The sequence below is a fragment of the Achroia grisella genome, unplaced genomic scaffold (assembly GCF_030625045.1).
Source record: "Achroia grisella isolate CSIRO2021 unplaced genomic scaffold, CSIRO_AGI_Agris_v1 utg2906, whole genome shotgun sequence".
NCBI classification, from domain to species: domain Eukaryota; kingdom Metazoa; phylum Arthropoda; class Insecta; order Lepidoptera; family Pyralidae; genus Achroia; species Achroia grisella.
Genome location: NW_026712780.1, coordinates 20,006 through 141,901, shown reverse-complemented (window position 1 = coordinate 141,901; position 121,896 = coordinate 20,006). Strand labels below are relative to the sequence as shown.

Sequence of the window (121,896 nt, the reverse complement as noted above, 5' to 3'; positions counted from 1 at the left end):
CGAAGGAAACACCTCAGATCATCTTTCTCCAGATGCAGGAGGAAGTTCACACATACGAGATAATAGACAACCTGAAGTAGCTACAACACCAGTCGAACACAATGTAGTGGCCCATTACGCGGACCAGGAAATGACCAAAAATGTGCTGTTGGCCACAGCATTGGTTAAAATTCATACAACAAATGGGACTACATATTCTTTGCGTGCTCTGATAGACCCGGGATCCGAAGGTTCATTTATAACGGAGTCCGCTGCACAGTTCCTTGGATTAAAACTACAGTCAGATGCACAATTAATGGACTGGGCGACAATGACAAAGCAAGTCTCACATCCACTAGCATGGTTACATTCGTTGCACAATCGAGATATGATTCAAACTTCACTGTACCAGTACAGGCGTTTGTTTTGAAGTCGATTACTCGGGCACTACCTGCTCAACGAATACGCGAACAGAACTGGCTACATCTGCACAACTTGGATTTAGCAGATCCATACTTTGACACACCTGGGAAGGTTGATATCCTGTTGAGTGCAGAAATTTACAGTGAGATCCTGAAAGAAGGATTAAGAAAAGGCCCCCGTGGTACCATTATAGCGCAAAATACATACCTCGGGTGGATTTTGTTAGGCCGGTTGCACAATGAGGAGACTATACAAAGCTACAAAATCACGACTAGTATGCATCTAACAATTGAGGATAATTTACTACAAAAATTTTGGGAGATGGAATCTGATTCTAAACATGAGAAGATTCTTACTGAAGAGGAGAGTCGATGTGAGAAAATGTATGAGGAGACTTATACTAGAGATAAAAGTGGTAGATTTATAGTACGCCTACCATTTAAAGAAGCAAATCCACCTTGTCAATATGGATCATCGAGAGATATAGCTGAAGGACGACTGATACAATTGGAGAAGAGATTTACAAAAGATTCTGATTTAATGAAACAATACAGTCATGTCATGAAGGAGTACCTAAATTTAGATTTCATGGAAGAGATAGTTGAGGAACATGATCGACAGATACCAACAGCTGTTTATATACCTCATCATGCCGTGATTAATCCGAAAAAGACGACAGTGAGAGTTGTAATGGATGCTTCGTGTAAATACAAAAACGGAACTTCACTCAATGATAGTCTCATGGTTGGTCCTCGTCTTCAACCAGATTTACGCCACATCATTCTACGATGGCGATACCACAAGATCTGTTTAGTGGCCGACATTACAAAAATGTATTTGCAAATTAAAGTTGACGAAGAAAGTTCAAATTATCAACGTCTCCTTTGGAGAAACAATTCTACTGAAGACATTAAACATTATAGAATGACCAGAGTCACTTTCGGTACTGCCAGCGCTCCTTATTTAGCGACAAAAACACTGCATCAGCTTGCAAAGGAGGAGACGAATAAGTATCCCTTGGCCTCAAAAATTACAACTACAGATTTTTATATGGACGACTTATTATCAGGTGCAGATACAATAGAAACCGCTAAAAAGATTTATGATGAGATGAATGGATTAATGGCTGCTGGCAAGTTTCAGTTACAGAAGTGGAATACTAATGATACAGAGCTTCTAAGTTATATGAGAAAAGCAGATGATGAAGTTACTGAGTTAGAGTTTCAACTGGAAGGTACAATTAAAACATTAGGAATAGTATGGGACAGAACAAAAGATGAGTTTCAGTATTCAGTAGATATTCCAGATATATCATCTCCAGTGACAAAAAGATCTATTGCACGAGATGTAGCCAAATTATTTGATCCAATGGGATGGCTTGCGCCAGTTATCATCATTGGTAAGATTTTTTTGCAGAAGCTATGGCTTACTGGTGTAACCTGGGACCAAGAAGTGCCTAGTGACTTGGCATATAATTGGCTCAAGTTCAGAGAAGAATTACACTGTTTATCTGATATTACTGTAGAGAGATGGTTAAATACAACTAGTTTAGATACAAAACTAGAACTTTATGGATTCTCAGATGCCTCCACTGTAGCATACGGGGCAGTAGTGTATGCAAGAGTTACAGATTCTACCCATAAAATCCATATTCATTTAATTTCAGCTCGCACTAAGGTGGCTCCTGTAAAAACTATATCGTTGCCACGTTTGGAGTTATGTGGAGCGGTCTTATTAACACGGCTGCTTATTGAGATTGCAGAACATTTGAATATACCAAGACAGCACATTTATGCATACACTGACTCGAACGTCGTATTATCTTGGCTACAGAAACATCCAAGCACATGGAAGACATTTGTGGCAAATAGGACATCTGAGATAATAACCTCATTACCTGGTCATCATTGGTTTCATGTACCATCCAAGGAGAACCCTGCTGATCTAGCATCTCGAGGAGTTACTGCATCTAAGTTAAAGAAAGAGACATTATGGTGGAAAGGGCCAGAATGGCTGAGAAGAGATACTATACAACATATGATAACCCTACCAGATTTGAAAGAAGGAGAAATAGAACAAAGACCGGTAAAAGTATTTACAACACAGATAGAGAATAACTTTTCAGAAATATTTACACGATTTTCTACAGTGACAAGACTACAGAGAGTAATAGCACTTTGTAAACGTTTCGGACAGATAAGGATAAACAAATTCCCAAAATATGTAACAGCTGAAGAATTAGACAATGCATTGAAAGCATGCATCCTTATATGTCAGCAAGAAGAATTTTCTAAGGATATAGCGAGTATTAAGGACAGTAAAGCTGTAAAACAATACAGCAATCTGCGATCTCTTAGTCCATTTTTAGATAAAAACGGCATATTAAGAGTCGGAGGTCGTTTACGACACGCTAATATTCCTGAAGAAGCGAAACATCAGATAATTTTGCCCGATTGTCATTATTTATCCAAACTAATTATCGCAAATGCACATAAAAAAACTTTACATGGGGGTCCAACTCTCATGCTAAGTTTCTTGAGACAGAATTACTGGATTCTCGGTGTCAAGAGAATGATTAAGCAAGAAGTGCATAGATGTGTTATCTGTGCCAGACACCGTGCAACTATTGGTACACAATTAATGGCCGATCTACCTCCCCAAAGAGTAACACCCACAAGACCCTTTTTGCATAGCGGAGTTGATTTTGCTGGACCTGTGGACTTGCGTATATCTAAGGGTCGAGGTTGTAAAACGTCTAAGGGTTATCTATGTATATTTATTTGCATGGCAACAAAGGCCATTCACATTGAAATTGTAAGCAGTTTAGAGAGTGCCGATTTTATTGCTGCGTTCAAACGATTTACCGCTACGAGGACACTGCCGTCACATGTGGAGCGACAATGCCACTAACTTTATCGCTGGTAACAAGGAGTTACGAGCCCTGTTAAAAGAACAATTGCGCACTGTTAATGGAGAAATTTTAGACATGCTTGCTAGAGATGGCACTGAATGGCATAACATCCCACCAAATGCGCCCCATTTCGGAGGCATATGGGAAGCAAGCGTGCGCTCGATTAAATTTCACCTGAAGAGGATTCTTGGCAATACCACATTAACTTATGAGGAGATGGCTACGGTTACGGCTCAAGTTGAAGCCTGCTTAAATTCTCGACCCATTTCGCCAATTAGTGATGATATTAATGATTTACAACCTCTAACACCTGGTCATTTTTTGATAGGAGTACCACCTATTATAGTTCCGGAAAGATCGTACATCACAGATAATATAAACCGTTTAAATCGTTGGCAGTTAGTACAGAGAATGGTACAACATTTTTGGGACAGATGGACTCGCGAATATTTGAGCAGACTTCAACAGAGACCGAAATGGACAAAAACACACAATAACGATATTAAAATAGGAGATCTCGTTATTGTAAAGAACGAAAATTTACCACCCGGGAAGTGGTCCCTTGCCAGAATCATTGATGTACATCCAGGAGACGACGGTTTGATTCGTGTTGTTAGTTTAAGATGTAGAAATTCTGTAATTAAGCGTCCACTCATCAAGATATGTCGCCTTCCAATAGACCCTTATGTTTCATAAAGATATTTATTAAAATTTAGATATACATTGCACGGTGGGCGGTTGTTGGAAGAACAGCATGTTCTTGGTGGGCGGAATGTTGAGGGCGCCACTATATCTAGTATGTATTAATTATAAATGTAGTATCTGTATAATTAAATAGTATTGTTAGTATAAAAATAATGTAGCAAATAGGTTATATATCTCACAATGATTGCATCTGTAGAATGCAAATGTTTACGTAATTTAGTTCCGAAATGAATACTAGATGGCGCTGTTAGATTTCTGAAACTCGATATTATTTCGTTTTCATCGATTGATATACACGATTGTAAAATTTTATTATTCAGTATTTTGTAACACCATTTTTTTATATCATTATACTCTTTCCCTCGTATGTGGTGTTTCATTTCGAGGTTTTTGGGCTGTCTGAATATCGCGGCGCGGACGTCTTCACACTTATGGTATTAATTATTAGTTTTTTATAAAAACTAATAACAATATATTTTATCGAATTAAGTTATTCTAGTGATCAAATTCTAAATTACGACTATGACTTGACTTGACGTGTTGGATTGGTCATGTCGGTATAGCTGTAAAGGTCAGCAATGGTTAAGAGCATTAAAATAATTCGAAAATTAACATATCTATATATATTAATGTAACGACGAAATTAAATTTGTACTTTGATCTAATAATTACAAAATAAAAATGGATAATAACAATAATTTTAATATACTGTTGTTATGTAGCCATATATGTAGGTATATATGAGTATTTGTTTGAATCACGCGGACTAAATTGCGAGCTCAGCATACAATAAAAACCTACATTACCTATTATCATAAAAACAATCTATTGTTTTATTCGTTTTATATATTTTAATAAAATGTACATTGCTTAGGAAACTACTGAGCTGTTTAATTCTATTAGTATATAAAATAGTAGTGTCTTAGATATACATGAGTACACAAAACATTAAAAAACGAAATTGATCTATTGACAAATTACGTTTTATCGAGTCCAATGGTAGCGCATCACTAGTCGTCATTCCGACAATCTTGAATCAACCCGTTCATAAGCATTACTACTACAAACATATTTTTATATCCCATCTCTCTCGTGCTGGCACTTTCTTCACTTCCATCTCGCTCGCACATCAATAAGTGATCCCTTTGTGGTGTCGCGGCGGCTTCTTTGAAGTGAGACCGCGAGACCACGCCCCCGCCCCGCCCCGCTACCCGCTGCCCTGTAGTTAATTCGTTACAACTCACACTTAACGACAATGCTTTTAATTATTCATTAACAGAAATGTCCGGTTGCGGAATGTAGAAGTTAGTCTCAAGAATTATGGATTGATCCTACTTAAATCAGATTAGCGATCTCTGTCACACTCTACATCCTGTCCTTTTCCATTTTATTAAATAGTTATGTACAGCTTCAAGACAGTTATCCCAGAAGGGTTGTTGGGCAGCGACATTAAAAAAGTAGACGAGTCACGTGGTGAATGCAATATTTGATATACCTCCGTTTCACGGGGTATATTTGTATTCAACGTATTATACGTCGATTTATACTTCTTACTGATTCTCCAGTGATTGAAACACCGATAACAAAGCAAATTAATCCAAGAATATTATATTTACCTAGCAAATCATGTCAACTTAATTGTCCAAAGTTACGTTGTCAGCAACATCATAGATTAAGTTGTCTTTACCACATCTGGGATAAGAGTCGTACCTATGTCATTATAATTAATGCCTAAGTTAAGATTATCGTATACTTATTTTAATATAATTATATATATTATTATGTAAGTAAATTAAAATTAATTTATGATGCAGTAAAAGGACATTAAAAACCAGTAAAGATTATAAAGAACATCGTATAGTATCTACCTATCTATTGTACAAACTTCGAGCACCCGAAAACAAGGTGCGGAACATAAACTAGCATAACTGTCGAAATTCCATTTTAGTGCGTTGTACTTCATTTAAATATATGTGAACACTAAGATTCTAGTAATCCGTAGAGGAGGCACACTTCGAACTGCGATATCCGAGCACCGGAGAATTCTGAACACACTCTTACGTAATTACAGCCCACCGCTTCAAAGGTGCCGCCGTGGCCAGCGGCGCCTTTGTACTCTAATAAACGAGAATTAACTCACAAATAAATATACACCTTATAACATTCTCATTCAAGTATCATTTTTCTGTGAATCAAACTAGTTTTCTTAACACCTTAACAGAGTAAAGGGTCATATCAGTTAGGGATTTTGCCACGGATACGTCAAAAGAGGTTTTATTGCGGCACTAAATGAGGGACCGCACGGGGAGAACGAACGAATTAGGTCATTCGGATATTATATTTATAAGAGGCTGTTTTGTGATTGATTTCTTTGTAGATTCCATTTAAAATCGTACGTGATGACAGCAATTGTCGTTGATCATTGCTAATGATATAAGTAATTTTTATGACTGATTATACGCAAGAGTAACGAATAGATATTTACAACAAACATACAACTTACAACGACATTCCCATTTATTTGCGATATTTTTATCACATGTGTGATATATAAAAAAAATATTTTTAAATCAAACCGATTATATGTACAAGCACACCACTTATAACGATATTCCCTAATCCATTTAGGTATTTGCGATTTGCCACCATTGTAATATACAAACTCATAATTGTATTTTTGAACAACCTTTTTTGCCTAAGCAAGCTTGAGGTAAAATAGGCAAGTGTAACTATAATTTTAAGTGTCATTCATAAATTAGGTACTATATCACTAGTCTAGGGGTGAGGAGGGGATCGACTGTGTGTGACATTATGTAACAAGTGTAACTGTAAGGAGTAGTCATAAATTTCATGATGTCTCATTTTTCAATGAGAGTTAAAGTTAGGTATTAAGTAAATTTGAAATGGCGGTTTGTTTCTAGATAGTTAATTGTAAAAATGTGACGTCAAAATAGGGAGGGGGAGTCTTGTAAATGTGTCCAGCTGTTGATGGGGGTTGATTGCGAAGTGAATGCGAGTGACTTTTATGAATTGAATTTTTTTAATATCGATGTTCTATCAACCATTTCAGGGCAACTTCTCATGGAAGAACTGAATATATTTCTGATATTTTTCTGTAAATGTGTTGTGTTGTTATTGCAGTTTTAAACATTTGTTTTCATATTAAATTTTTATTAATTTATTCTAAGAATAGTAAAGTCGATTCAATTCTTCAATACTTAATAGGTACATAGATAGAGATACCTATTTGAATCGCAATGCGTTAAATATGTACAACAAATTCGTGCTGCGACATCAAATAAATTTATAAAACATGTTTCATAATAAACGAAGTTATAAAAGGCCCTATATCAGTTTACGCCTGCAGTATTTATTTGTTTTAATAACAATGTCGTAGCGTGTTCGTAAGCCGTAAATATCAACAATAACATGTTTTATTGTCGTTACACGTCGCTTGAACAAATCGATCGTAGTCTATGGTAGTCTATTAATGTACTGATGTGTACGTATATATCTAAGTATTTACCATACACGAGGACCGAAACTGATTCTTAAATAGGTAAAAAGAAATTTGGGGCTTACAATAGTTGTGACTGGTAGACGCGATAGATAGAATGAGGTTAGAGATTACGAACCGTTTATATTTGTTATCTGTGCTAATACTGAGTAAATTACACTAAAAAAATATTTATTAATGACTGGAAACTTTAGTCATAAATATATTGATTAATTAGTATGTACTGAAAAATTGACTGACAAACATAGTTGTGCAAGTTAGTAACTAAATAAACTAGGATTTTTATTTATCTCAATTTATTATGAATAGTGAGTATTTCAATACGAGTTAATTTATAAATAAACAAACGTTAGTAATAACAAAAAAAAATTGTTGTTCTTTTATATTCAGTACCAACTGTACCGAAGATTGATGCTACAGAAGTACCTAAAATGTCATAACAATACCTAATAATTTAGGTAATTAAGTACTACTGCAGTTACTTTAATACCACCCATTTTGATTCACTCCTGTTTTTGTGAGTTTTCACAAAAACAGGAACCTACTTGCGGCGTGAAGACAAAAACTTACAGGTTAAGTCTGAGTGATGAGTCTGACGGTTCGAGGTTCAAATGCTGCAATGTCAATTGTTCAAAAGTGGATACTTAGGTAATGTTACTGTAGTAAAGAGTAGTACCAATAGTTTTAGTAACTAAGTGTTGGTTCACGCGTCGTTTATTTTACGTCTCTACTGAGTAACGTTCTTTGACATCATAAAATACGGTACAATTAGGTATATAGACCTACTTATACGCTACTATACCCCTACTTCTTACATTTATGAAGAGGTAGTATCTAGAAATATCTAGGTACTATTCATAAGTCAAGCATGGAATTTAACTGGAAAAATTTTGCATTTAGGTAGGTATACGTATATTTTATTTTGCAGATTGACGGTATCAGTAATTTAGGACACACACTTCCGATGGTCGCGGGTTCGGTTGCTCGCACAGTACAAATATTTGTATTCATGAACATGATTTTTTTATCGTTCTGGGTTTTTATTTTATGTATGTATATAAATACAAAAAAAAACAAGAGTTACCTAAGTATTTCTATCAGTTGTTAGTGCTTCATAGAGTATTTAGCTTAAATGGCTTAGTTTTTTAGCTTTAGATGCTTAAATTGTCCTAGGTATTATTATTTTGTATATTGATTCCAATTAATTATGTCATAATTAACCTTTTTTACTGAACAAAAACACAGATTGTCTCTGTGAAACTGTATCAGTATTTTGTATTTTTATACAATCGCCTTTCATAAGCTATCACTTAGGTTGTTGTATTGAGAAGTTCAATACCAATAGAGTTGTACAGCAAAATTACTATCCAATCTTGCGCATGTGCGGTAAAATAATAGATCATTGTTTACCCGTCATTACAGGCACATAGCGGCGCAGACGCAGGCCACCCAACGCGGGCGCTTCATCCAACTGATTCGTATAGTACTACGTTCCGTCATATTTTGTCCTGCTTGCACACACACGCCGGTCCATAAGAACTAAATTGCAACATATGGATCATTTTTTACTCGATTACCATGAGAATGTTTATAATAAATCGATCTACAGTCATATATAATCGATGAGACAATATTAAAATTGCAGCAATTCATGGGTCTCTCCATCTTTTACGAGTCCTGCACAGAAATTAATCATTCATTGACGAGATTAAAATACATTGAGCACATTAATTATTTTACTGATATTTATGTTGTTTTTAGTAGGACAAATGGACGGTAGGACTGGCATATAGAAAAGGGTATAAATAAATTCGATGGACTTAGAAATCAGTCTTACACTACATTTTTTTGTTATTATGCTATTATAAGCTTCATTTTTCAACACTATTTAATTACCTACTCCTACATTCGCGTTGATTCAATTACCAATTAGATATGCAGATGTATATAGTGCATTTACAGAACAGCTGAATTCTTATAGATAGTAATCCCGTCCTTAAGTAGTTATTAAAAAATAATGAAATGATGATATCGATGCTGATGTAAGTAATCTGAAGTCGATTGCTCGTTATATTAGAAACGTACATATATATCGATATTGATTATATCTAATTTAAAAAATACACTTTATAAATATAAAGACACACCTGAAATTTCTGAAATGGTTGTATTTTTTTATTCACATGAAATCTTGAACTTTAAGATCTAGGTACACTATATAAATAAAGGATTAGTTGTGAAATTCGAACTAGTTTTTTTTATAACTTTTATACTCATCATACTTAACTTTATATCCATTTTTAGGAAGGCTATGCTTCTAGAGATTTAAATATGTAAAAATGTTTGTTAGTCTCACTAAAACTAAAACGGCAGTATTGATTTGGTTTTGTAATAAGTATTTGTAGAATTCCAAGGAATGTGTCAAGATGAAAAGAATGAAGAAATTTATTGAAATTAGGAGAGTCGACTCTACATGAAGTGGGGTGGTACAAAGAAGAAGGAGCTCTCTCTCTCTCCCTTCCTAGCTATATATATCACATGGTGGTGGGGTCAGTTTTCCTGGTTTTTCTCCCACACTTTATCCTGTCTCAGAAATAATCCTCAGAGACCACGCTCTCTGTTATGTCCCTAGCAAATACATCATCACCCGTCCTTGGTCTGCCTCTCAGACCGGGGACGGATAGCTGCCTTTCTAAGTTCCTCGTACGTTCTTGATTAATTTAGATATACCTACCACCTACATTATGACCTACATATGACCTTTTTGTCCTTTTCTGCCTTGAAACCTAAGTATATAGTTGTCGCAGCTACAGATCACATTACCATCTTCAATTCACCCTCTATTATTTCCAAACCATTTTAGGCATCGAAAGTTCATCGAATTGCGTCACCCGTAATCATTGGCAATCATCGTTGACGGCACGACACTTTCGCACGCTTTCGGTCATCATTGGAGCCAATTCTTTTGTTTGATGGCCGTGTGTAATGGGCTTTATAGTCACGGTGCGGTAAAGCGCGCAATCAATCATTCGGACGTGTTGACGGACCGATCATATCGAGTGATTCGAATGATGACAAACAATAGGCAAATAGGTGACGTGATCTTTAAGATTTGCTTTTAAAATAATTGCAGTAGAGAACGTACCTAATGTTATCTCTACATCATTGTAATGTCTTTTTGATAGAGTCTTATCATTCGCAGAGAGATTAAATCTAAAAATTTATTTATGTTACCATAAATTTCTTATCTATAAACCTATAACTGTCAAACATGTAACGTCTGCAGTGTAGCATGTAAGGTCGACCTCAACGTGGTTATGCCTGGAAATCATAGTGGTTAATTCCTGGTGGATTTGACGGCTAACTGGCCTTACTCAGCTCATCATTTTTTTTCAACTGGTTCCATTTTTCCCGAAAGTCTAAAGTTGTCGCAGTAACATTTTTAGGTACATAATTCCATTGTCCTCCATCCAAACAATTGTTCTAATACATCATCGCAGAAATTTCAAAATTTTATATTAGTTTTTCACTTAATATGTTTATATCGGAGGAACTACTCCTATGTGTAAATGTCAACATTTTCAAGTGATTGAAAGTCTGTAAAGGTATATATCTACCTACCTATACCTACCTATCTGTTATAATTTTTAACTATACTTTCAATAGTTGTTGGTATTTTCACTTGTTATTTTATTGTAAATTCAAAAACATAAATATAATTGCCAAAACGGAGTTATTATTGATTTATTGTCTATTGCAATGAAATAAATCTTCAAGCCTATTATTTTTATGGCACCTAATTTATGTCCAATTTTGTTAAGTAAAGTTTTGATAAATACAATGTACCTACCTATAGTTTAAGGTATGCAACGTTGTTACCTGGGATTGTTAGTAATGGGGAATAGGGACCCCACTGCTAGCAATATATAGGTACTTCTCAGGTCCATGTCAGGTCAACTTCCAAGCGATTTTCCTTGGAAATTATTAGGTACAGTTAATTTCTGATGAATCTGTCACGATGGACTAGCTGACCTCAAAGTCATCTTATCGTCCTTCATCGGTGCTTCGTATAAGCGTACCTATACAATTAGAATACTAGTAGATAACCTAATTGAAGATGTATGAGAAAAACAATTATTGTTAGAATATTTGACTGTTTGAATGTGTACCTATTTGGGAATACTGATGTTAGTAATGTCTTAATATTTTGGTGCACCTAATCGTATTACTTATGTGTTGTTGTAATCTTCACTAAAAATATAGATTTTTTATTTTTTATTCCAAATGATTTTTTGTAATATGAAATGTAAAAAAAGTTTAATAAGAAAAAGTATAATAAGTGCCAAAGTTGGGGGCTCAGTTTGTCTACATTATCTATATTTTATAATTGTAACTATAGGTAAGTACCTACCATAGGTAATTCTGATGCTTGAATTACTAACTAACGACTTCGTGATATCTATATTTCAACGCAATGGTGCGTTGAAATATAGATATCACGAAGTCGTCGAGTTTATATTTTGGTACAAAATTATAAAAACATCCGACACTTTAAGCATTACCATTAAACTTTCAAAAATTTCTTATGTCCATACAAATAGTTTAAAATAGCTCAGTCATCACGATTGCGCTATAAAAATAAATGACGTAAAATAATTCCAAAAAAATATACTAATTCTACGAAAGTGTTCAATCGTAAATCGTGCACAAAACTATTAGAAAACATACATCAACATGAGTAATAAGTATCTAGTAGATATCTTAATTAGTAAAAAATTTACACCGTTATACCGAAAGAGATTGGACAAAAAAGTCATTGGAACGACTTAATAATTCACGTAGCTATTTGTTGAATGGTGTATTTCGAAAGTTTGTATTTGTGGGGCCGCTTAATAAATTACGATCAAGACCTCACATAGAGAGAATCTAAATACGTGGGCCATACCATGAGCTGGCCCCGCCCGTGAACGAGACACCTCAACTTCCATCTCGCCCCCACGTAAGGCCCTATGCCGGGCCATTTCAACAATTTTAACAACGTTGCAATATAAAAGGGGAAGTTGGGAATGTCTGTTTATTTAAGATCGTTTTGCAGTAATTTAATTAAGTTTTCTAATTAGGAGCCCCGCCATTGTTAGAGGTTTCTATGACCGTGCCTACTCTACCTAATTGTTTTTTCAGTGCTTAATGTATGTTATTTTAATAAAAAAGTGTTTTATTGGTATTAATGGGTTCTCAGATGTTGGTCATTATGATGGACTGACTTACCTAGATTCTTTTTTATTGCTTGCCTACCTACTTAGGTATATAAAAAAAATACATTTACCTTAATTTAATTAGTTTATTTATTTATACGTATACAATCAAATATTAAATATTTAATCACCATGCTAATTACAAGGTAGCAATATCATTAAGAATAGGTATTAGAAGAAATGTGACATATTTAAGTAAACCTATGCAATGCAAAAAAAAATTTTTTTTAATATTCGTTCAAAACATAAATAAAATATTGATTATAATTTAAGTAAGTATTACTTAGATACCTATATATAGTTTATTTTTTATTAACAACGGGTTTTTATACTTACGGTACCTACCTATGTAGATACCGACTACAATACTTATAGACAAGTATTGTATGGAGTTACGCCTTAGATAATTACGAAAAGCAACTAGTAAAGAGTACATACTACCTGCATCAGAAATTAATCTTGCGTTGTCCATGATTAATTGTTGCCAATTTCCAGGCAGTGCAGGGTAGAAGAATCTATTTGTCAGCCTTTAATATGTTCACCATATCTATACAAATTTTACTAACTGTCTACGCGAATTTTTTTTTCTATTTAAAAGAATCATCAATTTCAAATATTATCTAGGTACTTAAGTAGCTACCTACTTTACAAAAGCCTGCAATATCTATGCATATAGGCGAATACCAAAAATAAATAATTCTGTTTCTCCACAACAAAGTCATTCTGTATCTGCTATAGACTGTTAAAGTTAAAATCTTTCCAGTTGTATAATATTTTGCTTACTAAAAAAATTGTGTCATAAATATATGTAAAGAAATTATAGTTAGCAGTGGTGTCACTATTGCCATCTATTATCTGGTACGTATCGTACGTATAATATTACCTACAAAACTGTACTTCACTACTCCACGATAGATGGCAGAAGGAATAATGCTCATAGAAAAACACACATAATTTTTTTATGATGTTTTATGTCAGTGCTATTTCTGTTTCATAAGACTCTGATTGTAATAAAAATAAAATCGAAGATGTTTTAAAAGTAAAAAAAACCGCAATATTTTATTTTCTAGTTTGTTTGACGTTGACAATCAAAATTTTTATCCTACACAGATTAGGTATTCTCAGATGAATGTTGAGCACAGATCACATGTTTTGAAGACGATAGAAGAATCGATTTGACGCTCATTGTTTGTTGTTGTTAAACACTATTGAATATTTTTAATAATATTTAAAAAAAGTGCATTATACTTTCGTGTATTATTTATAGGTTTTATTAAACTTATAAATCATATAAGATATTTTATATAATATGAATAATCAGCTAATAGAGAAAGTAATTAAATCAAATAATGAAGTGTGTCCTTTGTTTACATATAAAAATCCACTACTTGATCGTAACGTATCTCGAGCTCTATCAAGAAGTTTCGTAAAAATTCTCAAGATTTCTGAACAAAATTCAAACATTAATAATAATTTACGTCTGTCTATACTTGAAAACATAAGAAAAATGTGCAAAATAGAACCGGAAAATCATGTAAACATTGACGAGAGCGATGTGGAATCTCTGACTGAACTTTATGAGAAACATTTGCTTGAATCCAGTACTGCTCAGACCACAGATAGACAACTTGACGCCTTTTTAATACGAAGATTCAAAGACTTAAATATAGATCCCATTTACGAGTCCACATTTAACCCAGATATAATCCAAGCATTAATAAATTTAAATGACAATGGTGTTTACCTTGATATGCTCTCAAAAGACATAATTCATTGGCATATCAGAAATGGAAATTATATGTGTATTATACGAGACTTATGGAATGGTAAATTGCCTGGAGATTTTAACATAAAATTATTTGATGATATAGCTATAAAAATGAAACCTGAAATTGAGAAAACTTTACTTAATATTTGTCACACAATACTAACAGACAGAGATATTGCTGTGGGGGACATATTCTCTAATAATACTTGTATCATAGAGTTAATCAAGAAGTGTTCATCGCCCATTTGTTTTCAAATATGTTCAGGCGTTCTAAATTTTGTATTTATTATGACAAATTTTGATTCTCAAATACAAATATTTGTACCAAAGTTTATCAAACATATCAAAAAACAAAATGGTGGAACAACAAGTTCATTATACCCTTTGACTTTGAATCATTTAGTTCTATTAATGGATTTTGATGTCATTAGTTTACCTGAACCTTTAAAACAACAATATATAAATGCAACTGTGAATTATCTTCGAAAATTGCATGAAAAGTCTGAAAATGACTTAATCTTATTATTATCACACTATCCGCAATGGTTTGACATTTATTTCAGTAACATACCATCAGAATCTTAGAAATAAGTCCTAAATGTGTTATGTTATAAGTATCTTTACTATTAGTATAGAGAAAATTAATAATATTATTGTTCTAATAGCGACTCGGCTATTAGAAGTCACTGTATTTATGTACAAGTCTTTTTGTGTATTTTTATCTCACCATTTAACTTGTTTGGTTTACAAAGATTTGGGTACTAAAATTGGTGAGTTATACATATCCAAACAAACTAATTTGTGGAGTTGACTGAAATGATTAGAAGTATTATTTGTACAATCTTGAACATTGCTAAAATGAGAATTGCTATTAAACAATGAATTTCTCTGGTACCCACCAGATAGGTAAAAAGAAATAGTGGCAATCTGTTCTAAGAATCTATGATGACTCATCTCTTAATTGTAAATATAAATAAGTAAACAATATGCAGGCATGCAATATTTTAAGAGTACCTCCCTGTTCTGTGGTAAAGATGGCCTGGATCAAATGTATGTACATAGACATAACTTAAAAAACCATAAATAAAAACAATTTTCTGTTTATGTTTTTTAATTAATAACAATTTTGTACTAGCATTAAACATGTACTCTGATGTAGTGTAACATATAAACAAATGATATAGAAATAGTAAATAACTATGAATCAATATTTTCGTAATGTTCTTATCGGATATTGATTATTTTTGTTGGTAAGACATTGTTTGATATTGGTTTTGTGGAAAAACAAAATGCCTCAGCATAAAAAAAAAAAATAAAAATAAATCTACTTTAAAAAAAAGACAACATACTGTATTATCTATTAAAATAAAATATAACTTCGCTGACAAATTAGAAGGCATCAATAAAAAATCGGTAAGTCTAAAAACTGCATGTACATTATGTCAGGATTAGTGCTAATAACAGTTAGCACATTTTCTTTATACCATTTTCGAGCCAAATCGGATGCCGCAATCTTGTCTTTCTTCATTTCCTTATGCCGCCAACTACGCAGATGTCGCTTCAGGTTGTCCCAGTATGGGAATAATCGATTGCAAAACCCACAGTGATACATATCGTTGCGAATCTGAAATTTAAAAAACCACATTAGATAACATTTATAAGATATTAAGACTCTTCCCCCAAGAAACACATATCACATTCACAACGAATGACAATAAATTAAAAATAATATATTATAATAGATAATCTACAATGCCTTTGACTACCCCATCTAGGATTACAGTCATGACAGTATTGAATTCTATACATAATAAGTCATTTAAGTATCTACTTACTTCTCTTATAAATTCACCTCTCAAATATGTAAGTACTTCAGCATCCAATAAATTAGTCTTGTGTCTTATACTTTTGTAATGCTCCACATCTTCCCCTCGCGTGTATTCTACGTCACACGCATAGCATTTAGTTTTCAAATAGTGAGGATTACTTAGTACGGGGGCCACAAGAATAAAACTATGAGCATTCACACTAAATTCCTTATTTATCCAGAATGTTCTTATAGAATGAGCATAAAAAAGACATTTCAAATAGCTCTTCAGTGATTTAGTGTTACAATCTGGTTTCTCGTGCTTTGTACTTTTCTTAAGGCCTTTATACTCCAAATGACCCTTATGAATATACCCTCGCGTATGTTGCCTAAATACCGTTATATGACTCGACATGTAAATATTGCACAAGTGACAATAACCCTTAGCGCCACCTGGAGTTAGTTTAATGTAATGTTGTTTTCCGTACAGCGATAATTTATGCCTACGTTGGCCATGGTCGATTTCGCCAATTTTCACTTCTTCTTTTGAGTCCTCGGAAGCGCTAGAATTAATATTGTCTACAATGATCTCTAACATTTCGCTCGAATCGTCTTTATCACGTAGCTCATCTATATGTTCTTTCTGGTGATTCAACATTTCTCTACCGTTGAAAACAATGACTTTATTACAAAACTTGCAGGTGGCCGTTTTATTCTGTAAATTGATGTCATATAACATTTTTTGCAGGTCCAACATCCTTTTAGTTGCTTCCGTGGTGCGATATATTTCCTTGGTTGTTTTCGTTTCTGTCGCTTTTGAGGTCCTTGTAATACTGGATGTTTTATTTGAACAATGTATTTCTGAGTCCCAGTGGTCATTTAGATCAGATGTTTTGACAATTATCTTACAAATGAAACAATAGTTGATATCTGCATTTATCTGAAAATACAAGGTAGGTACTATATTCGTAAATATTTACCTGTTAATTTACATAGGCATTTCACACCTAACTACATAATTTCTCAAGACCTCAATCCTTAATTTGACCTGTCAGGTATTGCTAACCCTAAGTAAAGCCTGAGATACCTAAAGGTAGAGGTATATTAGGCTTTACTTAATGCCTATAGGATTCGCCTAATATGGTCTCCATCTATTTATAACAAAGGAGCCATGGTGCCCCGCTAGCGTAAACCGTTAGCGCAGGAGGGTGCACCATTCCATTATCATCCTTAAAAAAAAACCTTATGGCTAAATACCATTATTTATATATATAAATAAAATAGGAGTGTCTGTTTGTAATATTGAAATAACCGTTTTTTTACTACATGCATATGAATATATGTACTTATATATGGTAAATATATCAAAATATTTTTTTTTATAATTTTTGTCTGTCTATATGTGGGTCTGTTTGTTCCGGCTAATCTCTGAAGTGGCTGGACCGATTTTAACCGGTCTTTTTTGGCAGGTAGCTGACGTAATAAGGAGTTACGTAGGCTACTTTTATTTTAGAAAAATAAAGTTAAATTCCACGCGTACGTAGTCGCGGGAACAGCTAGTACTAAATACGTTTCAAATGAATCATACTATAAAAAAGAAATAATTTTATATTGCATTCTTCACTTCCCGATTTCAATTCTGTTGTAAATTGATAACAGTAGGCGGTAGGTGCAGGCCGTCCTTTATAAGTACAGTACAGAACTTAATGTGTTAGTGAAATTACTGAACAGATACCTAGGTACTATAGATAAGTATCTATAGTTAATATTTTCTAACTGTCAAAATATGAGTCCAAAAGGCTACATAGATAGATTCTATATCCATTCACAGTAAAATTATTTTAAATCAAAAGTACATTTGGTATTCGACTCTTGTTGAAATTTATATTTGTGTATACTTACCTTTCTATAACATCTATCGTCATTTTCCATAATTACGCGAGATTGTATCAACTTTATGACATGTTCAGGATTAAGCAGGTGCTCATCTGCTCGTTTCAATTCTACTACAGTATCGCACATCATGCAATTTTTCAGACCAATTAAAGCATTCCATTGTTCAATAGTTACTATTATATCGTGAACTATTATAAATCCTGTATCAATATCCCGTTTGCACTCTACGAAAGTGGTGGGAGTAGGGGTTTTAGACGATTTATTTCTTTTGTGTTTATCATCATTAACGTGAGTTGTAATATTTGTAATATCTGGCGACAAATGGTTACATAGTTCGCAATAGAAATTGTCCCCAATCTGAAATATATTTTTATATAAGTTACATTAATTATGGCAAGCACCTATAAAGATAATAAAATTTATTAGTGCTAATAAATTAATTTATTAAATTACTATAGCAATATCCAATTGTGGTGTAAAATATTCTGTATACCTACTACCTACTAACCTGGGACATGATATATCTGTATACCAAATTTCATTCGAATCCTTCCAGTAACTTTTGCATAAAGGAGTCAAATATCCAGCCATCCTCACAGACTTTGTCGTATTTTTTACGTTTATAGGTACGTAGGACATATAAAATAACAAAACAATAAATGCCGAGACTCGATTTGTACAATCAGCCTCAATTTTTAGTGATAATAATGTTAAAGCTTCCTCCTACGCTATACAAGTAACATTATATAGGTACTGTCTTCATAGATATATATAGTTGAATAAAAAACTATCCTGATTAATTCCTGGTGAATTTGTCGCGAGCTAACTACAGATCAGAGTAGGTACCTATATCTATCGCGCGCCCTGCGAGCACATACGGTGCTAGCGTAATGAGATCCACCATTCTATATTCAGTCCACGAAAAAACCTACTTCAATCGCAATATAACTAACTATGTAACTTAAAATTACTGGTATTATATGGATATAATTGACATAGCGCCTCATAAGAAGCATCAGCTTTTGAGTAAAAAAAATAATCAAAAACTGAAAAAGTTGTAAGGTAAGACACAAAAATATTTGTAAGTAAAAAATAGTGTGGAATTGTATAGTGAGTTTGAAATTTATTAAAAAATAGTCTTAACTGTGTTACAAACCTTATAAATTGAGTCTTTTTTCAATTTCGGAAAAAGAATTTGATTCTTTAATAGTTTCCTGTGATTTTCCCACCGTAAGTGTTTTTCGACTTCTTCTACAATCAAAAAAGTTTCACTACACAAAAGGCAGAAGTATTCGAGTTCACCGTACAAAATGAAATTTTTATGATATTTAAGCATTTTGTTTCCTGTTCCCGTTTCGCAATATAACAGTATGAATGTCGTTAACGTTTATGTAGACGTTTTAAACTATACAAGTTTTTGTTGCAAGCACAGATAAGATAATATTACACAGTTGCAAGGCACAATTCTTAAAGTATGTAGGTAGACGAAAAAAAACCTAAAGTTTAGAAAACCATTTCAAATATGTATTATAAAAAAAACCTAAAGTTTAGAAAACCATTACAAATATTATAAAATGTTTGGTAATTTTTATCGCTTTAAGATAATAGATCGAAAAAAACAACAAATTAGTTTAATAACTAGAAAATATGTTTTAATTGCCTTCTTATTATGTTCAATCCATTTGCAAAAAAAAACAAATATGGATATGTCAAACTAGATGGCGGTAGGGAGGAGTACGAAATCACTTTATTCGATTTAAACTGGAAATAATGTATCTACTATTTCTATGATATATGTAGAGGTAAGAGAAACACGTTGTTTTTGTTAATAATTCAATACAATATTTTTCTTTCAGTGCCAGAGTACGCATTAGATGTACAGCACACAGAGAAAATTTTTGTCTATGCGAAGCAATTAGACACGCAATTAGATAACAACAAAAAAACTATTTACCTAGTCTATCAATATATTTGATTATATATTGACATAGTATAGTATAGTGAGTGATTATTATTTTCTATTATTCTTTATCTATGGATCTTTGAATGAATTGGGTGTCATTGTGACAGTAAGGTTTGATTTGAAGTTGACATTTACTAAAAGAATGGCTTCTATTTCATTGGCTTCACCGCTTTATGTTTATTAATCCACAAAATTCTTAAAATAAATGGTAAATTTAAATTAATTACGAGTTTTTGCTATTTTTCTGGATTCTCCAAATTATTATAGGTTTATTTTATGTGGAATATGTGTTTGAATTAGAAATATTGATATAAATTTTTAATAATATAAACATACCGGAACCCGTATCGTGTGTTGTTAATTTATTGTGTGTGAATAATTTTGTGAAATTCTACGTCCGTTTTCATACAGGTGCGGACACTTAAGAATAAATAATGAGTAAAAGACGCCGCGCTTCCTCCGTGGCAAGCCGTGGAGCTGATGACGATAGTGATGACGGAGCGGAACTTAGCAACCCCGTGCCGCCGCCATCGTCTCGTAAGAAAAAGAAACTAGATCCTGTAAGTTCTAATTTATATATATATTTAATATAGGTTTTACACACGTACATCTTGTAATGTTAATTATAATCCAATAAGTAAACAAAACGGTATCATTATTTAATGATTGAGTCCATTCCTATAAGGGCATCTGCATTCTGCAGTGAACTATTAAAACATTAGCTACTGGACGAATTTACATAAAAGCCAGATGTGCTAAATCAGACCGTATGTATGGACCAAATCATACAACTATGTGAACACTGCCATGTAGTCACCTGGCTGGTTCACGTACATGCAATGTGTAATTACTAGCAGCTCATAGGCAAGAAATTACACGATAAGAGGCACAACATATTAGTCCTCTTGAATGGCTTCATATTAGTGTTATCAAGGGTGTTGCATGATACTGTGATGTACATAGTGCTGTTTATATATATGGGTAACAGTTACAGCTTAGCCGTCAGCATTTATTGTGGGTGGTCAGCTTATTTACCATTCCAATTATATTAAAAAAGTTATTCAAAATGTACCACTGCCTCATTGCACCATATAAGTTAGGGCTAATGGGTTATTATGGACATATATTTAACATTGTAAATTATTTTTCATAAGATTATTTTGTTTATGGCAAACCCATCATTTTAGTATAATAATCTCCTCATATTCACAGAGAGGTGGGTTCGTCTTAGGTTCAAATCCTGCACTGGAAAGAAAGGTATCTAATATGCGCTTTGGGTTTGGGTGTGTGTATTTTTTTGGAGTGTTTATTTTCTGTCACCGTTTTTGTGTAAAATATTTAATATTTAGGATTTTCTTTATATTTCAGGGTGAAATATGTCAGCAGTTATATGACATTATAAGATCATATAAAAAAGAAGATGGAACATTATTATGTGACTCTTTTATCAGGGCTCCTAAAAGGCGACAGGAACCACAGTACTATGAAGTGGTGTCGCAACCTATTGACTTGTTGAGGGTAATTATTACTTCTTTTTCAGGTCTAAGTAAATTGAATTTTTGCTTTTGTATATTAGGAGCACTCATGACAATTTGATTCTTGGTTACTATAAGGTTTATGACTATAGGAATATTATAATAAGAACATACAACAACTCACACAGAATTTAGTCCCAGACTAAGCCAGTGCTTCTATTTTTATATATTTTTTTAATGTATAAATAATTTATATAGTTAAAAGGTATGTACCTTTTAACCAATACAAATAATAATACTGATAAATGCAAAGGTTTGTATCATGTGAAGAATTATATCTACAACCTCTGGATATAAGGCAGTGTGCTAAACTTATAAACCACTAAGGCCATCATATTATGTAAAATGTTTTTACCAAATATTATTTAACAGATACTTTGTTTTAAAGTAGGCAATTAAATGGGTTTTAAGTATTACTAACATTAATATAGGTACTTCATTAATGTCAAATCTTTCTACAGGTTCAACAAAAATTGAAAACTGACACTTATGAAGATATCGAAGAGTTATCAGCTGATATAGAACTACTTGTAAATAATGCAAAAGCTTTCTATAAGTCAGATTCTGTAGAGTACAAAGATGCTATTGAATTGTGGAAGCTGTATGTGCAGAATAAACAAGCATTGGAAAATGGTAATAAAAATAGCATTTTCTTAATGTATGTGATATAGTGTACAGTACAGTACAGTAGATATGATATTTTGTATTGGGCTTTAGTTGTAGTAGTGTAGTTGAATTGTGCACCCTGATACTCTGCATGTCATTTCTCATAACACAATATGGCTCAGAGAGTAAGTGTGTGAGTGGTGTTCTGCACTGAATCTACAGGTCATCCAGAGAGACTGTAAAGGCCAGCTCGACCTAGTCATAGTCTGTTTGCCAAATAGTTAAGGCTTGCAAACACGATAAAACGAGCTTTATTTATTGCGTGATGAAGCCTTGTTAAGAGGCGAAACACTTGTCGCAATATCTGTGTCTGATAACAGCGGAGTTTCATTACTAGTGAAAAAGGTTGTAATGCTTCTGGTAACAGTGGCCAGGATTCTGCAGGGAAAGGTTTTTGTTTCGCACCTGTTAATATTAGCGGAATTAAATAATTAAAGTGATGAAATGGACTTCTGCAAAATAACACCTAAATTTATGAGATTCTTCATCTTGACCATGTAATGAAATAAGGACTTCGTGAGTGAGTTATTTCAGTACAGTCTCTTTACCAGGTACATTTTATGTTTTAGGTGAAGAAATCAAGACTCCAAAGTTATCCCGCAATGGTTCATCCAGTCGAAGGTCAGATGTGGCTGAGGATCTATCAGAAACCTCGACAAACAATGAAGAGGACAATGTGTTTGAAGAGTTATTTAATGCAGTAAGTTTTTAGAAATTTTGTTTTCATATTTCCATATCTTTCCTTTAGTAACACAGTGTTAACTTTATAAAATATATAATGTCTTGCTCATTAGTAATATTTCATAAAATTTATATATATGACAGTTTGTGTTAATTAAAATAAAGCAATATAATTTGTTGGTATAATACATATCACTCTTAAAATCGCAGGTAATGACAGCCAATTCAGATGGTAGGCCACTTTACCCTGCCTTCCAATTCTTGCCGTCCAAGCGCCGCTACCCAGAATACTTCAATGTGATAGACAACCCTATAGACTTGAAGACTATTGCACAAAAGATACAGGGTGGTGAATATACTAACTTAAATGAGTTAGAGAAAGACTTGCAACTGATGGTTCGTAATGCCTGCCACTTTAATGAACCTGGCAGTCAGATTTATAAGGATGCGAAAACACTGAAGAAGGTAGTATTTCCAATCTACTGACTGTCAATCAATTGACTGGTAATGTAGGTAGAACATTTTAAAGAGATTATAACTATTCTTTGAGCTTGTCTATTGGAAACTAAAAATCTTGCCTCTTTATAATATTACTTAAATGATGTAAATCAGGATTTTGATGTGGAAACATTGTGCGTAGGTTATCCAAGTTCGCAAACAAGAGATTGACCAACATGGTCGCAGCGGACCGGCGAAGACATCGGAGCGCATTCGCAGCAAACGGACCTCACGCGTTGGCCCGGTTCCGAACAGTAAGGCGCTAGCTATTATGGAGCCACCCGGCTCTGATGCCGAGCCTGAACTTAAGGTCAGCATATATTCACCAATGGTAATCTGTGGTATTGCTTTTTTATGTAATTGGAATGCCAATTAGGCTTTGGACCAAGACCCAACTGATGCTAAATTGTAACCCTCGCCTATATTCATGAACTGCACTACGAAAATCGCGTTATCACATGACATCCGAGGATAAATTTAGGATACTGACAAAATAATTTAGCACTCTTAATGTTATTTATTTTAAGTTTGTAATAATTTTTTACTGACGCGCATCATTTATAAACATGAGATTCAGTTAAGGTCAATATAAATAAATTTAAGTATAGGCTAATAAAATAAAATTATATATGTATTATGTATTTATTCATATGCTTACTTAATTTTATATTTTTAGCATTCTGAAGATAGCGGTGGTGAAAGTGGTGAAGAACACATTGAAAATGAAGACTCACCGCAATGGAAACTTCTGGAAACTATAAAAAATCATTTGGGTGCTAGTGGTAATTACCTATTCCTATAATATTATTGCTATTGTATGATAATGTGACCTTAACAGAAATTGATTTTAGAGGGTTGATTTTTTTTCCCATCTCACAAAAATTTCATAAATTACTGATAGTTTAAATTCTCAAAAAGAAACATATTACCAAAAATAAGTAGGGAAGCAAATTGTTAATTACAAAAATAAGATTGTACACTAAATATAATTAATTGTAATATATTAATATTCGCATGTAAGGAACTACATGAAAGTACTGAAGTCGTAAGAAATTTATTTGGTGAATATATGAATAATATATAGCTTTTGTATTTAAAGTACTTGTAATCTATTTTAAGTCAGTCAGTAATTTTGTTCAAAGTAATATGATAATAATAAAAACGTATAAATCTTAGTTCTGTATGAAGCATCTTCACTGCTGTTATTGTGTCGTAATTTTTTTTCTAAATTGGATACACTTGACTTTTGACACAACTTTGGTATAATAATTATTCTGGATTATATTTTATGATTCCCTTAATAGAGAATATTATCTTTTTTACATAGCCATAACTTTCACAGGTACTCCAATGGCGGAACCTTTCTGGAAACTTCCCTCACGTCGAGCTTACCCAGACTATTATAAAGAAATAAAAAACCCAGTATCCCTGAACCAGATTAAAAATAAAATTCGCCGCGGGGCTTACGGAACCCTATCAGAGGTGGCCGGTGATATGAATATTATGTTTGAGAACGCCAAACAGTACAATGTACCAATGTCAAGGCTGTATAGAGATGCTGTTAAGTTGCAAAGGTATGTCTAAGTTCCTTAGAATCAATAATACCGGAGCCTCTAAAAAGTTGAATTAAAAACGTGATCACGGATGTCACATTATATGTGACGTAGTACTGTTCATGTATAAAGGCGACCATTTTTTTTACATTCCAATTGCATAAAAAACCTGTAAAAAATATCTAAATACAAATAATTGTTTAGATTAATGCAACAACGAGTACAAGAGCTACTGGATATTGTGCAAAGTTCGTCCAGCGATGACGAAAGCCTTTCTACAGTGAAGAGCCAGAATCAAAGCACACCTAGACCTAGAGGTAAGAAGCATTATAAATGCTAAAATAACTTTCTATCTGTCTACGACCTCTTCCCGCCTGAATCATTAAACATATTAAGATTAGTTTGGTACTGAGATATATAACTTATATAAGATATATATAGTGAAGGATATAGTTCTTTGAGGAAAGAATATAAAGGTGATAATTATACTTTTATTAATAAAAAGTTTGGAGAGAAAATTAACTACTCCAGGTACTAATTATTCAGTATCATCATTTCATACATATATGTATATTTCATTTTACATATTATAAGATCCTAATTTGAACTGTTTTATGTTGATTATAATTATTATTATCATCTGTGTCATTTGTTGGAAATTGTAATACTAAATTTTTACTTTACGAGCAATTTTCAGTCTAAATCAATGATTATAATAGTAGAATATTTTCATAGTGTGCAAGTAAATAAGTATTAGAATAATTATATAATAAAGTATGAAATATTACTAGATTATTAATAATACATATTTTTAACAATCTTTGTTTCTACGATCTACATGGTCCTATAAATAGTGTAGACCGTGGTTTTTTTTTGTTATAATCTAGAAATGTGCTATCAGGTATACCACCATTTCTTGTAATCTCGTAAATTAAGCAACCAATTTCCAGACACCGTTATAAACTTTCATATGTAACAATGTTGAGGTATACGATATAAGGTATTTGTTTATCAAAATAAGCTTATTCCCATACTTAGTGCCTGTAATTTAATTTGTCTTATCACTTTCGCAGAACCCAATAACAGTTATATAGTTCAGCTAGTTATTGTAATATTATTTCTTAGAAATATACCTCTTAATGAGACGTTATTCAATTGTTATATTACATTTATGTATTGGACTGTAAAGTTGTTTTCATTTGACTGTGGTGAAGTTACATTATTTTGCGCCGTTTTGTCGATTAAGTTATGGAGGAGTTCAGTAGTGATAAAATGGACGAGTATACAGGTACTAATAGTTGTTAGATCAATCTTTCTATTATAATATTATAAATGGGATAGTTTATGAGTATGAATGGATATTTGTTACCCTTTCACGCAGAAACTACTGAAGGGATTTTAATGATACTTTACAGTAATATAGCTTGTATATGAGAATAACACATAGGCTATAATTTAATAAGATATCGTGTAAGTTGGCCGAAATATGATGATAAACGTTAAGTGTGATGCAGACGATGTTGCGCGAGACAGCAAGTTAATTATATAACTTAAATCTGTAATTGTTGTTATTTTATTTTCAATACTAATATTCCGTTTAATTACAATTTAATGTGTTATATCACTTTCTTACGCAGGACGTCCGCGCACCAATCCTGCTCCACCATCAGCTCCATCGCCAGCACCTTCTCCCTCAATCCCGAAGTCCAACCTGCCCCTTAAGAAGAAGCTTCACTACATAGCCAAACAGATGCTGGAGTATACATGCCCTGATGGAAGGCAGCCTATGTTATTGTTCATGGAGAAGCCGAGCAAGAAACTGTACCCAGATTATTATAACGTCATTGATAGACCCATTGATATGCTAACTATTGAAAGTAATATTAAGGTCAGTATTGTAATAATATTTTTTTAATTATCAAGCATTGTCAACCAGTTGCTACTAAATATATATTTAGGAACACATTACCTATACAAGTGTTACAGTCTTCTTTATTGCTACAAGGCAGTACCTTTAATTGGAAGTAAAACGGTGTGCTAAACCGTTAGATCACTGAGGTCGTCACATATGGTAGGATCACCTAATCTAGTAGATGTTCTGCTGCGGTATAGTACTTAATAAATAACCTTAACAACTTTTATGTGTTATATGCTAGCAAAAATCTTTATGCGTTTTAGTATACTTATCAACTATATGCAAAATAATGCCTAAAAAAATCTAAATATTGCGCAGCGAAAATTTGCTCATCAAACGCTCAACATAAACTGATGTTGAGCGTTTGATGAGCAAATTTTCGAAATCACATCAAACTTTCACTCACAACTAACTAAAACATTTTCATTATCGTCATTATACTTTTTTTACAGAACGACAGATATAACTCGGTTGATGAGATGATCGCTGACTTCCGCGTCATGTTTTCCAACTGCCGCCAGTTCAACGAAGAGGGCTCCATGGTATATGATGACGCGAATCTTCTAGAAAGACAGCTTAATGAGAGGTTGAAAGATTTAAACAGTGCTATGCAGGAGAAGAAGGTGACCTTGAAAACATTTAAAATGGCTAAGTCCAAACAATTGTCTCCATTGGAACAGAAATTGAGGACATTGTATGATGCCATCAGAGATTACAGGGATCCAAAAGGTGAGTTTTAGGAATATTCTATATATCTGTTATATCTCCATTTATTTAGAAAAATAGTTTACAAATTATTTTTCAACTTATTTTCACGCATTTTGCTTGTGTTGACTTTGTTAGTAGACATTTATGAGGTCATATAACATTAGGGCAGAGAAAGTGAGTAACATACCAGTACTAAGGGAAATTCGCGAATACCTGCTAGTAATATTTTATGTGTGTGTAGTATGTTGGGTTTGATATAACAGATACATTATTATATGATTGCATGTACTAATTACAGAGTCTATTTTAAAATTTATTCTGTGTTATTTGGATGTAAAAAATAATATACAGAAATAAAGAGACTGGGAAGATTTTCTAACTCATTTATGCTATCAGTTAATGAAATTTCCATTTCTATTTGGTTTTGTATATTTCAGCAAACCGCCAACTAGCACTTATATTTATGAAACTACCGAACAAAATCGAATACCCAGATTATTACGAGCTGATCAAAAATCCTATAGACATGGAGAAGATAGCACACAAACTCAAGATGAGCACTTATAATTCTGTCAATGAACTAGCTTCCGATTTTATACTGATGTTTGATAATGCCTGCAAGTATAATGAACCGGATTCACAGATATATAAAGATGCATTGATACTACAGCGAATGTGTTTACAGACTAAGCAATTACTTAGGTGAGTATTATAATATTGTTACTAGCTTTTATTTAACTTGCAATGTATGTTCGTGTGGAATATTGAAACTCAATTTTGAAGCAGAAATCTTCAACCGTTTGAGCTGCAATTTTAGACACATGTTTATTATGTATGATAATGCATGCTTAGTTGTGTTACGTGCATGCACTCCTACCATATATGTGTATAAAAAAGGGTCTGCTGACAATAATGCGAAAGGTAATGTGACGTCACTCGAAATCCAATATGGCGGACTTCTAAGGATATTATGCGTTCCTCAATCTGGGCACTGTGCGAATTAGTTTGGTGAGAAACCTATTTTAAATACTTAAACAAATTGAAATAGTAGTAATTTGAATTACTTAAATCTGGCAAAGAGTTTGTTTTGTCATATAAATTTTGTAATGACGTTATAAGTTAATAGTAAAATTATTAATGGAAAAGTTTCTTTTATGTATTATTTTTCATAAGAATAGTACTAAACTGGATTGGATTGAGATTAGATTAAAATTAATTTGGAAAATGAGTATACTCTGATACTCTTTTTCCAAATTTTACTGTTATGTTTGGTTTATAAATGGAATACAGTTTCTTTACAAATTTTTGAATAAAATATAAAATAGTAACTAAAATAGTATAAGTGATAGTAATAAAATAGTACTAATTGATATCATTGATAGAATTGATGCTTTAACTTCACAAAATTTATAAATTAATCATGATTGCCTTATAACAGGGAGGATGAAGATGCTGTGCCCGATGTGCCGGCAGCCGTACAAGAGTTGTTACTCAACTTATTCACTACTGTATACAATCACCAAGATGAAGAGGGCAGGTAAGGAAATCGATTATTACATTAGAGACGTAAAAACTATAACGGACTTGAAAGGGCAAAATGTTTATACTATTTTCACATTTATTCGACTGCCTCTATGGGTTACCGGTTTAGAACACAGCGTTCGTTCCGATGACCACATTAAGTATTTATAAAAAAAATGTGTTTAAGTATTTCTAACAGTTGTTTAGTTTCCATATTAGAAGATCTGCTTAGCTTCGGATTATAGTGCTCTATTGTCGTATTATTATACAAAAAAGCTTAAAAATTACATAGATATTAAATTATATTTTATCTACTTTGTAATAAAATTCATATTAAATACTTTTCAGTACTTATGAATGACAAAATAAATTGAACCAAAATGTCGTAAATAGAAATATATTCATGTTGAAATGAAAGTTATTATACAGTTATTCTACATAAATAATAGAATTATTTAAGCCATTTATTCATGAAAATATTTTATTAACCTGTCATTGAGTATGTTTACTTGTGTTTATTACAGATGCTACTCAGACAGTATGGCGGAGTTGCCTGAACACGACGAGGCTGGCGGCGAACGCGTGCGTGCAATTAGCCTCGATCTAGTGAAGCGTCGTCTGGATCGTGGGCTCTACCGTCGTTTGGACCACTTCCAGCAGGATATGTTTGCTGTTTTTGAAAGGTGAACTTAGAACTCAGTTAACACATAATTCTTTAGTATATTTTATCAGTGACTACAATCAAAACGCATGATAACTTTGTACAAATAATTTAAATTATATTTCTCGAGCAAAGCCTATTACTCTAAAGCCTCACTAAATGATTACTTAAATGACAAACATGCATGGCAATGATTGCTCATTCATGGGATTTTCCTTTAATGTTCCCTACCATCCAGTTCAGTATACAGATTCAATTGAGAAGAACTGGCAAGATGCTTAAATAAACTATCTTCAAAAAAATCCGTTTTTAAACACTGTTTATTTACATTGTGTAGTTATGTAGGTATCTACGTCTAACATTAAATGAACTTACTTATAAGATTTAGTATTTTATTCTTACTATTATATTATTAATAATTATATTATTTTTATTTTGTTTGTATATAGAGCACGACGCCTCTCTCGCACTGACAGTCAGATATTCGAAGATTCTGTAGAACTACAATCGTACTTCGTCGAACAACGAGACCTACTGTGCAAGAATACTCTTCAATCCCCTGCAATGAACTTCACAAGGGACACCCTTACCACCAGTGTGGAGCTTGTCAAACAATGCAAGCTGTTGCAGGAGAACGAGGATGAAGATGAGACCAGGTGAGATTCTCTAGAACGTAACCTTTTTTCAGCATACCAGTAGCAGATGTAGAAAGTTATCTGTGTGGGGATATCTCTCACCTATTACAGTCGCTATTATAAAGCACTAGCGTATTCAAATGACTGGATAATTGACATTCCATTCTGAAGGACTAAGATATCCCTAAGGATACTCATGCGTTTCCATTCTGAAGGACTAATCCTTCAGAATGGAAACGCATGAGTGATATTGTGGGTGTCACATGTTAATGTGATATCCGTAGTACTGTTCATCTAGTCTAGGTATATAAGCGTCGGCTACCGTTTTACCATCAGGTGGGCCATTAGTTTCTTTGCCATTCATTACTTAAAATAAAACTATCAATGCCAAATCTATACATATAAATAATAATAATAATATTATTTCAGGACAATTCACACAGCGCCATCTAGTCCCAAGCTAAGCAGAGCTTGTGTTATGGGTAGACAACTGATATAAATAATAGATACATTTTTTTTGTAAATAAATACATATTATACATAGAAAACACCCAGACCGATACAAACAATCATACTGATGAATACAAAATGTTTGTACCGTGCGAGGAATCGAACCCACGACCATCGGATAGTAAAGCGGTGTGCTAAACCACTAGACCACCGAGGCTGTCATAAATAAAATTAGATTGTCTGTTTGTAATATTAAAATAACCGTTTTTTACTATTCGTATATGAATATAATGGACTGATTATATTTCCACGCGGACGAAGTCGCGGGTACAGCTAGTATAATATAAAATAAGTAGTTGTTCCTACTTGTGAACAGAAAGATTACAATGACAACATTACAATGTTTGTATTGTCAATAACTCATTCACTTAGTTTGATGTAAGTAATATCCCATCAAAAACATAAATGTGAAATGATAGCCGAGTTTAATATTATGATATATGCCTTGATTGATGACTTCTACGACAAAAGAGATGAGATCTAAATGGGTGCCAAGTTCAATGGTCTGTCCTGAAATGTATTTATAACAATATAAAATATCATTTCTTCATATAACTTAGGATAATATACAGTAGCCTAAGGTCTAACTTGGCCAGTTCTCATATACCAATCATTACTTTCGATTGCTAGTTACTATTAATATTAAAATAGGAACCGAGAAGTAACATGTTTAGAACTTGCGAAGGCTACAGTATATTTCGTATATGAAAACTAGCCAAGTTAGACCTTAGGCTACAGTATATTATCCTAAGTTATAAGAAGAAATGATATTTTATATTGTTATAAATACATTTCAGGACAGACCATTGAACTTGGCACCCATTTATGTACGTAGAAGTCAACAATCAAGGCATATATCATAATATTAAACTCGGCACATTTCACATTTATGTTTTTGATGGGATATCATTACATTTTGTACATAAATTATACAAATTTATAACTAAATTAATACCAAATTATTTTTGATAAATTACTGTATTTTCGTATATTTACGGGGTATAATTGATTTTCTATTTTTCTTGTAACTTTTAAATGTTCAAGTGCAATGCCAATTCAGTATCAGGAATTTTTGGGCAATTCGGGGCGGTATAACGTCCACTGTGGGTTGTACTCTACAATAGAGCTCTCGTGACTAGGATCTAAATTGTTAAGACGTACTCCATCTAAGGTTTTAACTCTGGAGAGTCCAACGTAAACCTGCCCTTTATTAAATATAGAGGAGCCTATGTTGAGAAGAGGACTGCCAAAACTAAGGCCTTGTGATTTGTGGATAGTAATAGCATATGTTAAGCAAATACGGAATTGTTTTCTTTCAACATATACATTATTTAATATTGACATTGAAACTTCGTATTGACACGTTATAGTTCGTAAAGACGATTATGTTAAATTGACTGTTATCTATTGAATTCTCAAGAAACAATTTGTTACCAATGAGTTCTCATTCTCGAGTTAACTATACATTCCTACTTATAACTATACTAAAATTGTTATTAATATATTGTCTATACGATACGTATTTACTAAAATAATGTAATAATAATATAACCACAAATATATAAGTATAATTTAAGAAAGCTATAAATTTCGTAGTATAAATCGCAACCTTATAGGTTAGATATCGAGAAACAAAACATTGAGACATATGAGGGCGGCTGCCATTCGCTCGGACAGTTCGCGTCAACGTTATATCGCCATTACGTTATTACTTAATAATTATTTATAAAACTAATGATTTTACACTATCGATGTGCGCTAAATATTGAACCAATAATTAATACAAATCTCATTAATAACATAAAAATACGAAATTCGACTATTCCTAGTTATAAGTACGAGTATATTTTAGACAGAATCTAAATTATAGCAACTAGTGTTTACCGCTCAATGCAATATTTGAAGTTTGCTAGTTATCGACACTGATGTGATATCGTAAATTGGTAATGATCGACGTTTTCATACAATATTACTTTCCGTCCTGTACAAGATGAGATTTTTCGCCAGGGATCAATGTCAATTGGTGGCTATCGACGTTTTCATAGAATTTTAGTATTCGTCCAGTATAAGTTTAAATAGAATCAATTAAAGTGAAAAATTGTAGTAAAATGATAACAATTTACCAGTTTCCTATCTGCATGCCAAATTTGAAGTTCCTAGGTCATCTGGAAGTGGGTTATAATTTTGATCTATAGTTGATCAGTGATAAAAATGACGATTTTTGGACATTAATATCTAAATAACCGTTTGAGATATGTTTATGAAATTTGGAACACATATTTATCTCGCAAGTCTCAATATATGAACCAAATTTGACAGGTTTGTGTGAAAGAGTTTTTGAGTTATGAGGGGGTCAAAAGAAATGGTTCGTGTAAATATACACACGGTGCTGCAATATCGGCTTACACGACATTTTATTAAAAATACTAAATTATCTGACTCGCAGGATCAAAACAATGGTGACGTGACCTCTCCGACACTTTCTATTACATTATAATTTAAACTTCTAAATACTAAGTATTATTTATAGATCCAGCACTGAAGAGTCTGTACTAGCCGGTAGCGCCGCGCCATTCCAAACACAATACAACAAAGGTGATTTTGTCTACGTACAAGCAGAAAAGGGCAATAAGGACGCCAATATTGTTCAAGTGGAAAGAGTATGGACCAATAAAGATGGAGTGCCTATGATCTATGCTAATGTATATTACAGGTAATTGCTGTTTGAATAAACCATTGGACATTATATATATATTAAGTTCAGTAGACTAGACTTTTGTAACATGATATCACTTACCATCAGGTGGGCCGTCAAATGTTTGCCATTCAAATTACATAAAAACTTTTCTTATATCTCTGTATTTACAGAGATTTTTCTTACTGTTAAGCAGTGAGTACTGAAATAGAAATAAAGTGTCTTGAGTGAGTCATGTTCGCTAAAATCGGTCTCCAGATAGTCGGTGGCGTGATGCCCTGCGTCATACGGCTCCCCAAATGACAGTTATAATCCTGAATAGGGTGCTTGTAGGGACTTGGTCTGCTCTAATCATCATGACTGAGTTATTTTATTTATTTAAGTATATATTCAATATTTTATATTTGTGAATTGGTTTGTTTATTTTAGTAGTTTGTATTCATGCAAAATCTTATTAATGTGAAGTTGAAAGATATCTTTTTAAAGGGCCAAGTTTCTTGCTCATTCTGAATTTGCATTCCACATGAGTGGTAGAATACTAAGACTATTCAAAAGTACTTATATTATTATGTTTATTTTTATAAGTATTATTAGCGATTTCTTATTGGGGCCCCTAACTGGCGAAATATATAAAATTTACTTGTGTTTCACAGACCGCATGAGACTTTCCACGTTCGCACGCGCAAGTTCCTACAGCAAGAGGTATTCAAAACGGAAACGCATCGCACTGTGCCCCTTGAACATATACTCAGCCATTGCTACGTAATGAACGTCAAGGAATACTTCAAGTTCCGGCCTGAAGGTATTGCATAAGGAAAATGTGCATATCTATAAGTGGAATATTAGACTGACATGATAATGATTATTATTATATTAAGATATTACTGATAACTTTGATAAATACAATAGTTGTTTTAATGTCACAGTAAATACAATATTTATTTTAATTATTATAACCATTGCAGTGGATACGCATGAGGTATTCATGAGATTGAACAACCTGCCTCAGAATAGGGCTTAACACATGGTTTAATTATATTAATTTTAATGACGATGACGACCTCAGTGGTCTAGCGGTCTAACACACCGCTTTACGTCCGATGATCGCGGGTTCGATTCCTCGCACGGCACAAACATTCGTATTCATGAGTATGATTGTTTGTATCGGTCTAGGTGTTTTTTATGTATAATATGTATATATTTACGAAAAAAAATCTATGTACTTGTACCAGTTATCTAGTACCCGTAACACAAGCTTTAGCTAGCTTAACTAGGGACTAGATGGCGCTGTGTGAATTGTCCTGAGATTATTATTATAATTTTGTGTTATTGTATAATTCATTCTCAATATGCAGGTTACTTGGACAAGGATGTTTATGTATGCGAGAGCCGATACAACACCAAGAATCGCTGGTTCAAGAAAATTAAGGTCTGGGAAGGAGCTGAGAAAGAGGCCACTCTCATACCCAGAGAAGTAATTATTTTTTCTATTTCGTGCCTCCGTCATAGTAGTGAAGCACTAGGATACTATGTATGTCGTACATTACAAATACTTTTAAACTTATTCAGGTACCTTTGGAGCCTAACAGGACAGTGTCGGTATTCCGTGAACGCGTCGAGAAACACAAAGATGAGCTTGCTGAACTGGAAGTGCTCGAAAATGTTCAAGAGAAAGAGAGACCGGTACGCATTTCTTTGTAATTTGATTTGATTATTTTAGGTAAGTCAGGAAAACCTGATTTAATTAATTAAATAATTTGTATGATTGGATCAATTGGTTCATTTCAATTATATCACTACTGGAGAATAATTGGGCTATGGATATTTATCTGAGCTACCGTTTCCCATGTTAATGAATAATGTACTCTATGTGGTTATACTTAAAAAAAACATCCAATTTTTTTAAATGATCGCATTATTTGATATATTCTAAAATTCACGGTATGAATGGATTTATATACAAATAACTGAACCATACATTCGAATAGGATGTAGTGATGTACAATCCGCTGGGTACGGACGACGAGAACACATATTACGAGCAGTACAATACGGTGTGTTCGGGCGTCATCAAGACCGGGGACTACGTGTACGTGGTGGCAGAAGGCGGCAAGCAGATGATCGCACAGGTCGACACCATCTGGGAAACTGGCGAGTGAGTATATTTTTACACTTCTTTACATAGTATAAAACAAAGTCACCGCCGCTGTCTGTTCGCTAATATCTTTTGAATTATGTAACGAATTTTAATGCAGTTTTCAGCAATAGAGTGATTCCAGAGGAAAGTTTATATGTATAATAAATGTGTGTAAAGAACAAATCGAGAAATTGAAATATTTATAATGCTTTCGTAAGAAGCCGGGACGGGTTGCTAGTTATGTATATAAAATGTTCGTAAATTTATCTAAAAAATAACCTCTCCATGTGTAATAATATCCTAAAATAGATTTTAAGTACGTAATAGAAAATTTGAGATTGAAAAATTTTGAGATTAGAGTTTTTTTAATAGTTGTTGTTACATTGCAAACGAACTTCAAACGTTCAAAATGAAAATGGGGTTTCAATTCCGCTGCATTTTTAATTTCAATGCATTACTTCAAAAATTCTTTTTTTTTTAACTATTGGTCTTATTAATATTTTTCCAAAGTCTGATCAGTAGTATTGATGTATGAAGGCGGTTTTTTGTGCCTGTACATGGTATTATTTACTACGCCAATTGCGATAATTTTCATTTCTGACTTATCTGAGTTATAACGTGGATACATGTGGGTTCCAACAAATGTCTGTCACTTATAGTTATGCTCGGAATCAAATGAAGGACACATTTTTATTAGTAGCTTTATCTATACTAGTTTACAATGCTATAGACAATCTTTTATATTTATCTACTTTGTTAGAAATTTAAAATTATAAATATATTATTTTCAGTAATAAATGCTACTTCCGTGGTCCATTCCTCATCTTCCCGTCTGAGGTCTCCAACATTATTAACAAGGTATTTAAATTTTGATTTTATTATTATTATTAGCAATACATATAATATTCTTAATTACACTATATTTTATAATGTCTTTTTTAGCCGTTCTACAAGCAGGAGGTATTGTTGACAACTATGCATGATACGAGTCCGCTTGTGGGCATCGTGGGCAAATGTGCAGTTTTGGATTATGATGACTATTTGAAGTGTAAGTCTTTAAGTTTTTAAGTATCCTAATAGTTCCTATGTATAAGCATAATCAATTCAGATGCAGTATTTACAACCATTAACTCTCTAAGAATTGCCTGTGTGTAAAAAAAACTTTCAAAGCAAGTTGCTTGGTGACTGAAATAGGATTTCAAAGGATAAGATTTCGCTACGCAGACAACTTTTTACAAACTTTCATTAATGTATTGTGGAAATAGAAAAATTACTAGTAGATAAGTTGGTGTGCTTCTGCGCAGGTCGTCCAACGGAGATAGCGGAGGGTGACGTATACGTGTGTGAATGCGCATACGACGAGTCATCTCGCGTCGCTCGCAAACTCAAAGCTGGGCTTCGCCGCTTCGAGCACACGAAAGACGTCACAGTCGATGAGGTTCTTTTCTTTCCTATTCTGAATAAAAATGAGCAATAGAAAAATGGATTTATCTATGGATTAAAGATATTTTTTGTTCGTATTATTATTTTTTGTATTTTATATATATTTCAGATCTACTTCTTTCCGAAGACCTTGGGTCCACCGGCGTTGGCCTCCGCCCAAGATGTTCAGTCATCGTCCAGTGTCTTCACACAGAAGCCTTTCAATCCTAACGTAAATGCAGACTCTATGGTAAACTTTTACATTATTATTTTCATATCCAATAAGTATGGCTTTATTCTATGAAAGTTGCTTATACAACATGATTGTTAATTCATATTTTACATTTATAATTATTATATATGAAATATCATTTGTATTTGTAGAATGTTGCTAAAATTTTTACAATTAAAAGTCGCAAATACGTCTGAAATGTATTTTATGTATAGTATCACTATGTTGTTAAATGTATGAAGATATGCGAAAACAAAACGGCGATGAGTTAAAATAAAATATTTATACGAAATTATCAAATGTTTTCAGTTTATCTGATATTGTTTTTGTGTCGGTTTTATAATTGCTTTTCTACTAAGATTTTTTTTGTGCAGGATGGCAAGCCTCAGTTCACGAATCTCATAAACACAACGATCGGCAGTCATGATGTAGAGATGCTACTTGAGAATTCACTTGACGACTCGTCGCTGGCATCTCCTGCTACTCCACTCTCTATAGGTTTGTACTCTAGTCTATCTTTTATTTTTACTTAATGGAATGTTCCAGAAGGTGATGGCTGGCCCATCTTGTAAGTTACAACCGTCGTCTATATACATAAAGAGAGCCACAGACATCACGTCATAATTTCTTTTAAATCGAAATGTTAAATTAATATAAGGAAGTAAGTTAATTGTGTATATTTGTAATATAAACATCAAGATAGTTGTGTTGTTAATACGTAGTTGCTAATTCTTACCGGTCTTTCATGATTATTTTTCTTGTACTCTGTTTTACATTAGAATACATCATACTTTTGTTTCAAGTCTAATATATTTTATCATGTAACAGTCATGTTTATCATCGTTGTGGTCATATTCTAATTGTGTTGCAATTAAACTTAATTCCATTATTGGTATATAATCTTATATTTATTTGTATTAGTATCTTGTAATAAATTGAAATAATCTGAAAGCTACATGAGAGAAAGGAACCTAATTAAAATAATACAGTGTAATATCTGTGTTAACTTAACCTGTGCAAAAATTCCTTAGGAGTACTCATGTTTCGCTTGGATATTAAAATTTACATTTACTATTAAAAAACTGATTTTATGTTTTTAATAGGCGGCAATAGCAACCCATACAATCCTACGATGACGGCAACACCAACCCAAGAGAAGACCACCAGCCAGACATCTGCAACGCCGGCTACTGGTAAAAAGAAGAAAGAACAGAAACAGAAGATTGTGACCGGCTATATATTATATTCAAGCGAAGTCCGGAAGGCGATCATTGCTAACAACCCAGATTGCACATTTGGTGAGATGATTTTATAAATGCCCCCTTCATTTCATTTCGGAATAAAAACTTCCTAAATATTACAAGAAAGTATCTAGATTATCACAATGAACAACTTCAACAATTTTGCCCTCATTTTCACAGTTTTCACAGTTTACCCAATGTTGTAGATTGTTTATTGTATTGAATTATGGCGGGTATAAAAATATAAGAATATTTTCGACAGTGATCACTGGATCATATCAAAAATCAGTGTTATTATTATCATTTTAGTCGAAATTAATAGTTGAATCAAAACAGGTTTATTAGAAATTTGATAAATAGTCTCTATCAATATTACAATTCAATCAATATTACAAATGCCTTATAGACTAACATAAAAAATAAAAATATAAATTGTCTGTGTGGCACTGACGACGGCAATCTACCACGGTAGCGCCGATATACCTCCCTCGTTCGGCCAGTAGTCCTCCTTCGTGAAAGTCGGCAGTATGTTCGTGGGGACCAGGGCCACAAACGTCTTTATACTAGCATTGTGCCTCGACTCTAGCTGCGTTACTCACAATGTCAGGTTACTCCTGGTCCGTATGTAGTCGACAATGTCCTGCTCCTTAATGGCGTAGTGTAGTCGGAACAGTTACATTGCTGTGGTCGGTGTAGCAGCTATTTGTTCCTACAGGCGAGATATCACGCATCGTGGGCAACGAGTGGCGTTCCTTACCAGCTTCGACTAAGCAAAGTTGGGAGGAACGCGCCGCTCGCTGCAACGAGGAGACCTCCGCGCGACTCGCCGAAGAGATGCGGGAACTGTCGCAGCACGTAAGTACTATAATACTAGATTTTAATCAACAAATTATACGCTCTCTTATATATTTTATTTTTTGCTTGCGTCATAAAGATATGACTTCTTTTTATGTATAAAATACTTTAAAGCTAATTCAATTAAAATGAAATATGCTAAAAGCTACAGTAAATACTTTTATTCATAACAATATTCCACTAGTGCCCTGAGATTAATTACCATTATCATTATTTGTATTAAATGTTTTATGGGCTTTCCTTTATATCATAGTGGGAATATTATTGTTCATTCACTTTTTGCAGTTTGAAAAAGATTGAGTATAGAGGTCACAAATAATTGGCAAGTTTTGGATCATAAGATATAGCATACTACATTGGGGTGGCAGATTTTTAGCTGGAGTTTTTCGGATGGGATAAATTATTGAAAAGGTAGAATTGGGATAGAGAATATTTTTAAAGTTTATATTTTATTTTGTTATTATGATGTTACTATGTTTTCAGGTGTGTGTACTCTCAGTGATGAATCAAAATATTAATATGCTTGTTATATATGTCTAAACTAATTTTATAAAGAGGAAATATGAGCGAATTTTATTTTTTTGTAGTTGATAATCTCAAAAAATTATAGCATCTTAATTGACTCCTACAATTATATACATGTTTTATTACTTATGGTAGATGCATCAAAATTACATTGATTATATTAAATGGAAACAAATGATTGTTTTTTTACAGACGCCCATGGAAATGACGTACGAATGTGCATGGGACACCTGCGATTATCAGTTCGAAGATCTACAAGACTGTATGGAGCATTGTATTGGTGATGGAGGCAATAGTAAATATCTATTTTAGTTACTATATATCTATTTTAGTTACTATATATCTATTTTAAAATATATCTTGTTTCTATTTAAATTGCTGATGTGAACTGTAAAATAACTTTATCAATATTGATCAAAATTTTTTTAGAACGCTTTTTTTTACTTCTAAAATATTACTAGCGTCAATATTCTATTAAGTATAACTTTTGCTCATAATCTTCGACTGATTGCAAGATGGACACAGAAAAAATAATTTAAAACTTAAACTATATGGTTAAAAAAGGACGAAAGAATTGATAAAGATTATTATTACATAAAGTTTCCACGTAGGTGATGTCTGTAATGCACTAATTTCTCAGTTTATGGGCCCTGGCAGAGAACGGCCTTAGGTGTTAAGATCGCCATATGTACATTAATATATTGTACTTGTGCATTAAATTTTAAATAAATAAACAAATATATAAAATATGAATTAAAGAAAAAACCAACTCAATTTCTGAGTATGTAGATACAAAAAAATACGTTAGTTTTATTCTTATTTTGTATTTGTATACAATAACTATATTTTCATTGTCTTTTAACGCTGCAAGTGATTGGAACATATATTGAAACGAAGAAGCCTAAACTAGAGCGTAAGTATGATAATATAGGAATCAAACATAGTTCTTTAAAGTACAACTAATGTAAACATGATCATAGGTATGATTCAATATATTTCACACAGCCTTCTACCCAAAGGAAATGACGTAGCCAATATATCTCTTTTTTTGTAGTATATAACGTTTTAATTTTTTTATAATTTGTGCAATAAAGGATATGTAAAGAAAATACGCAATTTATACCTACTGGTCGACCGATAGTCTGATTCGACCAATTTTCGTTAGTTTTATATTTGATCGTTACTGAGGTTCTCTTGTCAAAGAATGAATGTATGTGCGTATGTACATGTGACACAATGTGACCGGTGTGTTGTGCGTGTTAACATGCGTGGCGGCAGCGGGCCACCTGCAGCAGCACTACCGCGGCTCGCACGCCGAGTACCCGTGCCTGTGGCGGAACTGCGCGCGCGTGCGCAAGGGACAGGCGCCCTTCCCCAACCTGCCGCGCCTGCTGCGACACGTGCGCGACCTCCACGTCAACAAGGGCAACGGCCGCATCATGGTCGTGCACGAGCGCTCCAGGTTATTTATTTTTAAGTTCATTAATAATAATAATCTTTGTTTACTCCTCACAAGATACGTATTTTGTTTTACATATAGGTATACAGTCTTGAAGTTTTATGATGTACTATAATGTTGTTTGTATTTACTGATATACATCTTGTTTTAGGAACTTCCTCCCGTCTACAAAGAAAGCTGCGAAGGCTGCAGCCGGCATCCGGAGTGGCGTTATGTCGCCTGGAGGTAACTGATAACATACTATCAATTTAACTAGGTTTTTCGAAACTATTATGTGCTAAGGCACGTCAGAAGCCTGAGAATACATAGTGATTTCTATTACATAAATGTTCTGATGAATCCGCTACGATAGGCCGTCTGACGTGATTTCAAGCTCATCCTACCACCTTCCACTGGTGGCTCACCAGCGTATACCATTACCGCAGGCGGAAGCACTGTACCGTTCTCTTATCTTCGTGGTCGTGTCCGCGACTCTACACGATCTTGTCGACTAGCTGTCGCCATCGATTGCGCCCAGACGCGTAGTGTAGTGCGGAGCTGACAGTTATAATTAGCTAACTGGATATCTGGTCTGATCAAGTGGGACTTTGGCTCGAGGTCTTTTTCTTTTAACTTCTATCTTCCCTACCATCATCAGTGTCTCTATATTGTCGCACAAATGCATTGCAGACAAATAGAAGACAGACCAGGACCGTACCTTTAATATGTCTATAAGCGGTTGAAGGGCAGTGTTAGTTAGGTGGATTAATAAGTAGTTTGCTAGCAATGAACTATGTCAAGTTGACCTCCGCGCAGTTCCCCCTGAATACCATCGTGATAAGTCGCGCAGGCGGATGCACCATACTATTATTTATTACAAAAATATATCCTAATAATATTATAAATGACGAAAGCTTGTAAGTATGAATGTTTGTTACTCTTTCACGCAAAAACTATTGAACTGATTTTGATGAAACTACAGTAATATAGCTTATGTATCAGAATAATATATAGGCTATATTTTTTATTCAAATTTAACGCGGGTGAAAACGCAGGCACAGTTAGTATACGTATAAAAAAGTGTGTCCAAACGTGTTTCAGCGTCGCTGTCGGGCATGTCGCCGATGGCGCGCAACACTCCGTCGCCGGGCGCCGGCGCGGCGCCGGGCGCCGCCCCCGACGGCGGCCGCGCCGGGCTCGACCCGCTGTTCGTGTCGGCGCCGCCGCGCGCGCAGCGAGTCACGCACTCGGAGGCCTACATCCGGTCAGTACACGCACTTATTTGTTTATTATTACGCACGGACGTCACTCGAAACTTATGATTAAAGGAACTACTAGTCATAACCATGGAAAATCTAAAATAGCCCGCAACGAGTCACACACTACGAGGCTTATAGCGCAGTCCGGTCAGAGCACGCACTTAATTCACATCAGTCCAAACTAATTTGTTTTTACTCATGGTTAGTTGCAGAGAATGCTATGACATTAGGCTCGCCAATTGTACACATTTTATAAGGTATAAATAGAAATAATTAGATATTTTCAGTCATTTAATGATGATATATAAAAAATCCAATCATTATAAACTTTAATTTTCTACCAAGGTTGATTTCGAAAAAGTTGTTAATAACAGATTGTATAAGCTGTGTTTCGGTTTAAAGGGTCATAATACGGTTAAATTACAGGGTACAGGGTCATAGTATCTTGGTCCTTAGAAATAAAAGACCATGAGTGTAACAACATGACAACGTGATGTCTGAGAGTGCTGTTCAGATAAATAAGCGCCGGTTCCCATTAGATTTCCGTTGGTTCATTTACCATTTCAATTACATAAAGAGATCTATACTAAAAAAGATGCATGTTGCATAATGACCCAAATAGGAACATTTTCTAAAATTAATCGAGATGTTATTTTTAAAACAGATACATTGAAGGTCTTCATTCTGAACAGAAATATATCACTCCCTGGGAAAAATCCCTCACTCCAATGCCTGCCAATCCCGACCCAGCGCAGTTTAACATGCACAAACTTCCCAACTGGATGACAGAGGAAGCTGTCAATGGATATCTGGCTCAGGACAAAAACCTATCAGAAACTGACATACAGAAGATGGATCAAAGCACGAAAATTTTAAAAGGACTGTGCGCATTGAGAGATTTCATGATGAAGGATGCACTCTGCCTCTATAAGAATACTAATTCTTAATATAACTAGAGCACAATCGATAACATGACTCACAATTTATTAATTGTGAAAATCATAAAGGAATCAGAATATTAGTCCAGGAATAATGATATGCTATTTGAAAGCAATATTTTTTAATTTAACAGTTTCAGTGACTGTATTTTGTATGTAACGCATCAGTTTTGATGATTATATTCATATTGTAATGATTATTTTTAAATGTTTATTATATAATTTCGTTATTCTCTATCTGATTATTACACTTAAAAGTTTATACTAATTTCTTAAAACTGAAGCCTTTTTTGAAGGATGCAAAATCATAAAAATATTAGATCAAACTACATAACGTGAGAGTGTAAACCAGTTATAAATAGTTAATAATTAAATTGTATGTTTGTGTAATTGATGTGACAATTTTTTTTTACCTCTGTGGTAAGTAAGCGAAATAAATATGTTTAGTATGAGTTGGAGTTTTAATTTGGTGAATTAAAAAAACACTTAAAAGTAATAAAGCTTATAATATACTTAACTAGTAATAATAACATATAAATATTATAAATGGCGTACATGTTAAATAGGTAATGTCGATGTAACGAGATGGTTTTAAGCATTCTCAACTTCCTCTTTAATAAGTCTTATTAAAGTATTCAATTTGTTGCCTTCGAAAATCAGGACCTGAAAATACAATTACACAAGTTGTATATTATTATATTATTACAGAATATTTATTTATGGATTACATTTACTATTTTATTATATATATAAAAATCTTTTGTATAATAGAATTTGTATCAACTTCAGGACAGAATTTTATGTCCCCCATCCTGACTTTTGAAACGTATGCCGTGACGCCTACGATAGGAGAGTAATTGTGAGTTGACTAAATGTTTGTAGATTTGTGAGCATTACCTGAGGCATAAAATTTTAAAAGTTTTACTATGGAGTCATGTGAAAATAAAATGAACGAATATATCAGAAGTATGAATTAATGTATGAATATTATATAATGGGATTACCTTTCTACATGGTGTGAGAGCGCCTCCCTCATAGTCCCACTGCGAGAGATCAGCCTGTTCCGTGACATCGACATCGAAACTAGCCAGCGCTTCATCAGCTAGGGGCCTCTCTTCCTGATTTGCGTATAATATTTCCGAAGCTTCATCTGAAGATTTATGTTATCGACTTTAATAATATAGTGTGTAAGTGTGTCAGTCTGACTGACGACAGAAATGGCGGAACGGTTCTTAATGAAATTCTACATTAGAATATTCTATCACGAGAACAGACATAGGTCATCCCACTGAAAGCTGAAGTCGCTGTTAATAGCTGTACTCAATTCTAACTTATAAATAGGTAATCATAAAGTACTAACCCAGCCATACAACTTAACATTCTATCAAATATTAAGAAATCTAAACTTTTATTTGTCACTTAATAGTACACATAGTTTATCTGATTATAATATTATAAGAGAAAGGTTTTACTTGAAAAACAAACATTTCATATACTAGCTAAATAATTATGTAAACACAGCATGCATTTTCATTGTATTATATTTAAAGAAATAATAATGCCTTCTGATGTTCACAGTTAAAATGTTACAAACCTCCATTATTGTATGTTTTGCAAATCCACACTAAATATTGGAATGTGTATGGCATGTTCTTTCTAATAGCTTTATCAACTTCAGTCTGTAGCGACGAAAATAGTGGCACACTGATGGCTGCAGGAATGTTTAAAATTCTGAAAAAATATCACATTGAAGTTCATTTAACATAAATGCAATTAATAGTAGTCAAATAAAAAAATTGTGTATGAAAAATCCTTAATCCATTGAAGCTAGATTCAACTAGTCTTTTCAAGTAATCTCTTAGAACACTAATGAATTTCCTTTTTATAAAACAACTCTTACCATAAAACAAAAACAAAGTATTTGGGTTTCATAATTTTTCACATCTCAACAGGTTCTTATTTATTAGAAAAAATCACTATTTCTGTTTATAATTTTTTTTTATGTTCTATCCTTTAACTTTTTAAAAATATATGAAACAGAGATGCAAGCAACATTGTGGAAATACTAGTATTAAGGCTAGGTTGGCTGGGAGAAATGCCTTATTTGGCATAAGTCTGCAATTGTACAATTTATTTCTTATTGTATGTTTTCATAGTTAGTGTTTTTTATAAACACATGAAGTATTACAAACAAACAAAACAATCATGGAATGATTGTTTACATACCTCTCATTAATGACAAATCCTACATGTTGAGAATCATCACCCAATAACTTTTGTACGAGAGCCTTTGTTTTGTTATCAGCATTGTCTTCAGCTAGTGTTGTTAAAAGTGTTCTTATTTGTTGTATGCAGGGTGTATCCTGAAATAAAGTTATTATTTCAAATACTAACTGTATGTTGCAGAACAAACTGTGATATTTCAAATTAAAACTTCTGTGTTAATCTAGATTTGCCATACTTTATATATTATTTTTAGGCACTGAAATATGTAAGACTAATTGAACTTGAAGTACCTGAGTACTTATTACGATTTATTACAGTATCCTGGTTATATGAATTTATTCAGCACTTCAAGCACATAACATACTGAATATTGAAGTTACATTTTGTAACATACAAGAATATATTGTGGGCTAAGTATAAGAATTCATTGCCATTTGGTTTGAGTGGTAATTGTATTTGTTTATTCATTTGCTGTAACATTATTACATTATGAACATTTTAGAATGGAGATGAGAACATTGTGGAATTATTGTTAGATGTGAAATTTTATATTGTTTGGTGTAGGGTACAAATGTTGCAAAAGATACAAACCTTTTTAAACTTGAAAACTGTCACTTTTATATGTAATGCTATAAATGATAATTTTTGTATGTTTAGGTGGTTACAATATTTATCACTTACCTTTCTTTTTGTAATATTTATAACAGTAGTGATTCCAAAGACACCATCACTTCCATCATCATCATCATCATCATCATCATTTTCGGGTTCATTGTCCAAACATTGTTTAACTACACTCCCCACATAGTTTTGTGCTAAAATGATATGATTCCATCAGTATGTATAGTTATAATAATACATGCATATAATTAATATTTAAGCATATCTTTTTCAACTGAAAAGGAAGGAAAGTAAAGATATGATCCTTAGTATCTCATGCTAGACTAGTAATATTATTACTTTTCTACCATCTTTAACATAATCATACTAGAATAGAAGTTGAATTAATTAAATTTGATACATAACAACCATAAGAAAATACATGTATTTAAACAGATGCTGAATATGGAAAGTAATAACTAATTAAGGTGCCCAAGAGATAAAAGGCTAAGTTCAAACCTTGTAGAGATATGCAGCTAATAGTTTTATTTTTGTTTTAATTTATGCCCATATCACTATATGCTTAGACGGTCTAAGATGACAATATTAAAAAGTGTATTGTTGAAGACAGATTTTATAGACATTTGTTTGTGCAACTGAATCCTGAATTATTACATGTTTGACAAAGTTAATTTAAAATATAAATAATTACTTACAAATTATAATTTCAGAAAGACCTCCTATGTCAACATTGGACTTTAGAAACAATTGACGTAATAGTTGTTTAATACCATGGAAATCACAGTCCTCAGGGTTTCTACCCTCAAAGTCAGCTTGGAGCTCCTATAACATGAGATAACATTCTATGAATAGGAATCTAGTTATTAGTGATGTAAAAATACAAATGTTAAAAATGCAGAAGCATTAAATGTTATAAATGTGAATATTTGTTGTCTTTAATAATTATAGACATCATCATTACATAGATGTATTTGTTTTTGTTTTCCCCTGGACAATTTACATAACCTAGTTAAAGAGCTGGTGTTATGGGAATATTACAACAGATATAAATTTGGAAATATTTTTTTGTAAATACATAGAAAACACTCAAACAAACTACTACAACTGATGAATACAAATGTTTGCACCATGCCAGAACCTCAATCACCTAGGCTACAGAGGAAATCAATGATCTTTTTAAAGATAGTTACTAAGCATTTAGGATTATTATGGCACATGAAAATAAGAAATATATGTTTATTGTGTATTAATAAATTTGTTGTAAAGAAACTAAACCAGTGCACCCATTTCAGATGTTTTTCACAATTTAACAGGTATATTGGTTTCCATCCAATGATAGACTAAATCTTATATTAATTTATACGATACTCACAAAATTATGAGCAGAGAGACGATGACTGGAGGGCCAGTAGTATTTAATAAAGAGAAAAGTATAACACAGTATATCACATTATAAGAACAGTGTACTATTTTGTAAATTGTAGTATTTATAGGTATATTGATAGGTTACAAGTTGTATAAACTTTACATATTAGCGGTGTACATAATTACATATTATTACGAAATTACGCCGGATTTATATCTGAACATTTTCAGTTAATATTAATAACTATAATGAAATCAGAGAATTAATTTTATTACAAAATGTCTTGTTTTTAAGATTATTAAACCAATATAATTTGATAATAATATAATATTGTTGTTTAAAGCCATGTGGTTTTAGGTTATGATATACTTACTTTGTCTCCAACGAAGTTACCATCTGAGTCAAAGTCGGAATCTTTTTCGCTGCCGGAATCCTGATCTTCTTCACTATCACTGTCTTGATTAATAATTTCTTTATTCTTTTTATTAGACATTTTAACAAACTAGTCAATAAATATTAAAGACGTATTAAAACTTTACAAAAAATATGATAATTTGATAGACAATAAAGTTAATGACAACTTGACAGTTTGACATTGACAGCATTTAACAACGAAAACTGAGTAGTCACACATCACAGACACAACTAGAACTTACATCTTATATAGAAGTAGCAACAATAAACCTTCGAAATTTAAGTTGACTCTTCTAACAGATTTATAACTTTCATTAACGATCTACCCTGCCTACCTAACGACTTCGAACGAGTAATTAATAAAAATTATAAATTTTAACATACATTTACACACCCACACACACACACACACACAGACAAAACACAACGCGCACGCACCCTCGCACATACGATCGCGCAAAATGATATTTGCATGTTGTTGTTGTAGTGGTTTTTTATTATTTGATAAAGTAGGATTCTGGTAGTAAATTAAAAAAATGATTTTTTCAAATCGGTCCAGTACTTTTGGAGCCTATTCAACATTGCAAATAAACAAATAATTAACTCTCTCCTTTGTATATTTTAATAGATTTTATTATTAAAGTGTTCAGTTGTTGTGTTTGTCAAAATTAGCAGCACTAAGGGCCATATAGTGAGCAATCAATCCACACAAACTCATTACAATCTTAGTTTTTTTTTATTTTACATAAAATTTACTTATTTCATGGATGATAATGGAATGGCGTATGCCTGCGCTAACAATTTATACCGGCGGGACACTAGTGGAGGATGATAGGATGAGCTTGAGGACAGGTCAGTTTGCTCAGCGTGATTAAATAACCAGGAATTAACTACGGTGGTTTCCAGGGGAAACCGCGTGGAGGTCGACCTTACAGGGTACATTGCTAGAAATCTGAAAACGGCGTATCCAAAAAAAAAATACTCAGAGCTACTTAGCTTTCTTTAATAAGTTCAACTATATTTAATAATATACATAAAGGTAGGTACATATACGTCTTGTACGTATACTCTACGTAAATCGTTAACACATATACAGATAATTTCACTTTGTGATACCTATACTTTTATCTAAATATATATAACTCAAACGTGACTGACATAGTGATCTATCAACGCACGGCCCAAACCACTGGACGGATCGGGCTGAAATTTGGCATGCAAGTAGATGTTATGACGTAGGCATCCACTAAGAAAGGATTTTGATATATTCCACCCGTAATGTGATAAATTAACGCGAACTAAGCCGCGGGCAAAAGCTAGTTTAATTATATAAAGATTAGAATTTTGTGTACCTACTTATAGTCATAATATTCTACTTCTTATAAATATTAAGTAGTAAAGTAAAGTAAGACCATGCAGTTTTTATAATCTGTAACAAAATAATTATACTTGAATTAGTCTTAACATCAAAGAAAATGAATGAAGCATAATTTGTGAGTGAATTTCATACCTAAATTACTATGACTTATCAGTCTTCATTTTATTACCATAATGAAATACTTACTGTGGTATAACTTGCTAAAGAAATGACGGAGAATCCATATGTAGTCACACAAACAGCCTTTTGTGCTCTGAAAAATATATGGAATATAAAAAAATTTACTTAAACGATAAGTAGCTACTGAACTTTTGGTTAGTACCTACTTTATTACTGCTATTTGCGTATCTCCTATATACGCAAATAGCAGTAATAAACTGCTATTTGCGTATATAGGTATATAGACCACTAAAAGTCTATATTTATCTACTGGTATTTACAAATGTTATATTATATAAGTATCAATACAAGAATAATATAGACTGCCTATAGATATATTTCATAGAATATTAAAAGAATATATTTTATTGAGGGTAGGTATTATTTATTTTAAAATGGCATTGATCGATTAACAAATACTTAGTTCAGTTATAGAAAGCTACATTCATTTTATTTTTTATATTAGAACGTCCGTGAATACATATGAAATAAATTGTATTCTGCGAGACAGTCAACATAAATATTTTTATTAAACATAGTGGTTATTTGTTTAGTGGTTTCCATCAACTTGCAATCATTTTTGTGAAAAGGCGATTAAATATATTATTTATTTATAAATTTTCTTAGGTATGAAAATTAAAATAAAGCAGTGCAATGGCAAAAATAGCTTGATCAGAGGTTTCGCGTTGTTATGAATAAGATAAGACGATGTGTTTACCCACCTGCATATCATAATTATAACGAGTTTTCGGATTCTGTTGGAAGTAGTGTACCAGCCGCTGTTGTATAAAGCATGCGATACGCCCATACTCTGACAACAAAGTTATGCATAAATAAATTGAACTAAAGTAACTGTTATTCGAAACTTTGTCTGCGGAAACTTTTATACCCTGTTTTCTAGATAACAAGATACCAGAGATATCTAGATTTCTAGATTTAATTAAAATCATTTAGTAGTTCAGCCGTGAAAAGGTGACATACAAACAGACAGATATAGAGACAGACATAGTTTTAGATTTATATTGTTAGATTTGTAGTTGGATTAGTACTTATTGCACATAATAGTGAATAAATAAAACTGAATATTAACTATGTTGAAGTACTATACTACTAGTACTATAGGTATAGGTACCTACTTTTGAATTGTTAATATAGTTCTCATTTAATCTTATTGTTATATAAAAGTAAAGACCAAAATAATACATTTGTGTTCACTACAGAAGAATAAATTACGACTCATTTCAGAGTCTCGCAAATTGTCAGTAAGGGAATAAAATTGTATAGTTATTTTAGTTTCACACGAAGCTTAAACTGCTGCAGAGTTTATATCAGTCCCAGTACTGAGAGTATTCCGTCCCGAGTAGACTTCAATAAACATATAAAATGATTACTAATAAGTACTACAGGGGGGTGGGAATTGTTAGTAATGTGGACTAATAATCCCATTGCCAACAATGTACCATGTCAGGTTGATCTCAATGCGGTTCCTCCTGTATAAATTCCTGGTAAATTTGTCACGGTGAGCCAACTGAGCTAACCTCATGGTCTTTTAGAGTTGGCGCGGGAGCGGGAAATTCCATTAGAATACATTAAAACTCACTGAACATCACATCATTGTAGTACTGGTATTTCTACTAGTACTACAATCATTGTAGTACTGGTATTTCTACTAGTACTACAATGATGTGATGTTAAGTGAGGTAGGAAATGACGGATCAACTTCATCAGATGTCGACTTTGTACAAAGTTGTCTGCGTGGACTTCTGTGTCACCTATATCAGCTAACAACAGGGTACGGAGACATAACATATGAGTCCTCTGGAATGACATCGCGTTAGTCATATCGCAGGTGTCACATGATTACGTGATGTGATACTTAGATAGATAAAATCTTTAATCATGTCAACTGTGACACTATTTATACTATAAACAAATAAGTATAATAATATTACAAATAACACAATACACCTAAAATGCAAACATTAAATACAAACAAATTATTTGCCACAGGGATATAAATGGGTTGCTACTCAATGATTAATTTGTTCAACGAGTAAAACATTAATTTTCATTGGCTGTCCCAACACTGATTTCCAGTTGATGACCGTCGCTGTACATGTACTATAGCATGTTTTTTAATCCCGGATACAAAGACATTACCGATGTTATTGCAATTTTTAAATAGGGATGTGACACTGTCGGGAATTAATCTTAATTACCCATTTTTATAGGTTACTCAGAAATAATGAGTGGGTGTTTGTTTAAAACGTATTGTCACAAAATGAATAAGTAGGTATAGGTAATAGGTATTAATAAATATAGCGTGTCTGTATCAAAATAGATTTATTATTTTTCACTAAAATAAATACTAACTGCTTTTTATAAAAGAATGACCTTCGTATGGTGTTATATATTATAATTCTTATATGAAACATACACCTATTTTAAATATTAAGCTGTTTGAAAGAAAAAAATTATGGCTTGTAGCTTAATACTGTAAAAAATTGTATAGGTATGTACGGAAAACCTCAAGAATGTATTTTTGTGTTGTTTAATACTACAACAATAATGGAAACACTAGTATATGTACGTAAATTTAGAAAATTGGTTGTGAAAATGTGATGTAAAACTCTAAAAGGGTCATGTAAAACAAATCGGTGTCGCAGGTACAGCTACCCCGCTGTAGGTGGTAACATTATTTGCTGCTGGCAATTTAGTCTCCGGGATTAAAAAACTACTACGACTACACATTTATGTATAAGTGACTATAACTAACTTACAGATAGTCGACAGTTTCTTTTCCATTCCAATTAAATAAAGAAAAACTTACAGATTCCAAGAGTCGATGTCCGTACCAACACAGCAGCCAAGTTTGCAACAAGATAGCTGTTAGGAATATTTTATATATTAAATCCGTTAACTTTTCAAGTATCTGCAATTAAAAAAATCAATATTCATTACTTTACAACATTTTTTTTATTCTTCGGCAATAGTTGAAAATAATCTTACCTATATTATGTTATCTGTGATCTTACTATTCGGATTCTAGATATTAAAAATTATCGATCTTAGATTGAGAGCAGGTAGTCACGATTTTAGTATCTACGCTTATAAATATATCTTAGTAAGTAAATAACATTTTACGGACCACTTCAAAATGTCTGCGGAGGTACCTTAGGTGCATAGGTCTTACCTATTTCAGTCAAGCAACTTGCTTTGTAAGCTATGTTTTGATTTAAAGAGATCTATCTATCCTTAGCGAGTGTACTTATAGAATAAGAGGCATAACATCTTATTTCTCATGCATATTGAATTAGTGGATGCTACGATCTTTTAGAAATTGGGCTGTATTTACTCGTTTTTATGTAATTAGATACTAACCACACAACAAAAACCACAGAAACATAGAAGAATAGAGCTGTTGAAGAAATTCACCAGTAGTTGAAATCCATTCAACCTTTCTATGTCACCTGCTAATCTGTAAAGAATATGGTTACAAAATACGTTGGGTTCATGAATGATGGCTGGCTCAGCCGTCATACTCATGAAAGGGTGCTGCTTGTGGGGACTGGTCTGTTCAGGTTACGAACATTGATTAGATTTTTTGCTATATGCTGGTTGTCACTCTATGCTCCCAAATTTGAATTTAAATGAATCTGTATTACTGTAAAACATTTATTTGAAAAGAATACGCTGATGCTGAGTTTCTTGTCAGTTCTTCTCATCTCGAAATCATTCCGAACTGATTTGACATAGGTGTCATAATAGTCTGTAATAGTCCTACATGAATAAAAATATTTTGAATTTGAATTTGAATTTAATATTTATAATATTTTTCAATAACTGGGAACTGTGATGTGTGATTCTTATGTTTAGATATTATTATATTTATCTGTGTATCTATTTAATTTGAATTTAAATTTATATTATATTATTATTATAACTATTCAATCACTTTAATTTTTAATTATTTCAAAACTGTTCATTAATTATATAAATTTTACATTAAATATATACAAAACCAAAGAAAACCTTTTAAAAAAAAATCTGGTTATCAAGATTTTAAAATTATTCTATAATTTTTTATTTATGTGAATTATTGTACAGTAATACGATTGTATATTTCCAATTTATAAATTTCTTCATAATTTTAGTTTTCCGTATGATGAGATAAGTTCTTGTATTCAAGCATTGAGTCTCCATCTGTTAGCAGGGACTCTAGGGATGCACAAAATGTCTTAGGTTACTTTACTGTCCGTTTTTGTCCTCCATCAACAGTTTGGCCGAGCTAATTAATAAAATGTTGTTTCCTGTTTCACCACGATTAATGGCAAACAAATGAGGTCGGAAACGCAAAGAGAAAATTGAAAGTAAAGTCTGGCCCAGATTTATACTGAAATCTGAGTATCAAAACAGTAATTAATTAACTATATTAGAAAAGTGTTTCTTTTTGTTAATAGAAAGGTTTATATTGTTATTATGTACTTAATTGTCATGTCAAACAAGTTGATGGTCAACTTGTAGAAAGAGCCGACCCTTCATTTATTGTCATTGTTGAGGATTAAGGTGCGTCATTGTACCTTGTAATTTTAGTTCGATATTTCATTCTTCAAATAGTAACCTCTGGCGACAGTAACAAATCACAGAGGAAAAAATTTACCTCGGTAGTGCGGTGACTGTACCTATTTAATTAATACATCTTTTTAAACAGTGTTTTACGACGGGTTTACTTATATTATGTAATATTAAATTATCTGTGCTTATATTAAGGTAAATATACCAAGCATAATACATTATATTGTAATGAATTTATCAGCCTATGTGAAAGCACCTACTTTTTGTTTACGAAACAATTTTCATATATATATGTTTACACCTTTGTGTATTATTTCATACCTGATCAAAGCAAGATGTCTTTGTATGATTTTTATTATTTCTTTATGATACATGATCTCCCATTCCTTGCCATCACAGTTCTTCATTACTTGCTTTTCATTTCGATTGAAATATTCCAGACTGTATTCACCTGAAAGTATACGTATATACCTATATCTGTAATATAAATTCACTGTTAGATATTATATATAAAAATTACTATGGAAAGCATCAAAATTACCTTCACATAAGTATATACATACAAACTCACCATGTGCGGTTGGGTAACAGTAATTTTTTATTAAAATTTTGTAAAAATGTACCGTGTGCTTACAAAATTTAAACAAGTAGGTAAGTAAACTATATACATAATAAAATTTTCATTACAATTATTAATGTAATGTAATGAACTAAGCTGTTATGTTGTCTGCATTTTTTAATAAAATATAGCCTAGAAAAAAAGAGCAGGTAACAGACAATTTCGCATTATAAGATTATAATGTGGTTGTGCTATTAGTGCAAGTTTCTATATCTATATATTTAAGTACACACAACTACGATACAAGTATTTTTACCCAATGGAAAGGTTCTTTTCAGCTGATCATCAAGCGGCACGTAAAAAAGTTTTCTTATTCTGAGTGAAAGCAGATCGAACTGTGTGGTGATATGGCTCAGAAATATGCAGAACAACGTATCTCCACTTACAATTGACAGTACAACTGTACTACCTGAAAGTTTTTAATCAGTTTATTATGTTTGGGAGTTGATGTTATGTTTGCTTGGCTGGTTATAGTTGGCTCTATACGCACAACGGTCTAAATGTAAGGAATGTAGAAAAAGGAATTATATTGTATTTTACCTATGTCATTAAAATGTTTTCCTAAGATTGTCTTCAAAAGATTGCTTTCAGCAATAAGGGCACCTTATACAATAAGGCGACATTATACATGTAGGTATGTTAATATGTTATTTGTCTTTTCTTTACTATATGTTAAAAAAATACATTCATGCACCTCTGGTGTTTCTGTCTATAGGCTGCAGTAACCGTTTAGCATCAATTGGTTAGAGGCTTGTTTGCCATCATTGTATTATAAATAACCGTGGACAATTAACACGGCGCCATCTAGTCCCACAATAAGCGTGTTATGGGCACTAGACAACTAATATAAATTCTTTGATATATATTTTTTTGTGAATACATATATAATATACATAGAAAACACCTAGCCCGACACAAATAATACTCATGAAAACAAATTATTGAACCGTGCGAGAAATTGACCTCTCGACCATCAGAAATAAAGCTGTGTGCTAAATCGCTAGATCACCGAGGCCGTTAGTACCTATAATAGTAACATATCTAGAATTAGTCATAGTACTTACTTATTTATTTTAATATAATATTCTACTTACCAAGCCAAGTTTGGAAAAATAAAGCGATTTCATATATGACTGGTTGAAAGGGATTGAATGGGTACCAGAAAAAGAACGGCATTAACCAAGGTACGTCGTATCCTGCGAGTCGCTTGCCCGCCATAAACACAGGTGGCACCATAAATATACCCATGAGGAAAACGTTGCACCAATAGTAAGCTGTGAAATGTAAGAAATTCTAGATAATTAAAATCAATTGCCTGCTCCAAATTAAATTGAGATACCTCTACATGGAATGGAGCTAATGTTATTTTTAAGTTAACAGAACAAAAACATATTAAACATCTGCTATAAATGCAGGTAATGTATGAATTAATCCTTTTTTATAAAATCATCTTCCGAAAGGCTAAAATTGGAGTGAAATAGTATTTCCGTTTAATAAATTATCAAATCTCTATTAAAACATAAGTACCTATGTTTTTATAGAAAATGGAAGTCACTAAAGGATTACTTAAATGATAAATATATGGTAATAATTGTTTATGTACAGAATTTTCAATTTAATGTTAAAAGCAACATTTATGGATACATATAAAAATAATGACAGTTGATTTTTTTGCCAGTTCTTAAGAATTGAAACTGTAGCTTGATATATTGATATACAAAAATTATGTGTGTAAAAGACATTTTAATCACTTATGAATGTAAAGGTTATTATAATAGATATTTTTAATACGTAAATCTTTAATGAATGTGTACTTTTTTTACGTGAGTAAAATCAATAATGGACATAACGATTTTGAACTTTAGGGATTGATTGAAGTTTTTTAGAGTTTCATGAATTTTAAATTCAGTAAATGAACATTCATAACAAATAATAATAAAATGTAAATTCAAATTGTCTCTAGTCATGGCACTGACGACGACAATCTGCCACGGTAGCGCCGATATGCCACCCCCTTCGGTCAGTAGTCCTCCTTAATAATGGTGGGCAGCATGTTGGTGGGGACCCGGGCCACAAATGCTTTGAAGCTCGCGTTGTAACTCGATTCCAGCTGGGTCAACCTCAATGTCAGGTTACTTTTGGTCTGGATATAGTCTACAATGTTCTGTACCTTAGTGGCGTAGTGTAGGCGGGATAGGTACATTGCCGTGGTCGATGTTGTGGTGTATCTTTAACTTATATATAACACGTAAAAGACCACATGTACCTTTTGTTATGAACATAAGTTGCTTTTTAGCACCATTCACAATGTCGTGCTCTTCTTTACTTAAAAAACCTGTGGGCCACATCTCTCTCAGTTCACTGACTAGATTCGCATATAAATCTTGTTTTACCACGTAGTAGAAAGATTTTGCCAATGCTATAAGTACAAACATTATATTACTTAAACACAAATAAAGCACAAAATAAATAAATATAATTTATCATAATGTTGGTATAATTTATGAAGTAAAATATAGAATATCGGTTTAACAAGTCTCGCTTTCTGAGAGTCGCGGGATTGGTCCTCGCTTTGGTAGAAATTATAGTATTGATTTGGATTACAGATAAGATTATGTAAATTACTTATCTGTAATATGAATAAAGTCAAAAATGTAGGTGTTTCAGTTCTCAGCTGGTCAGGTACAAATTTAGTTTTGTATGGACCGGACTATTTTATAGGGATGAAGCAAAAATATCTCAATATAGGTGCTAGTACTAAAATTGTTTGAATATTTATACATATTTCCATGATTATGATTGGAACTACACAGTTCAAAAGATAAGTAATTGGGCAATATTCTGAGTAAGTTTCTAAACTAACCTAAGTACGCGTATGCCGCGCAAGGTAACGATCTCATTATATCCAATGCATCTTGGAGGGCAGTACTTTCCCTTGCCATTATCACTATATTGATGACCTGCTGAGCCGCTGCTATGGCTAGGTTCACGAATGTAAACCAGTAGAATATAGTCCAGCATAATCTAAAAGTACGAGTTATTTGTTATTTGTTTTTCTTATTAAACTAGGATAATACGTAAAGTAAAGTAAAGATAATAAGTAGTTAAGCCCGAGGCGGCAATCGGGTATCTTATTTAAATAAAGCAACTTGCCATTTCTGTGCGCCACAGACGTCTTTTGATATTATGATAGATGATAAATATTTTAGTATTCAACCTATTTATGCAAATATTCTGTTATCTGGGATAAATTATTATTGTAAACTTATGCTTTTATTTCTTAGGTTAGTTAGAGATTTATTTACCTTAGTAATATTAGGCGTCTCCTAATATTACTTATGTATAGATATATGTAATATATATATATATATATATATATATATATATATATATATATGAATCGGGTGACAAGGATATATATTGTAATTTACTAAAATAGTTTATAAATTTTTTACTAACATGATATGGGTGGATATCGGAAATAAATAATAATAGTGATTTTAAATCAATAAATCTTGGTGTGAATATATTTTTTCTATATGTTATATCGATCTATGTTAGTTGCGACGTGATTTTGTTCGCTGTCTAAAAATCCCATAAAGTGCTTTGATCCTGGCATACAACTATTAAGTTTCAATGTGTACTTGCATTCCAGGATAATCAATATATTTTCTAGGATATGTGGAAAGATATTTTCTTTAACTATCTAATCATAGAACAGGCCAATGATCCAGCAACGATAGACGTGTTAACTGAGCTTGTTAAGTTTATTGCTTGTTATTAGAGAGTATCACATGGATATAAATAATTACAAAAATGAAATTATTGTTAATTTTTTAAATAACATTAATAGAGTGTATAATAATTGTTGCACCATTAGTTACATTAGCTTTTGTATGGTTGTTAGTAGCTATTCATTTTCCACATATTTTCCAGCATAGAATGTGTATGTTACTGCGCTGTAACTTCTCTTGTCACAATATGTATATATACGCCAAGAATAGCAGAAAGTTTTAAGTAATATAAACATTATTAAGTAAAGCACAGCTATGTTTTTTAAAAAATATTTAACGTACTTAAGGCGTGTCACATAATTAACGTCTTTGCCTAACCGACCTAGTAGTAAACTATTTATATTTATTAAATTCCCTGCATACGGACCTTACTGAAATATAGAGAGGTGCTTACAATTAATCAATACAACTAGATATAAAATATTACATATTTGAGTAATTCGATAATAGGTAAACAATAAACGAGACAGCAGAACGTACGTACCTACTATCAATGGCATTCTTATTGCCGAAGTTCTTTGAATAAATCATAAGATGACTCTTAGAAATTATATTTCACATTGGGAAAACTACTCGGACCATTAATCTGGCCACTTTAATCAGGATAAATCTTCAAAATTTTCTAACCAATTATGAATCAAAGATAAAGGCAAAAGCAGCATAATTTCATAAGATATTTCAGAAATTATAGCGCCAAAAATATTGAAGTGGAATTGGATATATTTCAATGTAATGCGTAATTATTATTTCCATATAGTTATAAAAATAAAAAAATAAAATTTTGCACAAAATATAAAGATTCTAAATATGGTTTCTATCAATTAATACTCTTCATGATCTACATTTTTAACACTATTCAATATCTTTTATACTCCTTGAAATCTCTATTTTCTTATTAATACATTGTAGAAGACCGGTATCATAATAATAAATGTGTTTTGCCTATATATTTATCGTTTCCAGCTCAATTTTTATCTACGTTCACTGTTCATTTGTTCGCAGCGGGAACAGCCTTGAATAACTCGTAGTAAAAGGTGCAGTAGATATTTACTTTTAATGTTAATGGTGACCTCCATTTCACGTAATAGATTCAGAGATTATATCCTATCATGAAACAGTTTTGGGCATTTAATGTGTCTGAAACCCATTAAGTTAATAAAGATTTTCTTTTGATATCCGATCGTTATTATGTGACAAAATACGCTATGATCATACAATAAAGTGCTGGGATATGACACTAGGTAGGTATACATTTTATTCCGCAAAATGACACAGATCAATAAGAATTATGAATGCATTAAGTTGCTATATTAGAATGGATGGTGGATTTGTCATTTTAAGTTTTGTCATATAATGAACTTAGTTATGATAGTAAATATCAGTCATAGGGATTTCTTTAAATCTAAATAATCTGCGTATATATGACGACATTCTATATGATACATGAAAAAAGGAGACTGAAGAATACTGTATTTTGTTATTGGTCAGTCAGTCATCAATAATTAAGACATACCTTAATACTGGCTGATTTCATAAAAATACCAGTTGCATAATTTGTTGTTTTTATAGTTTGTTTGTAGTTGTCCTCAACTAAAGTATATTTAGCAGAACTGGACGGTATGGATAGTGACAAAAACATTAACGTGATTAAGGGGCAAAAAATACGTTACATGAAAAAAATATTTTATCTTTGAATTACTCTTTGTGTAATGTTTATAATTTTCCACAAGTAGTTATTTTGCGTTTATTACCTTGCAAATGCAGAATCTTCTTTCATAAAACGCAATGAGATTAACGCCAGGATACGTTTTGGAATAAGATATGTGCGGTCATAGTCCTCCATAGTGTAATAAAATACCTGTAATAAACGAATAAAATTAAACAACATAACTCCTACAAATCTCTACCTATCTACCTATCTCTTATCTTCCATACACGTGCGTGTTGCACTATACAGTATGTGCTTCTTTTCTGGAAATATTGCATGATAACCTGAAGAAATAGATACGGGAGTAGAAGATAAGGATTGGGAAATGAATACGAGTGAAGAAGTTAGGTGTCTGGATCACTTACGCATTGATTCTTAAAGTAAGAGCACTTGATGCTCGTATTCTGCTCGTATTAGGCTAGAGCCGGCCGTTTCCGTAAAAAATAATAGCTTAATTTCTGTAAATAACACAAGGACACTATTTTGACTGATCTTTCGCAGTTACATTTTAGTCATCGTTTTTACCTGTACGTAAATTACAGTTATTATTACAATTTTGTGTTACGTGAAACATTTTTTTTCGCCCAATAAATTAGTTCATTCAATTCAGCCCTATACATGAGTCTAGTCAATTCTGTGAAAAAAACACTAAAACTGGTTCTGAATTCGACTTAAAAATAATGTCGATTTGTGATATTTTTTTTTTGGTGGGATTAAAAATATTTTGTTTACTTACTTGCTCGGTATTAGTCATACGGATACTCTTCAGAAATGTTTTCAATCCTGCCATATTTACTAGAAAGTGTTTTCTAACTCCAATAATTCGATTCCTGTTGTTCTTTTATAAAGTTATTTTACGCCGACCGTGTGAAATGTCATACGCAATCTTTGCAATTTTTATGTTGTTTTCTAACTACACTTGGGAGCATAAAAACGGAATCACAACTTTTATTCTTATTAATAACATTCTTTTGAATACAACGGATAAAAATAAAAAAATTGTCATTATAAAGGCTAAAGCTTGTCTGCATGTTTTCTGTATATATATTATGTATTTACAAAAAAATATATTTTAGTATTTATCAGTTGTCGAGTACCCGTAATATAGGCTCTGCTCAGCTTGAACTAGATGATGCTGTGTGATTATTATTTTCTATGTTTTTCACACACAGAAGTCTGTGTGTAAAATTCAAACCGTACTTAGCGTATCACGTAAAAATTCATATTAGCGCCTTATACCATAATTATGAAGAATAATTTTAATGTTTTAAGTATTTGTTATAATTTACAAAATGCCAAACTTTGTTATCATGTTATCATAATTAACTTTGTTATCATATCAAACCTGTCTGACTAGATACGAAATTGACGATTCTATTTCTTTTGCTAGCAAGTGTACGATGTTTTCTTTTAGTTGTTACATTTAGGGAAATATAGCTTTTTTAATCGACTATTTTAAAAGGTAAATTGTATATATGTATAGAAATACATACAGTTTGTGTGTTTGTATTTCTATATGATAGAGCTTTGGAGGCTTCCCGCTAAAATTCTTCAATGGTTTTAACTAAAACTGTGTTGGTTTGGAGAAATTTTATAACATTCGTATTATTAATTGTGTCTAGACTGAAGATTTTTTTAATAAAATGTACGTGTCATTTAATTCTCTTATATATAAATAATATTTATCTACATAAACGCAAAGGAACCCATGATTTTAGATATGTGGGATAGTTTATCATTACAAAAAATAGAGTTTGGTTTTTTGAATTATAAACAATTATATAATTGTGACAAATTATTATTCCAAATGACTTGAATTGATAAAAGTTTCATCGATGTCTGCTTCAAGAGTAATAAATACTGTGTCAACTTCTCTTTCAAAAACTCACTAAGTCGGTTTTGTTGAAACTACATGTACACTGTGTTTTTATGGATGAATATGGAATGATGTATCCGCCTGTTCATGCAATAGCTATCAATTGGGCCCATTGGTAACAATTTCCACTTCCCCCTCCATATAAGTAGGTTATTTATATCTTTATTGTATTATTTTAGATTTTATAGGAACATAGGACTGTAGAAAGCATAGAACATTTTCTGAATAAATAAATTTTCAATACAAAGTTTGGAAGATCAAACCTGGCTTGCGTCACTTGGAATGAATTATTTTTTGTCTTAATGTGTATAATAATTCAGTAAGGCATAATTGCAAGCAATTGTTTGCATGTTTTCATTTTAAATATTTTCTCTACATAACCGTAAACCCTCCGCAGTTACTACATAAGGGCAGTCGAACTGATGTAAAGGTAATGTTAATTACACTGTTAGACAAACTCAGTCATACGTAAATCGTGAATGATTGAATACTGCTATAAGATTATGTTAGTTTTTTGGATATATCATTCGTGATGCTTTATCTGGACTATTGTAAGCCAATCAGAAATGTATAAAATGGTGCGAGTAAACTGGTGACACTAAAGTTAGTTTTCTTTATTATTTATTCAATTAAGTGCGTGATAGAAGTTGTAATATCGTTATTTATTTAAGGGTTACATTTCGACTTAGTCAACTTTATTGACACAGCTAGTAAGGTACTAAAAACTTAAACTTATTGGGGTTCCGTTGATAATTAAGATATTTTTTTTTAATAAATAAAAAACTAACTACACATTATCAGTATATATGATACACAATGATATAAATGTCTGTCTGTTACAAAATTGAATAACACTATCTACATAAAACTAACTTAATAATATTCGTAAATCCACACTTATATTAAATGTCTGTTTGTCTATCTGTTTGATATCTTTTCAGGACTATATAGCTGAACGGATCTTAGTGAAATTTGATGTGCAATTAGATCGTATCATAAAGACAGACATACGCTATGTTCGATCTCAAAAAATAATCGAGAAGGAATGGAAGTCTGTGCCGAAAAAGTGGCTGGTGTCTATATACATTTATAATAAAAGTCTGTGGATATTTTTAATTTGTTTATGCAACACGTACAATGGCGTAATAAACATAATGATGTGACACCCTTCAGTTAAGGGTGTCCCAAACTACTTACAGGGTTGCTGTTTGCGTCAGACGGTCAACAATCAAATACGTTGATACTTACACAAACCAGAATAATATATGACGTGATATATTTAGGTAACATTTTTTGAAACACTTGTACAACATTTGTACACAAGAATATTGACCACCTAATGAAAATTGGTAGTTATACGTCACCTACTTACATGAAGTACGTTGCTATTCTAGATTACCTATCATCTTCTTTTAATTTTGCGTAGTATCAGTTTCAGATATTATACGACCTTATACGACCTTATACGACCACCATTAAACACGTAGTGTCTTGGAACACAACTCCAAGAACCTCATAGGCTGGACATAGGACACCGAACTGATAGGCAGACATAGCCAGAAAAACTGTCTGACAAACAGTGCATTTGAATGCATTACAATAGCTTCTACATAGCGTAATGTAGCATATAATAACTACGTAAGTAATTATTTTGTTGACAATAAAAATGCAATTTAACGCATGGGTTCTTTTAATAATGGAACGACTGTGCTAATGGTATATGATGGAGAGTCACCAGCGCAGGATGATGGTATGATCAAGAAGCTAGGTCAGTTATTCTCTCCCGTCTCCGGTCTATCCACTTCCACCACGGCCGCCACATGATAACGTCATGTCAATTTGCTATTGCTATTCATGTATAGAGACGATCGTTGTTACTCAGAATCAAGTGTGTGGTAACCATAAATTTAAAATTTTGACCTTTATGGTCACCTTTATAAATTAAAAATAAAATTGTGCAACAACTGATTATTAACCTGATAGTTTAATTGATATGTGCCTGTACCCAGAACGTAATAATATTATAATTTATATTTTAGAAGCAGCATCCGTAATAAATATACGGGCAATACTAGTTTTATACATTTGGTATGGTAAACAAGATAACTGTCCACCTGATGGTAAGTGATAACAGTAGCCTATATACATGCACTACGTCAAGAACGAAGATATGCGTAAGATCCTGTAATTTCTCTACCTTATTATCTTGCAACCGACACACAGCGTACAAAGCCATCCACGCAGTTATGATTATTTTCGTTTATATATTTTATTATCATTTTCTACATTTTGTTACAAAAAATAGACGGCATTTGGCAACTGTACATTACTCTTTTTGTTCTAACTTTGAATTCCGCATTTTAAACACATTATGCTTTCGATTTAACTGAATTGAAGCCGTAGTGACCTGATTATGACGCTTTCGTGACGTATGAATATGATCTTGATTGATTGATGACGAGCGAAATGACGCTTTCCGTTTCCCGCCCCCGCTGGCTCCTTCTGCGCCATGATAGTGTCATATTAATTGATAGTAGATGTTATTAAAAGTCTGGATAAGCATATACAGATTAACGTAATACGGTTTGAACAAAAAGAGGCTTCGAAAAGGATGTAGTTATTTAGATAATATGATATATCACTAAAATTATTTACATATAGTATATTATATGATATTTGAGTGTATTCTATATCAGTATTCTATAGGAATAGAATAAATCAATAGCATAATAGAAATGCAACCCTATTTCAGATTAGTTTCAGAACAGTAGTGGTGAACATATCTTAGTGTTTACAAAATTGTTATTTCTTCACAAATTGGTGTATACATATAAATAAAATTGGAGTGTCTGTTTGTAATATTGAAATAACCGTTTTTTTACCACATGCATATGAATATAAATATGGTACATACACCAAAATAACATTTTTACAATTTTTGTCTGTCTGTCAGATAGACACTGTTTGTTCCGACTAATCTCTGAAACGGCTGGACCGATTTTGACGGGACTTTTTTCGGCAGGTAGCTGATGTAATAAGGAGTTAATTAGGCTACTTTTATTTTAGAAAAATAAAGTTAAATTCCACGCGGACGACATCGCGGGAACAGCAAGTATATATGTGTAAGAATGGGGTATTAATATATAATGTACAACGTATATGTATAAAGTGTACCTCACACTATATGTATCTACATACAAGTTTTGTATATATAGAGCTATACACGAAGAGAATATAAATATTCAAATTGGTGGGGGTGACCGTGGAGAGGTGCGGCCACTCGTGCCCAGAGCTGACTGTGACCGACTCATATTGCGATCACGTCAAGGTATAATAGCACCGTCGAGATTGACTTCTCATGTCGCCGGCAGCGATTTGCATCCGCAGGACACGTCGACCACGATGCGTTGAGACTGCGGTATTATTATTGTTTAATCTCTATACTACAAATATGTTTATCAGTTGTCTATTGTGGCATGGTTTGAGATTTTCTGACGACTGTTTACTACGTCTACCTCTAAAATAAGGTCTACTATATTTTTTGCTCTGAATGCCACATATTCGATTATAATTAGAAGAGAAAAACTTTTCTACATTGTATGACCATTATTATGAATTTACCACAATATTATCTACAATAAATAATTTCAGACTTGTTGTTTGCAACATAGGTATAGACTCTCTTTTTTTTGGTGCAAAGCTAATATCATATTCTGTCTGTGTTAAGAAATAAAATAGCTTATAACGTAATTAGGAAATATATTACTTATGAATAACAACGACCATCCAAAACATAGTGAACACCTTAGAATGTTGCAGAGGTTCAATGAATGCAAATAATGAGTAATGGAAAACATATTGGTAGATGACTGTGTTCAACGACATATTAAAAAATGATGTTCATAAAGACGATTATCTATTAAATAATTCTGTAACATTATGTAGACATCATTCTAAGCTAGCTATAATATCAGGTTGTATGCTCGTTCAACCATCATTTTATACAATTTGACTGACTGAAAATAACATGCCGTCATGATTGCTATGCTAGATTGAATCAGAGGATTTAAGATATTGTTCAGAACAATACTTGATTTGACAACATTTGGCGAAGTATAATTCTGCAGGGGATGGGGGCGAACCTATCGTGTCTCTGATTAATTTTTGTTTTGATACCGGTTTTTTCTTCAACGCAGTCAGTGCAGTAAACGATGAAGAAAGTTTTTTTAGTGTCGTCTAAATTTGAATTTACAACCTCTTATATTCTTATTAGATACTAGCTGTTCCCGCGACTTCGTCCGCGTGGAAATTAACTTTATTTTCTAAAATAAAAATAGCCCAAGTTACTCCTTATTACATCAGCTACCTGTCAAAAAAAGTCCCGTCAAAATCGGTCCAGCCATTTCAGTGATTAGCCGGAAAAAACAGTGTCTATCTGATAGACAGACAAAAATAGTAAAAAATATTATTTCGGTGTATGTACCGTATTTGTATTCAGATGCATGTAGTAAAAAACGGTTATTTCAATATTACAATCAGACACTCCAATTTTATTTATATATATATATAAATAATTATGGATAATAAATCAGGTTATTTTCGAAAATCTAAAATTTAAACATGTTTCAAGTCTCAGTAGGTGTAATTCGTTGTCAGTCAACCGATAAGTTCTGCGGGTGAATAAATTAAATGAAAAGCTGTTTTTACGCGCACTTGAAAATATATTGCTGTGAAGCATTTATTATTTGGAGGTGTTTTCAAAGAGTTTTTCATTATTAACGTGCCTCTGCAATATTTTGAGGATTGACGTCCTTGTTAATTTATTATGCCCAATATATCTACTTATCTACACATATAATAAAAATGTCATTGATCCCTAGCTGGAAATGAAAAATACATGAGAAAGAATTTGATTAACTTTAACAGCATAAAGATTGAATGATCCCAAAACAATGATTTTAAGCAGTTTGCTTATACAATATTGGTGCTTATACATAATTGGTTTTTTTACAGAAAGAAAAGAAGTTTTTATTTATTTTTGATTACAATTATTTTAAGGCTTTTGTATAAAAAGAGGTTTCATGTGCTAACATTTATCAAAAGTGGTAAAATATACGACTCTAAATTTCATTTCTCTTTTACTGCTCTACAGATATAGATTGAATGTACTGTGTGTGAGAGATTCGATTTGTCGATCTAGATACATCTTAATTAATCTGAGATAGGTATCCATAGTATCGAATATCTATAATTTCGATATCAGAATACTAGTTGTAACAGTTGGTCTACTCTGATAGCTATGACCGATTTATTTTGTTACTGATGTAAGTATTTATTTATTTATCTGAACTTTGCTATTTGGCAGTTAGTATTCACACATAATTCTTAAAAGTATTATGAAAAACATTTATTTAAAAGAACAACACACAACTTTCTCATTCTTCATGCGATGAGTTTGCTTTCCATATGAGCGGTAGAATCAAAATATATGACTATTTAAAAGTGCTTATATTAAGTTTATTTGAATAAATAATATTTTTATTCTATTCTATTACGATTTAATAAAACCATCTGTAACGTAACTGAGGAGACCATTTGTGAAACAATTCCTGAATTAATTTGCAGATGTATTATCGGACTAACAAATATTTTACTATTGTTTTAGTATCGCAACTCGTTCAATGATATCGTGTAACGACTTCCTTAATAGCATCATGGGTATCTATACCTTAACAATGCACACTTGCTACTTTGTTGCGACTAAGAAGCCACACAATGACTGATATCGTCGATGTGGTAGCTCAATCTCATCTATTTCAATCGCTTAAAGTTACACGTCAGTCTCTAAAAAGTTACACGTACTTACCTGAGCTGGTTTTTTCGGACTACTTTTTTCTAATGTTGTTGGCCCCAGCTGGCCCCAGGAAGCGAGTACAGATGGCACTCTAATTCCGCGGATGGACTTATAGAGTGGCTGAAAGCAAATCCTGCATGACAGATACGATTTTAGTCTGAGGGTACTGCTAGCAGTACCCTCCTAATTAACTCCTAGGAGTTCGAACCTCGATTCAGGTTTTGATCCCCTTTTGACATGGACAGAGGATATGAGATCTGTTCCGGTTTGAGAAATAAGATAAAGTAGTAAAATTACGGAGTACAGGGACATAACATCTTAATCCTAATCCGAAATAGCCATGAGTGATACCATGTGCTTCACATGATGACATGATGAATTTTCTTCATGTGTATAATATACGCGAGTATTACCATTAGGGGGGCTATTATTTGCAAATCAGATATTTTTTTCTTTATTTCTAAATATAGAACGTTTGATGACTGTTGTCATATTCTAGAAAAAAATAGTAAATTTTTTTAGTTCAGTAATTGTTTTAATTTGTTTAATTAAATCTTTTGTTTATTCTGATCATTAATATCGTAGTACGGGCTTTACGGTCGTCATCTTTGAATTTGTCATCAAAGTGTTCAAACTCTATTATCTTCCATAAATCCTTATTTTCAAGATAATTACGTACTTGAAATTTCCAGTTGGGAAAGTCCGAAGCACCCTTGAGTTTCATGATACCGTACATTCCATGACTCGACGTATCGTCATCTGCCATTTTCAGAATTTTGATTTGTTTTCACCACTATATTCTAGAATTCACTAAATTATATTCACTTTAGTGCTAGTCCATAACCTGATAGAGATATTGAGTGGATTACATATATAGTAGTAAATATAATTTATTTCGTTCCGATTGCAGTTGCACGTTACATACAAACTGTTAGATGGTGATAAAAAGTTAATTGTTGTAATTTATGTGGACGATATTTTTGTTTTTGGAAATTGTGAAAACGAAAAACAGAAACTGAAAGAGGGGCTACTGAATAAATTTAAAATTAAAGATTTAGGTCCTGCTAATATTTTAGGTATGCTGAGGAGAGAAAATGGTGTCTTATATCTCGATCAAGAACAATATATAACAAATGTCTTGAACGACTTCGGGATGACTGACTGTAAACCAGTTAAAACCCCTATGGAGCTAGGTATTAAATTAGAAAAAGCATCAAATTCGGAATGCGACTTGCCATATCAAAATTTAATAGGATGTCTTAATTATTTAGCTGTAAATATAGACCAGACATAGCACATGTTGTTAGTTTATTATCTCAATTTAATTCCTGTTATAATGAATTACATTTCAATTGTGCTAAACGTGTTTTACGCTATTTAAAGGGGACATTGAATCATTGTCTCTCTTTTAGAAAATCGAAATATGTTAATTTTTATGGCTATGCAGATGCGGATTGGGGTGGGTCTTATGACAGAAAATCTTTTACAGGTTTTATTTTCAAATTAGGCACAAATATTATATCGTGGGAAAGCCGAAAACAACAATGCGTATCACTCTCCTCAACCGAAGCAGAATACGTAGCTCTGTGTCAAGCCTCAAAGGAGGCTGTATATTTAAATAATATACTTAACAGTTTACTTAAGAGAAGTAGTAAGCCAGTTTTGATTTATAATGATAATCAATCTGCGCATAAAATAGCTTGTAAGGAATCACAATAGGACTTAGATATAAAATATCATTTCGTTAGAGAGGCAGTGGCTAATAATAGCATTATAATTAAATACTTACCGACCGAAAAAATGATACAGATACACGAAATGTTGAAGTTAAAGGTAGTTGTGACTTATTACAAAATTATTCTGTTAAGGGGGCGGTATAGGTCCAACAGAAATTATTAGTATTTTAACAGATTTAATTTTGGATATGTTTTTTGCTAGTAGTTCTATTGTTTACTCTTCTGTATATTGTTTTATATTATGTATCTTATTTAAATGTAGAGATGTAGAATGTCTTAAATGTAATGGATTAAGGGACCGTATTAGGCACATTGATTGAAGTAGAAAAAGTATAATCCATCACATTTAAAATAAGTAACGTGCAACTGCAATCGGAACGAAATAAATTATATTTACTACTATATATGTAATCCACTCAATATCTCTATCACATTCACGTATACAAAAAAAACCTTTGTAAATAGTATGATATTTGGTCGCAGGTGTGCGCGTGTGAGGTGGCCAATTGTCGCGTGCGTCTGGCCATTGTCAATTAAAACGCGCCAAATACATAGGCGATTGTAAGGCACCCTTGTATGGTGGCCATAACGGAATACCGGAGTATGAACACACACGAATAATTCAATTGTATTTTAAATTACCTTCATGATGATCACCATTATGTATCTATAACTTATGTATCTATATTATATATCATAAGTATATATGCATACATTTTTAAAAATATATGCCTCCCGCCTTTTGAAAATAGAACATTTTTACAATTAAAAAATTTAATTATTAAATTCGTCGAGAGTTTACATCCTACCGACATCGACTGAACATCAACTAACACTCAAGTGATGTTTAATTCCGTTATCAAACGTAATGATTAAATAAGAAGGTAAAGCTTATAATATTGGATTTCAAAATGATCCGGGAAATGTAAGCCGAAATTTACTACAAAGCGGTGACCTAATTTTCCAAGTATCACAGAGGACGGTTTCTGCAACACGGCCTTTGCACAATAATCCATATTACAAAATTAAAACTAAAATAGAATGAATGATATAATTATTTGCATCGTACATAAAATGTGAAATGTTTGACCTTATCAAAAACCATAAAACCTAATATTGTGTAATCTAAAATTTTATAGCTAATATTATATTCTGATTCCAAATTTAAATGAAGTGCAATGAACACTTATTATTTTAATGACAGATATGCTTTGCTCTATTCAGGCATATAAGGAAAAGGCAACATGTGTTACCAGCCTTATACCGCGCCTGCGAAGCACCAGCTCATCCAGAGATCGGCTGCCCAATTTGAGTCAGTCGACCAGTCGCCGCTAAGCGCGATACGCTGCTCTCGACCTTATGTAATTCGCGCCAGACCTACCGCACAATTTCGAAATCTGTGTTCGAAATATAAAAAAAGTTTGAATCGTTTTAATTTCAGTGTCTACTATTTTCAAATATCGCAATTATATATGGCCAGTGTCATCAAAATGTCAAAGTTAAAGTTAGTGCTTTGTATTTGAGTGTCTGAAAAGTTAATTTTTAATTATTTTGCGTAATTGTTCATAAAAAATATTTACACCGCGAAGGAAACAATAAGGTAAGATTTCTGTTAGAAAATTTAGATAATGGTTATCTATTGTTATTATTCCTTTTATATTTTGTATGTCAATAATGTATATATTTTAGCTCTACAATTTTTATTTCATTATATTAGACGTTGTAAATACGATACTTTTACTATGTTTTATATAGTTTATAACTTCTATACTTATCATAATTATAATTGTAAACTCTGAGTGATTATATTAAGTACTATTTCCAAGTAATATACTTTACTTGGAAATAGTACTTAATATAATATTCGATACATCAATTTATTTTTATAATTTTATTATTTTAATTACAATACCACACACTACGAAGAGTACCTACTATGGCAATGATGATACATTATAACTTGGTGGGTATTGTACGCCACAAGTCATAAGGATAAAAAATATTAACTAATTATTTGTTATAATAACAGTACTAGATCATTTTTTAAAACATTACAGGTAAAATGTAGAAATGAAATAATATATATAGCTCTAAAGTTTATTATATATTTTCAACTGTTATATAATATAAAATTTCATGTAAAATGAGAATAATTTTATTTAAAAGATTAAGCTTTCCATTTGCCTTGGAGGCTTGTGAAATTGGTTTAAAACCTTCATACGTATTTAGCCAATTATCTAATATACCAACTTTGTGAAACTTCACTGATTAGTGAAGTTTTGAAGCATCCGGGGAGTTGTGTCGGCTAAAAATTATACGTTTTACGTTATTTACGAAGTGCAATAGCATTGCTTAAAATTCACTATAAAGTTGGAATGCATAATGAAATGGTACTCGAAGTGCAAAGTTTTCAATCTTGTTTGGTACAAAATCTAGTTGTTATTATAAAATATCTAAGTAAGTAGATCAATAAAATTTGTAAAGTGATGTGCTAGGTTTATAATTTTCTTGTTGAATACAGGTGTTGGTGTTTAGAGTTATTTTTTATCATAAAAAGCAGATTAAAAAAATAGAAACTATAATTACAAATATTATTCATGATAATAACCTCTCATAATTACTGCTGTATAGATCGGCCTAATTTCATATTTTAAATATTGAAATTCTAGTTTCTGAAATTCATTGCTCTGATAGATGGTTAAAGAGATGAGAGTTTTTCCTATTTTACATTCTACAATATTTTCATGTAGGTACTTACAATGGCCGTGCTCAGTTCTAAAGGAAACTAAAAAAGTTTCAGTTTCCTTTTGCCCTGTATTTTGTCCCTTTGTACGTGTTCACATTTCTCTATTCCAGTTGTAACCTCATTCGCTACTTTCTTTATCATGTACTCAATTATATATTTTTGTAAACAAAGTTTCCTCGCATTCCATACAGAATCTTTTAAACTAACTGATTTCAAAGTAAGACTGGTATACAATTGGGCTATATTATTTTTAATGTAATTTGAAACACATTTGAGACACACAAGTTGAATTAGAACCTGATTGTAAATTGTAACCATTGCCTATATAAATAATGGACATAACTACGGACATCACTTTATCATAGATCCCGTAATACTACTTATGCGTTACCATTCCGGAGAACTAATACTCTACTTATCCTGTAATTTCTTTAACATATGTAATTGAAACTGAGTAAAACTGAGATCATCACTGAGATCAAGTATGTGAAATCTTCGCCAATTCTGTACTAATTACAAATCTACTCGCAATCGAGTAGCTCTTGCTTTATTAGCAAAATTCATCAGCGTTAGCTTTACAAAAACATTATCTTTATTAAAAAATATATTGTAATATGTTTCTGAATAATTGCGATATTTTGATTAAAATTTATTTTAATAATAGGTAGCCTATAATAATTTTATTCATCCCAAACCTATACATACCTATGTCAAATACATTACAATTATGTGAGCCGCTAATATGAGTGTTAGCTCAACACACAAACAAATACGCTACGCTTTAATTTATTACAATATTGTTAGCTAAAATTAACAAAATTAAACATTTTTTCTTTGAGGTTAAGGATTTCCCTTTTATATATGTGGGAGGAACTTTATAATATATATACGCCTAATTGAACAAAATCTTATTTGTTCATGTATATTTCCTTTGTTTCGTATACCCACGTTTCGTATAAATGAGTTTAACTCCTGAATCTTTGTATTAGGCAAAAACACATCTACTCAATGATGGCTTGCTACTTATTCCTGAAAGCCTAGGTAAAATAAATTGATTATTAGAAAACAGGTATAGTTGATGTTTTACTTTAATGAGAGAACGAGTGTAGTGGAATATGTCGCAAAATAAATCGAAAATGTCGATTGTAACCAATCAAGTCTTCTTTTTAATAAAGTCACCTTCTGTCTCACCTATTTATGTCGCCAATAGCAGCTTGATTTGGAAGTATTACAGCAATAATATTACAGGGCATGACACCTCAGTTCTCAGGAATGGGATACCATGTGCGACACATGACGTCTACGGTAAAGTTGATGTGGATTTGGTCGGTTGCCACTGTCCATAATATGGACTGTCGAATTCTATTTTATATTTTTATTACTGAAATGATATATAACATATATATTATTTCATTGACAATAGTAACCGGCCAGTAATCTATAGATATATATATATAAATAAAATTGGAGTATCTGTTTGTAATATTGAAATAACCATTTTTTACTACATACATATTAATATGCATTCGGTACATACACCAAAATATCATTTTTTACAATTTTTGTCTGTCTGTCTGTTTGTCTGTTTGTTCCGGCTAATCTCTTAAATGGCTGGACCGATTTTGACGGGACTTTTATTGGCAGGTAGCTGATGTAATAAGAAATTGTCATAGGCTACATTTATAAAATTAGAAAAATAAAGTTAAATTCCACACGAACGAAGTCGCGGGATCAGCTAGTAAAAAATAAAACATAAATAAAGACTATAGCCAAATAACTCTACATATACTAATTGTATCTATGTGGTCAAAGATTATATTTTATGACGGAGAGTTCAGTAGTATGTGAAATACGTACACAACACGTGATACCCTATTCTTTACTTGACACGTTTATTAAAAGGAAGAACTTATATAATTTGAAATACTTTTTTCAAATAAGGTGAACGAATACTACTAATACTTACCCATCTTATTAATATTACAAACGCGAAAGTTTGTTAATATGGATGGATGGATGTTAGTTCTTATTTATTGAACGGATTTTAATTAAATTTTACAGTAGGTACATCAGAATAACACATAGGCTATAAATTTCATGCGGGTGAAAACCGCGGGGATAGCTAGTACATAATATGTTTCTTCCCTTAGATATGATAAACGTCCGGTCAATACATGTATGAAAGTAGTTTATTTCGTTTGCTACGGTAGTAGGCTACTCGGTTAGGGGTGCCGTAATAAAGTGTATTAGGTTTCTGTGGGTGTGTTAGTTCAATTTACTAGCAGCTCTGTGAAGGGAATAAAATACGTATTTCACTCGTATTTATATGGGCATATATTGCAGACGTTCTTAATAAATTTGTATTACAACTCCAATATTGCCTGCGGTCGTCAAGAAACCGCACGGTGCTTTGGAGAAACCGGATAACTTTTACGTCTAGAATAATCTATAGATGTACTTACAAACTTCACTCAGTCTCACTTACTTTAGCCGCCAAGTAGCCTGCTTTGTACTTTTTTCGGACTACTATACAGCTGGCCTTTACAGCTTCAGCCTTACAGCTTCACCACACGATGTGGTGGTATGGTTGTGAGGTGCAAATTAAAGAATGAAATTACATGATATCTTAGTCCTCTGAAATACCAACATAAGTAGTATTGCGGATATCACATGATGACGTGATGGTAGACGTAGTCCGTGTTATTCACGTATGTATTATATATATGTATACAGGCGTTAACGCTTATCATCAGTGGACCGCTTGTTTACCATTCGCATCAGGTTGGTAGCCATTTGATATATGAGACTGCTTGTTAGTGAACAGAGAGTCTATTTTTACATTTAGCTGTGATGGTTCATAACTTAACAACTAAATGTTAAAATAGACTCTATAACAAAAATAGAGACACATTTAGCTTTATTTTAAAAATATGGAGGTACAATTTTTAAGGCTGTGGTGGTCTAGCGATATATCACACAACCTTATTTAGATTCATCATCATCACATCGTCCGCGACCATCGGAATGGTTGCGGATGATGTGATGAGAATGATAATTCCTCGCATGGCACAAACATTTGTATTCATGAGTATGATTGTTTGTTTCGGTCTGGGTGTTTTCTATATATAATATACCAAAAATATATGCATATATTTGTATTAGTTATCTAGTGCCCATAACACATGCTTTAGGTAGCTTAACTTGGGACTAGATGACGCTGTGTGCATTGTTCTGAAAAAAAAAACGCGTTCGCGCGATAATTAGATAATAAAGGAGCAGCTATTAGATAATAAAAGAGGGAATTACATAGCAACAGCAGGTCCCACTGCTTGCACGGGTTCGATAAGAGGATATTAACTAACTGTTACCACGCCTACAGCGTTGCTTGTTTCATTTTCAATTTTCCTTCTTTGGCCACGTTATATTATATTAGAGAGCATCGTGGTGAGCTAATCCGTCTTCGATAGGTCATGAGTTCAAATCCTGTTGTTATTGATTTGCTTAGATGTTAATTTATATTTCTGACTGACTCTATAATAATGAAAACATAAAACTGTTCCAGCAGACAACGATATTTTGTCCTGTACAAGGTTTCAAGTATACCGAAGACAATGTGGCTATATATGGTATATATTGGGTTTATCACGATGACAGTTGCACATATACATAACTATAACAGTAAATCTTATGTTACTTATTATTTAAGGGTAAAATTATTTTCGAAGCATAAAAAATGTTACTAAAATTTTAATCTGTCCCTGAGATAAACTTGTCAAATATTATTGATTAATTTCATGTATTCGGACTATGTTTCTAACAATCATAGAATTACAGATAGTAGGGCCTAGTGAGGTAATGAAACACCTTAACTTTGTCAGTAGCGATAGCAAAGAAAATTAATAACATTTAACATATAATTTGCAACATTTACCTACGTAACTCATAAAATATTTGTTTTTATATCAATTCTAGGTATAAAAATATATTGAATAAATATATAAAGTCTTGTTTCAACACAAAATCATTTGAATTTTGCAAATTTGCAAACCGTTAACCTTAATTTTATTAAATGATACAAAGTTAACTTTTGTCTATGAATTTATAAGAAACAATATAATTATTAATTACATTACTGGAATATTTTTTGTACACTACTGTAAGAGAACGTATGAAACTTTGTTATGAACAATATAGCAAGTTACAAGCTGCCACCACATGTACTAAGTGTGTTGATAGTTGTTAGACCTAGAAACAAAAATGTTATTCTTCCTATAAAATTTTTAATTATAATAAATATAGGAGGTTAATTTAATTTAATTCACTGCTACCAACTTTGCTGGATCACACTGGTGTAGATTTATATCGAGTCGTGCCTCTTTTACACATTTTATTCTACTTTATTGCACACTCAAATAAAATATAATAAGAGACATGAAACAAGAGACATGGAAACATAAATCAAAGTATTTTAAAAATAAACTCCATATTACATTTGTTTTTTTTTTACATTGTTTTAATTGCTTTTTTATGTAATTGGAGCAAACAAGCTTATGGACCACCTGATGGCGAGTGGTAGCTATCGCCTAAATACATGAACAGAGAACATACTACGGACATCAAGCTACGAATAGTTTGCTCTGTAAGGCGTTTTTACGGCAGAAATTGGGATGACTACCCACGCTGTCAACTTTTTACAAAGTCTACTTATGGTATGATAAGGTAGATAACTGTAACCTTATCCAAACATTAAGTCATGTCAATTAAGTTAAGTTAAAACAAAGTCAAGACAATTTTGACTAAGTATACTTAATATTTTTTTATTAAATTCTCATCGTCAGAAATACACATCTCCTTACTATTACAATAATATATCTGAAAGGATATTTTCATTAAAGGGAATTTAAAAGTAGCTATATTCTTTTTATATGAACGTAATCTCCTTAACATGTGTACTCTTAGATATGTGGTATTCTTGCTACTTTAAGATATTTGTTTTTTTCTTTCTTCTATACGTAATAAAATCTTAAGGTATATAAGATATAATGTTCTATGTGATGAATGGTATAAATTAAATGATTGAATACAATGCAATAATTATAATACGTTTGATTCATTCATGTTTGATTTTAAAAGATAATAAACATCTTGTATTTTATGAAATTCTGAGAAACCTTTAACAAAGTCATCTGCGTGTCTATGTCAGTCTCTGCAATGCTTTCTCACAAGACAGATTGCTTTGCAAATAACATTTTGATTTGAAGGGTGACATATGGCAGTGAGATTACTGGGTACCTACGTTTGTAGACGCATAACAATGTAAGGTTCTCTTTTCTGGTATATTCAATTCAAATTCAAAAATCATTTATTCATGTAGGACATTTTAGCCGCTTATGAACGTCAAGTTTTACATTATAATTTTTTTTCCCTACCGTCCAGTTCGGTATATAGATCCAATTGAGAACTGGCAAGAAACTCAATTGAATTACTTTTTTTTTTTAAATCCAGTTTATTTACAATCCATTTATATAGGTGTCTATGTCTAACATTAAATGAAAATCCCGAAAATGAAAACTATTGCCATGCACGCTCGTCGTTCAAGTAATCGTTTAGTGAGTAAATAGGCCTTGCTCAGTAAATATGATTTAACAGATGTTTTGAATTTATTTGTTGTTCATTTAAAATATATAAAATTCATATAAATAATTTATTCTTGACTATTCCTATTTGTATTTTTCATTCCCTAATTTCTCTAAATACAGGTATGTACCTATATAATAATAATAATCTCAGGACAATTCACATAGCTCCATCTAGACCCAAGTTAAGCTAGCTAAAGATTGTGTTATGGGAACTAGATAACTATACAAATACATAGATGCAATATTTTTTCAGAAATTAATACATATTATATGACCGATACAAACAATCATATTCATGAATACAAATGTTTGTACCGTGAGAGGAATCGAACCCGCGACCAACAGAAGTCAGGCGGTGTGCTAAACCGCTACATCACCGCGGCCTTCAGTATATTGTTATATTTATCCAAATCAGCTCTTTTTCGAATGTAATACAAAGAGGTAGTGTTAATCTATCAAATTAATGGATTATTTATATAATGAAAGTCCTATTTAAGGACTAAATTAATCGGAGTAGGGTTAGCTATTCAATGAAACCATAATGAATTAATGGAACTTAAAGCAGTATTAAATATTCAAATAGCAATCTACTCGCAGACGACGTGGCTTGCGGTATTGAAAACCTGGAACGCATCAGATAAGTTCTTCGATTGGAAGCAAACTATTCAATTTCTAAATATTATATTATCACATGGACGAGAAGGTATTTAGCCTGTTGATTTTTACCGACTTCCGTATTAATATAATTTAATGATATCTAAGATATTCGTGTTAAGACTAAGTTTATGTATTGTTAAACGAAATTATTGAAATATTTCTATGTAATAAATTTTGTTTAATAGCATATATTAATAAAAAGAAGTTATTTTTTCTTAAACTAATAGTCTTACATTACCACTTAGAAGTAACAGGAATAAAGCTACTAAGTAGATAGGTATCGGCACCGCAAACAAAACCACAGAATTACGTTCTAGTTAGTAAACTGATTCTATTTTCAAGTCATAAAAGTAAATCACTTTGCTACGAGAGTAAATGTTAAGTACGATTCTACGATTAAGTCTAGAGTTGAATAAAGAGAATTCTGTTTCCAGTTGTACTTAAGGACTTTGCTTTGGTATTGCGAGTATAGATACCATAGACTACAATGAAAGCTCATAGTCAGGCAGGCTTTCATTTAGAGAAAAATAGAATTGCAGACAATAAAACCCCTCTCTTACAGTTCGTATTACAGTATTCAGCTATTTAATACAAACTATAGTTATGCAATATTATCTTATTTGTGGTATAGGTATTAAATGTGATACATCTGAAACCTGTGAAATGAAAAATAGTTTTACTTTTTTATAAACTTATACGATTTTACTATTTCCTCTCCACATACAGTACAAAGTAATACTTAAGTTTTATGGTGTTGAAATATACATTTATATTTAAATATAATATGTAGTCAAATAAGTTTCAAATTGAATTCTAACCAATGATGCTATTTTTGATTAATTCAGGCGACACTGAGAAATAATGTATTTTAATTGTAGTGACTAATTTATATCACAGATAACATAATATTACATATTTACATTAAGAAAACTAACCAATTAGTTCAGCATATTTTTTTCAAGAAGTTGCTTAATGAGGTTAGAATGGAAATTGGCCTAAGTATTATTTGTTGCATATTTACTTCATTTATTTCTCTTTACATTCATAAATATATTAGAGTAAATTTATGTTGTACTCTAAGTGTATACATCTACATATACCACCAACCAAGCTATTAACACCCCTCTGTAGGGCACGGATATCTCCTTATAAGAGAAACACAGCTGTGTCCTTTGACGTAAAGTAGTAGTCGTAGATATATAATATGTAGTATAGATGGTATACCACATACACATATATTTATTAGGCCTTACGCTGTACTAATCTATGTGTAATTTGAACTGATAATATATTTTAATATGCAATTTGAAATGATAATAAGTACATTATTTCATCATAATAAGAAGCATAATATTCGTTGACGAGTTGTTGTTCTCAAGTTATATTTTGAAATACTCAATGAAGTGAAACAACTGAAAGTTAAAAGGAATTTAAAGTATTAGAAAGAGGAAAGAATTATTTTTTGTATGTTTGTTTGTAATGCTTATCTTAAAAAGTATTTAAACAATTTCAACATCGTTAACTTATGGTAAGAATAATTTTCAGTGTAAAAAGTAAACGCGATGTAATGTTATAAATTAGAATTGTATATGAAAGTGCGTATTTATTACCTTTATGGTAAGAAGTGTAAAATCCACATTGACATAAGTGTTCATTTTGCTGATCCAGCGAATTTAGAATAGACAATGATAGGTAATATAACTTTGTCCCTCAGAAGAATCGAATAGATCGACATAAATCCTATGCCTACACGTATGTATCAAGATTACCACGGGAATAAAATATTTTACAGCTGGTCCCTTTTCCTTCATTAGTATCCGATAGAAGGCAAGGGACAGATCAGAAATCGGCGAAGTGAAAATTGATTTTTAACATTAAGTAACAAATGAGCTGTGGCATAGATATCCAACTTTCATACAAATCGATTCAATAACTTCATAGTGCATTCTTCGGGATAAAGTTGGATGTAAATTACTAAGCCTCAATTACAGGCTTGAATAGGCATTTTTAATGGAATGGCATTTTTAATGGAATTGGCTATATAAAGCTGACGGTATGTATTATACATATAAACATTCAATCACTCTATCTATTAAAAAAATCCGGTAAGATTAAACCGTAACCGTTGTTTTATGTTATGTCATGTTATAATATGATTATTAGTAGATAAAAAACATGTAAAAAATGTAAAAACCCTGGAAATTTATATCCGGGGAATATATGAAAAATAAAAAAAACCCTTGCTTATATCCATTAAAACACCATGGACACCGCATTATAATCTATAGTCCATGATACCGCTTTAATGTTGTTTGCTTGAAGCTTCTTATTATGTAATTTCACTGACTTTTCTCAGCATTGTACTGAAACATAGCAAATATAGAAAGCTGCATAGCGACTGAACTAGGTAGGACTGAGATACCCACACGAATAACTTTTTACAAAGTCTACCTCGGTACTACTAATACTATCTACTACTCATGCACGTGTAAAGGTCATTTGCAAACCACTAACTGTATTAGAATAGTCAGAAAAAAATCCTTAATAAAATAAATATAAGAAATAACTATAATTATCAGAAAATAATTAGTGATTTATTTAATTAGTAATATGTGTTCCTAAAAGTAATTAAAGGAAAATATTAGGCGATTTGGTTTCCCTGAAACTAAGACGAAGCAAAAACAGGGTAGCATTGGCCTAAAACAATAAAGGACGTTATGTAGCGTGTAATGAAAGGGAAATTACAAACCGAAATCCAGATGTACGAGTATGCTGTGACTTGCAAGAATAAATTCTTATTCTCACTCTCAAGTATAAGTATGTACTAAAGACGCTTCACAAATAAAAAAGAGAGTGCGGAAGCATGAAATCTTAGAAATTAGGTGGCAACGCATGAAGGGTATTACCACGGGCATACAGTGTAATATACTTGTATAATATTCATGGACATAGTCGTCAGTTATTTGTTTCATCAGGTGAACGATAGCTTGTTTGCAATTGAAATTACATGAAATTAAACAAACAAATTACGTAACTAAATACTTAATTACAAATATTCTCAGGGCTGTTCTTAAAGGGTACACTCACAGAGTTACATAAACAGGATACTAGCGAAAATTGAAGAGGCTAGGGTAGCCTTTCTCAAAAGGTAAACGGGTCTCAAAGCTCAAAAGTACAACAATAAGCTCAAAAATACAACTGACAATAAGTCAGTTGTATTAATTGGTATTTGTGTCTACATAATAGGCTTTACCTTTTCTCTTATTATATTCTGTAAGAAAATACAAACATAAATAAATAGTAATATCGGCGAATGGCTGAAATGATGGCATACATTCCTACAACAGGCTAGACCACGTATCAATCGTTTGAAATAGTGACAAGGGTTCAAAGTGTACGAATGTTTCCATTCCAATGATTTCCTTTTTCCCCAAAGTAAATACTTTATTTATTTATGCTGGATTTTTAAAAGTCAATAGTGTAAACGTATTTGTTTATAAACTTCCAAACGAAATAAAAATACAGTCGAGTGTTGTAAAAATTCGACTTGATATTCGACTGTATTTTTTATGTTAACCATATTGATTACAAAAAGATTCACCGAAATATACCTACCACACGTTCCTCTGTGTACCTAACACAGAGGAACGGAAGCCATAGGGATGATTATAATACGATTGAAGATAGAAGGCATGAAAGAGGGAACTGAAAAAAAAATAGATTGACTGTGAATACATATAAACAACAATATGTATAAAAGGAGATTAACATTGTTTATGGATCAAAGAAAAAGGAAAATATGTTAACGGTTACCCTAACAATGGTACAAAAGGAATAAAGTCGACGTACTATCAGAATTATCATAGCTAGCAAGAAAAACAATAGGAGTGTCAAGTAACTACCGCACTGTACTTAGATATAGCAGTTGACATTGGCTTGGCCCATGTAGTCTAAGATTACATACCTTACGTATTATTATTAATATTTTGTTCTGAAGATAAAAAATTTGCAGAACATAAATTTAAGGCAGAGTAAGATATTTTTATAATAGCACTTTATATTTTGAAACTTGATTAAATACCATTTTCGCCAATGTTTAAAGTACTATCTATAATGTGAAAGCGATTGTTCATTTTGGAGATTTCTTTTTTAATTGAAAGGATTTATTCTCGCTTTGCCAATGTTGTCAAGCTTTTAGTTCGATATTCTGTGTCAATATCTTAATCCGATGAAAATGTAATGTAATATGTACTACCGTTATTGATGTAAAGATTTAATAGGGAATACAAAGATTTTTTTGCATGCGTATGTTTGTTTGGTTTTTAAACATAATCTGTATAAACTATTTTCTTGAAGTAAAATTAGAGTAAGAGCAAGAAAATCACATACATGACACTACATACTACAACCACTATTACCAGCTTAAATGTGCCGAGTAAAGGAATGTCCTAATTAATCTCAATATCTGTCTTTCCATTTAGATCTTCTATTGTTTTCCATAAAATAAAGTTAGATTGTGATTATTTCTATTGCTTAATTATATGTAGTATTACGAATACCAAATTACTATCATACGTTTGTTTAAAAATAAATTATTTTAGTTTATTTTTCATAATACATTACATTGTAGATAGATCAGACTACCTGAACTACAATAACAAGATTTAATTGTAACACTTATTCCAAGAAGAATCAAGAACTTTATAACTTTGAACGCCATTACTAATTTGCTATTTTATAGAAATTCTGGTTCTCTCAACCTGAACAAGATTTCTTACTTGCTACGTAGCATTATTACGCGTAGCATTCTGCTACGACGACGCCTCTACTTTTTAATTATGTTCAGAGTTATAGTGCTATTTGTAAAGATTAAAACTTGTTCGAGTTCTATAGCTCTGTTAGTCTTTTTGTTGTATGAATTACAAGTTAATAATAATAATTTATTTAAAATTCTGGATAGGCTTCTCCCGGATGTACTATCGCTATAATCTAAATAAACATGTTAATATTTTTTATATAAAGATTACTAAAACCAGAATTTTTTAGATCTCCTTATGATTTTTCATGTATCGTCTCGTTATTCTAACAAGCAAAACAAAAAATTATTTATTGACCAAATAAGTGTTTTATGTACATATAGATATTAACATAATTATTGTATTATTTTGCTTACATCCTCCGAAACGATTTAGATGAACTATTTATTACCACTTACAGGAAATCTCAGTCATGCGTGATCTTGATTCCGTCTCGGCTCTCTTTTTCTTCTCTCCCCAAGATTGTTACTTTTATTTCATCACATTCGAACGTAAACCGTCGTCTGTCATGATTGACAGTGACTGGGGTTCAACGATCTCAGAGAAAATTGAAAAAAATATATGATTCAAACTTTTACTTTGGTATGAAATTTTGTACTGTCATCATATTGTACTCAAACAGAGTTATATCGTATTCTTTGCAAGGAGTTAATTCCCATCAAATCATATTAATAACTTACTACCGAATGATGAGGAAAATAAAAGCGTTTTAAGAGTAAATATTCGTTTTAATAAATATATTAATAGTACTTAATTAATTATGTCGTATAATAACTTTAATCAATTATCCTTACAACAGAATCGTAGTTTTAATATACCTACACTTGAACTATGGATAAATATTTGGGTTAAATACATTAAGTATTGTAACTAAATTTATATATAGTAATAGAATTCCAATTAAATATACATTCTAAGCTGTAATTACAACTTTACTTACTGAATTATTCTTCCGAATAATACTTATTTCACTAAATTATATCTTCTGTGATTTATATCATTAGTTTCAAAATGTAAACTACAATATACCAATTTATTATATAGGGTATGAAATTTGAATGCACTAAATATGATTATGTACCTAATATAAGCGGTAATAATATAATAGAACACAAATGCAGGCAAAATGGATTGCAAAGGAAAAGCGCAGTAAATTCAAGTTGGGATCCGAATATATTCAGCTTATTGGAAAAGTTAGACTGCTGCTTCGCAAAATTGTTATTGAAACAATTTGTTTTTCACAGACGAATGCTTAGCGGTTACAATTGCAATATCCACAAAGCTCAGCATTTATACATTTTTAATTAATAGTATGTTTACAGAACCCTGGCGAAAGTTGCTGAAGTGGACTATAGTTTAAAAAAAACGATAATAATGATATGTCAGAACAATTCACACAGCGCCATCTAGTCCCTAAGCAGAGGTTGTATTATGGATACTAGACAATTGATATAAATACATAAATACATTTTTTTAAACACATACATATTATAAATAGAAAACATCTAGACCGATACAAAGAAATATATTTATTTTCATAAATACAAAAGTTTGTACCGTGCGAGGAATCGACCCGCGGCCATCTGAAATAAGTTTACTGACGGCTAGACAATCGAGGGCGTCAAAGACAATTCGTTTAGGAAGCCCACCAGTTTGTTTATTATTCTAGGTTTATAGTAAATTAATTTTGTTAAATAATGATAGAAAAATATGTTTAACATAAATACAATCAAAAATATATCTTTTTACTGATTGGTAAAAAAGGATAAAATAAAACCACTTTTTATGATAATTACATGTTTTTGTAAACTCTCAATATTTTGACGCTTTATAAGCATTCTGGTCATGGGTCGACCCGCTACGAAAGCTCACAAAAACACAATTACGGTGAGTAATTTGTTATAACATAGAATACCCATATAAAATAAACAACGTATGAACAACATTTTTACCTCCATTATCAGATCAATTATATTTTTTTCTAATAAAATTATAATTTTTATGTTCTTTAAAATTCTAAGGTACTCTTTTTCAATAGTTTTCAATATGTATTTTTTCATATAGGGCTATAACAAAGGTTTTTTTTTCTACACTATTTATAAATATACACTGCACTGACATCAATACTAATTCCTAACGATATTGTGTGTGTAGCATTATATAATCTATGCTAAAATTATAAAGAGGTAAAGTGTAAAGGGATAATGTCTGGATCTATTGAACAGACTTTGAGAATTTTTGTATTGTTGGATAGTCCAATTATCAATGATAATTATCAAGAAGGGCTATAGACTACGAGTATGTAACATCACACTACAATTAATAGGAGCGGATCTGCAATTAAAAATAGAGCCAAAAAAGGCGAAATGTGACTAATAATCTAATACAGTAGATATATAACGAGTTTTTAGTATGTATGACATTGTTTACTTGTATACCGACATTTATAATTAAATGCTATGTAATAATATAAAAATGGTGTAGCAATTTAAAGAGTTTATTCTGTAATTGGACACCGGCTACTCGTATCTCGGTGTTACGAAATCTAGATCACTTAATTAAAACTTTACACTTACGGGACACTTATCGTCCACGAAATCTTATTAAATAGTTGCTGGCTTTAAAATAACATAGGATATATATTCGCAATTTTAGTGTTAAAATAGTTATTTTAGTACTATAGAGTATCTAATGATTTGAAAATTATTAGACCAAGTTTTGTTTGAAGAATCTACGTTTGTTAGAATATTGATTACAAATGTGTCGGCCTCAGTTATCTAGCAGTTTAGACCACCCAATGGTCGCGCGATTTATTCCAGCACTATACAAATATGATTGCTTGTATTTGTCTTGTTGTAGATATACTTAAAAAAATATATACTCAAGTATTTCAGTTGTTGAACACAGCAGAACTTGTACCATAGATGCTAATCTATGGTACAAGTTCTGCTTAGTTTAGAACTAGATGGCGCAGTATGAAAATGAATATTATATATTATTACAATGCTTTGCAGTTACGTTCATATAGAGCTTTATACAAATGCTACAATTGTATAAGTGTAATTGTAAGATTTTCCTTGTCGCTGTTGGTGACCCCCTTTCTCAAATATCCATCCCTGGGGAAATCCGAAGAAACGGATTTTGTCTTTCAAAGTCTTTAAACAATATAGAGGCAATTTAGTAAAGTAACCATGAATTCTAACGATTTCTAGTAATTTTCTATAATAAATTATATATTATAATACTAATATATATTCCATACTAATGTATTTACTATAGATTAATACAGTAGTAATATTTACCGGCAAAAATGAATCTATACATTTTTTAATAAATTTATTTGAAAAAGAAACGTTAGCATTGAGTAAGTATAAATTTGATTAACAAGAATAATTTTTCGATATAAATAAATTCATAATATAAATTAGTGCTAGTTACTTAAATAGAATGAATAATAAGAAAACAAATCTTATCGTAGCACAAACGTAGTTTCTGTTTTCACTCATAACTTGTATTGTGAGGATTCGTATTGTACTGTCACAATTTATTGTTCGGACTGAAAAGATATACATTTTTCAGGAAAATCGTTCAAAAGACTGCAGGAGTACTGCAGTCTTTTGAACGATTTTCATCTCATGTTATCAGATTGGTATTCAATTTCCTCGGTGAAATATGAGCAATTTGATGAATGCCGAAAGCTGATCTCTGACTTATTAAATTTGAATGCTCATTAGATAAAGTAAATTTAATTTATCCGTATATACACAATTGACTAATCCTTCCGGAAATACAAACCAGAGCACACTTACTCCTTCTGTTAGATATTAATCCGGTAGCATACGAAATTTAATTCAATCATTATTTGCATAACAGGCAAAATAGTCCCTTTCCTCGAATCTCATCAAACCATTGTCACTTTCAGCAATTTGATTAAGTATACACACACGTAAATATTGTATACAGGAATATTATTTTATATTATTAGTTTATTTGCATAGGATTATAATGTATATAACGTGTTGAATGCAAATCTTATGAGAGAGCTACGAGATTCTATATATATGACTAATTAACTCAAATATACTTCGCACAGTACCTACAGCATGTTGTTGGTAGGTATCTATACATAGAAATTAAAACACAGGTCATATATGAAATGCTCACTGTATACAAAAAAGGTATAGTACATAGTATAGTTGTATTAACATAAAAATAATTAAAATGTCAGCAATAACCAGTAGGTAACATTTATATGTAACTACGAGTATATATGTTTCTTGATAAAATCGAGCGCCAGAAGACCATGAAAATAAGATATTAAAGCGGTGTTTTTCAAATTCTCGGTAATGACACCTAGTAGAGTTGCGAGGTCAAGAGACGAGTTACGGGTAAAAAAATCACCAGACTACAACACAAAAAATATAATTTTGTGAAAATAATAACATAGGCCACAGTTACTCCCTTACCTGAATTTTTCAAACCACAAAGAACTGTAAAAACATTACAAGCATTATAGTAATTAATTTATTTGATTTGTTGTTATATTCTATTTGTTCAGTTGTGTATCGCTTATGTGTTTTTATTTGTTTTACTTCCACAAGCCTGTTGGGGACAGCAGGATAAATGGCCTGAAAGCTGAACTGAGAAGATCATGTTAACTATGTCAAAGGCCATGTATAAGGGTTCTGGGATAGCGTAAAAATAAAATACTTTTATAAAGTTTAAGCATATTACGTTTATTTGAATAGACAGATTCTATCTATGTAATAAGGTTCAATTATTATAGTGCATTGCCCTCGATAACAATTACAGCAGATGAATATCGTTTGTAGCTATTACTCGTGAAACTTGTCATGTTAAATTATATAGACATTTAGACAAAGGTTCCTTTGTAATCAAAAGGTAACCTGTAACTGAGTAAATACGCATAATTAACAACAAGTTGCAAGTTTGAATGTACATATTATATACGGCTTACAGTGTATATGTCATATTCCTTTGTTCCTATTTTATTAGGGGCCGAGTTTTGTGCCACTCATCCGAGTATATACCTGCCGAGTAACACATAAAAATGTTATAGTCTTTGTCACGATTACTTCACTGAGGGTATCAAAGTTTATTTTTCTCTTTTTCACGGTACGAAAGTATCAGGTACAAGTTTTAAAGGACCTACACACGAGTCTAACAAGAGGTACAATATCGGGGCAAAAGTGGTGAGCGCCCTGGATCTAGTTTCTAGGCCTCGAACACACATAGTTTTTATTCCAGTGACCCCACTGGAATAAAAACCGTGATACTACGTATGTTCGCATTGATTATTTCATGCATTTAGCGACGTTATTGTGAATGAAATTTCGCTGAGTATATTTAAACTCAACGTTGCAGGGAACGAGCCTACCGCTGTCTCACTGATTAATATTTGGTTTTGTTGTTATTATAAGAAAACACAAAGTTATCCTTTCCCCGAGTATCAATCTGGAATATAAGTTGATACACAACTTGTGTCGATCAGATTTATTTTAACTATCGACTGGTTGGATGTAGGATATCGACAGGTTAGGGAACAGGGTAACCACGACGCTCTCTGATGGCGTTGTGTGTAGCAAAATCGGCACCGAGTTCCAGTATACAGTGTGTCCGCCGATTCTTTTATATTTCAACCCTACCACCACAGTTTCGATATTACCAGTATTACTATCCCTGATTTTAGTATAGTGTATAGTTAATATTAAAGTTTAACAGTAGGGCTTGTTGTATTTTGATAAGGATTATGATACAAGTAGATAGTCAGTCATTTCCGATGGCCGATAACTTCTTTTGCTATTTCTATGTTATGTTGACATAAACATGGCTAAGTAAACGAATCTCAGATTATGAGAAAGGAAATAATTACATTTATGTGCGGTATATCAGTATATTAATAATAGATATACCATCATCATTGTTATCCCAGATATATATATACAGTGTGGTAAATCGAGGTATTGCCAATTGTTACAGTCGTGGTGAACGCAATACTTTATATATCCAAGTGCGTATATATCCAATGGTGCTAGTCTACTGCAATCACTCGGATTGATTTGAGTTAGTCAGAAATATAATTGACACTAAACTTACCTTGTTTGAAGTCTTAGTCGGGTGACATACAACCAGAGCAAGACACTTACCTAGGATGATGTCTACAATATACTTTGTAATATATAAATTATAAGTATAATAGGTACGTTTAATTAAAAATAATCGCAAAATGTTATATAGGCACTTGTAGAATAATTATACCCATAGTTACCAATGGTTAAAGTAGATTATTACTATTCTTTTAGTGAGTAGAAGTCTCAAAGTACCCGTTCACCCCAGGGGATGTGATTTTCATTAGGATTTTCTCCAAGCAAAAAAGGTTATATATTTATTATCAAGTTATTAATAAAAATATGACATATGAATATAGGTACACAAGTTTTTATGTAAATTAAGTTCTGAGGAAGTTTATCCATGAATATTATTGAATATTATTGCATAGTAAGTACAGTTTTATTATAACGCGTTCATGATTCACTGAGCAGCACCAGATAAGCAGAAGGTACCTTTTTAGTAAAATTGTTCGTAAAGTAGAACAAGTCTACGCATGTACTATGGGTTATATACCTAGCCTAGTTTGTTCCTTGAATGAATAAAAGAAAATTAATTTGGTATTTTAAATATATTAAATTTTCATGTTCATTGATATGAATATTTTAAGAATTATTTTCTTGGGTCCACATTACTTCTTTGGAAAAATTTATCTGTTTCATGAGTACTGGCTCTCGGTTTGATTAGGGTTTGGTAGAGTTGCTATTCTTCCGGGTTTTCACGAATTTCCAAATATTCTAGAAAGCGTATAGAGAGCGTCGGGAGACGGTTTTTATTTAAGGCCTAGATTAAATATACAGTTGATTTATAGTAATTTTCAACACACTTGTTCGTTAAGTGTATGTAATTTCACGGGTTTTAGATGTATGAAGCAGCTCATAAAACATACGTGCGAAGTGAAGTTATATTCGATAAACGCACTATTTGCTATTTAAATGTCGAATTGACCGCCGCGTGATGCCATGCAGCCAGTAGAGAGAGTGCTGTTTTAAAAAAGATTTTAGAAAAGATAAAATTTAAAAAACGACGGGAAAGTAACAGTTTAATATTTGAATTTATTTATAATCAAGTGTATAGAAAAACATTGTTCGATATACGTATTTAACAGACTCGGCTTTATTACGCCCTCAGCTCGAGTTGAAATTCCGTCTCGTGTGGTATAACCATCATAACGCATTTATATCTTAATATACTACAAAACTATTGCTTATTTTATGTTAGATACTGTAAAAAATACAATTTTATGTAAATTTTAGTTTTTTTTAAAGTGTATATATTTTAATAAAAATACAATAAAGACATCCTTTTTCTAAGCTCAAACTCAGGGGTTTAGTTTTTTTTATGGGTTTTTTTGGTTTGCCAGATTTTATAGACGGAAATACTGGGTTTGATATACACTTTATAACTAACACTGTATTCAGTTTTACTATATTTTAAGTGTAAATATTACGTTGATCATTTTAATGAATAAGCATTTAGTGGATCGTTTCCAATAATAGTATCTGGCTACCGAAGGCTGTACTACCAAAGTCGAGATAAGCAGGAAGGGCCTCTTAAAACAGATCAGAAATTTAATAGCAGGTCCTGAATATTTTCGTTATGAAATGATCTATTAAGGACTTAAAAAATCTATTACGGTCCAGATAAAAATAATTGGAATAAACATTTTCGTAACTACATACAATATATGTATAAAATTATACACATAAATAGATTATGTTCTAGAAAGGGACAGATACAGAACAGAATCAATTGCCTCATTCACATAAAGTAACACGTATCTCGACAACAAAAGCCAATACAGAAACCAATTTAAAAAAATCGAACAAGACACTATATTTAGCATAAACCTTACTTTTGTAGTTAGGAAACAAATAAATGCAATTACTAATATCACAGATAACATAATTGCTAATATTAAAATGTCAAGAAGAAGAATATTTATCATAAACTTAAATAATTTCTTGTTTTTGAATATATTGCAAGTTGATTATAACTTTGAATATTTACGTAATTTTTGTATAGTTTCCTTTATTATACAAGTAATAGTATGTATTTACTATTTCCCTTTATATATAGCTTTATCGAATATGGATTATATGCCATCTCTTTCCGCTCCTAATGATTACATGCTCATTATTAGATACGTAATAAGGATACTTCGACATTATGGAATGTTCTAATAAGACATATTCCTCTCGAATAAGTTAAATTAACGAAGTATGGTACTGATAACTAAAACAAAATCAATATCTTAGTAATTTAATCTGTACTGGTATTATTTATACAAATAAATAAAAGTGAAGTGTCTCTTTGTTATTTCAAGTTAACAGCTTTTCACTAAATGCAAATGAAAGTATGTACCATATTTATATAATAAAAATATTTTAAGCATTTTTGTCTGTCTGTCTGTTTGTTCTTGCTAATCTCTGAAACGCTTCGACCTATTTTGCACGGGACATTCACTTTTAGATAATTTATATTATAAAGAGTAACTACTTAGCCTAATTGTATTTTAGAAATTTACTTACACTAGATACCAAAAAAATATTAATTCCACGCGGACGAAGTCTCGTGTAGCACCTATAATGATAGATATTTAATGTCCTACTAAAGACTTTAAACCAGTGAAGAATTTTAAAACAATCTCAGTTTTATCCAATCCTAACTTGGAGCCGCGGCATCTAATATCGAATCATAATATGTCCGGGCTTACACTCAATTATATTACAATGTCAAACTCTAAAAGTAACGACAAATAAAGTACTTATAGTTATTTAACCAAGTAGTATCGTCACTACAGTAACGTCACGTTAGGTACTACAGTATTGTCACGTTACTAGTTACTTTTAATAGCGGATAATTTGAATAGTTATTTCAAGTATGAATTGTTTTCTAAAGGGTCGGATGTATGTAGGCCGAAACTGTATGTAGTGTCTCTTCATATTAATTATATAACTGCAATACTAGGTATATACAGAGTAACTATGAGTATCGAGTAACTACAGTAATTATATAACTGCTCGCAGGAACTAAACTGACAGTTACTAGCTAACTACGGTAACAAAATTTCAAGTAACGACAAGGAACTTGCTCACAGGTGACGTACTTGTTCCTTTGTACTTGTGTTGTGTATTATATTTGCAACGTTATTACTATAATTGTATTTGTCTGAGTATTTTAAATACCTACCTAAGGTATTTAAAAAATATATTTCAGATTTCTATTAGTTGTCTAGTATCCATTACACAATCTTTGCATAGCTTGGGACTAGATTATTATATATTTTCTAAAAAGTATTGGTAAAGCTATAAATATTGGTTTGTTAATATTAGCCTCTAGGGGCATTTAATGAATTCATATTTCAAATCCTAATTAATTCCCAATAGAAAAGATGTCGGATGAGAAAAAATTCAAGAGAAAGATTGCGTATTCCCACCGGATTGTAATCCGATCAACCATCAATATTGGCAATTTAACCTTTAGCTCATTCACATCAGTCTATTTAGGTAATATGTATTTATCGGTACATATACACTGGGGTATGGCTAAAATAGTAACACTATACGCCTATTTAAAAGAGCAATGACCTGAATGTACAAAATATAGACAGTGATTTTCTAAGAGTTGCCAAAAAAAATTATGAATATTTTTATGAAATCAAGATTATAAAAACCAGCGACCTAAACCCGGTTTTGCATGGGCGTAATTCTTGTAGGGTTTCTAATTTAGTTGAAAAAAATAAATATGCTCATGCTCATGCTCAGTGAAAGAGTAATAAACACCCATCCTCTATCCATCACTTTCAAAATATAGGATCGACTTTCTTGCAAGTGGTTTCTGTGCCGTTTCGTGTTTTTCTTACCGCCTTGCTTCCGATTGTCGTGGGTTCGGTTCCTCGAACATGACAAACACTTGTATTCATAGGTATGATTGTATATATTGGTCTGGGTGTTTTCCATGTATATAATGTATGTATTAAAATTATTAAGTAGGCATTTGCATTAATTGTTTACTCAGTAACTAGATGACGCTGTTTTACTGTATTGTCCTGGATTATTATTATTACTATAAAATACATTAACAAACGTAAATATTGGCAATAAAATGCATTTATTTTTAATTAAGATAAACATCTTAATTATTTTAATTCGTTTCAGGAAATACAGGGTATTATTTGGTCATATTTATACCTATAAGTAAATATAGTAAGAAACACTTTTTTTAAATACCCTAAATATTTCGACAAAAGCAAGAATATCATTTCACTTCTGTTCGCCCACAATTCATTAACAATTCACTAGTCACGTGTCAACAACTAATTGTTAACTTGCAAAATCAATTAGCTTTGACATCCATCCATTAAATACTTAAGTTACATAAATTACTTTCGAGGAATAAGGAATTTATATACATCAGGCGGTCTATTGAAGTTGTTACAAATAGAATTTAATTAAACACCTCGATGCTACACAAGACAGTCCAATTTGCCTGCAAATGAATGTCAATAGTGGCCATAAAGTGTTGTTTAGATTGTTAGTTTGCATTCTTTTCCTTTTAATTGGAAATAAGGGTATTTCTATTTACCTTAATGTTACCTCAACACATTCTTTACCTCTTTACGATCCCTATGTCTTTCTTTGTCAATCTTATCTATTTATTATTTAAGCTCATTTTATGTCACTGGGACTATTTATGTCTGTACCATTACCGCTTTCAAACTACCCATGTGGTCGTTTGTCCTTCCAAATCATATAAAAGGGCTGGGTAAACCGCTTGTTAAATGGCATCTTTAAGATGTAATAATAATCTTATTATGCTAAGAAAAAACTAACAAGATTCTATTTAAAAATATACGGCTGAATCTACTCTTCGCCTAATCAAAAATAGTAATGATAGTGTTTAATCAATATTTATGTTAATGACTATTGTTTTATATTATATGATTTAAATACTGAAAAGAGCAAAGAGTTAATGCTAATTGTTAGCCTTACTATGAAGTACTTTTAAGCTTTATATATTAAAAAAAACTTATTATTAATAAATAGTACTAAGTTTCTAAGTAGTAAGAAAATAAGTTAATGATAATAAGAAACTTCACGAATCCACCTCCCTATATAATGATATCTCCAGAAGACAACAGGATGAATGCGAAGAGTGGAAAACCACGTTTGTTAGGAAGCATTGTGTGAGGCCTATATAGGAAATAATAGGAGTTATATATTATTTATATATTATAAAATAAGATATATAGTTAGATCGCAATGTTAGTGACAAGTGATGTATCGATCGATTTGTCTTAATGAACAGTTTTACTAAGCTGATTAATGATTACATTGCTTTAGAATCGTCCTCGGAATTCGGTATAGAATAGCTGAAACTATTTCTTGCTGAGTGACAAGAGAATCTGACGAGGATTAAAAACCTTAAAAAATAAATGTAATAACTAAAATATATTACTAAAAGGAGTCCCTTTAGGTAAGGTTCCGAAGATACTGGCAGCGTTCCCTCTTTGAATGGCTAGACTAATTCTTTGTACGAGGTAGCTGCCAGCTCTTCGGTCTTCTGTGATGTCGACTAACAATTTTGTTATTTCCTTGAAAAGTCATATAGCGCTAGGACCCCACGGACCAAGGGTTTCGACATCGAATGAGACAAAATCATATTCGGAGCCTAGACCCCTGTATTTACATGCTTTAGCTTGGTTTTAAATTTTAGGTTCTTAGTTGTATAATTAAGTTAAATGTAGAAATTATATCTGACGAGTATCATTAATTAAGTATTCAATTTTACTTTAATTTTTGAAAAATAAAATGAAGTATGTTGAACATAATATAATTTAACGTACGTGTTAAATAACCTGCATTTTACGAGATTCACTTCGTATATCCCGCCGAGTTTAATAAACTTCTCTCACACGGAAAGTGTAATATTCAGGAACTAGTAAGTATGCACAAAGAGAATATTCTTATAAAGCGTGTGAAACTGGTTTTTCATTTTTCAATGGTTTAATATCGCGTCCTTTTTGTAGTCAATTGTCATTAAATTCAAAACACTATAATCCTGTATCTATATATTCTTCCTAGGAACAGTAATATATTTGAGATCTATATACCAGTGTTTCTCAATATAGAGCCCACATGCGGGCAATTTGATTTTTAAGGGGGACAATTCGAGAATGGACTCTATATTAATATCATTTTTTTATTATAAGTTTTGAAAGTTTACTTACTGTTTCATTAACAATTTCCTACTGATTTCTTCCTAAGACCTATTATTTAAGTTTATTAAGTGAACAATTTAATTTTTAATGTTATAAATTATTTATGTCACATAGAGGATAGGGGTCATAAGAATTTTAGAATGGCTAACGTGGGGTATGGCTCTACAAATGTTGGGAAACACTGCTATATATAATCTATTACGAGTATCGTAAGTTGCCTAAAGAAAGTTCCTATAAAATATAGTAATACTGTAGTGATTAAGATCTTGATATTCTTAGTAAGAGATAAAACGATTAGAACTTTTAAAATTAGTTCAATATCTAAATCGAGTTTGACGTAACTCACTTATATGTAGATATAATGTGGCACACGTGGCAGAGACGGTCACGTCAGAATTGTGAGGACGTGAGACCGCGCACGGGGGCAATTTTGCTACATTGAGTAATATAAAAATTTATTTATTTTTATAGATCACCAACATAAGGTTCCGCAATACAAGATGTCATGCTTCAATACACTTCATAAACTAGTGATCTTAAAACTAAGTGTTCCAGTACAAGATGTAATACTTCAATACCTACCCTAGTGGCCTTCTAAGTGTTCTTATATTTACAGGTAACCACAGCATGCTTTGGATTACAAGATTACATAGCTACTTTTAGAGACATATATATAAATTAACTAAAGTTGAATATTAATAATAATAATATTGAATGTCATTGTTGTGATGTGACAAAGAATGTCAACTTTTGTTATGAACTGAGATTATCAAAGAGAGTTAAGAAAACGGAGCGACCATGTAGCAAAATACAAGTATATAATCGTAGAAATAGGTAAAATAGATTTCTATTTCTAAACAATTTGCTAGAAACTTGAGTTCCGGAATTACCTCTTTTATATAAGTATTTGTAATGGAGTTCAACCTGAACTGCTTTCTTCATTATGTTAGTCTGTCCTTTTCTTTAACATCTCTATAGAATGTTCATATCTGTTATGTATCATATCTGTAACGATATCTAATTTTTACATATATGTATATTCCATTCCGGCAAATAGACATAAACACGAGTTTAATTTATTTTTGAACCCACGTCAAATGTTCATAGTAAAAATATTTTCCATCGGATTCCATCAAATGATATGTCGTCAAAAGAGGTAGGTCCTTTGGAGGCCAAAAAATTGGACTAATAATATTGTTTGAAACCCTTGTTTGTTTGTCAATGATAACATCACTTCCGATTACTGAAGATGGTTTTCTTATATGTTATACTTTATTATATATTTTATATAATACAAAATGTAACCCGAGATTTCATCTTTTTTTAGAGTATAGCGACTTATTTAGAGAGTTTATTCTTTATTAACTTTCTAATTTGCAGCTATGTTCATTCTTGTGATATATATCTTCATCTGAAATTAACAAAACTTTAAAAGTTAAAAGGTGACAAACAAACAGACATACTTTGTTTCGAATTCATAATATAAATTTATAATTGTTTCAATTTGGACGCCGATGTTAATTACAATTAATTACTTTAGCCAACAGATTTACAGTTTGACAAATTCATTTGCGCTCAATCAATCATTTTTAAGTAAACTGAGGGCAATCGTATTGTCCTAAATAATTATTTGAAAGCATTTGAATGTTATTTTATATTCGTATTCTAGGCAATTAATTTCAGGCGCAAACGATGAATGATGAGCGATACGTACTCGAAGTGGTACAGTAGCGTTCGAAGCATCCTAAATTGGAGTACAGTTTTTATAACTCCTTACTAGTATTCTAAATGCGAAAGTAACTCTATCTGTCTGTATGCCTCGCTTACACGTTAAAACTACTGAACCATATTAAATGAAATTTGGTACACAGATAGTCAATACCCTGAGAAAGGATTTCATACTGTGACGACATCTCTTTCTAGGTGGGTGTAGAAGATAGAGATATAGAGGAAGACTAGTATCGTCGTTACCTGTCAAATTACACGCACAAAGGCCCAAATGTGAAACTATAAGCCAAAAACAGAGTCGGACATACAATTGAACATTTCTATCAAATCATTCAACTACCTTCGTGTTTTATGTAAAATTTTCGTGTATCTACAAAAAAATTAGGTAGGATATTAAAAAGACGTAAAATATTCTTTTTGCTTTACCACTATTCAATTACAAAGTCTTTATTATTAATTATTTACCTATAATAATTGATTTAGTGTACGGGTGATGGCAACAATATAAATTAATGCATTTAAATAAAATTACAATTGCTATATATATTACACTATTCTGTACTCTTATATCTGTATAATTATAATATATCTAGTTATTTAAAATTACATATCAGCATTTTAACGGGAAAAATATTTACCTACTTGTTTAATATGGACTTTATAGACCACGGAATATTATTATAATACTAGACCTATGTTGATATTGTTAAAAACTTTACTGTCCTGCCAATGATAACATTTATTATTTGTGAATTATAATTCACAATTAATAATTATTAGTGGAGTATTAAACAATAAAATATCTTATGTTACTTTCTAATAACGAAGAGTTTTATATACGTGTAATTATATTTAAAATCCGATAAGGGATTTTTGAGTAGATAAAATTTTGCTCTAATAATATCTTAGCTGACCTGCAACTTTGTCTGGTTTTTCTGAAATATAGCCTATGACCGTAGCCGTTCTCACCAAATTGACACAATATATTTTAATGTATTTCATTAAAATCCTTTCAGAGGTTTAGTTGTTAAAAGTAAACAGATAGACAGACACACTTTCACGTTTATAATAATAGTATAGATACTAACAACGCTTCCTTTTGGTAACGTGAAAAAGGTTTAACTGATTGAATGGAAACTAATTCCTAAAACTATTTTCGGGAAAGTTAAGTCGTTACAAATCAGTCATCATTCTGACTTGTTTGAAAGAAACATTTTTTATTAAACCCATGAAAACTTTCACGATGGGATGATATATGCTACTACAAGATTTCTTATAACTTTCAGGATGTTTCGACAAGTATTCAACAGTTCATATGTTGATGAATTTTGATATAAGTACCGAAGTCTTACGTCTTAGGTCTAAGTGTCTTTACGTACTATTCTAGAATAATCCCTTTCATTTAATAATTATTTTAATTTTATTCATAATTTATTTTTTTGGTATTATTGTAGGTGATAGAATGAGTGGACTGTATGTGTGATGTAAATCAAACAATAATTATTTTAATTTTATTCATAATTTATTTTTTTGTTATTATGTTAAGTAATTTTAAATTCTGAATAGATTATAATTATTCTTATTACAATCAAAAGACTTTACATCTATATTGGATCCCTACAAATTTTATATATAAAATTATTTTAAAACGTCTACAATACCTACTCAGAACTAAACCGCACAGAATATCATTAAAATAATTTTAAGTGAATCTAGAATTAATGTATTTATAAGTTTAGATGATAAAACAGAAGTATTTCATTGAAGTATTGAATAAAGTGAGGTACATTTTACGAATTTCCTTTCAACAGGTTTTAGGATTCTTTTGCGAATAAAATCAGGATTTTTTATAGGTAATAAAATGTGCTACAAACATCTTTAGTGCGTGATAATTTAACGTCTACGTTAAATAGAATAGACTATTCAGTACTGTATGTTAATACTTACTTATACGACCTAGGTAATCTAGCGATTTTGTACACTTCCTTACTTTCAAATTGTCCTAGATTCTATTGCTGCACAATACAAACATTTATATTCATGAGTTTAACTTAGATAGATAAAAATTTTATTTGTGTCAAAGGCACACACACACAAGGTACAGTAATATAAAAAAAGTAGATACACAGTTACATAGGTCGGTTAAAATGCAATATAGGAACAAAAAACGTGTGAGTAATGTTGTGTGTGTGCATCGTCCATAAGCAAAAAAGGCAGCACCTCAGTGTTTTGTTTGCAACTTACAAATTAGTTCAGCCGTTTACTCGCAAAAAAACTTGTTACTTACAAATAGACATATAGACATACTTTCATTTATAATATTAGTATTTATAATAATATTATTATATGATTGCAACGTGTCCCAATCATGAGGTCAAGGACTAGACAGTCAAGGATTATATCATAAAGAATTCGAAATGTACTATACTCGTGCTAGTCACACGGGAAATTACTCAATGCCCGAATAAAATGAGCATATGCTTATTAATATTTCGTCGCCAATAGTGAGTCAATATTTACGGGTGCTTTGAAGTGTTCCCGAGTGCGACCAACACAAACAAACTCATCCCGAACTAAATCTGTACATATAAGAAAAATGTAACTGATCGCTGTCTGTACATGGAAGATATATAAGAAAAACTATTATTTAAAGACTTTATAACTGTAATAGAACAGATCATTGTTTTTGGTTCTATTAGAATTATTGTCTGTACGCGCTAATCTCAAAACGTTTCATCAATTTAGGTGCTGTTAACACTTTAATCTTCGATACTTTGAAATGGTTTAGGATTCTATTTCTGCACTATACAAACATTTGTATTCATGAGTTTACTTACAGATAATTACAAATTAGTCCAGCCGTTTACTCGCGAATTTAACTGTAATCGTTTTAAAAATAAAAATTATACAGCTACAAAGTCGCAGGCTCAACCAGTTTCAAACAAGATTTTCATTCTTTAAACGTGTAATAAAGTTCAAATATTCATTGTTAATTTAAAAAGGAGTTTAGCTCTCCCGTGATGGCGTTTTCTGAAATTCTCATTTTATTGTTTTTCTTTCCAGAAATTTATTATTATAAGCTTCTTGTAAGAATAAAGAAGATTACAATTCCCTTGTTAGAAACGCTTTGTCTCTGTAAAACGAAATATAAGAATTGTACTATTATTCCAAAGTATTTTGATAGAAATAACATTGCTTTAACATACAGAAATTATATTAGAATTTGTTTTTTTTTTTTAACAGTATTAAAAAATATTATATATATAGACTTCAGTTTACCTTACAGATTAGCATATAAAATAAGAATATGAAGAAAATGTAACTTATGTATTTTCTCCATGGCCACGTTACTATGACTACTGTAGATCTAGTTTTCAGATTTAGAATTATTTTAAAAACTCTACCTCAGTCATAAAATAATAATTTTAGAGGTGACTGTAAAGGTAGCACAGGACATGAAATACTTTAAGAACTGTTTGTGTTATTCAATAATATTCGTTTTAAATTAAATAGTATTATTATATCAGTAGTTATAATAGAAACAATAAAATAAATTAATTGTTTTAGGAAAACAATCAATCATAAATTTTATCTATTGTAGATAACTAAAATTGAAACTACTAGTTTGTAGAACAATATTTTAATGTTAATTTTCTTCCTTAAATACTATGAAACTGGTCAACATACAAGTATAAATATTAGGTATACCTGTGACATTAAATTCTAAGTATATTTCTTACTTCTATAAATTAAAGTTACAACAGCTACAAATTTAGTTACAACTTCGGGATTCTGCTGTAAATGTAAAACTATTAGCTATTTCTTTGAAAAAGTTAAGGATGTGTATGTGAGCACAAACAAATGAATACTGTAAATTTTAATAATACCTAACACAGAGATCAGTGACCCGTCTATGTGGGTGACAGCATTAGCACACAGTAAGAGCATTGTTGAATGAAAATTTATAGGGTCTCATCCCAAGTAAAAGACGTTTACTACCTCTGTTGCGAAAAGATATATTAACTAGATACATCTTCAACCCTAAGAGACTTAGAATTTAAAAACAATTTTAGTCTTTACAGTCACAAACATAATAATCATTAAAATATCTGCGTTAGGTTCATTCACATAGTAGGTACTTATTAAATTACCAACTGAAAATTTATATACAGAGTTTTCGATGTCGGTTAAATTAAATTATATATTATATATATATATGTATAATACTATATCTCGTGATTACAGATCGAAGTCTCTATTTCATCATTCGAGATATTCCTAAGACACAACCATTAGAAGGATCCAGATTATAATATAATAAAATATATTTCGTTTTATGTCGTTCTATTTCGTTCAGTCATATTTAACCGAGTTAATCATAATGCTGCTATTGTATTTTAAGGAATTATATACCTTAATATACCCGACCAATTAATTTTAGCTCATTCACTTTATATTATCTATGGTCTTATATATTTTATGCAATTGAAGTAGAAAACAAGATGGATCATGAGATGGTAAATGGTAATTATAGACTATATTTTTAAACGAAATAAATCTTACAAAGTAAGCCGTTTGGAGCAGCTATACTCGAGATACACATATAGCATCTATTGTAATAAAATAATACATTTTGCAGATATAGGTATCAATTATTTAATAGTTATCATTACCACAACAATTTGACGTATGTATGTAACAAAAAAGTTTTAATCGATTTCTCATAATAATTAAACGAAAACATATATATATATATATATATATATATATAATATATATAACTATATATATAATATATAACAAACATATTACGTAATAATTCTAACACAAATATTTTTGTTTTTAAAATAAATTCGACGCTAATGTTTAATGCCAAATATTTATCTTACTAGAAACTTTAGTAGACGATGTGAATGTTAATAACTTAAAATAGTAAATATTTATTGGTTTACTTCAGTTAATATGTTTTAACTAAAAGTTTTACAACCGAGTCGGAAGTTACGTGAGACCGACAAAACTTCGTCAAGAATAGGCTTATTTTGTCTGTAAAGTATTAACAAGTTCACGCGCATGTTTTGCATTTCTTAAATACTTTGCAAACAAATTGAGGTGATACAATTGGACGAAGAACAATGAGGAGGACTGTTAAATTTTAAACAGTACATGAACGCCATTTAAAAGTATAAAATGATTCACTAAGCATCTCTGAAGAAGATGAACAAAGCTACAAGCACTGATTGGGCATATTGTTGTATCTGGCTAATCGGAAATGTATTGTTGTATTCTAAATTTGTATTTAAATTTATAGTTATTTTATTGTACATTCTTGTTTATACTTATATTTTTCTTGTCAGTCATTTCCTAATATTTATATTTTATTGTATTCCAAGACTTCTTCTATAGTTTTTCTTTTACCTTTATATACACTCTATACTTATAATAAATCTGTAGAGAGCTCAATTCTGTACATGAAATATATTTCCAAAATAACTATACGGGGGTGATTAGTGATCGATACCGACTCCAAAAATGCAATCAGTAAATTTTTTATCTATCTGTCTGTCTATTCGTTATAAACAAAAATTACTCGACGGATTTTAACGAAACTTGGTACATTTATTCTTCATACTCCTGGGCAGGTTATAGTATACTTTTCATTACGCTACGATCAATAGGACCAGAGCAGTGAAGGAAAATGTTAGGAAAACACATGAAAACCACTGAACCGTGAGGAAGGACATCGGCTACTTATTTTACGAAAAACGACGGAAACGCAGACGATGTCGCAAGCAACAGCTAGTATAAAATTTTATTTTACTACAACACATATTCAACTATGTATATATATACACGTAGAGAGGAAATACGTTATAATATCTAACGATTCAGAAACAAAACATAATGAACTAGTTAGACTTCTGAAAATTACTTCATCTGTTATGTATAAATGAATTAGTTCACTTTCCTAAATAATTAATGAAATTCAAATAGTGTAATAATAAAAATACATATACAATTTTTCAATTTTGTTGCTGTAGTGTATAAATTATATGATGCCCTAGGTATGAAGATACCGTACTGTGTTGACTATAAATATTGAATTCTATTTCAGGGTTTTAGAGAGACACTACCCACGTAGTTGGACACTAACAATCCCATAGAACAGAAATGACTTTCCCTGCAATTTTACGGTATTATACTTTATAACTATACAACATTTTTTCAGTTCAGAAGTTTATTCTTGAAGCAATAACAACTAATAAAGTAATACTTTGTCAACTGCCGATGTTGTGGTGAACGTAACACTTATCTAACTTGGATAAGTTAAGTAAAATAAAAAAATGTAAGTCTATTCAAAAGTGCTTAGATTTGTGTTGCGTACAGCAAGCAGCAACAAAACGCAAGCAAAGAGAGCGTTCTGATTGGACCGCACACCCATCCAATTTAAATACGCAAAGTAACGTACAGACTTCAAAATATCAACCGATCGATCTAACGTATATTTGTTCACTCCACCGAACTTGTTATCACAGTATTTACCAATTAAATTAAAGAAATCAAATAAAAATAAAGAATTCTATCATATATATATATAACCCATACACATAATTATACTACATATAAATATTATCACAGCCAACATCACCTACCATCTGAGCATTCGAGCCGCATCATCAGGTACCATTTGGTCCTTCGAGCCGGATTGGCAAAGATCAGGTTGGCAAAGATCATCACGTACCAATTTGTTTAATTAATATATAATTAAATTTGCTTGTACAGTGTGTAGTATGCAATACTTTGTCATTATGACATTATCAACTCTTTACGAAAAAGACCAGAAACACACTTCCAATTCTTCGTATTTATAACTGAACAAAAAGGTTCCTAATTTGGCTGTATTTGTATTTTAATGCCTGTTACTTAATAACTTTAATTTGAAATAAACTCTTTTATTTAAAGGGTATACTTTGAGATTGGTCCGAGTTTATAGTTTTTCGAGAATTTTATTTTGTTAAAATTTGGTCTCTGTTGCTATAATCACTCGCCATTAGGTGATGCGAAGCTTGATTTCCCTTTATGCTATAAAAAAACAATATAAATTGTAACATGTTTAAGGAATAATTATAAAAACGATATTTGTCCTACTGTATGAATTGTAAATCTTTGGTACAGGTGCATCCACCGCATAGCAGTTTGGTTAGATCGTTAATTTCTCGTTAGGACGTTCTGTCGCTTTGTTTTTGTTTCCGTTGTGGAACTGTTCAACTACGACTTAACTTGATAAATGGCTATTGGAAAGAGTTATGAGTATTAGAAGGTTCCTGTTTGCTGTTTTCGATTATATGTTTCTCCACTTACTTCTTCTAAACTTCAGGGTAAGTTATATAACATGCGAAATCGAGAGTGTCACATGGTAAATTGATCATGTATATTGGCGATAGTTATCACTTTACATCAGGTTAGCAAAGAAATAAAAAAAAACAGAAAAAAGGAAGTGAAAAGAGTCGAAAAACTTCGGAATACAAGAACATGTCGCAACAAAGGAAGCGACAGATATTGCTTTATTAAAAAAAAAACAGATTGGCCGTCACTTTCTAGCCATTTTAATTACATCAAAATGTGCTACGCAAATAATTATTGCCGATATTAACATCAAAATGTCTGCATCTCAGCCCTAAAAATAAATAGAATAACCAAAGAACTACAATTTCTTTGGTTATTCTATTTACTTAATGCGTATAATTAATAAAGATACTGTATGTAATCAAGTTTCTACAATGACAATTGGAATTAGAAAACAAAATAACCGATTGTTAGCAAGAAATTGAAAAGTAATGTTTTTTTAAAACCTATTTAAAAAGATTTTAATTATTCAATTTAATTTCGTCATTCTCATTTAGGGCGTGGTTTCCGGCAAATTATGTTTACTTAGCTAATGTGATTGTGTGTAGGGTATAATAATAAATATTTGCTCGTAAACAGAATGTTATATGAGAATTGTGTCTTTTGTTTAGTTAAGATAGTCATATAGTTTTATGTCAGCTAACAGTCCCTTTATTGTTATAATATGTACTTGCTAACATTTTGTATATCAATTTAAAAAGTATAAAATTTGACTACTTGAACAAGTTTTAAATAAGCATTTTTTTATATTAACATTATGAATAATTGTATGTATATATATTGTGTGTACTACGTAATGATACGTAGTAAAATATGTATATATTTTACTACGTACGTAGTAAAATTTAACAAAATAAAATTAATAAAATTTGTAATTCAAAATAGTATAAACTGGCACTAACATCAATTATTTTTTGCTTTATTTATCGGAAAAGTTGATAACACCGCAAAACATGTCCCTGTCAGTTCTTTGCAGGAAAAGAAAATCTTTTGAAGTGTATATATCATTATTTCCCCTTGACGTTCTACACCATATCTACATAATTGAGGAGCTTTGGCGCTAAACGTGGAATAAAACATTTTCCTCGGAGTGCCTCATGCTTATGGTGCTCTTCGATAGTATAAACTTACAATACTAGCAAGGATTTTATAACATATTCGTCCGACCTGTTCGTGTTTAAGATGTAATATTACCATACCTGTGTTTTTGGTATAAATGGAATTTTTCCTTTTTATAATTACGAGAACCGGTGTGCCCGAAATGAACACTGGGACCCAAAATTTTTTATTGAGTGACATTTATGAAGATGCAAATAACAATTATATAAAAAACCGTTAAAACTTGCACCCTTAAAAATCTTAGTATCTTTTATATTATTAGGTGCAGTTAGTGATTTTACTTTTTATGGCGCTAAGCTAGGTTTAGTGACCCATGTCACTTATTTATCTTTTTGTAACTCCTTAATTATACCATACATACTGTACGAAATGTAGCGAAAGGTAAATAAACATTGAAGAAATTGCTTACAATTATAACTTTGTTACTGTTTCTTATTTTAACTATTTCATTCACAGGTCAACAGTCAATTTTGATACACCGAGTAAAAATAAAGCGTTGGGTGCCTTCAATTTTTACGCCTTTATCGTCTTTATCACTTGATGCTAATATCTCACCGAATGACAGTAATGGTGTTTATAAAACTGGAAGTAATCTATCATCCTTCATTTTATATGTATCCCTTACTTGGGGTATACAAAGTGTGGGATGATCGATAGGTATACTTATATTATAGATTTGTAGGTATCTATATCTCATCTATACCCAGTGATACCAAAACTAAACATTTAATATTTTTAGAAATATATAATTTATAAGTGAGTATCGTAAAAGTACATGCAAACTGATATTAAAAAAAAACTATTGATATATTAGCGTTTCAAGCTAAAATGACTAAACGTAGATACTGTAATAAAAATTAGTTTGTTATATCAAAAAATGCGTGAAAATTAAAAAAGCATCGACGTCCTCCCAGTAAATCGTATTTTCCCTTATAAAAATAACAACTACTCAAAAAACTGAAAGACATAATCTCATAATGTGTATTTAAATCTACATTACCATAAATTATGTAAAACATAATGAATGAAGGTATTTTTGCACCGATGGAAGTCCTAGTCACAGTTAATCATACATTGTAGGAGACTGTATGCTAGAGTTAATATTAACCTTTTATATCAGTGAGTAAATGTTAGTAGTATTATCATGTAGATGACATTCACTCTTTGTTCGCATATTCCATATATTTGGGGGTCTAACAACCCTGGTTTATGCGATTTGCAAAATGTTTTGAATTGGACACGCCAAATTTATAAGACCTGTTGCGCTGAGCCGATAGTATGTATAACGGACTATGTACTCGTATATTCATATCAGTAAATTCAAACTACAACGAAGCAAATCCTATTATGAATCGAAAAAAGCGGTGCATGTAAACCTTCTGTTGTATACTGGGGTCAAATTTTACACGCTATTGATACTAGACATTAAAGTATTACGATTTATTTATGTGACTTAATTTTGACAAGAATGACAATTACACCGACGGTCCATCGTTACCTGAAGATATGAACGGCTGCAAAACCATCACAAAATATATTGTAGTATCCGTGGTACCTCTCACTTGTTTCCACTACAACAGTTAGTTTGACGTTTGGCCAAAACAGTGGCAAACATGAACAAATCAACAAAACACGGGCAAATCATACAAACTATCTTACTAATATTAAAAACCCTAAAGTTTGTGAAAAAGGATGGATAGATGGATGTTTGTTACTCTTTCACGCAAAAACTACTAAACGGGTTTTAATGAAATTTTATAGTAATATACCTTATACATTAGAATAACACATATTATGCTATCATTTTCATGCAGTTGAAACTGCGGACACAGCTAGTAACTAATTATTTGATAAATTTGAGAGACAAAGAGATTAATTTGGGAGTTTGAATGTTCAAGATAATCTTAGGAATCAATGAACCGATTGTTAAAAATCTTTTATTATTAAAGCTATAATTTGTTGAGCCTATTTATCAAAGAAAACTATGCACTATGTAACATGACGCTACGACTAATAGAACCGGAGTTGCAATGAAAAATGTTGAAACTAAAAAACGGGGAAAATGAGACGCATTACAAAGTTGCTCTGGTCGACTAGTTATTTGATATCATTCAGCGTGCGTATACCTCATTAACATATTCGGTACATTTTTCACCTTGATATCAATGCAAAAAACGTGCCAATAATGAGCCCTAATAGGATCACTTACGCCAAATTTTCGCACATGTCCAGCCTTGATGATTAACTTGTTGCAACTAATTGTTTGGCAGTTTATTTTTAGCTTTGACCTCGTATTAGCCTTATTAATATTCTATATAACTTTCGCTATATTCGTTGACAGGTTTTCATGCCGAAATGATAAAAATGATCCGTCATAGATATGAATATAGATAGATATATAATAGAATATATGTAAGTTCAGTAAATATAGAATTCTATGAGCAATGGTCCTGGACTGCCGTAATGAGCATAGGAAAGATTAGTAAAACAATTTATTCAAAATGACCACATTTCTTTTTTTTGTAAACTGACACAGCGTTATCCCAAGGTACGCAAAGCTTGTGTTATGGATACTTAAATAACTGATATCTATACTTAAATACATTTTTTTTGTAAATATCTACATAATATACATAAAAAACACCCATATAGCAATTTCAAATAATAAAATAAAATGTGATATATTTTTCTAAGTAAATTTCTATGTAATTTAAATTTCTATCTGGCTATACTGATGCCATTTTTAAATTTTTCATACATGCGTAGTTAAAAAGTTGAGAGACAAACTTTTTCAATTTCACGATACTAGAGGTTTGTTATGTCTCATCTCAACAGTGCGCCTCTCTAAGTCATATATATCTTTTACAGAACAGTAATGATAAGCTAACAACCCCATCATTTAATGGTAAGTAGGACTAATGATCCCTAACCATGTACCATATCAGGTCGACCCCCTAAAAGCCATCGTGGTTAATTCCTAGTGAAACTGACCTGACTTCATGTTTATCTTATACTAGAGCCTCGCCAGCATATAACTTTTAGAAAATATATATAGCACAGGTATCAAGTAGCTACATAGTTACTTGTTCCGGACCACTACGATACTAATACATATTGAGGATATATGTATACTATGGTGATTAAAGGCGGTCGATTCTGTGATATTCCCCGCGAAAAAAAACTTCTACTACTATAAACAAGAAATATTTTCAGAACATCCCTATTTTTGTTTTTGTCATCGCTTAAAATGAGGACCGGCCAAGTACCTATAAAGCCTAACAAAAAGGACGTCCTAGTACACACGGAAATTTCATTGTATTGTATAATACGGCAATATGAAACCAACTAATCTGTTGAGTGGACAAACAACAAGCTTATAGATATTCGCTAATATAAGCAACAGGCGAGCCCCATAATAATAGGATTTTTCTGATTTTATTAAACGGTCCATAATGGAATAGAGGATATTATCTTAATTCAACTTACCTTTTCATTGTGTCGTAATTTTTATAAAACTATTTCAATAATTCTAGATTTTCCAAATGTTTCAAAAATGTATAGTAATAGAAATATAGATAAAATTATAATATGCGAAATATGGCACTAATTTCTTGAGCAATTTTAGTAATGCTTTTGTAATTGAAATAGTCAAGAGTTAAAAAATAATATAATAATATACCATACCAAACGGTAAATTATGAAATTAGGATTATTTTTGGAACTTTTAAATACAAACAAGACGCAAACCATAATGAATGTGGTTTATTGTAAAGACAATGTATCATATAGAAACAATAGGAACTAAAATAAATCATTCATCACCTAGGAATATCATCTAATTGGCTGACTGAATTTGGAAAAAATATCTACCGAAAACCAATAACCATGCCATTAATTATGTTAATCTGCCGATCCGGTAAAAGCAGGAAATTAGGTATAAGTACCTATTCTGTTAGGCCGGATATTAAATATCACAAACGCTTTGATGGAAATCTCCTAAATAAATAGTGAACCACAGATTTCAAACTCTAAGATATATACAAAAATTCTAATGGATTTACTTTACAATTGCAGTTCAAGAGAAAGTATTAATAGTAGATCTGAATAATATACTCTAAGAAGCATACAAAAATTTCAATGGATTTGCTTAACCATTGCAGATCAAGAGAACCTAATGTCAATAGTAGAAATGAATAAGAGTAGAGTATACATTATTATGTTAGTAGAAATTTATTCATTGGAATCAAAAATATTACCTTATTTTTGATTCCAATGAATAAATTTCTTACTTTGTACAAAATCGTCTGCGTAGGTAGGTTCCACCTATTTATGTCGCCAAGTAGCCTGTTTTTTTATTTTACTAATTTAAAACTGTTGGCTACAGTTGGCCTTTACTGCTTTACCAAAAGATAGGGGGCGAGTGACACTCCATAAGTCCTTCCGCGGGTTTGGAATGCCATCTGTACTCGCCCCTAATCGTCCGGTGATACTGTAAAGGCCAACTGCTTTGGAGTAGTCCGAAAAAAAGGTGCTGTTCATATTTATAGGCAACGGTTGCATTACCATGAACTTGAAATTTCAGCATATTTACCATTTAGGTTACCAAAATAAAAAGATTTCGTAATCATTGGGATATGCGTAGTTAGTATAGCTACTATTTTATTTAGATATCTTCCGGTAAGAAAATTGATTAGGGGAAACCCTAATTAAGTAGAGTACGTAACTACGACTCTTTATTCTTTTGGTATCCATTCTATCACTAGTTTAAGTTGATTTGTTCAATTAGTGGGACTGTATAAATAAGTAACAGTATTTTTAGAGCCGTGTTGACTTTTCATTATAAATGACGACAGTAGCATGATATGCCCATTAGTTATATATAGAAATACTCATACCCATCGGTATAAACTATATAACATGATTTTAAAGGTTGAGTTGAGAGAGATTAATTTTGTTTGTGTGTGTGGTGTTATCTACTATCGCTGGAGAGTCAGTCAATTAATAAATATCATTTGGACTCGCATCACTCAATATTATATTTTTCAACAATATACATAATTTGATGTCGTGTATTAGATGCGTAATTATGTAGGTATGTTTAAATAGAAAAGTCGCTAATAGGTGACAGATAGAATGTAAGTTGACAGTTTTCGCTAAAGGTTGAACGGAGTAGCAATTTACAATATGAATCAATTCGTATCCATTCTGATTATAAGACATGTTATAATCAGAATGGATACGATCGATACGATACGATACAGATCATTTATATATTTATTATGTTTAAATCTTACAGTTGCGAAATCATTTTTTATTCAAATAACAATAACATAATTGGAACTCTACTCGAGTTATTGTGGTATACATAATTCTAATTTGAAAGTTACCTGTTTGTATTGTACTTATGAGGGGATATGCATTGCACAAAATCCGATACATCAGGGCAAAATACAAATACAAAGCTAAAAAGCAACGCGGATTACTCATCTCATCATGCAATTGAAAATAGCTCATATTAAGTACTAGTACTGCTGAAAATTGCATGTGAAATTTCCTTTTGACGGAAACTAGGTCAGGCCGAAATAAGGCGTCAGTATTTTTCGGGTCCCATGTTTACTGAATTCGGTTGTTGCGGAATGGTTTCGTTTTTACATTTTTATCTGTAATTGAAAATTATCTTTATTCCTACATACATGCTTTGAATTTGTTTAACAATTCTAATGCTAATTTTAATCTGCGACGTTTTATTATCACAACACAACCTGTTACATCAAAATGATTTCCGTAAAAAGACATCGGGTACTTTTGTACAGCTATTAAAGGCTTTCCAGTGTCTATAATGTACCATTGTGTTGCTAATTTTAGATGCTGCCAGCAACGCATACAAAATAGTTTCTTATAAATATACATTTATTCTGAGGTTCATAAATGTAGTGATATATATATAACTTTCGGTCTCACAAATAAGATTACATGAACAACGATAAAAATTCGTAGAATAATCAAGGAAAATTTTAATAAATTATACAAAAACCTAATAAATAACAACAATGAACTAAAACAAAGGACGTTTTAGATAAGTTCATTACCCAAATCGCCAATTACCTACCTATTGCAGTCCTATGATATTCAGCAATTAAGATGTAATTTGGTTAATATTTTGTTAGATTTTATAGTCGTGAATAGGTATTAACAAAAATATTGAATAAATAAAGTTTGCCTTCCTCTTATCCAATATGTCACTGATGATATTTATTCTTTCTTTGCATTTCCTCTTTAAATCATCATATACATATCTACGTTTTTATTTTAATAGCTGAATTAAAAAGTTTTTTTATCATATACTTAGTAGAAATTTTCGGGTTAGGTACATAGGTAGGTACTTGAAACAATATGTAACATATTTTAGAACATGTGGCTGGCGTTCTCTGTAACTCGAATGATAACATGAATCAGACCATTAACTTTATATGACATGGGGACAATAATTGAGAATCCTTATATTCGTAGATAGCTCCATTCATTCGTAATATGTGATTGAGTGTGACCAGCTTGCGTCAATCGATCCAAATGAGGTTTCTTTGTGTTGTCTAATGTTCTTGTCAAAGAACAAAGTTTTTATAGTTTAATTTTAACATTTACTAATCATTTATTGTTGGACATATCCCAAATTATATTATAAGCTTCAAAGTAATTGTGGCCCGGGTCGCCAACAACATGCTGTCCACCTTGGCAGATTGCAGTAATGAGTGTGATGACCACAAAGATAATATTATAATACATACAAATAATATTACATTGCCTGATTTGCGGTCATTATTTATACAAAAAATACTATATTATTTTGAAGCCATTCTCATGTTTTTTTTTTTATATATTTGTTAGTTATTTTGAAAAAGACTACTTGAAATTGTATGTTATTAAATATTCCACATTCGTACAAAAGGGAATAAGATTTTTCTATTCTACTGGGAAACGCAAAAAGCTGACAGCCTACTGTTAGAAAGTGATTACTAATATAAATGATAGCAATACGAACATAATATTATATGTAGTTCATGTATGAGACATGTATGGCATTCTAATCCTAATCCTAGAATTCTCTAACGTACCGGATACACAACACGAAGATAAGTAAGGTATAGTATATTCATTATATACTGTATATTAATATATATATATCTACAGATATTGCTATTCGAATATTCTAACCAGCTCTATAGAAGTAGCTAGACGACCTGGACGATGTTGTGTTCGGTATTCGGACGGTGCGTATGTGTGAAAAGTTTTCTTATTAAATTTGAGTTTTAGTGTCAAAGAGAGCTGACCAAAAACGATGATTCTGAGTGAACTAATTAGTGATACCTCTTAAAGACCCCCAATTTAGTATAATTTTGGGGCGATAGGGTGAACATTTAATCAAATTTAAGGATGGGGGAATTGAAGCTATATATTGAAGTATCTGGTTCTTAATGGAGAACTAAAAAATATAAATGCAATTTTAGGGGCTAAAAGAATAAGATCACCAAAACTGAGCATAGCCGACTACTAAAAGAAAATGAAGACAGATTCGCAGTCAAAAAAAATACAATATGAAAAGACAATGACAAGATAAGAAAACGAAAATATAATTTTGTTGGTAATTGGTCACTAAAAATAATAGTCCTTATTGGTGGAGATTTTACTTTAAAATCTTTAATCTCAGGTGATATTGAGTAAAATTAGGGGCAAAAACAGTCAGTCATCTGGCAACACTATGACTGCATTAATTACCAATGCATTAATTATACTACACTGATGAAGTTTGAAGACAACGACTGTCCCTTGAGTGAACGTTCTAATATGGATACGTTATATTATGTGTTTATAAATGTTTATAATAAAATACCATTGATATACATTCTTTAAGACTTTAATAAATATTTATTACCAACCCAAGAGTTTCGATAGCATTTTGTAGACATTTGAATATCGCGACTTTTCAAAACAGTGAGTTTACGACAAGAGAGGTTTATATTTTGTCATATAAAGCAAGAAGATTTATATTTGGTCGTAAAGTGCAAGAGCCACCATGGATGAAGAGCTTTCACACTGGCGCTAACTCATAAAATTCTTTAAAAAAATATCCGTAAATAAACGACGCGAAATAGACTATTTGCAATGCGTATATTATACAGAACTGGTTTTATTCCTGTTTTTTCAGGGATAAGAATGGAATGGTGCGCCCGCCTGCGCTAACGGTATACGCTGGCGGGGCACCAGTGGAGGATGATAGGGTGAGCGTAGTCATATCAGTTTACTCATCGTGGCGAATTTACCAGAAACAGCAAGATGGTTTTCAGGGGCTAACGCTATGATGTCGACCTGATATGGTATATTGCAATGCAGCTACTATCTTCATTACTAACAATTCCTAACCCCCATTTGGGAAGAGTTATTTATATACCGGCATAAAGTAACATGAGTTATCGTTTTTTTATATACAAGAACAGACATCACACCGTCTTGTGATTTGCGTCGCACGTGTTCGTGCACCGCTCATATATTGCCATTCCTGAGAATTAAAGAAGCCTGCAATTTGTCATCGTTTTAAAAAAAAAGATCTTACAAAGCAAACTGTTTAAACAGGCGACAGTGGAAGCAGGTACGATAGAGGAATCCACGCAAACATTCATGTACAAATTCTGCCTCGGGCTCTATCTATAGAAAATATATAAAGTAAAAACCAAGTGAGAGAGACAATCTTACTTGTAATAGATACAGGTTAGGTTATCTATATCACTTGGCTCTATTTCTGCCTGACTGTAGTTATATATTCACGACTCATCTAATGAAAACAAATGTCTTGCTAATGTACTTGTACGTACTCATTTCTTTACTATACGATTCTAAGAACTATATAAACTTCATTAATATGGCCAATGAAAAATAATACATCAAGTAGGCAGGTATTATAATATCCCCTTAATTTAACTACATTGACATAGCTTTGTACTTATTTCAAAATAAGAAAGTCTCTTCCTCGAAGCTTTATCTGTCAATTAAAGGTAATTTGATAATTGCTTTTATTCACGAATATTTACTACCTACTATTTCTGTTTTAATTTTCACTACGCTTTTTTCATTCTTTTGTTAAAAATCTATTTGAATAATGCTACTTATATTTATCTGAACAGCGCATATTAACGTTTCTAAGTAAAGTAGTCTCATGGGGTTATTTAGAAAAATCAGACCACATTTTTGTTCCGTACGAAAATATGGGCACAAAGGAATAAATTTATCTAGAGGATATGAGCAGCGGTATTTTATAGTTTATACCGAAAGAATTTCATATAAATCTTCTCTTTAAAGTCAACTGTGGAACAGAATTTTATTGAAAAATAACCGAGGCCATTATTGTAAGAATAAAGTATTATACAATATGATACTTAAGTAATATAATCGTTTAAAATAATTGGATATACTAAATTGTAATACCAACTGACGAAAGAATGTTCAAATTTCATTTCTATGTACGTATTCGAGAAATATTGTAGCCAATTGTGCATCTATTTTGACAATTCTTTTTTAATTAAACCAAGACGCAAAAATAGGGTGGTCATCCCATGAGTTTGACGTGTCTGTGTGTCTCTTTGTGGCATCGTAACTCTTACTAATGAGCCAATTATGATGATCAGTTTTTTGTTTGAAAACTGATGGTTTTTAACGACAATTTATGAAGATTTATTCAGACAATTCAAGATCATCATCTCTTTTTGTTAGGTTATCTTACAATGATTAACTGAAACTTAATACCAAGTTTCAGTTTAATTGAATAATTTAAGCCAATTTGAATTATAAACGCTTAACATAATAAGAACACGGACTCTATATCTGTGGAGAAAAAAAATTGAGGTTATTTTATTTATTTTTATTTATAAACTCTTTATTGCACCAATAGAATTAATACATAAGAATTATACAGAAAAGAGATATGGAAGTACAAAAGGCGGTCTTATCGCTAGAAGCAATCTCTTCCAGACAACCTTTAGGTAGAGAAAATACAACAAAAGTGGTAGGTGGCGCATGAATAGAATGGAAGAATATATATATAAAGGTAATAATAGGGATAGGATAATAATACCAATAAATATTAGAAAATAACACACATTATATATACTATATATAAAATATATACATACATAGATATAAAAATATAAATTTACAAAAATTACAAGCAATATATACATACATATATAAATATATAAATACAAGTACAAAACAACAATGTCATATGCAAAGAAACAAGACACATAGCAAGAAGGAATACAGGGAGATTTAAGTGGAGAGGTAATGGGATTTAACCGAGCTCTTAAAAATGGGTAGTGATTGTGCGCTACGAGTGGAGTAAGGTATAGAATTCCAAAGGCGAACAGCATGGACTGAGAAGGATTTACTGTAGAATGTGTTAATGATGATGATTCTTTTAATTATGATTACTATTAATATTATGATATAATACTATAATTTCTTTATAATATTAAAGTACCAATAGATCAACTGAAACATGATAGCCAATTAAATATAATTTAGTAGATATATCTACCCTTATATATTGGTTAATTTCTTGAACTTCCACCGCAATGTCAATATCTATATTAAGTGTTATACCACAAATCATAATTGCTACTTACCCTTGACCATTTACTTCGAAATACGATTAGGGGCTCAGTTCGCATTTCACTACTTTAGGGCTGCCAACTTTCATAAACTTCATTCAGTAAAGATGAAATATAACCTTGGGTATTTAATTTCAAGAGTATTATATTCCTAATCTCATTACGATGAAGTATCTATATCTAAAAGAAAACTCTTCCTGTTTTATAGGAATTATGGAAGTTTTGAATAGATAATTAAAAAGTAATATCATAACTTTATGAACCTTTTTAATAACAAAGTATATAAGAGCAGTCAGCGCTGTATGGTCAAGTAGTTTGTTTGTCTACAACACTTTATTGTATAGCAAATACATTTAAAATAACATAATGAAAGTTGTACAATGGCGGACTTCAAGTCAATCTTGGAATTAATATTATTTATTTTAGGGTATTTGAGATTCCATCGTATAGTTACAAAACATTCTGTGTAGATTGATGAAGATATACCAGTACCCTGTATAAAAAATATTTTTAACTAAATATATAGTTACAGGAAGTAATTAAATTACTGTAATTAACGTATTGTATATCCTTTCCTTTATTTTTAAACATTTTTGCGCTGGGAACAGCAGAATTTGTCATTTTATATACTGCCAACTTGTTTTATAATTGTACTGCCATATTTTGTTCGGAGTGCCCTCTGTACGCGTCCCGTTTGAGAGCCGGTGAAGATGTATAGACCAGCTGAGTTCAGTAGTATTAATAAACCTCGAAAAAAGACATCTTTCATAGAAAACTGTACTGTATTGTATGTAACTGTACTCAGTTTATGTTAAACTAAGTACATAATTCCATTGGAACAGCCTAGATTAGTAGTGTATATAAAATAGATTGCAGCTGCGGCAGATCCTTCGTAGATCATATCTTATCTGTGGTCAATCTAAGCGAGCTATATTCTGTCAAACTGTAAACATAGCCATAGACAGAGTCTAAAATCACTAATGGAATATCATGGGACAAAAGGGAATAGGGAAGAAACCTTTTTCCCTATTCAAATTTTATCTTCTTCTAAATGTGTCAAAGTTGTAAATCACATGGAATCCAGTGTTAGGTATAATTAAAAGTGTATAAGTGTAAAGCTGCATACTACATATCCTTAAAATAAATGAAGTGATGCAGTGGAGGTGTTCTGTAGTATCATGTATTTTCCAGTAGTATTTAGTGGTGATACAGATTTGTTCGCTCATAATAATTCATAACATGTACCACCATTAATTTTCTATAACTAATCATAATAATTGATTCTTCAAATTTATCTTTATATCTATGCGGCTTATGGGGTCAATGTAAATATTTACAACGTAAAGTTTCTCTCTGTAGAGACGTCACGTCGAAAAGTATTTGTTGATCTTATAAACACCGTGAGTAGAATATTAAGTCTTAAGCTAGATACAGAAATTTGAATTTTAAAAGAAGATGCACATAAATTGCTGACTACATACAATATTTTCAATATATCGACACCTGAATATAAACAAAGTGACTTTCTTGATAGTTTAAAACGGCCTACACGCGGCACTAAATTCAGGGGCAATAGAGCAGCAGTGATGGGGCGCCCTATGTCTTCGTCTCATTCGATATGTTCTTGACAGAATGGTCGTGGTCATTATGTAGTGAGGCATGAGGATGATGTAATTCGCCGTACGACAGCTCGTTATTTGTCTCTACTGGCTGCCATTCTGGTACGCTCGTGGAGTGGACCGCCTACCGCTGCTTGACTTGATCGATCCATCGCACAGGTGATCGTCCACCGGGTCTAGTACCGTCAACCCTACCCTGTATGACAAGCCGCCCTATATAGCCGTATGTATTAAATCAGGGCCGATTTTTCATACTCTATCAAATTTTACTCCTATTACAACTACTCCAAAACTGCCCTTCAATTAGTATCATGTGTAGGCATCTTAACAATGATTGCTGCTTGTTCCAAATTCATCTTTGTATATCCATACAAAGATGAATTTGGAACTGTACTGTTGTCTATCCAGACATGATTTGTGTAGGGGTAAATAGATTTTTTTTTACAACATGAATGTACTTTTCCCAGATGTCTATATCTAGTATTATTTACAGTAAAAACGTCATAATAAACATATGAATGGAATATATTTGACGCTATAAAAATGAAATAACACTAGTATGTTTTATGAGACAATATACTCCTTGTTGGAGATTAAAACCTCCTTGTTAATACTTTTTTATAGCCATATACTTTTAAATGTTCCTGTCACTGTTCTTCTTTTGTTTTTTCATTGCATTTGATCTTTTCACAATATACGGAAGCAAATTAATTTCATTTATTCACAATTACCTAGTTTTATTACAATCACCATAATAACCAACTGAGAAATCCATAACACTCCCCAACATGGTCCAAGATCGAAGCCGGATGTAAGAATTTATTGAATTAATTACAATTTATTAAGAAAAGGAGTTTTCAAAATTACAAGAAATTGTCGATGCCGTTGCCGTCACGTTTTCCACGGAGTATCGCTTGGGTCTATACCAAACAGTGTGTGAGTATTATAGTTTATACCCAACACTCTTAATTGCATATTTTATTATTAGTGTGTTTATATTTTAGCGACACGACTCCCAGGATGACCGATGAAAAGGGATTAATTAGGAAGCGTGGTAGTTTCAAGGGGCGTTTAACATCATTTTCGACATACTTAAATTCATTGGATGTTTCTTCAATGACTCCCACTGATGTCAATGAATTACAATTACGGATTGGTAAGATTGAATTATTATATGACCAATTCGATGAAGTACAATTGCAGTTAGAATGTATTGTCGAAAATAGTGATTTACAAATTTCTAAAAGGACTGAATTTGAATCTTAGTATTATAAATTGCTTGCATTAGGACAGAAAATACAGTTTGATTATAGTAGTACACATGACCAACATTTGAACGTAAATAGTGAAAAGTGTTCTCAATCTGGTAATAATTGTAAATCCGTCCGTCTTCCTATTATTGAAATAAAAAAGTACAACGGATCGTATGATACCTGGATTGAGTTCCGTGACACATTTATAAGTCTAATACATTCCAATGACGATATTGATCCAATTAACAAGTTTCATTACCTGAGAGCGTCATTGGAAGGTACCGCTGCGGTTGTAATACAATCATTTGAATTCTCTTCAAAGAACTATGAGATAGCTTGGCAGTTCTTATGTGAACGGTTCTATAACAAACGTTTGTTATTACAGAATCATGTTAGTGCTTTATTTAATATAGAGCCGGTCACAAAGGAGTCATCAACAGTGTTAAAACGGGTAGTAGATCAGGTTAATAAAAACTCCGTGCTTTGGAGTCTTTAGGAGAGCCAGTTAAACACTGGGATACCTTACTCATTCACATTGTGACTCATAAATTAGATTCAAAATCATATCGTGAATGGGAGGAGCTCAAAAGTAACTTAGATAAAAATAAACCTATTACCTTTAATGATTTTATTACTTTCTTGCGTAATCGTGCGGATTTATTAGAGAGTCTTGAGTTGTCGCGTAATGTTAGTACTAGTAATCAGCCATCTCAATATATTAAACCTACGTCAAAGTGTAAGTCAATGGTCTCTGTACAAAATAATAATATAGTTCCAATGGTTTGTCCTAAATGCAATGGTGATCATAGTTTAGGTAATTGTCATCAATTTTTATCATTAAGTAACAATGAACGTTTTCAGTTATTACCAAATTATAAGGTTTGTTACAATTGCTTCCGTAAAGGTCATTTTGCCAACCATTGTAGGAAACCTGGCTGTAAAGTTTGCAAACGCAAACATAACACTCTCGTTCATGTGGTCAACCTTAAATCGGTTTTAAATAATGACTCTTCATTGTGTCTTCATTGATGTCTGTTCAACTTCAGAAACTTCGCGACCTGTTGTTAGGATACGTGATGAGTCTAATATTCCGATTTCTTTGTCAGCTAATGTTGCTGATATGAATAGAGGCGGCAAAGAGGTCCTACTATCGACTGCATTAGTTAAGGTGTATGATATTCATAACCGCGAGCATGTTGCTCGAGCAGTACTCGATAGTGGTAGCACTTCATGTTTAATGACAGAGAAAATGTACAGTCAGTTAAATTTGTCTACAATTAATGTAAATAAGTCAGTAATAGGCATTAATACTATATCATCGCACGTAGGCAAAATGTGTCGAGTATCAATGAAGTCATTGAATAATAGTTTCTCGGTTAATATTAATTGTTACATTTTGCCATCAATTACCGATAACGTGCCTTCACGTCAAATAAATTTGACGGATTTAAAATTGCCATCTAACATTCATTTAGCTGATCCCAAATTTTATTCTCCATCTGCTGTCGACTTAATACTCGGCGCTGATATATTTTGGGATTTAATAGGTTTACAGCAATTGAAATTAGCTATTAATAAGCCGATACTTCATGAAACCAAACTTGGTTGGGTGGTTTCAGGCCCAATAAACTGTGGCTACAAATCGTCGTCTTCACATAATACCAATCGGTAAAAATACAAAAGCTGGATGGTTCCTACTCAGTGTCAGAGCCTAAGCTGGTAGACCGTG

The 121,896-nt window shown here is 31.8% G+C and overlaps 4 protein-coding genes and 1 pseudogene across 6 annotated transcripts; 2 read left to right on the top strand and 3 right to left on the bottom strand.

Annotated features, from left to right (window-relative positions):
* The first annotated feature begins 339 nt into the window (after window positions 1–339).
* LOC131843240 (uncharacterized) lies at window positions 340–3,312 on the top strand. The gene has a single exon (XM_059191848.1). The coding sequence runs from the start codon at window positions 340–342 to the stop codon at window positions 3,310–3,312; it is 2,973 nt and encodes a 990-aa protein (XP_059047831.1).
* Window positions 3,313–15,918: 12,606 nt separating this feature from the next.
* Window positions 15,919–19,597, bottom strand: LOC131843230 (uncharacterized). The gene is made up of 4 exons (XM_059191839.1): window positions 19,418–19,597; window positions 18,268–18,618; window positions 16,394–17,305; window positions 15,919–16,182 (listed from the first exon to the last, which is right to left on the bottom strand). Exons 1-4 carry the CDS (start codon window positions 19,595–19,597, stop codon window positions 15,958–15,960), a joined length of 1,668 nt encoding a protein of 555 aa, XP_059047822.1. The 3' UTR covers window positions 15,919–15,957.
* A 756-nt stretch (window positions 19,598–20,353) lies between these two features.
* Window positions 20,354–44,301, top strand: LOC131843229 (protein polybromo-1). 3 transcript variants are annotated; one of them, XM_059191836.1, is made up of 35 exons: window positions 20,354–20,432; window positions 20,636–20,784; window positions 21,437–21,481; window positions 21,593–21,742; window positions 22,221–22,392; window positions 22,995–23,125; window positions 23,317–23,571; window positions 23,747–23,914; window positions 24,281–24,386; window positions 24,947–25,178; window positions 25,362–25,474; window positions 26,795–27,045; window positions 27,525–27,801; window positions 28,218–28,482; window positions 29,219–29,317; window positions 29,826–29,984; window positions 30,412–30,618; window positions 33,638–33,820; window positions 34,456–34,604; window positions 35,158–35,276; window positions 35,372–35,485; window positions 35,791–35,957; window positions 36,731–36,797; window positions 36,882–36,987; window positions 37,244–37,377; window positions 37,492–37,611; window positions 37,968–38,091; window positions 38,697–38,891; window positions 39,550–39,689; window positions 40,407–40,509; window positions 41,086–41,127; window positions 41,493–41,676; window positions 41,825–41,898; window positions 42,754–42,916; window positions 43,576–44,301. In XM_059191836.1, the coding sequence occupies exons 2-35, from the start codon at window positions 20,659–20,661 to the stop codon at window positions 43,856–43,858; spliced, it is 5,223 nt and encodes a 1,740-aa protein (XP_059047819.1). In that variant the 5' UTR covers window positions 20,354–20,432; window positions 20,636–20,658; the 3' UTR covers window positions 43,859–44,301. The 3 variants fall into 3 exon arrangements, with proteins under 3 accessions (XP_059047819.1, XP_059047821.1, XP_059047820.1); XM_059191838.1 differs by lacking the exon at window positions 21,437–21,481; XM_059191837.1 differs by lacking the exon at window positions 41,086–41,127.
* Window positions 44,302–44,335: 34 nt separating this feature from the next.
* Window positions 44,336–48,642, bottom strand: LOC131843235 (protein BCCIP homolog). The gene is made up of 7 exons (XM_059191843.1): window positions 48,436–48,642; window positions 47,392–47,518; window positions 46,757–46,890; window positions 46,076–46,212; window positions 45,444–45,580; window positions 44,854–44,999; window positions 44,336–44,512 (listed from the first exon to the last, which is right to left on the bottom strand). The coding sequence occupies exons 1-7, from the start codon at window positions 48,553–48,555 to the stop codon at window positions 44,441–44,443; spliced, it is 873 nt and encodes a 290-aa protein (XP_059047826.1). The 5' UTR covers window positions 48,556–48,642; the 3' UTR covers window positions 44,336–44,440.
* A 1,197-nt stretch (window positions 48,643–49,839) lies between these two features.
* Window positions 49,840–69,205, bottom strand: LOC131843239 (odorant receptor 4-like; annotated as a pseudogene).
* Between the last annotated feature and the right edge of the window lie 52,691 nt (window positions 69,206–121,896).

Bases quoted from the DNA above. Each gene is read 5' to 3' on its own strand.
- LOC131843240 (XM_059191848.1), top strand. From the start codon at position 340: ATGGTTACATTCGTTGCACAATCGAGATATGATTCAAACTTCACTGTA.
- LOC131843230 (XM_059191839.1), bottom strand. From the start codon at position 19,597: ATGCTTAAATATCATAAAAATTTCATTTTGTACGGTGAACTCGAATAC. The intron at 18,619-19,417 runs GTTTGTAACACA...AATATATTTCAG, and splicing joins AAAAAGACTCAATTTATAAG to ATTGGGGACAATTTCTATTG. The intron at 17,306-18,267 runs GTAAGTATACAC...TTGTATTTTCAG, and splicing joins ACGATAGATGTTATAGAAAG to ATAAATGCAGATATCAACTA.
- LOC131843229 (XM_059191836.1), top strand. From the start codon at position 20,659: ATGAGTAAAAGACGCCGCGCTTCCTCCGTGGCAAGCCGTGGAGCTGAT. The intron at 34,605-35,157 runs GTATTGCATAAG...CTCAATATGCAG, and splicing joins CTTCAAGTTCCGGCCTGAAG to GTTACTTGGACAAGGATGTT. The intron at 40,510-41,085 runs GTAAATATCTAT...TAACGCTGCAAG, and splicing joins TATTGGTGATGGAGGCAATA to TGATTGGAACATATATTGAA.
- LOC131843235 (XM_059191843.1), bottom strand. From the start codon at position 48,555: ATGTCTAATAAAAAGAATAAAGAAATTATTAATCAAGACAGTGATAGT. The intron at 46,891-47,391 runs GTAAGTAATTAT...ATATCATTTTAG, and splicing joins TCTTTCTGAAATTATAATTT to CACAAAACTATGTGGGGAGT. The intron at 44,513-44,853 runs GTAATCCCATTA...TTGTATTTTCAG, and splicing joins CTCTCACACCATGTAGAAAG to GTCCTGATTTTCGAAGGCAA.